This window comes from Diaphorina citri, unplaced genomic scaffold (assembly GCF_000475195.1).
Source record: "Diaphorina citri unplaced genomic scaffold, Diaci psyllid genome assembly version 1.1 scaffold1058, whole genome shotgun sequence".
Lineage (NCBI taxonomy): Eukaryota > Metazoa > Arthropoda > Insecta > Hemiptera > Psyllidae > Diaphorina > Diaphorina citri.
The window spans coordinates 1-109,075 of NW_007378487.1; the positions used below are offsets into that span (position 1 = coordinate 1).

Sequence of the window (109,075 nt, forward strand, 5' to 3'; positions counted from 1 at the left end):
GGGCGGGAATCGAACCCGCGGCCTAGCGCTTACAAGGCAGACGCACTACCAACTAAGCTAACTAGGCTGGCAGAAAGATCCTTTACTATTATTGAAAAGCGAGATCTATTCACTTATTCACACAAGGCAGACACTCTAACTTCAAATCTAACTAGGCCTGCGAAAAAGTGTCTATAATCTGTGTGTGCATAGATTATTACTGTAATGTTTTCTTCAAGGGAGCTTGATTGAGTAAGTTGATGTGACGTCATCGCGTACGGGAGCGTATGTCGTGACGTTGAGATACAAGATTTACCGGAATTTTCAAATCGATTTATCTCGGGACGTTGAAGTCGTAGAAGAAAAAAATTCCCTAGTTCCTCATTTTTTCTGCTCTTTGACTTTGAAATCTCGCCTAAATTAGCGCATAAGATCTGTTCTGTTCTATTCTAATGTACTTGATTGATTGATTGATTTTTGGGTTGGTTGATTGATTTTGTTTTTCAGAACGGTAGTGAAGGTAACCGTGGACAAATCCCAGGCTCTCATATCATCTATGTCACGACGTACCAAAGATAAGAACTCCGGTTTCATTACTATCGATAGAATCAACATAGATATCCCTCAACATCCTGTCGTGCTACATGGCATGATGACTAGGGGAAGCAAACAGCTCAGCTCTACATTACAGGTAAGCAATGTGATGTTCCAATATTATCTTCATTACTATCGATAGAATCAACATAGATCTACCTCAACATCCTGTCGTGCTACATGGCATGATGACTAGGGGAAGCAAACAGCTCAGCTCTACATTACAGGTAAGCAATGTGATGTTCCAATATTATCTTCATTACTATCGATAGAATCAACATAGATCTACCTCAACATCCTGTCGTGCTACATGGCATGATGACCAGGGGAAGCAAACAGCTCAGCTCTACATTACAGGTAAGCAATGTGATGTTCCAATATTATCTTCATTACTATCGATAGAATCAACATAGATATCCCTCAACATCCTGTCGTGCTACATGGCATGATGACCAGGGGAAGCAAACAGCTCAGTTCTACATTACAGGTAAGCAATGTGATGTTCCAATATTAATTTCATTACTATCGATAGAATCAACATAGATATCCCTCAACATCCTGTCGTGCTACATGGCATGATGACCAGGGGAAGCAAACAGCTCAGTTCTACATTACAGGTAAGCAATGTGATGTTCCAATATTAATTTCATTACTATCGATAGAATCAACATAGATATCCCTCAACATCCTGTCGTGCTACATGGCATGATGACCAGGGGAAGCAAACAGCTCAGTTCTACATTACAGGTAAGCAATGTGATGTTCCAATATTAATTTCATTACTATCGATAGAATCAACATAGATATCCCTCAACATCCTGTCGTGCTACATGGCATGATGACCAGGGGAAGCAAACAGCTCAGTTCTACATTACAGGTAAGCAATGTGATGTTCCAATATTAATTTCATTACTATCGATAGAATCAACATAGATATCCCTCAACATCCTGTCGTGCTACATGGCATGATGACCAGGGGAAGCAAACAGCTCAGTTCTACATTACAGGTAAGCAATGTGATGTTCCAATATTAACTTCATTCCTATCGATAGAATCAACATAGATATCCCTCAACATCCTGTCGTGCTACATGGCATGATGACCAGGGGAAGCAAACAGCTCAGTTCTACATTACAGGTAAGCAATGTGATGTTCCAATATTAACTTCATTCCTATCGATAGAATCAACATAGATATCCCTCAACATCCTGTCGTGCTACATGGCATGATGACCAGGGGAAGCAAACAGCTCAGTTCTACATTACAGGTAAGCAATGTGATGTTCCAATATTAACTTCATTCCTATCGATAGAATCAACATAGATATCCCTCAACATCCTGTCGTGCTACATGGCATGATGACCAGGGGAAGCAAACAGCTCAGTTCTACATTACAGGTAAGCAATGTGATGTTCCAATATTAACTTCATTCCTATCGATAGAATCAACATAGATATCCCTCAACATCCTGTCGTGCTACATGGCATGATGACCAGGGGAAGCAAACAGCTCAGTTCTACATTACAGGTAAGCAATGTGATGTTCCAATATTAACTTCATTCCTATCGATAGAATCAACATAGATATCCCTCAACATCCTGTCGTGCTACATGGCATGATGACCAGGGGAAGCAAACAGCTCAGTTCTACATTACAGGTAAGCAATGTGATGTTCCAATATTAACTTCATTCCTATCGATAGAATCAACATAGATATCCCTCAACATCCTGTCGTGCTACATGGCATGATGACCAGGGGAAGCAAACAGCTCAGTTCTACATTACAGGTAAGCAATGTGATGTTCCAATATTAACTTCATTCCTATCGATAGAATCAACATAGATATCCCTCAACATCCTGTCGTGCTACATGGCATGATGACCAGGGGAAGCAAACAGCTCAGTTCTACATTACAGGTAAGCAATGTGATGTTCCAATATTAACTTCATTCCTATCGATAGAATCAACATAGATATCCCTCAACATCCTGTCGTGCTACATGGCATGATGACCAGGGGAAGCAAACAGCTCAGTTCTACATTACAGGTAAGCAATGTGATGTTCCAATATTAACTTCATTCCTATCGATAGAATCAACATAGATATCCCTCAACATCCTGTCGTGGATTTTTGGGTTGGTTGATTGATTTTGTTTTTCAGAACGGTAGTGAAGGTAACCGTGGACAAATCCCAGGCTCTCATATCATCTATGTCACGACGTACCAAAGATAAGAACTCCGGTTTCATTACTATCGACAGAATCAACATAGATATCCCTCAACATCCTGTCGTGCTACATGGCATGATGACTAGGGGAAGCAAACAGCTCAGTTCTACATTACAGGTAAGCAATGTGATGTTCCAATATTAACTTAATTCCTATCGATAGAATCAACATAGATATCCCTCAACATCCTGTCGTGCTACATGGCATGATGACTAGGGGAAGCAAACAGCTCAGTTTACGAATACAACTACTAATCCGCTGCTGTCCCCGTTTGTCATGCATTTTACCGGACTAATACAGGTGAGAATGATTTAATTCTGGGCCAAGCTGAAAATTTGCTTGAAAAAAAACTAGTTTTGACTGGGGGTCACAGGGAAGATACTAGCCTGAAATTTCCCTTACTAAAGAAATAGCAAAGTTTGATTGCGAAGGGCATCCACTCGTAAAATTTTGTAGCCAAAACCAAATGTCAGCCCAAAGCAATCACCCTAGTTAGGGCTGATTGAGAGGCTGAAAATAAATGTCGACCCCGTCTGAACTAGGGAAAGGCGAAGAAGTATTTTTTAAAGATGTGTGTTTTCATCGCCGCGTCGTTTGAATTTAGTAACTATGATACATAAGCAGCAATGATCCCATATTATGTCCCACTATTATTATGCTCAGTTTATTGAATTAAATTTTTTGTTCTCTTACGTATTAATTTTATGATGGATTCTTATTTCAGTCAGTAGTCAGCTCCCATGGCGTAGTGGTCACTGCACTCGCTTGAATTTAGTAACTATGATACATCTGCAGCAATGATCCCATATTATGTCCCACTATTATTATGCTCAGTTTATTGAATTAATTTTTTTGTTCTCTTACGTATTAATTTTATGATGGATTCTTATTTCAGTCAGTAGTCAGCTCCCATGGCGTAGTGGTCACTGCACTCGCCTTGCACGCGGGAGACCCGGGTTCGATTCCCGGCGGGGTAAAGAAATTTGTATCAAGCAAATGATTGACTCCGTGACTGGATGTTGCGGGGCCCACTCAGCCTCGTGAGGAAAATGATGCTCTCGCCATTTGTCATGCATTTTACCGGACTTATACAGGTGAGAATGATTTAATTCTGGGCCAAATGTCGACCCCGTCTGAACTAGGGAAAGGCGAAGAAGGATTTTTTAAAGATGAGTGTTCCACCGCCGTTTTCATTTCGTAGCAATGGAACAACTGCTACATTAGACGCTTGTGGCCTGTGTCGTAGTATGCCCATCCCGTAGTATGTCTCTCATCAGATGGGCGAGAAGAGACACAATACTTCCCATATAGGTGCTGGGTCAACACGAGAACACCAGAAAGTAAACCCGTTGAGTTGAAATATTTGCAATCGAAAAATGAGTACAATTTTTTTGGTGGGATTCGAACCCGGGACCTTCTGCATGGCAAGCAAGCGCGTTACCACTGGACCAACCGTGCCCCCTATTATGTCATGTCCCACTATTATTATGCTCAGTTTATTGAATTAAATTTTTTGTTCTCTTATTAATTTTATGATGGATTCTTATTTCAGTCAGTAACATTCACTGCTGCCCTTCTACCTTCCCTACAAGCCCAATACAGAATGGATCAACTAACCAGTGCAGGAGTTACGGGATCCAAGGCTAAGTTTGTAATAGATCTGCCTCGACACAGCCTTAGCTTTTTTATTGTTTTAAATTAATTATTATTCCAGGTGATCCAGAAAGTATATGGGGGAGAGAAACCAGTGCCCATATGGGAAGAAGATGAACCATCCTCTGTCTCTCTCCTCAACTATATTCTCTTCTCTCTCATCGTCAGAGTTAAGGTAAGAAATCAGTGCATCATCGAACCCGGGGACATTCAGTCCGTTAAACTGATATCTAGTTAAACCGATTGGATTAATGTTCTTAGTGTACTAATTTCCAATCTAACCACAGGGAGTTTTCAGTTAATCCAGAGTTTAAGAAATACTGGCCTGTGTAAATCAAATGGATGACGTCAAAGTAAACCCTTGACACTTGACACTAGCGTATAGCTATGGGACTATAAACAGGGAGGAGAACAGCTAACCCTAACCAGCCTAGCAAGCTGGCAGTTCTTCAAAGGGTTCTCTCTGCTTTTAAAGACCAAGCACAAGTCCTCACGATGGTTGACTGCGGTTCAGGACGAGCCAGCCAAATTAACATGGCTAGAGCTAGAGACCATCACCCCGGTGTATAGCAGATACAAAAAGACATCTTTTCTTTATTCTGCTATCGCCATTCGGCGAAAGCTAAAGCCGCTACAACAACAACAACAACATCTTAGACCAAAATACGAGATAATAAAGTTTCCAAGAGAGAGGGAGCAACCAGATGTAATACAAGGCCGGTAAATCCAAGTTTCAAAAGAAGCTCTTATAATAAAATTGTCGAAAGACACCACTAAACATGGTCCAATTTTCAATTGGAAGTTTGTGAGTTCAATAAAAGGTAAAAGCTTCGCCAAAAATGGAATATCTGGAATGCCACAAATATTAAATTTCTACAAGTAGTATCGATCATGATATTTAACATCAGCTATAAGAATTTGCACATAAACCTAGTTAAAAAAAAAGTTACATGTAGGTAATAATGAGTATCTATGTTGATGTTATGCTACCCTTACATAGAAGGACAGCATGGATTTTATAAATAAATTAATTTCTTCTTCTTCTTCTTCTTCTTCTTCTTCTTCTTCTTCTTCTTCTTCTTCTTCTTCTTCTTTTTAGGTATATTTGACTGGGGTTCTTAGGGATATAAATCCTAAGGTAAACATAACAAGTATCTATTTTGGTTGTCTAATGTGAATTTAATTAACAATAACCAACATTTTTTTGAGCAATCTGACTCGTTGATTCAATCTTTTTAACCAATCAGATTGCCTTGTTGATCCAAGAGTAAACCAGTTTAACTCTGATTCTCGTGTAATTCCAGGTAACTGAGGCCAATCTCCCGTCTGAAGCCAGCATAGATCTACCCAAGATACATGTGTCTGCCGAATATATACAGGACGGTGGAAATAGACCAGGCGATATACCTCCCACTGAGGGTAAGCTTCAAAGGAAGAAGTTTTTCACTCGTATCCCAATTGCCTGGTTATATGTTTAAATTCCATTGCATAAAACTAATAAACATCCTAATAATATATATATAATATATATAATAAACCTATATGTACTAATGGGTTCGAGGTTTGACAGAGGGAACTGTAACTGCTATGGTCTTATCGTCCCGAAATCGAAGAGAGAAGGAAAACAGGATAGGAGAAAGCCAGCCGTTCCGAGAATGAACATTATTCCACCAGGATAAAATCCGCCCCGGGCGGGAATCGAACCCGCGGCCTAGCGCTTACAAGGCAGACGCGCTACCAACCAAGCTAGATAAAATCCGCCCCGGGCGGGAATCGAACCCGCGGCCTAGCGCTTACAAGGCAGACGCACTACCAACTAAGCTAACTAGACTGGCGAAGATAGGAGAAAGCCAGCCTTTCCGAGAACAAACCTTAAAATAAAATCTGCCCCCGGGCATGAATGAAATCCGCGACCTTGCGCTTTCAAGGCGGACGGGATACTTACCAAACTGACAAACTAACTAGGCCAGCTAGCTATGAAGCTATGTAATAAAGTTGCAATTGGGAAAATATTATTAATAAAAGGTCGATTCCTACGTAAAAAGTTGTGAAAAATCTAAATCTGAGGTCAAAACTCCGAAAAAGTTAACTTTAAAAGGTCGAAAATTCAATTTTTAACTGCCGTTCTAATGAAAAAGTTCAAAGAGTTGTGACGTCAGATTTCACGTCAAAATGCGCAGAAACGCTTGCGCACAAACAAACGAAGCGGGAGTCATGTATTATGACGTCATCGCCTACGGGAGCGTATGCCGTCACGTCAAAATTCACGATTTACCGGTATTTTTCAAATCGATTTATCTCGGTATCTGTAAGTCGTAGAAGAAAAAGGAAAATTCCGTTGGTCCTCATTTTTCCTGCTCTATGACTTTGAAACATCACCCAAGTAAGCGCGACTGATATTTACTATAGCAAAAATTCTAAACCAATTCGATCTATCAGAACGAAATACATATTTTATTTGAGTATAACGAAATGTTGATCTCTCTCTCTCTCTCTCTCTCTGCAGGTGTCACATACAGGCAAGGTAGCTACATGAGTGCCGTGGCGGATATCGGAATATTTGAACATTCCCTCACTACTGATCTACTCAATCATCTCGTGTTTGTGCAGAAAGTGTTCATGAAAGAAGTGAATGAGGTAAGTTATAGCTGAGTCTATAAATAGGTCCCTGCCCACCTGGGGGGACTAACAAGGAGTAAACCAGCTTAGTCTTTTTTTTTTTTACAGAATATTTGAGGGTTTACCTCTGTTTATTGATGTTAATATTCAATACAATGTTTTTATATAGGGACTATACAGGGTGGTTCGTGATTTGCGAACCACGCTTATATCTCAGAAACGGCTGGGAATTAAGGAATGAAATAAACGGCATCAGAGTTTAAGAAATACTAGCCTGTGTGAATCAAATGGATGACGTCAAAGTAAACCCTTGACACTTTGTTAACTCTCAGTGGTAAGAGCAGCCATAATAGGTGTAGAATTACAGAAGTCCTGGAATTTTGAGGAGGCAATTAAGGTTCACAGGGGTTGTATTTCGAATAATTTCAAGATGCATTCGTCACCAAAACTGGTTGGTGAATATTGTTTTAGAAATCATGGTATTGTAATGACAAATCTATGTTGTTTTGCTAGCTTTTCATAAAATTCTGAAAACCCCAGGTGTGTTATTCTGTGTGTTTCCATTTTAATTATTATTATTACCTTTGCCCTTTATAACGAAACTTTCCTTTATTCTCTCATATGCTAGCGGGTCCAATTAACGGCCACCACACCCACAAACTCGGCCGTAGAAAGAAGAAGAGATTATATATTTTTATCTAGAAACCGGTTCCATAGAGTTACAACTGTCCAATCGTATTCAGAATATGTCAGGCGCCTCAAATAACGCCCTGCCTCATTCTAATTGGATATTATTCTTTACAGCGGGTCCAATTGACGGCCACCACACCTACAAACTCGGCCGTACGTCTAGAAACAGGTTCCATAGAGTTACAACTGTCCAATCGTATTCAGAATATGTCAGGCGCCTCAAATAACGCCGGTGCCAAGCTGTTTTTGAAAACACATGTCGATGTTAATCTCTCGTTGGGGCAGGTCATACGGAATGTACTGTTTGAGGAGGCAGACCCGGAGTTTCAGCATTATGCCTTCTTCAAAACTCAGATCGGTAAGTTACGTTGAAAATATAGCAAAATGTCCGCCTTTTTGAAGTTTCGGCCTTAAAAACCTAATTTACGTAATGTATTGTTTTCCGTTGAGAGGAGGACGTCAGGACTCGAACTTTTAAAAAGAATAAATTTTTGTACAATTAAGTCCATGTACAATGTACGTACATTCAGTAGGTATATAAATAGGTGGTAGGTATGTACCTAGGTACAGGTACACTGTACGTATACAATATACATAGATAAAAAAAAAATGTTACATTTATATACTGGTGGTTTTTGTGTTGGTTATTTTCTGCGTCCTCCTTTTGGTTGAAATGTCCGCCTTTTTTTAGCCAAAATGTCCTCCTTTTGAAATATCTTGTCTGGTAACCCTACTCCGAAGCCATCGGAAATTTTAAACCGATTCTATTTCCTCTGTTTTGTTGCACAGCGCTGCGCAACGCTTTCCAAGGCGAGATGATACAACCTGGCAGTAGTTCGGACGACAAGGAGGTTATTCTAATATCATTGACCCGACCTCTAGTGTATATTCAACCAGTGGCTGTCGATAAGGTAAGTTTTTATGTTTTGTTTGTTTGTTTATTTATTTTATTTTTTTTTTTTTTTTCCATAGCAATAAAGCGAATGCTACATTAGACGCGTGTGATCTGTAGAATATAGAATAGAATATACGTTTTATTTGCACATAAAATACATGAAAGTACATTGTACAATGGTCAATTTCTAATCTAAATCATATAAAATTCAAAATAATTATTCTTTATGATATTATGAACGTGTTCTATCATATCATAGCATACACAATACTTCCCATTTTGGTGCTGGGTCAATACGAGAACACCAGAAAGTAACCCGTTTCAATATTTGTGATTGAAATACGAGCGCATTGTTTTTTTTTTCGATGGATTTATTTCAGTCAGTAACATTCACTGCTGCCCTTCTACCCTCCCTACAAGCTCAATACAGAATGGATCAACTATCCAGTGCAGGAGTTACGGGATCCAAGGCTAAGTTTGTAATAGATCTGCCTCGACACAGCCTTAGCTTCTCCACTTCTATATAAAAACCTGACCTAAAGTACAAACAATCACATACGTACAGGAAACATCTCTTGACCTTAGAACAATCGTCTACGTTACTATATTATGTTAAGGCGGTCTCTTCCTGATCCCTGATGTGCCGCGTCCATTTTAGTTTAGGACTATTGCACTGCCGTTTCTATAAACAAGATTTCTTGTTACCTAGTCCAATGTTTGTTTATTTTTGCAATTTGCAAACCCCATTGAAATCTCTCTGATGAATACAATTATTTTATTATTCTATTCTGTTATTCTGTTCGTTGTCTACAATGTCTACTAATACATAAGTACCACACCAATTAAGGGTTGATTAAGGACTGACGAAAAACCAGCTTAGTCTGGCTGGAGGACTTTAAAACATCGAGTATACCAGCCTGAATTTCCCTTACTAAAGAAATAGCAAAGGTTGAATGCGAAGGCCATCCACTCGTAAAGTTTTTGTAGTGAAAACAAAATTTCAGCCCAAAGTAGGGTTGATTAAGGACTGACGAAAAACGCCGACCCCGCCTCGTCGGAACACGGGAAAAGGCGAAGAAGAATTTCTATGTATTATTTATTTATTGTTTGTTTGTTATTTATTAATCTATTGTTTTAAAGTAAATGCAAATAATTATCAGTATAATTATTTAGAAAAGAATCTTCACAAATTAAAATATAAATTAACACCTCTCTCGCGATCTTGGTCTGACGATGGGAATCTGAGTATTCCCGAAAGCTCACCAAACTTTCTTTAGTTGAATGTCGAATCTCAATTGTCTTTTAAAATTTATATTTTTCTTGTTTTAAATTTATTATTATTCCAGGTGATCCAGAAAGTATATGGGGGAGAGAAACCAGTGCCCATATGGGAAGAAGATGAACCATCCTCTGTCTCTCTCCTCAACTATATTCTCTTCTCTCTCATCGTCAGAGTTAAGGTAAGAAATCAGTGCATCATCGAACCCGGGACATTCAGTCCGTTAAACTCGATCTTGGTCTGACGATGGGAATCTGAGTATTCCCGAAAGCTCACCAAACTTTCTTTAGTTGAATGTCGAATCTCAATTGTCTTTTAAAATTTATATTTTTATTGTTTTAAATTTATTATTATTCCAGGTTATCCAGAAAGTATATGGGGGAGAGAAACCAGTGCCCATATGGGAAGAAGATGAACCATCCTCTGTCTCCCTCCTCAACTATATTCTCTTCTCTCTCATCGTCAGAGTTAAGGTAAGAAATCAGTGCATCATCGAACCCGGGACATTCAGTCCGTTAAACTGATGTCTAGTTAAACCGATTGGATTAATGTTCTTAGTGTACTAATTTCCGATCTAACCACAGGGAGTTTTCAGTTAATCCAAAGTTTAAGAAATACTAGGCCAGCCTAGTTAGCTTAGTCGGTAGTGCGTCTGCCTTGTAAGCGCTAGGCCGCGGGTTCGATTCCCGCCCGGGGCGCCGTTAAACTATATCTAGTTAAACCGATTGGATTAATGTTCATAGTGTACTAATTTCCGATCTAACCACAGGGAGTTTTCAGTTAATCCAGAGTTTAAGAAATACTAGTCTGTGTAATTCAAAGTGTCAAAACCCTTGACACTTTGTTAACTCTCAGTGATAAGATCAACCATAATAGGTGTAGAATTACAGAAGTCCTGGAATTTTGAGAAGGAAATTAAGGTTCACAGGGGTTGTATATTTCGAATAAATTCAAGATGCATTCTTCACCAAAACTGGTTGGTGAATATTCTTTTAGAAATCATGGTATTGTAATGACAAATCTATGTTGTTGCTAGCTTTTCATAAAATTCTGAAAACCCCAGATGTGTTATTCTGTGTGTTTCCATTTTAATTATTATTATTTTTACCTTTGCCCTTTATAACGAAACTTTCCTTTATTCTCTCATATGCTAGCGGGTCCAATTAACGGCCACCACACCCACAAACTCGGCCGTACGTCTAGAAACTGGTTCCATAGAGTTACAACTGTCCAATCGTATTCAGAATATGTCAGGCGCCTCAAATAACGCCCTGCCTCATTCTAATTGGATATTATTCTTTACAGCGGGTCCAATTGACGGCCACCACACCCACAAACTCGGCCGTACGTCTAGAAACTGGTTCCATAGAGTTACAACTGTCCAATCGTATTCAGAATATGTCAGGCGCCTCAAATAACGCCGGGGCTAAGCTGTTTTTGAAAACACATGTGGATGTTAATCTATCGTTGGGGCAGGTCATACGGAATGTACTGTTTGAGGAGGCAGACCCGGAGTTTCAGCATTATGCCTTCTTCAAAACTCAGATTGGTAAGTTAAGTTGAAAATATAGCAAAATGTCCGCCTTTTTGAAGTTTTGGCCTTAAAAACCTAATTTACGTAATGTATCGTTTTCCGTTGAGAAGAGGACGTCAGGACTCGAACTTTTAAAAAGAATAAATTTAATTTTTGTGCGATTAAGGTAAAACACCTAGTCACCGTCTTCGTACCAAAAATCGGCATTTTTTTATTTAAGCGTCAAAAATAAGGAAACGTGCCATTTTTGAGAACCCCTGATAATTTTAAATGATTTTTCAGACGATTTGTGTTTAACTTCTCATACATCACGAAAAACGCCTTCTAACTTCTTTAAAAAGTGGTTTGGGTTCGACGGATATTTTTTTTTTCCAAGTCTCTTTGCCTGAAAAGTACCAGTAAGGTACTTAGCTAAGGTACTTTACCGTTCTTGGATAGGCATGAATGTAAAAGAATGTGCCTTAAAGTAACGCGAGTTTCTAAGGTATAAAAGAATCTCATTAAGTAATATCTGTTAATTTTTATGGGAGAAAGATTCGCACAACGAAAATTCCCTCCAAAGTAGGCTTACCAGACGTCCGCTTTTCGGCGGACATGTACTCCTTTTTATACGTTTGTCCTCCGTCCGCCCGCCTTTTGAAAATATAGCAAAATGTCTGCCTTTTTGAAGTTTCGGCCTCAAAAACCTAATTTACGTCATGTATCGTTTTCCGTTGAGAAGAGGACGTCAGGACTCGAACTTTTAAAAAGAATAAATTTAATTTTTGTGCAATTAAGACCATGTACAATGTACTTTATACATTCAGTAGGTATATAAATAGGTGGTAGGTATGTACCTAGGTACAGGTACACTGTACGTATACATAGATAAAAAAAAATGTTACATTTATATACTGGTGGTTTTTGTGTTGATTATTTTCTGCGTCCTCCTTTCGGTTGAAATGTCCGCCTTTTTTTAGCCAAAATGTCCTCCTTTTGAAATTTCTTGTCTGGTAACTCTACTCCAAAGCCATCGGAAATTTCAAACCGATTCTGCTTCCTCTGTTTTGTTGCACAGCGCTGCGCAACGCTTTCCAAGGCGAGATGATACAACCTGGCAGTAGTTCGGACGACAAGGAGGTTATTCTAATATCATTGACCCGACCTTTGGTCTATATTCAACCAGTGGCTGTCGATAAGGTAAGTTTTTAGTCCGTCCTTCCTTTATTATTACAATAGTAATAAAAAAGGTATAAGGGACGGACTATTGTATTCGCTTTGGTGTCGGTCTGTCTGTCTGTCTGTCTGTCTATCTGTCTGTCAGTCAGTCAGTCAGTCAGTCTGTCTGTCCCCATAGAAGGACTTATCCAAACCTAGTCGACCTATATATCAAATTAAAGGTCTTTTTACCAGGAACACGAAAATGGTGGTGCAAATTTTGTCCAGAAAACCATAAAGCCAAAAAAACTGGTTTTTGGGGGATTTTTTTCACATTTTCTCACACAAATGAGCCCTGATCTTGAAATTTGTCGCGACGACCTATGAGGGGGGATTTTTGTCACATTTTCTCACACAAATGAGCTCTGATCTTGAAATTTGTCGCGACGACCTATAAACTCAAAGCGAGAAAGTTTTATGATTCAGCGTTATTTTAAGACCGGTTTTAGCGTTATCTATGTTAAGCTACGCCGAGGAAGGCCAATAATTGGATGGGTGACTTGAACACTATATTGGGAATAAAGGGAGAACGGGCTCTAGTCTTGATTTTAAATCATCACATGAAAGTAAAATCAAAAAATCAAATCAAGAATAATAATAAACTGAATATTAAACAAATTAGGTAGGTACATAGGTACTGATTTTCTCTAATCACTATACGGGCTTAAAAATTCCCGGAGGGACGGACCCTGCTTGTTAGTTTTATGGTTCTCTGGACAAAATTTGCACCACCATTTTCGTGTTCCTGGTAAAAGAACTTTAATTTGATATATATAGGTCGACCAGGTTTGGATAGGTCCTTCTATGGGGACAGAGTGACAGACAGACAGACGACACCGAAGCTAATACAATAGTCCGTCCCTTAAGTATACCTTTTCATTACTATTGTAATAATAAAGGAAGGACGGACTAAAAAGAGGTAGCCCAATAGTTTCCAAACAAGAAGATTAAATACTCAATCTGTATAATTCCCGAAACAACTCCCATTGTACTGAAGATTTCAAATTCCATTGTCAGAAAATCTTGTAAGATAATTACAAGAAATCTTGTGATCTTGAGTAGAAGATTTTGTACTCATTTGGAAACAGTGTTCAGGATGCCTAAAAGGATTACAATCAGTTCAAAGTGTTTATGATCTGAGTGTTGGGCCAATTTTAAAACGGTTTAATTTTCGACTGGAATTAAACTTGAAATATTAAAAAGAAATTAAACAAGGAGGACGAGAAGAGAAGGGGAAGAAAGAAGAGGAAGAGGAGCAGGAGTTGGAGGAAGAAGAGAACAATAAAGAGGAGGAGGAGTTGAAGAAAGAAGAGAACAATAAAGAGGAGGAGGAGGAGGAGGAGGAGGAGGAGGAGGAGGAGGTAGAAGAAGAGAAGAGGAGTTGGGAGAATTAGAACTGAAAGATAAACAATTAAAGAAATAAATTTCCATTGTTCTTTATCGTATTTTCTGATGATCTCTTTTGTTTTGACATGTTTAATACTTCCATTTCACTTGAGCTTTAAAACTAAAATTAATCTTTGTTGAAAATTGGAATGAATTTGTATTTCATAAAATAATTTTAATTGAAAAATATATATAAAAAAAAAAAATCGCTCGCTCTTCTCCAGCTAATAGGTAATAGGGTAATACAGGGTTCATTTTTTGGGGACATACTTTGTAAACTTATGAAATAGGTACATAACTACAAAACTTATTACCTTTATATGATACAATGGATACAGATCTCTCTCTGTGATAAGGAAAGTAAAAAGGGAGAGGAACGTGTATCCATTGTATCATATAAAGGTAGGTAATAAGTTTTGTAGTTACCTATTTCATAACTTTATAACCTAGGATGTCTAATATAAACATCCTGTTTACAGCGCATTCAGGGAGGTTTTTTTTATTTAGAGGGAACTGTAACAACTAAGGTCTTATCGTCCCAAAATCGAAGAGAGAAGGAAGACAGGAGAAAGTCAGCCGTTCCGAGAACGAACCTTGTCTGTTTAGGATAAAGTCCGCCCCGGGCGGAAATCGAACCCGTGATCTAGCGCTTACAAAGCGAGCACTGTAGCGTCCAAGCTAACTAGGCCGGCTTTTTAATGGTCTAATTTATTTGGATTTTCTTGCACGTTATATTATTTTATGGTATGCATTCAATTTTAAAGGGACTTATTTTAGTCCCACCCCAGCAGTATAAATGAGGTATACTATACATTCTCATATTTGCTTACCGTTATATGTTTTTGGAAATCAAGTATCCAAAAACATATAAACGGTAAGCAAAATTGTGAATACATAAGATGTCTAATATAAACCTAACCAATAATCGTATACATTCTTATTTTCAGACTACATGGGGACTGAACAGATCTTTATTCATGGAAAATGACTCCTGCTCTGCAGTGGTGATTACATTGGAATCTACCAGCATAGAAGCTTGCAGCTCTGGGTCCCTTGTGTCCAAAGGTAAGACCGTATGTACGATGGGAACGCTGTTTCTGCATTTGACGGTGGACGATATGGGGATCTGTGTTCCCCTCAATCCTTTGCCACTGGTGAGTAATTCCTGTTTACAGCGCATTCAGGGAGGTTTTTTTATATTTAGAGGGAACTGTAACAACTAAGGTCTTATCGTCCCAAAATCGAAGAGAGAAGGAGGTCAGGATAGGAGAAAGCCAGCCGTTCCCAGAACGAACCTTATGTGTTTAGGATAAAGTTCGCCCCGGGCGGTAATCGAACCCGTTACAAGGTAGGCACGGTAGCTTCCAAGCTACATAACTAGACTGACTTTTATATGTGCTGATTAATTTTTACTTTCTATCAATTCTTTTTTAGTAGAAAATTCTTTCTACTTAAGTAATAGAAAATATATATAAAAAAAATATTAGATTGAAAAAGACTGAAATTGGTAGGTAGGTACATAGGTACTTAAGGGTAGTAGGTATTAAAGAAAAAAAATGTAGATTAGAAAGTGATGATTTTCCAAACTTTAAGCCTGAGATTGCACTTTCTTTTTGGAAAAAAAGGTCTAAAATACTACCTACCCTCAGTAATCTAGAAAGAAATTCGAGTACAATAATGTAGTTACCTACTTACTTACCTACCTACATATTGTTCAAGTACCTTTTGATCTAATTTTACATTTAAAATTATTTTAGTGTACATACTTAGGTATCTTTTACCTGTTACTTAAGTACATGATAGGTATTTATTTTTCAGGAGCAGAAGTAATTAAATATTGACAGTAACAATAGTATGTAAAGAAAGAATAAAAGTAATAATGATAAGATTGATAAGTATTAATAATATTTAAAATAGTAGAAAGTAAAAAACCATTGGACTGCTTAAAAATATCATTTATGGTAGGTAAGTAAATAAGTACTCAGAGTACTGGTTACAACATAGGGCGAGTTCTTTTTGTTCACAGAAAACGCCAAGTGGTTCCTAAACGTGAAATGGCAAATGGAAGGGGTGGACATACATCTGGATGTTAACATAGGGAAGCAACTGTCCGCCCTGGGCCATACTCTGACCACGTTGACTGGGGTACAAGAAGATGAAACGCTCAATGCTTACTGTGATAGTGATGAAGATGATGTACGAGTGTAATTTTTTTGTCGATGGTGGGATTTAAATAATAATGATAATTTGATAAATTACTAAACTATCGTATTCTTTTTGTTCACAGAAAATGCCAAGTGGTTCCTAAACGTGAAATGGCAAATGGAAGGGGTGGACATACACCTGGATGTTAACATAGGGAAGCAACTCTCCGCCCTGGGCCATACTCTGACCACGTTGACTGGGGTACAAGAAGATGAAACGCTCAATGCTTACTGTGATAGTGATGAAGATGATGATAATACGAACAACTCACAGGTAAACTATTTCTATCCATGTTGATTGGGGTACAACTCGTAGTTAACCTTTCTAATCTAGAAAACAAAAAATCTAAATTTAATTCTGATTTATTTGTTTTGAAGCTAAGAGCTTCTTCGGAATTTTTGTAGATATCACAGCATTACTAGGAGTCTGCTTTACTCTTTTTGCCCTTTGTAGGTTTTTTTTTTTATACTTTGTTAATGCCACCACTGGTCGCTACTCCTCACGAGGCTGATTGCAGAGGATAACCACAAACAACCTGATAATAGGTCACGGAGCAAAAATCTAAATTTAATTCTGATTTATTTGTTTTGAAGCTAAGAGCTTCTTCAGAATTTTTGTAGATATCACAGCATTACTAGGAGTCTACTCTTTTTGTCCTTTGTAGGTTTTTTTTATATACTTTGCTAATGCCACCACTGGTCGCTACTCCTCACGAGGCTGATTGCAGAGGATAACCACAAACAACCTGATAATAGGTCACGAAGCAAAGGCAACAAGAATGAACAAGCTATAATATTCGATTGCAAATATTTCAACGGGTTACTTTCTGGTGTTCTCGTGTTGACCCAGCACCTAAATGGGAAATATTGTGTCTCTTCTCGCCCATCTGATGAGAGGCATACTACGGGATGGGCATGCTACGACACAGGCCACATGCGTCTAATGTAGCAGTTATTTCATTGCTACGAAATAAAAACGGCGGTGGAACACTCATCTTTTAAAATTTAAAAAAAAATCTATTTTACAACTTGAATTTCTGTAATTTCTCTTTCGTCCCACAGGACAGTATCGTGATGAAAACCAAATCCCGCGGGACGACAGAAGTCACGGAGCAAAGGCAACATGAATGAACAAGCTATACTATTCTATTTTACAACTTGAATTTCTGTAATTTCTCTTTCGTCCCACAGGACAGTATCGTGATGAAAACCAAATCCCGCGGGACGACAGAATGCCTCTCCCCCCTCGCCAATCCCCATCTAGACCCCAAGAAGAGATCCAAACTACTCGAGAAAGAAATGTACGAACAAGTCAAAATCATCAGCGATCTGCGCGCTCTAGGGGCATCCCATGGAACTATAGAGCAAGAAATGCGGCGACTTCATGAACTAGAAGCGCTAGTGTTCCGCGGATTCCGACGGTAAGACACCTTGAGATTGTACTTCGGCACCGCTTTCCCATTACTTCAAGGTATTTGTATTGGATTTTGGCACAGTCAAATGCCCGCCTAGTTAGCTTAGAAGGTAAGGCCCCGACCTTACAGCTCTCCCTCATAACTCCTTCCCAGCTACTTCCGCGCAAAGGCAAGTTACTAAAACCCCAAATGGTAATGAGATTACTTTAAAAAAAAAAAATAGAGCTAGCCTAGACGGCGGTATCTTTGTTTTTTTTTTCTAATGTACCTTGGCACCATTTTTCCATTACTTCAAGGTATTTTTTATTGGATTTTGGTCAGCTCCCATGGCGTAGTAGTCACTGCGCTCGCCTTGCACGCGGGAGACCCGGGTTCGATTCCCGGCGGGGTCAAGATCTTTATTCATGGAAAATGATTCCTGCTCTGCAGTGGTGATTACATTGGAATCTACCAGCATAGAAGCTTGCAGCTCTGGGTCCCTTGTGTCCAAAGGTAAGACCGTATTCTATAATTTAGTGATCATTCAGCCTCCCTAATCAGACGGAAAAGTTAGTCCCTTTATCTCGACAGTTAGATAGAAGATTATGAACGTATTTCTTGATCTGACTAAAAAGCCCCTATTCTGGCTCGGTAGCGTAGTGGTCAAGGCGTTCGCCTGGTAAACAGGAAGACAAGAGTTCAATACCAGCCGAGGTATTGCATTTAATCCTCATTTTATTCTCAATTATGTAGTTGAGTACTTGAGCACATAATATGAAATTTCAAGAGATTCGGTGGTAAAAACGCCTCGAGCTTAGACATAAACCCCGCCTTGTAGTTACCTTTCTACATTCAATAATCCATTTGTTTGTTTGTTCGTGTCTTCTGTCCGTTTTTCTTTGCCTTCTTGGTGCTTTTTTAAATAAATATTTCACGTTTTAAAATGCACGAAACCAAACCCACAATCGCATCAAAATCTGTGATCAATAAAAACAATTCAACTCTCAAAAATCAAATCAGAGAAGGTTTTGAATCCGGTTAAGATAGAATCAAGGTGTAAAGTAAGATTCAACTTTGCATGAAACTATTTTATAAGTCCCTTTATCTCGACAGTTAGATCGAAGATTATGAACGTATTTCTTAATCTGACTAAAAAGCCCCTATTCTGGCTCGGTAGCGTAGTGGTCAAGGCGTTCGCCTGGTAAACAGGAAGACAAGGGTTCAATCCCAGCCGAGGTATTGCATTTAATCCTCATTTTATTCTCAATTATGTATTTGAGAACTTGAGCACATAATATGAAATTTCAAGAGATTCGGTGGTAAAAACGCCTCGAGCTTAGACATAAACCCCGCCTTGTAGTTACCTTTCCCCAGCCGAGGTATTGCATTTAATCCTCATTTTATTCTCAATTATGTATTTGAGAACTTGAGCACATAATATGAAATTTCAACCCAACAAAAATTTTTGTTAAGGTAGACTCATTACATTCCTGTCTATTTCCAGGATGAGTAAACTTCGCAAGGAGAAGAGTTGGGTGGGCGGAGTTTCGGATCCTGGGAGTCCCAATATGAGTCGCAGGTCCCGTGAGAACCGTCCCATGTCATCCAGTAAGCTACGACATTCCACCACCCTCCTACAGGAGCTCACCATATTCCACATTCCCGGCCTCGATGTCAAAAATACACGAAACCAAACCCACAATCGCATCAAAATCTGTGATCAATAAAAACAATTCAACTCCCAAAAATCAAATCAGAGAAGTAAAATACACGAAACCAAACCCACAATCGCATCAAAATCTGTGATCAATAAAAACAATTCAACTCCCAAAAATCAAATCAGAGAAGGTTTTGAATCCGGTTAAGATAGAATCAAGGTGTAAAGTAAGATTCAACTTTGCATGAAACTATTTTATAATGGGAAAATTTATAATTAACAAGATTGTATTGTTTTTTCCTTGTTTCAGGTCAATTCATAGGTCTCTGTCTCAGATTCGCGGACGACTTTGAAACCTCTCTAGACGATTGGAAGCCCGATCCCTCCAATCAGATTTGGATTTTTTACAACTTTTTACGTAGGAATCGACCTTTTATTAATAATATTTTCCCAATTGCAACTCCTCCTCCTGCTCTACGACTTTAACACAACACCCAAGTAAGCGCAACTGATCTATTACCCAACCAAAATTTTTGTTCAGGTAGACTCATTACATTCCTGTCTATTTTCAGGATGAGTAAACTTCGCAAGGAGAAGAGTTGGGTAGGCGGAGTTTCGGATCCTGGGAGTCCCAATATGAGTCGCAGGTCCCGTGATAACCGTCCCATGTCATCCAGTAAGCTACGACATTCCACCACCCTCCTACAGGAGCTCACCATATTCCACATTCCCGGCCTCGATGTCAAGGTAATATTAATCATTCCCGGCCTCGTCAAGGTAATATTAATCATTCCCGGCCTCGATGTTAAGGTAATATTAATCATTCCCGGCCTCGATGTTAGGGTAATATTGATCATTCCCGGCCTCGATATTAAGGTAATATTAATCATTCCCGGCCTCGATGTTAGGGTAATATTGATCATTCCCGGCCTCGATATTAAGGTAATATTAATCATTCCCTAGGTACAGGTACACTGTACGTGTACATAGATAAAAAAAAAAATATTGTTACATTTATATACTAGTGGTTTTTGTGTTGATTATTTTCTGCGTCCTCCTTTTGGTTGAAATGTCCGCCTTTTTTCTTTAGCCAAAATGTCCTCCTTTTGAAATTTCTTGTCTAGAAACCCTACTCCAAAGCCATCGGAAATTTTTTAAAAACGATTCTGCTTCCTCTGTTTTGTTGCACAGCGCTGCGCAACGATTTATTTATTTATTTTATTTATTATTGGATTTTGGTGCAGTCAGGCTAGATAGCTTGGGGGATAACGCGTCTCCCTTATAAGCTCTTGGTCTCAGGTTCGAATCTCGCCCGGGGTGAACTTCGTTCTAAACAGATAAGGTTCGTTCTCGGAACGGCTAGCTTTCTTCTATTCTGTCTTCCTTATCTCTTCGATTTTGGGACGATAAGACCTTGGCAGGTACAGTTCGCTCTATTTTTATTGACAAACTCGTTTGCCTTTTCCAGGGACATGATACAAAAGCTCCGCCGGCAAAGCATCAAGGGCAAGTCGCAGATCAAGGGCAAGCTCGGCCTCGAGACGAAAACCGCGCCCGGATACCGTTCCAAGAACTACCTGGCCGGGTCCGTGAGTGGCGACCTGCAGAGTGACCGTTCCAAGAACTACCTGGCCTCGTCCGTGAGTGACGACCTGCGGAGTGTGGAGACTGAAGCTATGCTAGGACATGAGATGCTAGCCTCAGCTCTGACCCAGGAAGAAATTCAGTTCAAGACAGGGAGTCTCAAACATCATCGGGTGACGTTCTCAGAGACTACCGGTAGTCTGAGCAGGTAATACATATAGACAACCTGTATAAAAGTTCAGAAATTTTTTCAGGGTCGGCCCCAACTTTAAAATCATAAATGAGAACCCCTACTTGTGATACATCATTTAAAAGGTCTTAAAAAGCGTAATACTTTGATACAAGTTTGAGCTCGATCGAACAACCAGGGCCGGAGTTATGGCCTATTCAAAATTTCATTTTTCCATGTTCTCCCGCCAAATGCTGACCTCAGCTATGACACAGGAAGAGATTCAGTTCAAGACAGGGAGTCTCAAACATCATCGGGTGACGTTCTCAGAGACTACGGGTAGTCTGAGCAGGTAGTCACCCTGTATAATATTAACTTATTAACTAACATACATGTAGGACCTGGAAGAGAAGGGTGTATCAGAGGAAGATGTAAATAACCGAGGCAGATGGAGGCTGCTATCAAAAAACGCCGACCCCTCGAGTGTGAAAAGGCTAAGAAGAAGAAGAACTAACATACATGTAGATGACTGGGGGACTTTAAACAAGGAATATATCAGCCTGAAATTTCCCTTGATAAGAAACAGCAAAGGTTGAGTGTGAAGGGCATCCACTCGTAAAATTTGCAGCCAAACCGAATGTTACAAAAGAAATCACTCTAGTTAGGGCTGATTGATTATGTTCTGTTCGATTTGCTGTATTATCAATAAAAACAAAAACTAATGTGTTTGTGCGCATAAGTTTCTGTGCATTTCTCAAACTCTGACGTCGCAACTCTTTGAACTTTTTCATTAGAACGGAAAATAAAAATTAAATTTTCGACCTTTAACAGTTATTTTCTCGGAGTTTTGACATTTGACTTATTACATTATTACATAGGAATCGACCATTTATTTATAATTTTTACCCATTTGCTCCATTGTAGATGATGAGCTAATAAGGTGAGAAATCTAAAAATCTCTAGGTAGGTACTTTCGACTCAAATGACTTGGAAAATTTGAAAATATGTAGCTACGTAACCACCCAAATGTCGACTTTGAAAAAGTTCCAAACCCATAACGTAAGTACCTACTTATAGTAAAATAAAATCACCCTGTCTGTGGTTCGAAAATCACTTCTGCCTTCTACCTATCTAATATGTCTGGATATTACGAGTAGAAATTGGATGTAATAGGTAAACGTACCATTCATTACATAGAAAGACATAAAATTACATAGGAATACATGGATATCATTATATATAATATAGGAAGGCATGAAATCTTTGAAAGTTATCGACGTCGTAAAACCCAAAATCCAGAAAAATGGGGTCATATCATGCCCCTCTCCCCCTCATTCTTCCTCTTTTGTCAAACATCCCCTTCCCAATTTGTATAGGTAATGTCCCAATCCCTTCTGTACCCTTTGCACCGGCTAAAATACTTTTGTAAATCTTATATCTTTACCTTTTTAAAGGGGATGATTTTAGAATGCACCAAAGATAGTGCGAATCATGTGTAAGCTTGATAGTGCGAATCATGTGTAAACTTGATAGTGCGAATCATGTGTAAACTTGATAGTGCGAATCATGTGTAAACTTGATAGTGCGAATCATGTGTAAACTTGATAGTGCGAATCATGTGTAAACTTGATAGTGCGAATCATGTGTAAACTTGATAGTGCGAATCATGTGTAAACTTGATAGTGCGAATCATGTGTCTAATGTTCTTCCTGGTATAAATAGAACAATTGCGCTTCTCAAAATCGGGAAATGGGTGGAAATATCCGTTTTAGGCTCTTTTGAGTTCAAATAAGTAATTTTTGGTTTATGTACTTGCTATACTAAATATCTCAAAAGTTCTTTGTCTTAGAGTGATGAAATTTTGTTAGCATTCCTAGATTCCCTAGCTTGTTTCAGGTACCTGTAAAATTAGACCGATTTTTCGAATAATTTATGGAATTTTTTGCTGCCTTTTTGTATCAGGTCAGCTCCCATGGCGTAGTGGTCATTGCGCTCGCCTTGCACGCGGGAGACCCGGGTTCGATTCCCGGTGGGGTCAAGCAATTTGTATCATGCAAATGATTGATTCCGTGACTGGCTGTTGCGGGGCCCACTCAGCCTTGTGAGGAAAATGAGCAATTGCGCTTCTCAAAATCGGAAAATGGGTGGAAATATCCGTTTTAGGCTCTTTTGAGTTCAAATAAGTAATTTTTGGTTTGTACGTATGTACTTGCTATACTAAATATCTCAAAAGTTCTTTGTCGTAGAGTGATGAAATTTTGATAGCATTCCTAGATTCCCTAGCTTGTTTCAAGTACCTGTAAAATTAGACCGATTTTTCGAATAATTTATGGAATTTTTTGCTGCCTTTTTGTATCATGTCAGCTCCCATGGCGTAGTGGTCACTGCGCTCGCCTTGCACGCGGGAAACCCGGGTTCGATTCCCGGCGGGGTCAAGAAATTTGTATATGTGCAGTCGAACTACGACACTGAAATCAGATACAGGTAACAGATAGTAGCTATACAATAGATATTAGATAGGAACCCTATCATACAATGACCCTTCGGCACTAATGAACCTCTGTGTAGCGTCTGAGGGTACTTATGAAGTGTGCAGTCGAACTACGACACTGAAATCAGATACAGGTAACAGATAGTAGCTATACAATAGATATTAGTGGACCACCCTACATTCCATACCCGAGGAAACCATTATATCGCCTCACATCCTGGAGTTCCTGGAACAAACGCTGGAACCCATCCCGGCGCAGGAACGACTGGGAGGTGAGGGTCCCGGGTTCGATACCATTCGTATTCATATTTTACATATATTGCTGGAAATTTTTTTCCTGTTTTTTTTTTTTTTTTTTTTTTTTTTTCAAACAATACCTACTTTCCATTTATTTATACAATAATGATTCAATAACAGGTATTGTATACCTACGTATATAAAATAATAATAATAATAATATACATTGAAGAAAAGATTTAAGAAGAAAAGTTTTCGCAACCCATTCATCCCATAATGTGTGTTTACAGGTGGTATGCACGCCATGTTCGATCTGGGTTCCGACGACCCCGCCCCTATGCCAGGCCAGTACGTCTACGCCTCCTTCCCAGTAGATGTCATTGTCTACTTCCATATGCAACCCTCTACATTCCGGTTCTCCTGTCTGCCGGTATCCCGGGTGGCGTGTCTTCTACAGCTACCCTCGCTACATCTGGTGAGTACAACCCGAAACTATATATTCCTTAGGGTTCCCAGTAGTGTATTATATTCCTTAGGGTTCCCAGTAGTGTATTATATTCCTTAGGGTTCCCAGTAGATGTCATTGTCTACTTCCATATGCAACCCTCTACATTCCGGTTCTCCTGTCTGCCCGTATCCCGGGTGGCGTGTCTTCTACAGCTACCCTCGCTACATCTGGTGAGTACAAACCCGAAACTATATATTCCTTAGGGTTCCCAGTAGTGTATTATATTCCTTAGGGTTCCCAGTAGACGTCATAGTCTTGTCTTGATCCCCTGTGTGCCGCGTCCATTTCAGTTTAGAACTATTGCTCTGGAGAACGAACCTGATCTGTTTAGGATAAAATCCGCCCCGGGCGGGAATCGAACCCGCGACCTAGCGCTTAGAAAGCAGACGCGCTACCAACCAAGCTAACTAGTGAATGTCTTTTTTAATGCCTTTAACATACCTGTATAACTAAGATTTTTAGCAACGGATTTTTAGTCCGTCCTTCCGTTATTAAATTACAATAGTAATAAAAGGTATAGTGGACGGACTATTGTATTCGCTTCGGTGTCGTCTGTCTGTCGGTCTGTCTGTCTGTCCCCATAGATCCATAGAAGGACTTATCCAAACCTGGTCGACCTATATATCAAATTAAAGGTCTTTTTACCAGGAACACGAAACTGGTGGTGCCAATTTCGTTTTACCCATTTGCAACTGCTCCATTGCTACGAATTTAGGCTGTAATCCAGAACATTTGGTCCTCCTTCTTCGTCCTCCTCCTCCTCCTCCGTCTTCGTCCTCTTTCTCCGCCGTGAAATTCTAGCAGCATATGATTTATAATATTGTCTCTTCTCTGTATTATTTAATAAAAACATTCAGAATCCTTTACATACTTTTCTTTATATATCCCTATTCCTCTAAGTACTTGTGTACTTTCAGGGACGATTTACATATTTCATTAGTATTTATACTTCATTGTTATCATTTCCAGGTATTCTCATCTAAGCGAGCAGAAGGCAACACATGTCCTGAACACTTCAGTCGTTATTTTATACTTTTCTTTATATATCCCTCTAAGTACTTGTGTACTTTTAGGGGCGATTTACATACATATTTCATTAGTATTTATACTTCATTGTTATCATTTCCAGGTATTCTCATCTAAGCGAGCAGAAGGCAACACATGTCCTGAACAAGGTGTGGCAGTAGGAGGTCTCAGTATTACAGGGTGTCTGGCTGACTTCTCTGTCTATATATTTCATCCATATGGAGGCAAGAAAACAGCAGGTTAGTGTTTCATCGTCGTTTCTAATGAAACACCTGACATCAGAAACGGCAGAATGAAGAAAATCTTTTTTTTATCAGCCATACACCAGAGTGATGGTATCTAGCCATGTTTAATTGGCTCGTCCTGAACCGCAGTCAACCATCGTGAGGACTGATTCAGTTCAAGACAGGGAGTCTTAAACATCATCGCGTCACGTTCTCAGAGACTACCGGTAGTCTGAGCAGGTAATACATAGACAACCTGTATAAAAGTTCAGAAATTTTTTCAGGGTCGGCCCCAACTTTAAAATCATAAATGAGAACCCCCTACTTGTGATACATCATTTAAAAGGTCTTAAAGAGCGTAGTACTTTGATACAAGTTTGAGCTCGATCGAACAACCAGGGCCGGAGTTATGGCCTATTCAAAATTTCATTTTTCCATGTTCTCCGCCAAACCTTTGAAGAACTGTCAGCTAGCTAGGCCTCTTAGGGTTAGCTGTTCTCCTCCCTGTTTATAGTCCCACAGCTATATGCTAGTCTACTCTCTGTTTAACGTCCCCTAGCTAGACTGATAAATATTTTGTTCTTATAATAATTAGTCATAACATTTCCCTGGTCTGTCCTAATAACTCTGAATATCTCTTCTCTCTTTGTTGTAATACACTATTTTTTCTTTAATATGTTGTATAATGGATTTTGCCTGGGGATTAACCGCCGTTTCTAATGAAACACCTGACATCAGAAACGGCAGAATGAAGAAAATCTTTTTTTTTATCAGCCATACACCAGAGTGATGGTATCTAGCCATGTTTAATTGGCTCGTCCTGAACCGCAGTCAACCATCGTGAGGACTTGTGTTTATTCTTTAAATGCAGAGAGAAACCTTTGAAGAACTGCCAGCTAGTTAGGCCTCTTAGGGTTAGCTGTTCTCCTCCCTGTTTATAGTCCCATAGCTATATGCTAGTCTACTCTCTGTTTAACGTCCCCTAGCTAGACTGATGAATATTTTGTTCATATAATAATTAGTCATAACATTTTCCTGGTCTGTCTAAATAACTCTGAATATCTCTTCTCTCTTTGTTGTAATACACTATTTTTTTCTTTAATATGTTGTATAATGGATTTTGCCTGTGGATTAAATAAATAACTATTCAATTCAATTTTCAATTCAATTATTTATTTATTGGACATAATAATGGATATACAAAGGTGTTTTTCCCAAGTCAATATTGACTTCTAAGAAAAACTTGTTATATTTTTCAACGCTGAATGAAATAACTTCTCACACAATAAAATATTGTTAATATGAAAATTGCTATCTATTTGGCAGGTACTTCGGGCGCTAACACGAGTAGCAATACACAGAACCTGTTCTCACCCCTGTCCGATACGGAACGTAAGGATTCTCTCAGCGTCAATGTGGAGTTTGTGAAACTACACCTATCCAGAAGCAGAAGTCTAACGGAACAAGCACGAGGTATGTATTGGTATCAGTAGGGCCGTCGACTTTAATAAACGCTCTTGTTCACTCCTACCTGGTTGGATCTTTTGTGACAAAAGGTATGTACCTGTGACGTAAAATTGGAAACAAATGAACAGCTTTAGCAAAAAAGAACCATCCATAAGGCAATGTCCTTTAGGGATGGTTCTTTTCTGTCCGATACAGAACGCAAAGATTCTCTCAGCGTCAATGTGGAGTTTGTGAAACTACATCTGTCCAGGAGTAGAAGTCTGACGGAACAAGCACGAGGTATGTATGACGTTAAATTGGAAACAAATAGACAGCAGAAAAGAATTATGAGACAGCATTAACCAGAAAGGAACTATCCATAAACCAATTCTCCTTATTTTTTTTATGCCACCGTCTACACACCACTTGAAAATTACTTTTCAAGTAGGGCAACACTTGACAGTTGTTTTGGCGTTACAGTCTTGAGCGAGAGATCAGAAGAGGTCTGGTCTCTCGCTCATATTGTTGTAAGTGCTCATTGCACATATTAGTGGCGATTTCATAGGTAAGGGTGTTAATGTTCGGTATATTGGGGATATGAATAGGGATATGAAAAACTAGCCTGAGGGGTGTGCAATCCAGCATATTCAACAGCCGGTCCCAAGCCCGAATAAATAGTGAGGGTTTGATTGTCAGGAAAGGCATCCCAATCCAGTAAAAAGTATGTCCGAAACACCAAAATGATAGTCCAACAAAGTCCAGAGAAGGCCTCGGAAACTGTACTCGACTTTGATAATACTATCAGGGCGTACCCTTGCGACGCGCAGATGCCTCGCCTGACAGCTGTGACAAATGGGCAAGGGCTACCGGTTCAGAGACGGGACCGGCTAAAGAAGCTAGTCAAAAAGATGATTTGATTCAATTTCATTTTTCTCTTCATCAGGTGCCACAATTCGTTTCTCGACCATCGTGGACATCGGATCCGCTTCCTTCAAATACGACATGAGACGTCTAACTGAGATCCTCGCCTTCCCTAAAGCCTGGTATAGACGTAACATTATGCGACGTATGTTCCTAGGAGGAGACTATCCTACCAGACCTAGTACCTCTGTGTTTGAACCTTCTGGTAAGGAAATACCTCTGTGTTTGTAAGTAAGTACCTCTGTGTTTGAACCTTCTGGTAAGTAAATACCTCTGTGTTTGTACTAACTGAGATCCTTGCCTTCCCTAAAGCCTGGTATAGTGACGAGTTGAACAAGCGAGATTGGCGGAATTTCCATTGCAATACGTGGCATTTGGAACCCACTGTTAGGTGAGTAGGAGAAAATGGACATACATTCTCGTAACTTGTTTATCATACCTATATCTCATGCCAAAATGAAACGCAGAAGTTCCTTTACTTCTGCAGTCTAAAGTTCAGCTCTTAGTTCGTAAGGTAGTATACAAAAAGGAAATAAATATTATTAATTTTTAATTAGAATTTGATTTAGACTGCCAACCAACGTAGGACGAAAAAGTTGGATCATAAAATATCCACCCCTGACGGAATTTCAACCCAGCACCTCTGGTTTGAGAGCCATTTTTTAATTTTTCGTTTCCCAGGTACTTCCCCTCAGCATCGGAAGCGCGGACAAGACCCCACGCACGTCCAGCCCCGACTCTCCCACCCTCTCCTCTTCCTCCTCCACATCCACTAGAAACACCTCCAAACCCGAGTCAGCGGACGAGAAGAAGTCCAATCAGCGCGCCCTGAGTCAGCAGAAGAAATCTAGCGATGAAATTGACGAGTTGTAGCCTTTTCCTATTTAAATAGGGTCGGCATTTCTTGTCAGTCTCTTCCAGGCAGCCCTATTGTGTACCTCATGTCCTGATGAATATCCCTAGAGCCTAAATCCAAAGTTTCAGCCATTGGTCCGTGTGTGTATCTGTGTGTCTGTCTGTAAACAAAATATCTCGGGAACGGTATGAGCTAGCGACTTGAAATTTGGTATGTAGCTGTCAAATGTGACAAAACTTTTGGTTAAGATCGGTGCAACGCTTGGCGGCATTTTACCGCTTTTTGGCGGTTTTCGGTCTAGTTTAACAATATCTCAGGAATGGTATGAGCTAGAGACTTGAAATTTGGTACCTATGTAGTTCACAAATGTGACAAGAATGCAACAGAAAACATTTAGTTAAGATAGGTGCTGCGCTTGGTGGTATTTTGAACGCTTTTGGACGGATTTCGACCGTTTTTTGGCGGTTTTCAGCTATACCGACTAAACGGTTAGAGATATAGTAAAAGTGAGGGTAAAATAATACTCAAATAAGCATCATTCAATAGGATAAGGAAAGTCGTGTGTGTTCACACCAGATTTTTTACATAAAGCTAAATCAAAATTTTGAAGGTGTACCTTCAAAATCAAGCCCCCCCAAAAATTTAGGCAAGAACCGCCTATGCTGAAATGGCGAATAATATTCGTTCCTCGGAACGGCTGGCTTTCTATCCTGTCTTCCTTCCTCTCTTTTCGATTCGGTATAGGGATAAGACTAACTAGCAGTTACGTTCCCTCTGTCAGGACCTCTTTAAAAAAAAAAAAAAAAAAAAAAATCCGGCCTCCGGACGGAATCGAACCCGCGGGGCTAGCGCTTACAAGGCCAGACGCGCTCACCAACCAAGCGTAACTAGGCTGGGACAAAATTAAAAGTTTTAAACTCACATCTTTCGTCTAAAAAAGAACGATCTCAAAGAATCTAAGATCTAGAAAGAGTTCTCAGAATACCAAAATGGCCATGATGCGGGAACTTTATGTCCACATCTGCCAGTGTGTGGATGTACCTACTATTAATTGAGAACACAACTATGTAACATTCTACTACTATTGAATGAGAACAATCCACTAAGCTACCCTTATGATATTTGACCGGCCAAACTATCAAACTATGAGGTAAAATCCACAAATATTCGCTTTACTACAGTCGAACGGGATGATTTCTCGAACCTGTGGTGATTTGGGGGAAACTGTATTTCAGGTATTTCGTGTTAAATATTAGGCCAAGCGGGGCGCTTCGAACTCTTGACGTTCGCCCGCCCCTTCGGCACATTTCATAAGGGTAAGTATTTCAGGGGGGAAATGGCTGAAGTACCTTCAATGTTTATTCCAAAAACCACGCAACGTTACGCTAACTAGATTGTATGATCTATTGAATAACTGGTGTAGGTTCAACGTTCTTTCGCCGCTGACATTCTTCTATATACGGTTCCGTTTCATTAGGCTAAAATTTGATTTTTTTGGGATGTAAATTCCAATTTTTTAGATCTCTGAAAGCAGGAAAAACAGCTTCAACTAGGTAGCATTCGTTTATGTTTTATTTTTGATAATACAATGGATTCTATTCATTACATTGCATGGCTTCAGGTAAAATAGGTTCGATAAATCACTAGTCTTATATTATAAGAACGAGATCCATTTCACTCATTCACAGTTCACATCATAGTTCACACACTGATCGCTCTATCTCGAGACACACAACACCTAGAAAGCTGAAATTTGGTAGGAATATTTCTTTTAGTGGTCTAGGTGTGCAATAAGAAAGATTTGCGGGAAAATCTAACCGATCCTGAGATATGATCAATTTTTGATCGCTTAAAAATCACCATAAGAAATACGCAGAGTGCAGAGACTGCGGGAGAGAAAACTTTTCCTCTCTCGCCTAATATTTGAGTTTCGTTTATGTTTTTTTTGTTTGATAAATACAAGTTCGGCCATGCCTTTTCCAGAAGTTTGGCCATGCCTCGGGATGAACTAGCGGGCTTCCGGAGCGAAGCGACGGAATTCAGCTAGTCTTATATTATAAGAACGAGATCCATTCACTCATTCACATTTCACAGTTCACATTTCACATTTCATAGTTCACACACTGATCGCTCTATCTCTATAACCACAACACCTAGAAAGCTGAAATTTGGTAGGGATATTCCTTTTATGGTCTAGGTGTGCAATAAGAAAGGATTTTGCGAAAATCTAAACCGATCCTGAGATATGATCAATTTTTGATCGCTAAAATCTCCATAAGAAATACACAGAGTGCAGAGACTGCGGGAGAGAAAACTTTTCCTCGCTCGCCTAATATTTGAGTTTCGTTTATGTTTTTAGTTTGATAACTATGCAGCTAATAGGGAGCGCGCAGCGCGACCGTATTTTTTATTATTTTCTACAAGTTCGGCCATGCCTTTTCTACAAGTTTGGCCATGCCTCGGGATGAAGTAGCGGGATTCCGGAGCGAAGCGACGGAATTCAGCTATAAAATATAAATTTATAATAGGTTAGATTTTACCCTTCGTTCAGAGACAAGCTACCCACCTCACATTAAAACTCACCCAGCCTGAGTGGGGGCAGGAAAAATCCAGCATGCGATTGCCCAGATAGTATACCTACTTACCAACGACAACATTGCAGTGGGGGCAGGAAAAATCCAGCATGCGATTGTCCAGATAGTATACTTACCAACGACAACATTGCAGTGGGGGCAGGAAAAATCCAGCATGCGATTGCCCAGATAGTATACTTACCAACGACAACATTGCAGTGGGGGCAGGGAAAATCCAGCATGCGATTGTCCAGATAGTATACTTACCAACGACAACATTGCAGTGGGGGCAGGAAAAATCCAGCATGCGATTGCCCAGATAGTATACTTACCAACGACAACAACAGGCTCAGTCTCTCACATTCTGACTATCGGCCAGATCTAAGTCTGTCAGACAGCCAAAACTTGTGCTGCCGAAAAAGCTTCCGTCTCCAGACCGTCTGAGATAGGTACTAGAAAGATAAGGTTTTTCTGCCAAACACGTTCTGGCGGTCTGACAGACTTATGTCTGACCGACAGTCAGAGCGTGAGGCTTTCTTTCACTGAACTAGGTATTGTAAACTGGTGCATTCTACTTTATATCGCCGCGCGCCGTCTGTCAGACCTTTTGAAAAATACGGACTTTCCTTCTTATAGGATAAGGAAAGTAAAATTAAATAAAAAAATCTGTTTCTGACGGAGAAAAACGTGGTTACAAATGTTACAGCCCGTTCACACTCACAGAGATTAGGGTCCTCAACATCCCAGTTTGCCTTAAGCTTAGTTTTTTCAATGAGATATGAACTGCTTGATTTTCCCTGGCAAATATTTTTCAAAAGTTTCATCTCCTCAGAAAGTCGCCTTTCTGAGAGAGTGTCAATTGGGAGATTTTCAGCAAGCAGCCCATATTCAATGTAGGAAGGATATAGGGGGTAGAAGCCATTCTCCTTATGAAAAAGATGTCTGACAAATCGGGCTTGAACTCTTTCCAGAGATTTTTTGCCTTATGGATTATTCTTATGCTATTTTTTACCACCGCTAGCAAATCATGTTCAATTGTTCATATACTCCGAAGATATGTGCACATATCTTCTTCTCCTTTTCCCGTGTTCAGACGGGGTCGCGGGGTCGGCGGGCGTTTATCATCAGCCTCTCGGTCTGCCCTAGCTAAGGTGATTGCTTTGCACGTATTCATTTATAATTTATATCATCGTGAAAAGGCCAGTCTGCTTCATTACAAGTGATTAATGATTTGATTCAGTTTCATTTTTCTCTTCATCAGGTGCCACAATTCGTTTCTCGACCATCGTGTAAGTAAATACCTCTGTGTTTGTAAGTAAATACCTCTGTGTTTCTCTTCATCAGGTGCTACAATTCGTTTCTCGACCATCGTGGACATTGGGTCCGCTTCCTTCAAATACGACATGAGACGTCTAACTGAGATCCTCGCCTTCCCTAAAGCCTGGTATAGACGTAACATTATGCGACGTATGTTCCTAGGAGGAGACTATCCTACCAGACCTAGTACCTCTGTGTTTGAACCTTCTGGTAAGTAAATACCTCTGTGTTTGTACTAACTGAGATCCTCGCCTTCCCTAAAGCCTGGTATAGACGTAACATTATGCGACGTATGTTCCTAGGAGGGGACTATCCTACCAGACCTTAGTACCTCTGTGATTGAACCTTCTGGTAAGTAAATACCTCTGTGTTTGTACTAACTGAGATCCTTGCCTTCCCTAAAGCCTGGTATAGACGTAACATTATGCGACGTATGTTCCTAGGAGGGGACTATCCTACCAGACCTAGTACCTCTGTGTTTGAACCTTCTGGTAAGTAAATACCTCTGTGTTTGTAAGTAAATACCTCTGTGTTTGTAAGTAAGTACCTCTGTGATTGAACCTTCTGGTAAGTGGCCGGGGTCCCGGGTTGGATTCCCGGTGGTGTCCTATTTTTTTTCCGGCTCTGTGCTTGGAATACGGGCTGCCTTTTCCTTGTGAAAACAAATCTAATCAAGTTGCGACCAGTGGCGACATTACTAGAGTAAAAAGAAAATTGTAGGGAATGATTTTTTTTTTCGGTTCCAACCTTTTTAATAAAAGAGATTGACTGAGCCGCCCATGGACCAGACTTTCCAGCTTTCCACCGAGAAATTCGTCATCTAATTCATTTCCTTAATGTTCTCCATTCACAGATTTCGACTCCTCTCCCGAGACGGAGCTCGAGCTTCCCCTACCGAAAACATCCACCCCTAAATCCGACCGCCACCGGTCCGACCTCCCCAGGGATGGTAGTCTCAAGTCCCCCATACACAGCGAGAGCTCTACCGAGAGTGCCACAAGTAATTGGAACACCCTGGTTCTGTTTGCGGTGAACTTCAAGCGGTTGAACGTTCATATGAACATGGGCAATGTTATGGGAAACGTAATGCTGTGAGTATGAGATTTTGTGTGAAAAATTCAGGGATTTATTTTGAAAGAGTTTTTTTTTTAGGATGAGTGTTTTACCGCCATTTTTTATTTTGTAGCAATGAAACAAAAACTGCTGCATTAAACGCATGTGGTCTGTGTCGTAGCATGCCCATCCCGTAGTATATGCCTCTCATCAGATGAGCGATAAGAGGCACAATACTTCCCATTTGGCTACCGGGTCAACACGAGAACACAATAAGTAACACGTTGAAATATTTGTAATGAAAAATGCGAGTGCAAATCTTTGTCGATAGTGGACATCGAACAGGGAACTTCTATATGGCAAACAATTGCATGACTACTGGGTTAGAAACGTGTCCATACATAATTATTTTACAGTGTCTTTAAAGGTTTTTCTCATTAAATTGCTTCAAAGCTAAGCTATTAGAACCCCAACAGGGAAAATCAATGATTGGGTGGAAATGTGAGAACCCTGCCACTTAAAATGAAGCCCTAAAGAAAGCACAAACTTCCTACTGGACCAGGAATTGGGTCTATTAAATGGAACTCTAGAAAATCTCTTTTTCTATTTCTCTAGGTTAACCAAGGAGTTCGGATCAGAGGGTCGCCTATCCGTAGGCAGCACACGACATAAGAACCTCTTCATCAGTCTAGGTCTAGAGGGAACAATACACCTCTTTTACTAAATAAACCCCTGCTACTCACATTCTCTATACAAGCGGTTTCTACAGTGTACTAATGCTTTGTTCTATCTCTTCTTAGGTTAACCAAGGACTTCAGATCAGAGGGTCGCCTATCCGTGGGCAGCACAGGACATAAGAACCTTTTCATCAGTCTAGGTTTAGGAGGAGCAATACACCTCTTTTTAAATAAACCCCTGTTATGCCTGCTCAAATTTTCTATACAAACTGTTTCTACATTTTTCTACATTCTACTAATGCTTTTTTCTATCTCTTCCTAGATTTTTTTAGGATGCGGTTTTTTTTTTTCCGAGAAAATTTTATGCCTCCGGCGTTCTTTATCACCTAACCTTCTCTATCTTTTCCTAGGTTAACCAAAGACTTCAGATCAGAGGGTCGCCTATCCGTGGGCAGCACAGGACATAAGAACCTTTTCATCAGTCTAGGTTTAGGAGGAGCAATACACCTCTTTTTAAATAAACCCCTGTTATGCCTGCTCAAATTTTCTATACAAACTGTTTCTACATTTTTCTACATTCTACTAATGCTTTTTTCTATCTCTTCCTAGATTTTTTTAGGATGCGGTTTTTTTTTTCCGAGAAAATTTTATGCCTCCGGCGTTCTTTATCACCTAACCTTCTCTATCTTTTCCTAGGTTAACCAAAGACTTCAGATCAGAGGGTCGCCTATCCGTGGGCAGCACAGGACATAAGAACCTATTCATCAGCCTAGGTCTAGGGGGTGCCTCACTGGATGCTAAGGGTGGTATAGTGGGTGGTACCATTGAGATATCCAAGGTGGACACGTTCATATTGATCAAGGAAGATCCGAGTATGGAACCGGAACACACGGACTTCTAATATTTTTCTCTCTTGTCCCTTTGTTTTCTCCCATTTCTCTAGGTTAACCAAAGACTTCAGATCAGAGGGTCGCCTATCTGTAGGCAGCACAGGACATAAGAACCTATTCATCAGTCTAGGTCTAGGGGGTGCCTCTCTGGACGCTAAGGGCGGTATAGTGGGTGGTACCATTGAGATATCCAAGGTGGACACGTTCATTTTGATCAAAGAAGATCCGAGTATGGAACCGGAACACACGGTATGTAACTTTTTTTTTCAAGAGCTACCTTTAAAAGGTCTGATTCCCGCCCGGCACGAACTTAATCCTAATCAGTCGTTTTCAGGATGGGTGGCTTTTCTATAAAAGATGATTGTTTCACCGCCTTTTTTATTTCGAAGCAATGATGCTACTCCTACATTAGATTCGTGTGATCTGTATCATAGCATGTCCCTCCCGTAGTGTGTCTCTCATTAGATAGACGAGAAGAGACAAGACTCCCCATTTAGGTGCTGGGTCAACACGTGAACACCAGAAAGTAACCCGTTGAAATATTTGCAATCGAAAAACGAGTGTTTTTTTTTATGGTGGGATTGGAAGCCGGTGACCTTCTGCATGGCAACCAAGCGCGTTACCACTGGATACTAATGGTGTTTGTCGGTAACAGTCACTTTTTATTTTTCACCTATCAAACTGTTCAAAAAAGGTGTTTCCTAGGTTAACCAAAGACTTCAGATCTGAGGGTCGCCTATCCGTGGGCAGCACAGGACATAAGAACCTCTTCATCAGTCTAGGTCTAGGGGGTGCCTCTCTGGATGCTAAGGGCGGTATAGTGGGTGGTACCATTGAGATATCCAAGGTGGACACGTTCATACTGATCAAGGAAGATCCGAGTATGGAACCGGAACACACGGTATGTAACTTTTTTTTTCAAGAGCTACCTTTAAAAGGTCTGATTCCCGCCCGGCACGAACTTAATCCTAATCAGTCGTTTTCAGGATGGGTGGCTTTTCTATAAAAGATGATTGTTTCACCGCCTTTTTTATTTCGAAGCAATGATGCTACTCCTACATTAGATTCGTGTGATCTGTATCATAGCATGTCCCTCCCGTAGTGTGTCTCTCATTAGATGGACGAGAAGAGACAATACTCCCCATTTAGGTGCTGGGTCAACACGAGAACACCAGAAAGTAACCCGTTGAAATATTTGCAATCGAAAAAACGAGTGTTTTTTTATGGTGGGATTTGAAGCCGGTGACCTGCATGGCAAGCAAGCGCGTTACCACTGGATACTAATGGTGTTTGTCGGTAACAGTCACTTTTTATTTTTCACCTATCAAACTGTTCAAAAAAGGTGTTTCTGCTTCTAGCAACCTAATTTTATTATTTAAAATTTAAGAAAAAGTACTAGAACAATTTGATTGTTTCTTTTATTTTCTCCTCCAGGTCGGAGTAAAGCTCTGGGCACTGGAGCTGCGTCTAGACTACATGGGTACTGGCGTGGTAATGACCCGGGTTTCCAGTCTGGAGGTGTCGCTTCGAGACGAGTGGCGGGTCAAATGTTCCCCCAGTGGCGGATCCACACCTACGAGGAGACCGGCACTGATTTTCCTGCATGGGAATTTGAAGTGGGATCAGCTACAGTTGATGATATCTAAATCCACAAGCACTGGTAAGACTTTTGAACTAAGTGAACTCTAAGGGTGCATTTCACCAATATTATTTCAGCCCTTAAATGGCCTCTTTAGCTAACAGAGCTCATTTGTGTGAGAAAATGTGAAAAAAATCCCCCAATAACCCGTTTTTTTTTTTTTTTTTTTTTTTTTTTTTTTTTTGGTTTTCTGGAAAAAATTTTACCCACCTTTTTTTTTTAATACCTCTGTGTTTGTACTAACTGAGATCCTTGCCTTCCCTAAAGCCTGGTATAGACGTAACATTATGCGACGTATGTTCCTAGGAGGGGACTATCCTACCAGACCTAGTACCTCTGTGTTTGAACCTTCTGGTAAGTAAATACCTCTGTGTTTGTACTAACTGAGATCCTTGCCTTCCCTAAAGCCTGGTATAGACGTAACATTATGCGACGTATGTTCCTAGGAGGGGACTATCCTACCAGACCTAGTACCTCTGTGTTTGAACCTTCTGGTAAGTAAATACCTCTGTGTTTGTACTAACTGAGATCCTTGCCTTCCCTAAAGCCTGGTATAGACGTAACATTATGCGACGTATGTTCCTAGGAGGGGACTATCCTACCAGACCTAGTACCTCTGTGTTTGAACCTTCTGGTAAGTAAATACCTCTGTGTTTGTACTAACTGAGATCCTTGCCTTCCCTAAAGCCTGGTATAGACGTAACATTATGCGACGTATGTTCCTAGGAGGGGACTATCCTACCAGACCTAGTACCTCTGTGTTTGAACCTTCTGGTAAGTAAATACCTCTGTGTTTGTACTAACTGAGATCCTTGCCTTCCCTAAAGCCTGGTATAGACGTAACATTATGCGACGTATGTTCCTAGGAGGGGACTATCCTACCAGACCTAGTACCTCTGTGTTTGAACCTTCTGGTAAGTAAATACCTCTGTGTTTGTACTAACTGAGATCCTTGCCTTCCCTAAAGCCTGGTATAGACGTAACATTATGCGACGTATGTTCCTAGGAGGGGACTATCCTACCAGACCTAGTACCTCTGTGTTTGAACCTTCTGGTAAGTAAATACCTCTGTGTTTGTACTAACTGAGATCCTTGCCTTCCCTAAAGCCTGGTATAGACGTAACATTATGCGACGTATGTTCCTAGGAGGGGACTATCCTACCAGACCTAGTACCTCTGTGTTTGAACCTTCTGGTAAGTAAATACCTCTGTGTTTGTACTAACTGAGATCCTTGCCTTCCCTAAAGCCTGGTATAGACGTAACATTATGCGACGTATGTTCCTAGGAGGGGACTATCCTACCAGACCTAGTACCTCTGTGTTTGAACCTTCTGGTAAGTAAATACCTCTGTGTTTGTACTAACTGAGATCCTTGCCTTCCCTAAAGCCTGGTATAGACGTAACATTATGCGACGTATGTTCCTAGGAGGGGACTATCCTACCAGACCTAGTACCTCTGTGTTTGAACCTTCTGGTAAGTAAATACCTCTGTGTTTGTACTAACTGAGATCCTTGCCTTCCCTAAAGCCTGGTATAGACGTAACATTATGCGACGTATGTTCCTAGGAGGGGACTATCCTACCAGACCTAGTACCTCTGTGTTTGAACCTTCTGGTAAGTAAATACCTCTGTGTTTGTACTAACTGAGATCCTTGCCTTCCCTAAAGCCTGGTATAGACGTAACATTATGCGACGTATGTTCCTAGGAGGGGACTATCCTACCAGACCTAGTACCTCTGTGTTTGAACCTTCTGGTAAGTAAATACCTCTGTGTTTGTACTAACTGAGATCCTCGCCTTCCCTAAAGCCTGGTATAGACGTAACATTATGCGACGTATGTTCCTAGGAGGGGACTATCCTACCAGACCTAGTACCTCCGTGTTTGAACCTTCTGGTAAGTAAATACCTCTGTGTTTGTACTAACTGAGATCCTCGCCTTCCCTAAAGCCTGGTATAGACGTAACATCGCTACTGAAGCACAGGAAATAAGAAGTCATGATGGTAAGTACTCAAACCTCCGGATAACGCCAGGCCGCGGGTTCGATCCCCGCCCGGGGCGGATTTTATCCTGAACAGATCATGTTCTTTCTCGGAACGGCTGGTTTTCTCCTATCCTGTCTTTCGTCTCTCTTTGATTTCGGGACGATAAGACCTTAGCAGTTACAGTTCCCTCTATCAAACCTCTTCGGGGAAAAAAAAACCCCCCGGAACTGTGAAAGTCCTGAATTTCAAAAGTTTATCTTCAGAAGAACCCGATCTATGAAGGTGAGAAAAACCTGCCGATTCGGTTCGTGTAAAGATACACCGGCATGCTTACTGGAACTTGGCCTGACGCACTGCCGTGCGCTCAGATTTTATCTTAAGTTAAGCAACGATGTATATTTTTAATGTTTTCAGTATCCGAGGACCTGGACGTGCATATTGTAGAGACTCTAACGTTCAGTCTGGGTATTAGTACAGAGTCACCACAAGTACACCACCATAGCATGGCTACAGTGTGTCGTCTATCTCGCAATGTACTGTTTCCACCTCAGTTCAGAACGCTACACGAGTGGTTCCATTATGCGTTTGCTTGTAGCGAAATAGATGGTGAGTTAATGTCTTCTAAACGGGACAATATGTCAAGTTCCCTGAATAGATGGTAAGTTAATGTTTTCTAAACGGGATACTATGTCAAGTTCCATAAATAGATGGTAAGTTAATGTTTTCTAAACGGGATACTATGTCAAGTTCCATAAATAGATGGTAAGTTAATGTTTTCTAAACGGGATACTATGTCAAGTTCCATAAATAGATGGTAAGTTAATGTTTTGTTTCATTACTGAGTTTGAGGATCATATATTTGTCACTGTTGATGCTGAGGCGTTCTTCTTTCTACATGATCTGATCACGTCCTATATCAAGGAGAATAAGGACAAAGTGGTAAGTAAATCCTACATCAGGGCTTCTAGTAAGCTAACCTCTGGTGGAATGTAGTTTCATTACTGAGTTTGAGGATCATATATTTGTCACTGTTGATGCTGAGGCGTTCTTCTTTCTACATGATCTGATCACGTCCTATATCAAGGAGAATAAGGACAAAGTGGTAAGTAAATCCTACATCAGGGCTTCTAGTAAGCTAACCTCTGGTGGAATGTAGTTTCATTACTGAGTTTGAAGATCATATATTTGTCACTGTAGATGCTGAAGCGTTCTTCTTTCTACATGATCTGATCACGTCCTATATCAAGGAGAATAAGGACAAAGTGGTAAGTAAATCCTACATCAGGGCTTCTAGTAAGCTAACCTCTGGTGGAATGTAGTTTCATTACTGAGTTTGAGGATCATATATTTGTCACTGTTGATGCTGAGGCGTTCTTCTTTCTACATGATCTGATCACGTCCTATATCAAGGAGAATAAGGACAAAGTGGTAAGTAAATCCTACATCAGGGCTTCTAGTAAGCTAACCTCTGGTGGAATGTAGTTTCATTACTGAGTTTGAGGATCATATATTTGTCACTGTTGATGCTGAGGCGTTCTTCTTTCTACATGATCTGATCACGTCCTATATCAAGGAGAATAAGGACAAAGTGGTAAGTAAATCCTACATCAGGGCTTCTAGTAAGCTAACCTCTGGTGGAATGTAGTTTCATTACTGAGTTTGAAGATCATATATTTGTCACTGTAGATGCTGAAGCGTTCTTCTTTCTACATGATCTGATCACGTCCTATATCAAGGAGAATAAGGACAAAGTGGTAAGTAAATCCTACATCAGGGCTTCTAGTAAGCTAACCTCTGGTGGAATGTAGTTTCATTACTGAGTTTGAGGATCATATATTTGTCACTGTTGATGCTGAGGCGTTCTTCTTTCTACATGATCTGATCACGTCCTATATCAAGGAGAATAAGGACAAAGTGGTAAGTAAATCCTACATCAGGGCTTCTAGTAAGCTAACCTCTGGTGGAATGTAGTTTCATTACTGAGTTTGAGGATCATATATTTGTCACTGTTGATGCTGAGGCGTTCTTCTTTCTACATGATCTGATCACGTCCTATATCAAGGAGAATAAGGACAAAGTGGTAAGTAAATCCTACATCAGGGCTTCTAGTAAGCTAACCTCTGGTGGAATGTAGTTTCATTACTGAGTTTGAAGATCATATATTTGTCACTGTAGATGCTGAAGCGTTCTTCTTTCTACATGATCTGATCACGTCCTATATCAAGGAGAATAAGGACAAAGTGGTAAGTAAATCCTACATCAGGGCTTCTAGTAAGCTAACCTCTGGTGGAATGTAGTTTCATTACTGAGTTTGAGGATCATATATTTGTCACTGTTGATGCTGAGGCGTTCTTCTTTCTACATGATCTGATCACGTCCTATATCAAGGAGAATAAGGACAAAGTGGTAAGTAAATCCTACATCAGGGCTTCTAGTAAGCTAACCTCTGGTGGAATGTAGTTTCATTACTGAGTTTGAAGATCATATATTTGTCACTGTTGATGCTGAGGCGTTCTTCTTTCTACATGATCTGATCACGTCCTATATCAAGGAGAATAAGGACAAAGTGGTAAGTAAATCCTACATCAGGGCTTCTAGTAAGCTAACCTCTGGTGGAATGTAGTTTCATTACTGAGTTTGAAGATCATATATTTGTCACTGTTGATGCTGAGGCGTTCTTCTTTCTACATGATCTGATCACGTCCTATATCAAGGAGAATAAGGACAAAGTGGTAAGTAAATCCTACATCAGGGCTTCTAGTAAGCTAACCTCTGGTGGAATGTAGTTTCATTACTGAGTTTGAAGATCATATATTTGTCACTGTTGATGCTGAGGCGTTCTTCTTTCTACATGATCTGATCACGTCCTATATCAAGGAGAATAAGGACAAAGTGGTAAGTACAGTCAGCAAAAGTGGGGCCTCTGGGAATAGAAATACAAGAGGACGGGCAGAAAAATGAAATTGGAAATATGGTAATGTGAAAAAAAAAAAATGGTCATTTCTCAATCTTTAAAGATTTACTCTGCCAGCCTAGTTAGCTTAGTTGGTAGTGCGTCCGCCTTGTAAGCGCTAGGCCGCGGGTTCGATTCCCGCCCGGGGCGGATTTTATCCAAATCGAACCCGCGGCCTAGCGCTTACAAGGCAGACGCACTACCAACTAAGCTAAGTAGGCTGGCGTAACTTTAATTTTAAAGTAGGTATTGAATAATTATTGTACTTTTGATTTCAAACTGGGTAAAAACGTTCCAAAATCTAGCGAAAATTTACTGATGAGTTTTCTGAAATCAGCCGTACCGAGAACAAACCTTTTCTGTTTAGGATAAAACCTGTCACAGCGGGGAATCGAACCCGCGACCTAGCGCTTACAAGGCAGGCTCACTACTTTCCAAGCTAACTAATCCCCTGTGTGCCGCGTCCATTTTAGTTTAGAACTATTGCTCTGGAGAACGAACCTGATCTGTTTGCACCTTGACTGGCACTATAGTGTGAATCAGGCTTTATGTTAAGGTGATCTCGTCTTGTCTTGTCTTGTCTTGTCTTGTCTTGATCCCCTGTGTGCCGCGTCCATTTTAGTTTAGAACTATTGCTCTGGAGAACGAACCTGATCTGTTTGGGATAAAATCCGTCGCGGGCGGGAATCGAACCCGCGACCTAGCGCTTACAAAGCAGACGCGCTACCTTTCAACCTAACTAGTGAATGTCTTTTTTAATGCCTTTAACATAACTGTATAACTAAGATTTTTAGCACCGGATTTTTAGTCCGTCCTTCCTTTATTATTACAATAGTAATAAAAAGGTATAAGGGACGGACTATTGTATTCGCTTCGGTGTCGTCTGTCACTCTGTCTGTTCCCATAGATTCCATAGAAGGACTTATCCAAACCTGGTCGATCTATATATCAAAAGGTTTTTGGGGGATTTTTTTCACATTTTCTCACACAAATGAGCTCTGATCTTGAAATTTGTCGCGACGACCTATGAACAGCTAACTAGACTGGCATTTCCAGCTTTCCACCGAGAAATTCGTCATCTAATTCATTTTCTCAATGTTCTCCATTCACAGATTTCGACTCCTCTCCCGAGACTGAGCTCGAACTTCCCCTACCGAAAACATCCACCCCTAAATCCGACCGCCACCGGTCCGACCTCCCCAGGGATGGCAGTCTCAAGTCCCCCATACACAGCGAGAGCTCTACCGAGAGTGCCACAAGTAATTGGAACACCCTGGTTCTGTTTGCGGTGAACTTCAAGCGGTTGAACGTTCACATGAACATGGGCAATGTTATGGGAAACGTAATGCTGTGAGTATGAGATTTTGTGTGAAAAATTCAGGGATTGACTGAAATATCAATGTTTCCTTTCAAAATGGGGCCAACTAGAAAGACGGTATCTTGTAAACAAGAGGAGCTTTTAGCTGGCACCAAAAAAAAAAAAAAAAAAAAAAAAAAAAAAAAAAAAATTTTTTTTTTAAAAAAAAAAAAAAATTTTTTTTCCTCTAGGTTTTTCCCCCACTAGAGATCTTTTACTTAAAAGAAAAAAATCATTCTTTCTCTCTCAGGTTTTCCTCGACCTTATCTTTCCACCTCCATTTTGGTTTCCCTCTCTTTCTCTTCCCTTCTGTGACCAGTTTCTCTAACTTTTTATTTACCTATGTAACTTTCGTCTCTCCTCTCCACATGTCCGAACCATCTCAATCCACTCTCTTGTATTTTCCTTCCTAATGACCCTACGTTCATCATCATTGTTGTTGCGTCTTCGTAGCCGAAAGTTGCTCAGATTCTTCTAATGACATTCCTCCATTCTTCTCTATTGTCTGGCCCTACGTTCACAGTTTTTCTGATTTCTGATTTCTTACTCTATTATCCTTCCTTGTTAGTCCACACATCTAGCGCAATATTCTCATCTCTGCAACTTCTAATATTTTAATAATAATAATAAATGTCTTTTCTTTGTGTTACTATATCACAACTTTGGTGCTCACTGCAGCATTGTAGGATTTTTCCAAATACATAGTTTCAAAATAAAAAAAGGGATTTGTTGATAGAGGGAACTGTATAACTGTTCGGGACAATAAGTCCCGAAGTCTCGAAGAGAGAAGGAGGACAGGATAGGAGAAAGCCAGCCGTTCCGAGAACTAACATTATCCGTTCAGGATAAATTCCACCCCGGGCGTGAACCGAACCCGTGACTTAAACGGGATACTATGTCAAGTTCCCTAAATAGATGGTAAGTTGATGTTTTCTAAACGGAATACTATGTCAAGTTCCCTAAATAGATGGACCGGTTTCCCAGTCTGGAGAGAGAGAAGGAGAACTTATCCTCCTCTTCGTCTAGTGGGACTGGTACGGGACATAGTGAGACAGTTCGGTCCCGGAACTTACAAGGCAGACGCTCTCTAATGTAGGAAATTTTATTTTCTACATTTTGCCTGTGGACACTATTTTCGTACGGTGAATAGTTTTCGAGTTATTTACGAAAATGTAGAAAAAGTCGTTTTTGGCGGCAGTTTTTGAGACATTTTTTTCCCTTCAAGTACATTATTTTTTTCCTTATCATCCCTCCTTTTGTGTCTTTTTTTTTTTTTTTTTTTTTTTTTGTTTCTTTATTTATCCTCCTCTTCGTCTAGTGGGACTGGTACGGGACATAGTGAGACAGTTCGGTCCCGGACACCTAAACTAATTTCTCTGTCTCTCTTGTGTTTTCACAGCCGTGGACCGGTTCCCCAGTCTGGAGAGAGAGAAGGAGAACCTATCCTCCTCTTCGTCTAGCGGGACTGGTACGGGACATAGTGAGACAGTTCGGTCCCGGACACCTAAACTCCTGGAGATTCCCAACCACACCCGTGAAGTCATCTTTGCATTACCATCCCTCCAGTTGAACTTTGAGACTACACATCTGCAGAGTAGCATTTCACAGCCGTGGACCGGTTTCCCAGTCTGGAGAGAGAGAAGGAGAACCTATCCTCCTCTTCGTCTAGCGGGACCGGTACGGGACATAGTGAGACAGTTCGGTCCCGGACACCTAAACTAATTTCTCTATCTCTCTTGTTTTCACAGCCGTGGACCGGTTCCCCAGTCTGGAGAGGGAGAAGGAGAACCTATCCTCCTCTTCGTCTAGCGGGACCGGTACGGGACATAGTGAGACAGTTCGGTCCCGGACACCTAAACTGCTGGAGATTCCCAACCACACCCGTGAAGTCATCTTTGCATTACCATCCCTCCAGTTGAACTTTGAGACTACACATCTGCAGAGTAGCAAGGTAATATATTTGTTTGAAAAAGGGTGAAAAAAAAATAGGAAAGTGGTTACTTGGTATTGGTATGTTTGTTTTTGAAATTTTGACAAATTTTCTATGGCGAAGAAGAAGAAAAATGTAAGGTAAAATAAAAAGCGTGTGATGTTCACACCATATTTTGTACTTTTTCTCTAAAGGGGTTTGATAGAGGGAACTGTAACTGAAAAAAAATGGGAATGTGGTTACTTGGTATGTTTGTTTTGAAATTTTGACAAATTTTCTATGGCGAAGAAGAAGAAGAATGTAAGGTAAAATAAAAAGCGTGTGATGTTCACACCATATTTTGTACTTTTTCTCTAAAGGGGTTTGATAGAGGGAACTGTAACTGCTAAGGTCTTACCGTTCTGAAATCGAAGAGCGAAGGAAGACAGGATAGGAGAAAGCCAGCCGTTCCGAAAACGAATATTATCCGTTTACGATAAACTGCCCTAGGCGGGAATCAAACCCGCGGCCTAGCGCTTACAAGGCAGACGCGTTACCAACCAAGCTAGAGTTGGGCAAAATTTTATACTGATGGATTGTCTACATTTCCAGGTACCTCCTCACAACCTGCTTCTAGAAGACAGTCTACTCAAGCCTCTGGTGGAATGTAGTTTCATTACTGAGTTTGAGGATCATATATTTGTCACTGTTGATGCTGAGGCGTTCTTCTTTCTACATGATCTGATCACGTCCTATATCAAGGAGAATAAGGACAAAGTGGTAAGTAAATCCTACATCAGGGCTTCTAGTAAGCTAACCGCTGGTGGAATGTAGTTTCATTACTGAGTTTGAAGATCATATATTTGTCACTGTAGATGCTGAGGCGTTCTTCTTTCTACATGATCTGATCACGTCCTATATCAAGGAGAATAAGGACAAAGTGGTAAGTAAAAAATTATAAAATTTTACCCCCGGATAGGAGGGACGTGAATTTATTATCCACTGATGGATAAAATTACCTGACCTTATTTTTGTAGTTTCGATATCGGGTAGAACGTCAACTCCCATGGCGTAGTGATCACTGCGCTCACCTTGCACGTGGGAGACCCGGGTTCGATTCCCGGCGGGGGCAAGAAATTTTGTATCATGCAAATGATTGATTCCGTGACTGGCTGTTGCGGGGCCCACTCAGCCTCGTGAGGAAAATGAGTAGCTATGGCATATAAATGCGCATAGCGACCGGTGCCAGCATGGTAGGTAAACATTGGATTTTAGGATTATTGAGATATTGGGAAAATCCTACAATGCTGCAGTGAGCACCAAAGTTGTGACATAATAACACAAAGAAACTGCATTTACACTTACAAAACTGTATAAAAAAACAATCGACCATCGCAGGAAAAAATACCATGCTGATTTTCTGCGAGGGTTGGAGCTATGGTCCTCTGTTGAGGACACTTCTATTCATTAGCATGGTTTGTTAATGTTATAGGTGACAGGTGCTCTACCCCCATATCCCAGAACAGTATCCCTATGCAGTGAAAATCAGAGTGATGTGTTCTTCTCTGCAGAAGAAGAATTGAGTCATCAGTTAGCAAGTACCGCGTCAGCTACTGATCATCCTTCTAGATCAGGTATGTCACCCACCAAGCTCAATAATGTTTAACCTAGATGTTCTGTAAATGTAAATGCAGTTTCTTTGTGTTATTATGTCACAACTTTGGTGCTCACTGCAGCATTGTAGGATTTTTCCATATCTCAATAATCCTACAATCCAATGTTTACCTACCATGCTGGCACCGGTCGCTATGCGCATTATATTACATAGCTACTCATTTTCCTCACGAGGCTGAGTGGGCCCCGCAACAGCCAGTCACGGTATCAATCATTTGCATGATACAAATTTCTTGACCCCGCCGGGAATCGAACCCGGGTCTCCCGCGTGAAAGGCGAGCGCAGTGACCACTACGCCATGGGAGCTGACTTTTTAATTTTTCGTTTCCCAGGTACTTCCCCTCAGCATCGGAAGCGCGGACAAGACCCCACGCACGTCCAGCCCCGACTCTCCCACCCTCTCCTCTTCCTCCTCCACATCCACTAGAAACACCTCCAAACCCGAGTCAGCGGACGAGAAGAAGTCCAATCAGCGCGCCCTGAGTCAGCAGAAGAAATCTAGCGATGAAATTGACGAGTTGAACAAGCGAGATTGGCGGAATTTCCATTGCAATACGTGGCATTTGGAACCCACTGTTAGGTGAGTAGGAAAAAGTAGACACACATTCTCGTAACTTGTTTATCATACCTATATCATACCAAAATACTCCCCATCCGTGGCACAAGCTTCGGCTTTTACGGATGGGTATACCGTATACCATTTGTTAACAATTTTTTTTTGATGAGAGAGTTGTGTTCTGAAAAATCAATAAATGGAAACTTATAAAATTAAAAAAATTAAAATTAAAATGAAACGGAGAAGTTCCTTTACTTCTGCAGTCTAAAGTTCAGTTCTTAGTTCGTAAGGTAGTGTACAAAAAGGAAATAAATATTATTAATTTTCAATTAGATTTGATTTAGACCGCCAACCAACGTAGGACGAAAAAGTTGGATCATAAAATATCCACCCCTGACGGAATTTCAACCCAGCACCTCTGGTTTGAGAGCCATTATGATTACTCTTGTATCACTCGAGCACAGAGTTGGCCATTATACAATAGATTTACAATTTTATCTAAAATGCAAATACAATTTTATCTTTTTCCCAGCCTTTTCCTATTTTAATAGGGTCGGCGTTTGTCAGTCTCTTCCAGGCAGCCCTATTGTGTACCTCATGTCCTGATAAATTCTTCTTTATCAAGTCTGGATTTTATCTAAAATCTAAAATTCCTGTCTCCTTTTGTTTCAGGTTGCTCTCCTGGGGAGGTAAATCCATCGAACCGTACGGTGTGGACTACATCCTGCAGAAACTTGGCTTTACCCACGCCAGAACTACCATCCCTAAGTGGATGCAACGAGGCTTTATGGATCCCTTAGACAAAGTACTAGCAGTATTGCTATTGAGAATAGTAAGTGTAGTGAGAGAAGAACCTACCCCAGCACCTAATAGGAAATAGAACACTTGGGTTAAGCTACATTTAGAACTACCATACCCAAGTGGATGCAACGTGGGTTTATAGGAAGTAGAGACGGGTCACTTAGGTTAAGCTCAGTTGAGCGTGGTGTGTTTCCGATTACAGGATGCACTCAGTGAGAGTAATATTGAGGGAGTTATTGGAGTAATACTTAATTTGTCAAGGGTCTACGATTACCTTGCCCTTGGGATCAATTTAATTTGGAGAAACCTAGTTTAAGTTGAGGAGCTGCTGATTGAAAGTTCTTAGCTTGATAATTTTGCATTCAGGTACTTTGTCTGCTTTGTGATAATGATAACTCTTGGATTCTTGAATGATTATTTTGACTTTAATTTTAAAGTAGATATTAAATAATCATTGTAACTTTAATTTTAAAGTAGGTATCGAATAACTATTGTACTTTTGATTTCAAATTGGGTAAAAATGTTCCAAAATCTAGCAAAAATTTACTGATGAGTTTTCTGAAATCAGGCGTACCGAGAACAAACCTTATCTGTTTAGGATAAAACCTGTCACAGCGGGGAATCGAACCCGCGACCTAGCGCTTACAAGGCAGGCTCACTACTTTCCAAGCTAACTAGTCTTAGGTCTGTAAGAAGGTAATTTTAGTTAAATTTTTTGCAAACTCATAATTTATTTACTGGGGGGAGGGGGTACATGCCTTGTAAGCGGGTTCGATCCCTGGTTTTCTGCTAACTTGACCTTCTTCCCGCTTGGAATCGTTGGTTCTCCACTCCTTTGAGAAACCCACCGGGCCTTTATGACTGAAATTGTCAGTCATAAAGGCGCAACCCGGGTTTTCAGTCTGAAATCCCGGGTCGCAGACAAATGGGATCCCTCCGCTTCACATACAAAAAGCCCACCCAGAGGTTTAAGTGAAGGGACCAAAAGACCCCTCTGTGAACGACCCTAGTCATTCGTGCGTTAGGTATTTCTGCATTCGTACAAAAATTTGGACCACTCTTCAACGCTTTGACAAGATATTAATGTCGCAAGACCCTCGGCCCACTAGAGCGAGAACTGGTATGGATTTTTTTTCTCAGATTTTGATGTTTTTTGTAGGTACAGCTAGTAAAAGTTAGGTAAGTACCTATAGAGTTACTGTTAACCCTTTGTGACCTTCGGCGCCGAAAGCTACAGTCTAGGCGGAGCCAGTGACTTTGCCCTGGGTGAGGACCTTTCCTCCGGTCTGTACAGTGAAGGTCTCTCTGGACTGTCTGGCTACGCTGCTGGTTACTCCGGCGCTGGCTACGCTTCTGCTGCTGGCTTTGGCTCCGCTGCTGGCTTCTCCGGAAACGTCTACGGCCCCAACGACGGTATCGTCAAACAAGTGACGGTCCACCGTGAGGTCCCAGTCGCTGTACCATCCCCATACCCCGTCCCAGTCGAGAAGAGAGTCCCCTACCCAGTCAAGGTCCCGGCTCTGCTGCTGGCTTCTCCGGAAACGTCTATGGCCCCAACGACGGTATCGTCAAACAAGTGACCGTCCACCGTGAGGTCCCAGTCGCTGTACCATCCCCATACCCCGTCCCAGTCGAGAAGAGAGTCCCCTACCCAGTCAAGGTCCCAGTCCATGTCCCAGTCGACAGACCCTACCCCGTCCCAGTTGAAAAGCCATACCCAGTCCCAGTCGAGAAACCCGTCCCATACCCAGTTGAAAAGCCAGTCCCATACCCAGTCAAGGTCCCAGTACACACCCCAGTCCCAGCTCCATACCCCGTTGAGGTTCCAAGACCATACCCAGTCACCGGGTCCCGGGGTTCATTCTCGCACAGTCGAAGTTTTTGTCGACGCTGTGCTCAGAATACAAGGTGCACTCAGCCTCTTTAGAACAATTGAATGGGGCTCAACCAAATGACTTTTTTTCGAGATAGAGTCCTATTCCGATGTAAAAGTACCCAAAAAGTGCATTGGCGCACTCAAAAACATCCAAAACGGTCCCTAAATACCCTAAAATGTCGCTAAAAGGTCGCAAAAAAAATAACGTTGAAACAGCCATGGTTTACGCATGAACTGTATCTCGACACGAGGACATGTCCTTAAGACATTTTATGAGCACCCACACATCATCGGGGCGTCATCAAGGTCCTTAAGGAAGAGTTAAGGACTGAGAGATAAAATAGGATAAACCAAACACGAAGCATCAAAAAAGAGAAGAAATTGCAGCATGTTCCATCCCTAATCGATCTACATTACTGCTAACCCAATCCTATGTAATTAATGCTGGGCCGCGCCGTCCAAAAAAGTCATTAGCTAATGTGGTGTCCACTTCTTCCCAAATCGAGCTCTAAATTCTGACTGAAGTGATTGAAGATAGCAGGATACCAGTATCTAATCCAGTACATCTCGACACGAGGACATGTCCTTAAGACATTTTATGAACACCCACACATCATCGGGGCGTCATCAAGGTCCTTAAGGAAGAGTTAAGGACTGAGAGATAAAATAGGATAAAAGAGAAGAAATTGCAGCATGTTCCATCCGTAATCGATCCACATTACTGCTGACCCAATCCAATGTAATTAATGCTGGGTCGCGCCGTCCAAAAAAGTCATTACTTAATGTGGTGTCCACTTCTTCCCAAATCGAGCTCTAAATTCTGACTGAAGTGATTGAAGATAGCAGGATACCAGTATCTAATCCAGTACTATTTGATTATTATCAAGATGATTCTTGCGTTTCTGTAAACAGTAGTTTAAATCTTTGAAGAACTGCTATGTCAACACTAGCCCATACTAACAGTGTTGACGTGGTAGGTCTCAAACTTGTGAGGTTTATAGCTTCCAATATTATTCCAAGCATGGAGCATTGAAACTCAGCTTAAGCTACATTTAGAACTACCATACTCAAGTGGGTGGGTTTATAGTGAATGAAACAATAAGTTGAGGAGCTGCTGATTGAAAGTTCTTAGCTTGATAATTTTGCATTCAGGTACTTTGTCTGCTTTGTGATAATGATAACTCTTGGATTCTTGAATGATTATTTTGACTTTAATTTTAAAGTAGATATTAAATAATCATTGTAACTTTAATTTTAAAGTAGGTATCGAATAACTATTGTACTTTTGATTTCAAATTGGGTAAAAATGTTCCAAAATCTAGCAAAAATTTACTGATGAGTTTTCTGAAATCAGGCGTACCGAGAACAAACCTTATCTGTTTAGGATAAAACCTGTCACAGCGGGGAATCGAACCCGCGACCTAGCGCTTACAAGGCAGGCTCACTACTTTCCAAGCTAACTAGACTGGCCCAGATCATATTATGATAAAGACGTTAAAGTTTAACAAAATTATAAACAGACTGTTAAAATTTAAGAACACCTGTGAATTTTTGGAACATTTTTTAAACAATCTTTTGACTGCCAGCTAGCTAGGATGGATAGGGGTTTGCTGATCTACTCCCTGTTTAGTTTCCCAGATAGATATGGGCTTCAACAGATTTCGGGTCGAGTGGATCAGGTACACCTCCATGTCTTCTGATGAAGTGTTTCGCACATTGAGGCGTTTACCTTCACGTGAGTTCAATTAGTTAGTTGTAAAGTAACCTTCGTGGGCGTGGATAAGGGAGGGGTACAGGCACTGGTCTTGAAGCTTTGATTTCATCAACGATTTTGTTCGAAATCCAAATCCTTCACATAGAGAAGGGTTTCAAAACTGAAATTGCTCTGGACTCATCATTTACATCATTGTACTTGTGATACTAAACAAAGGTCGCATAGGTCGCTTTTCTTCAAGTGAATTCTCGTCTCCATTTTTTTTTTTTTTATTTTTTTATCGCGAATAAAATATCGCGATAAAAAAATATTCGGCGGTCCCAAAGTACTGTAAAACGTTCTGTGTAAATATTTACGCTTACGTAAGTTCATTAGAAATTAATTATATGAGCAGTAAACACTTTCTAACTAAAGTATACACCTTGAAACAGGCGGAAATTTACGAAGACAATTTACGCCTGTAGGTATGCAACTCGTTCTCTAAGTATCTCTTCAGAAACATGGGATAAGTAGAAAAAATACTTCACTGCTAGAATGACCAATGAAAAGCCTACATACTCGACCATAATTAAATTATTTAAACATTTTCCTTATTGTTTTAAACCAGAACCAATTTTGGGAACTTTCTAAACCCCACCTCAGCCTCGAATTTTTGATGACAAGTACTTAAGGGAAGTTTTTTTCAAGGTTTAAAGCATTTTCGCATCCCCGTGTGTAAAAAAAAAATAAGAGATCAAGGTGAAAAGTTAACACAACAAGAAGACACGCAAAATTTTGTCCAAACAAAATAATAAGATATCACAGGTTTTTATTTCTTACAATAAATGATTACTGTATGACACATGTTGTTTTCATAGGAACTTGTGATGGGCGACACACAGTAAAACAAGTAAGAGAGGTAAAATCACAGCCTAACATAACTCAAATGCAAATGTTGTACATAGGAACCAATTGGAGGACTGTAGGAATGCGATCAACGGAAAGGAACAAAGAAAGAAAAAAAAATATACAAGATGGAAGTGGAAGAAGGGAGAGAAGGTGAAGTAAAAGCTGAAGAGGTAGAAAAGAAGAGCCAGAGTAGGTATTGAGGGTTACTAAAACTAGGAAAGAAACAAGATGCTTGAAAGTACAACAAAAAATCCCCCAAAAAACAGTTTTTTTTTTTTTGTTTTTTGGCTTTATGGTTTTCTGGACAAAATTTGCACCACCATTTTCGTGTTCCTGGTAAAAAGACCTTTAATTTGATATATAGGTCGACCAGGTTTGGATAAGTCCTTCTATGGGGACAGACAGACCGACCGAGCGAGTGACAGACACCGAAGCGAATACAATAGTCCGTCCCTTATACCTTTTTATTACTATTGTAATAATAAAGGAAGGACGGACTAAAAAGAGAGAGATTTGATAGAGGGAACTGTATAACTGTTCGGGACAATGATTCCCGAAGTCTCGAAGAGAGAAGGAAGACAGGATAGGAGAAAGCCAGCCGTTCCGAGAACTAACATTATCCGTTCAGGATAAATTCCACCCCGGGCGTGAACCGAACCCGTGACCTAGCGCTTACAAGGCAGACGCTCTACCCTCCAAGCTAACTAGACTGGAAAGAGACTTTTCACTCCTAGGAATTAGAAAAATGTGTACTATTTTCTATCAGGGAACCTACCTACACCTACAGACGACAAATAAGAGTTATCACAAGTTGCAAGATTATAAAAAACCTTGCAACATTAATAAATAATCTTGTATTATTATTATTATAAAATGCAAATGCATTATACGTAAGTTAGAGATAGTCTGGCTGAGGGACTATAAACAGAGAGTAGATCAGCGTCTAGCTAGGGGACTATAAACAGGGAGTAGACTAGTCCAAATTTCCTCACGCTATATCAATAGCGAAGGTTGAGTGCGAAGGGCATCCCACTCGGAAAATTTTGTTTAGCCAAAACGCCCAAAACCAGTTGGCCTCAAAGCGATCACTTTAAAGCTGATTGAGAGGCGGACGACAAACGCCGACCCTATCTGAACATGGGAAAAGGCGAAGAAGAAGAAGAAGAAGAAGAAGAAGAGATACTATTTGTTAATAAAATTGATACAGAGACGGGATAGCAAGGAGAGAACCTAATACCTTACTACAATCTTAGGCCAGCCACTCACAATCAAGTAGACCTGACAGACGGACCTTTTCAGCCGTACCTGTCAAGTCTACCTGATAGTGTGTGTGCTGATCAGGTGTCAGGTATACCTATCAGGTGACCTGATCAGTTGCACCTGTCAGGTCTACCTGATAGTGAGTGGCTTAGTCCAAACTCCAAACAAAGTTGTTTCACAAGATGATTTTTTGTGACACATACAGGTATGAACTTTTACCTTGATTACACATCACTTCACTTTTTGCCGACGGGCGAAATTTTTGAAAAATTTGGTCTGCAGTCTTGAGAAATGCAGCCTCACCAAAAGTAAAATTTTCAGTGCCGCAGACGATTTTTTCAAACTTTTTGTGTAGCCCCTTCAAGGTTACATACTTTTTGAAATTTTCTAGGGGGGTGCAGCTGCCCCCCTGCCCCCCCTTCGTACGCCCATGACCTGACAGACGGACCTTTTCAGCCGTACCTGTCAGGTCTACCTGATAGTGTGTGTGCTCATCAGGTGTGAGGTATACCTATCAGGTGACCTGATCAGTTGCACCTGTCAGGTCTACCTGATAGTGAGTGGCTTAGTCCAAACTCTAAACAAAGTTGTTTCACAAGATGATTTTTTGTGACACATACAGGTATGAACTTTTACCTTGATTACACATCACTTCACTTTTTGCAGAGTTAATAAAATTGATACAGAGACGGTATAGCAAGGAGAGAACCTAATACCTTACTACAATCTTAGGCCAGGCACTCACAATCAAGTAGACCTGACAGACGGACCTTTTCAGCCGTACCTGTTAGGTCTACTTGATAGTGAGTGTGCTTATCAGGTGTCAGGTATACCTATCAGGTGACCTGATCAGTTGCACCTGTCAGGTCTACCTGATAGTGAGTGGCTGACCTTGGTCCAAACTCCAAACAAAGTTGTTTCACAGGATGATTTTTTGTGACACATACAGGTATGAACTTTTACCTTGATTACACATCACTTCACTTTTTGCAGACCAAAAAAGTGGCAGAATTCAGCAAAAAAAAACTTGAAGAATGTAAATTTTGTCGCTTTACATTTTTACGCAATTCAAGGTGGCATAACGCAAGGTAGGTACCCAATACTTGAATACTTGCATCGAGTACCTGTTTACTTAAGTAGCTACATCATATTAAGTACCTACTTACATGGATGTGTTGTAGATACCAGGGTAATTGAAAGTACGAAGTAAGGTCTAAGATTTTTAACGCGCCGATTTTGCGGAGCTGATGAGTTTTTAGGGGGTTCACGTCACTGTGTAACTGTCAAGGCGTTTAATAAAGGGCTACATGGATGTTTTGTAGGTACCAGGCCAGGGTAATTGAAAGTACGAAGTAAGTTCCAAGATTTTTAACGCGCCGATTTTGCGGAGCTGATGAGTTTTTAGGGGGTTCACGTCACTGTGTAACTGTCAAGGCGTTTAATAAAGGGGGTTTTCAGCTCCCATGGCGTAGTGGTCACTGCGCTCGCCTTTCACGCGGGAGACCCGGGTTCGATTCCCGACGGGGTCAAGAAATTTGTATCATGCAGATGATTGATTCCGTGACTGGCTATTGCGGGACCCACTCAGCCTCGTGAGGAAAATGAGTAGCTATGACATGTAAATGCGCATAGCGACCGGTGCCAGCATGGTAGGTAATAAACAGTTGGATTTTAGGATTATTGAGATATTGGGAAAATCCTACAATGCTGCAGTGAGCACCAAAGTTGTGATATAATAACAGATCGGAGCTGCAGTGAGCACCAAAGTTGTGACATAATAACACAAATTAGGATTATTGAGATATTGGGAAAAATCCTACAATGCTGCAGTGAACACCAAAGTTGTGACATAATAACACAAAGAATTAGGATTATTGAGATATTTCGAAAATCCTACAATGCTGCAGTGAGCACCAAAGTTGTGACATAATAACACAAAGAAACTGCATTTTTTTAGTAGGTACTCGTACCTATTCTTATTTTCACGACATCAAAATCAGAAAGGTATGTGCAAACAACCAAATGATCAATTGATGTTTTATACGCAAATGATCACTGGATTATTGAATTGGTTGGTTCTTCGATTGATAGATTTGTTGGATAATTGATTGATTGATTAATTGATTTGTTGGGAAGTTGGTTGATTTATTAAATGATTGATTTATTTGTTGTATGATTGGTGGACTGATTGATTGATATATTGGTTGACTGATTTATTGGAAGATCGATTTCTGGATGACTTAGTTGATTCGGGCTTTGATTGATTTTTAGATGGAATCACTGACTGATTGAATCACTCACGTATTTCGCCTTTCCGAGGGTGTGCTTCGAACATGACTACCCCTGCTAGTTCCCGCCTCACACTATTAGATAGGTGATGCAAAGGCTTCAGGTGTAGGAGTTCCTCGTATATTTGTTCCAGGTCCTCGGTTGTAACTGATTAAGATAGATAACTTGAAAATAAAAGACGTGTATTTTAGAATCGATTTTCAATTCAAAAGTTGAAGATTTGCCGAGCTTTCGACAGTACTCAGATTCTCATCATCAGAAAAACAAACTCATATCCTCTTATTTGCTAGCTAGGCCGAAAATTCAATAAACTATAGAACTAGAAGAAAGTCCCTATGGAATCACCGAATTCCCCTTTACATACCTACTTATACTTATAGGAATACTTATAGGAATACTTATAGGAATACTTATAGGAATATTCTAAAACCATTCTTGTTGAATGTTTTCCTTTTTATATTGAATACTTATGGTACCCTAGGTACAAATTTACATGATACCAAATTTCATCGAAATCGGACTAAACGTTCAGAAGATATCCCGAAACAAAGAGACCAATGTAAGCGCTAGGCCGCGGGTTCGATTCCCGCCCGGGGCGGATTTTATCCTGATGGGATAATGTTCGTTCTCGGAACGGCTGGCTTTCTCCTATCCTGTCTTCCTTCTCTCTCCGATTTCGGGACGATAAGACCCTAGAGTTACAGTTCCCTCTGTCAAACCTCTTAAAAAAAAAAAAAAAAAAAAAAAATAGAGAAGTGGTCAATGTAATCAAATTAAAATGTTCCTTCTGATATTATGTTGTTTCATAGGTACCACCTCCCTCCCAAATAAATGAGGAGGTTCAACAGACCTAAAGCACCGTTCAAACCGGTGGAAAATTGGTATAATACGTCGGTGAAACCGTCATAATAAATTGGTATATTGGTAATACCGGTATAATTTATTGGCTTGAGATGTAAAGGCAGTGTTTTCCGCCCGCCAGTACACTCGACCGTAAAACACCAGCCTTACTCACTTTACACCGCTTTTTCACTAGATCTTAGCCTTTTGCGTACAGAATCAATTTCACCAGAATCGCTCTTACGGTAGGATTCATGTCCCACATGAAACTCAAGCGTTGTTGTTACAGTCAGACGTAAACAAAACATTTTTTTCAAATACGGTAGGATTCATGTGAGACATTAAAAAAATAGGCTCAGTCTCTCACGTTCTGACTGTCGGCCAGATCTAAGTCTGTCAGACGGCCAAAACCTGTGCTGCCGAAAAAACTTCCGTCTCCAGACCGTCTGAGATAGGTACTAGAAAGATAAGGTGTTTCTGCCAAACACGTTCTGGCGGTCTGACAGACTTATGTCTGACCGAAAGTCAGAGCGTGAGGCTTTCTTTCACTGAACTAGGTATATTGTAAACTGGTGCATTCTACTTTATAACGCCGCGCGCCGTCTGTCAGACCTTTTGAAAAATAGGGACTTTCCTTCTTATAGGATAAGGAAAGTAAAATTAAATTTAAAAAAATCGCTGTTTCTGACGGAGAAAAACGTGGTTACAAATGTTACAGCCCGTTCACACTCACAGAGATTAGGGTCCTCAACATCCCAGTTTGCCTGTAGACATCTCTGGTTCTTCGTCATTCTACATTATTGTAAAGTTCTACATTACGGATAGGTCATCTTGTTATTGTCTTAGCGCGTGTATCAAACCTGATTCTGAACGGCTCCCTAATGTCAACACTCGCAGGGGCCTACACAGCAGAGGGCCCGGGACGGACCCCGACAACGGCTCCCATATCAATAAAGAGGTGCTCTATTAAACTGTTGGCATAATGGAACAACTTGTTCTAACCCAGATAAGCCCGGTACACTTTTTGTCTGCGATTTTGATGAAAATTGGAAATTATGATGACTTGAAGCTCAGAAATACATAGCAGCCTAATGTCAACACTCGCAGGGGCCTACACAGCAGAGGGCCCGGGACGGACCCCGACAACGGCTCCCATATCAATAAAGAGGTGCTCTATTAAACTGTTGGCATAATGGAACAACTTGTTCTAACCCAGATAAGCCCGGTACACTTTTTGTCTGCGATTTTGATGAAAATTGGAAATTATGATGACTTGAAGCTCAGAAATACATAGCAGTTTTTATTTTATTTTTCTGAACTGCCGTTTCCGCAAAAACGGGTGTCCTATATATAGGACACTGGGCTCATATGCCATAGGTGGATAGATATTATTAAATGCGAAATAAAACACAAAATGTCCTGTTGTAAAGAGATGTTTTCTATTTTTATTTTTTCTAAATTTGAAACAATGAAATAATTAGTAAGAGAAATAATAGAACTAAACTTAAACACTTCAATATTTTTTATAATATCACAAATTGTACCTCCAACTTTCAGTTTCGTGTATGATAGAGCTCAAAGCACTTTACATGAAGACCAATGTCACATTTCTTACACCTTGAGGTACACTTTTGATGACACTGACCACATCTAGTTTGTTTTTCCTGAGGTATGACCAATTGCCCAATATGTATTGTCAAACCGAGAGTCAACTTTGAAGTTTTTTGAAAGACGGTTGTTAGTTTTTGTTGTTTTCTTACCATGTGTTTCAAGAATATTGCAAACCAATCGCCGACGGAATCCCAATTGATCCATTTTCCCACCGTCAAGTCGATACAGCTGCCAAGCGTTTTGTTCGGCAGTGTCCAGGCAGTCAATTATGGTAGGGAAGTACCATTTTTTCCCCCGAATACTGACTCTGTAGAGTGATAGTGCCCAATATTGTCAAACCGAGAGTCAACTTTGAAGTTTTTTGAAAGACGGTTGTTAGTTTTTGTTGTTTTCTTACCATGTGTTTCAAGAATATTGCAAACCAATCGCCGACGGAATCCCAAGTGATCCATTTTCCCACCATCAAGTCGATACAGCTGCCAAGCATTTTGTTCGGCAGTGTCCAGGCAGTCAATTATGGTAGGGAAGTACCATTTTTTCCCCCGAATACTGACTCTGTAGAGTGATACGTTCTGGTCGAAACGGTCTACTCCTCCCATGTATTTGTTGTAGTTGTTGTTTACGTTAGGCTGTTTTACTGTAATGTATTTTTTTCTGCCTGCGAGAACCTCTTCACCAAACCAACTGGATTGATAGCACTGGACGAGATTATGTTAGGCTGTTTTACTGTAATGTATTTTTTTTCCGCCTGCGAGAACCTCTTCACCGAACCAACTGGATTGATAGCACTGAACGAGTTAGTAGCGATAGTAACAACACTGTTGTCGTTCCACTTACAAATAGTAATCCTCTTCTTTTCGTCACTCCTATAGTCAAAACTTCCTCTCTCTTGCTTCTTGAACTTTGCATTTTCTTCCAATGGACATTCCTTCAATCTATTCTCTCTCATAGTGCACGTAGCAAAGATACCTTTCTCATTCAAATGCTCTAGGAGGGGGAGACCGCCAAAGAAGTTGTCATAATACAGATTATATGGATGATCGCCAATAGTTCTTAGGACATCAGCATAGCTCAGGATTACCGAAGCACCTAAACCCAAATCTTTGTATTGACTCAAAACCTGGGACCGCCCTTGATATGGGTCTTTCCATAAGACGTAACCATAGTAAGTACTTCCTACCCAAACTTTATATCCAAATCTAACTGGTTTGCCTAAGATTCTTTGTTTTAGAGAATTTTTGCCATAGTAGGGAACCATACTTTCATCGATAGAATGAAATTCTTCGTGGGGAGCATATTCCACGAACTTTTTATTCAAAATATTATACAATGGCCGTACCTTGGCGTAGCGGTCAGTTTTATCCAAATAGCGATTATCACATACATGAACATTGCTCATTATAAGTTCGAACCTAGTCCTACTGATAGATGAGGTTACAATATCATGATTCATATCGGCTGATCCCGTCTCAAAATACATTCTTTTCCTTGGACAATCCACGTATCCGCTGTATAATAATACACCAAAAAAACAGAGCATTTCCTCATATGACACATCACCTACAAAGTTTTTCATTGCAATATACTTGTTGGTATTTTTTACAAACATATCAATCACTTCATCATCGTAAAATAACGAAAAATATTCAAGTGGGGTTTTTAGTTGATTTTTCACGTCATAGATTGGCAAGAACGGAGAACTAGAATCAACATTCAGTTCCAACTTGGCCCAATTGTAACTGCCTTCTGTTTGATCTGTAGATTTTTTCCCGCCAACACTTCTCTTCCTGCGAGTTTTGGTTTTCTGTGCTGACACCTTTCTCTTTTTAGCACGAGTATCTGAAAGCATACAAAATAAAAGTAAGGACTATAAAATAAATTTGAATATGTGCAATGTCGGTTATCTTCCCACAAAGAGTTTTTCACCTTCACCGGATTCGAACCACCAACCTCCAGATTCGAAGTCCCCCGCGCTAACTATCTCTGCCACTGAGGTTGGTAATTAATTATCTATTTTTTCCTTTACTAGCACTTACCTGTAGCTTCCTGATCACGATCCCCATTATCTTCTCCTCTCTCATCAACCAAAGTACATCTGTTGAATCGAGTTGACAGTTCACCTTCTCCTCGCAATTGTGATCCAGGTAGATTGCCAAGCGTCACAATTTCTTCATCTCCAGAATCTTCATCAGTAAGAGGATCATTGCAGTTATCGGGAGGAAAGATTGTAATGGTAGTTTCAATGTCATTTTGGCATTCATCTTCTTCTAAAGCTATCAGAATTTCATTGACTGTGAGTCTGAAAAGAATTGCCGCAATTCAAATTATAATATGAAATGTAAAACTACCTAAACTGACAAAAAGACTACTAAATTTACCCCATGCTCATGAGCCCAGTGGCCTACATATAGGACAGCAACATTTAAATACAAATAACATGTAAATAAGTTGTAAAAAAAATTATTTGAACACTAAAATAATTTTAATAATTTGTTTTAAAAATATTAAAAAAAACTACACTGTAAAATATCAAAAAATAAAAAAGTTACTTACGATTTTCTGTGGAGATCCATGGTTCAAAATTTACGAAAATTTTACACCAGAAGAGAACTGTTATCAGCAACGCATGGATGCAACTAGCGTGATTTCTATTGTCAACACACATACATGAACATGTTTACTTTCTTACTGTTTCAACTAAAATACGATCAGTGGCGTACATTTAATTAAAAAAATCCAAAACTGTAAGCATCTCGGGTGTCCTATATATAGGACACTAGACTTATCTGGGTTAAAAGAACTTAGAACACGCTAAGAAGGTCTGAACTGCCGTTTCCGCAAAAACGGGTGTCCTATATATAGGACACTGGGCTCATATGCCATAGGTAGATAGATATTATTAAATGCGAAATAAAACACAAAATGTCCTGTTGTAAAGAGATTTTTTCTATTTTTATTTTTTCTAAATTTGAAACAATGAAATAATTAGTAAAAGAAATGATAGAACTAAATTTAAACACTTCAATATTTTTTATAATCTCACAAATTGTACCTCCAACTTTCAGTTTCGTGTATGATAGAGCTCAAAGAAAGAGATGTTTTCTATTTTTATTTTTTCTAAATTTGAAACAATGAAATAATTAGTAAGAGAAATAATAGAACTAAATTTAAACACTTCAATATTTTTTATAATCTCACAAATTGTACCTCCAACTTTCAGTTTCGTGTATGATAGAGCTCAAAAGTTATGTATCTTATGCTACAGTACGTACTTGAAGGTCAAATCGATTGAAAATGATCGAGTTTTGACTGATTTACAAATTTGGAAGAAAAAAACCGTAAATTTGGCTAATTTTGCAATACAATAAGTAATAAATGACCAATGTTAGCTATTACTAAAAGTTGTTAAATATGGGTAAAGTAGTTTATATACCTAACTAATAGTAATTTTATTATAAGCAGACTACATTTTTTTACGTATTTTAAGTCTTTCACGCAATTCTTTGCAAAATAGCAATTTCGTGATCTTGATCCAAGTTAGTGCTCATCTCTCCTCTTCAACTCACCACAATTCATCTCCTCTGCTCCCCAGGTGTGCGTCTTAATGATCGCCGCCGTGGTGCTGGCTGAAGACAAGAAGACCTCCGAGAAGAAATCCACCAAGCCCAGCAAGAACGGCAAGCGCGGTATCTTCGGTGAAGCTTACGGCTTCGGCGCCGAGAGCTACAGTCTAGGCGGGGCCAGTGACTTTGCCCTGGGTGAGGACCTTTCCTCCGGTCTCTACAGTGAAGGTCTCTCTGGACTGTCTGGCTACGCTGCTGGTTACTCCGGCGCTGGCTACGCTTCTGCTGCTGGCTTTGGCTCCGCTGCTGGCTTCTCCGGAAACGTCTACGGCCCCAACGACGGTATCGTCAAACAAGTGACCGTCCACCGTGAGGTCCCAGTCGCTGTACCATCCCCATACCCCGTCCCAGTCGAGAAGAGAGTCCCCTACCCAGTCAAGGTCCCAGTCCATGTCCCAGTCGACAGACCCTACCCCGTCCCAGTTGAAAAGCCATACCCAGTGCCAGTAGAGAAACCCGTCCCATACCCAGTTGAGAAGCCAGTCCCATACCCAGTCAAGGTCCCAGTACACACCCCAGTCCCAGCTCCATACCCCGTTGAGGTTCCAAGACCATACCCAGTCACTGTTGAGAGAAAGGTTGCCGTTCCAGTACCACACCCAGTCTACATTGAGAGACCCATCCCCGCTCATGTTCACCATCATGACACCCTACACATCGGCTCCGGTCTAGAACACTCCTTCGGAGGATACCACTACTAAGTACTACGAGGTGTTTCGTTTATCCGCCGTGGTGGGATCACCGCCTGACGGTGGAAACGAAAGTTTAGAGAGCGGGATTTCATAAAACGGGATTATTTTCAAACAATTTCCAAGTCCTGTTCCCGCTGACACTAAAACCTCCGGGTTTCCCTCAACGAATTGCCTCATTTTAGTGTGGATATCACAGCATTACTAAGTGCTTCCTTTGCAATCAATAAACAGTAATCCTCTTCTTTTCGTCACTCCTATAGTCAAAACTTCCTCTCTCTTGCTTCTTGAACTTTGCATTTTCTTCCAATGGACATTCCTTCAATCTATTCTCTCTCATAGTGCACGTAGCGAAGATACTTTTCTCATTCAAATGCTCTAGGAGGGGGAGACCGCCAAAGAAGTTGTCATTATACAGATTATATGGATGGTCGCCAATAGTTCTTAGGGGATCATTGCAGTTATCGGGAGGAAAGATTGTAATAATGGTAGTTTCAATGTCATTTTGGCATTCATCTTCTTCTAGAGCTATCAGAATTTCATTGACTGTGAGTCTGAAAAGAATTGCCGCAATTTAAATTATAATATGAAATGTAAAACTACCTAAACTGACATAAAGCAACCGTGTTGTTCAATACATAAAGAAATTTTCTCATTACATTTTGTATCCGATCGTTCTTACAGCGGCCCCGAGAGGATACTTTTTCTGAGTACGTTGGTGGATGTGCCACAATTTCTACTGTTAGTGGATGTGTCAAAGTTTCTAATAATGCTCTAGTAGAGTACTCTAGACTCTAGTCTAGTAAACGTTCTAACAGTAGGTGTGGTGTAACTGCTGTATCATTACTTGATTACGATGTTGGCTTCTTAAATACCTTTAAAATCCTTTTTTAATCGTAATTCTCCTGATAAAAATATTGGTTATTTTTATCTGAATTAATATTCACGATTTTTAAAGCAATTTTATTTAACTGTACCGTTCTATTTTCTATGTAGGTATGTATGTATGTATATGTAGACAAGGATAAAGCTGTCAGGTGTGTAGGTAGTAGGTAGGTAGGTACGAAGCGATTTCGTTGTCAATGAGGGAAAATCATAATGACGTGTTGTAAAGAATTAAAATCATTCGAATTCGAAGAAAATAATAAAACTAAATGGGTAGTGCTGCAAAACGCCATGTACGTATTAGGAACCTGCCCAGTCTAACCTTACAAACTACAAGGCATACGCTCTACCCTCCAAGCTAACTAGGCTTACTAGGCTGGCTTATGAAGTCCATCTTTGATTTCCACTGAAGGGGAAATCTCACATCTCCACTAATAATTTAAGGATAGAAGCGCTAGTAGATCTTGGGTTCGATTCCCGCTTAGGGTGAGCGTTATCCTAAACAGATTAAGGTTCGTTCTCGGAACGGATCCCTTTCTCGTACTCTCTTTGATTTCAGCACGATGAGGCCTCTGTTCTTATAACAGTTCCCTCCATCAGCTCACTTCAAAAGAATTGAGTTCTGGGTTTTAACGCGATTTTTTTTTTTTTAGTTTGTTCCTTCAAGCTTCCAGTTAGATTGTATACGGCCCTGATAACAGTTCCCTCCATCAGCTCACTTCTAAAGAATTGAGTTCTGAGTTTTAACGCGATTTTTTTTAGTTTGTTCCTTCAATATTCCAGTTAGATTGTATACGGCCCTGATTAGACCTAGAGCTGTAATGACAACTTTTTTGAGAGGAAGAGGGGGAGGGAGTTACAGCCACCTAACAGTTTCAGTGGGATATCAACCAACTCTCCTAATAATTATAGTCCTAAAGAGGCGAGGCAAGGCTGAGAGAAAAAAAACTAGGGTGCCGGGAGTCCAATCGAGTGACTGGGTTCTGGAACTCTAATATTGAACCCATATATCGTGAAGCTCGACACTATGATATAGGTACCATTCCAACAACCTAAATCAGTAAGAAGTAACCCAATTAATAGAGTTCTTCCTTCCTAACTTTTGGCAACCTGTCACTATGTATAAGAAACTGGTGCATTCATCGTCTTATATCTGGATACCAAAAATGAGTAGCTAGGTGAGTTTTTTTTTTTTTTTTTTTTTTTTTTAAAAGGAATAAATGGGGCGCTTCCCCTTAAAGCAGGTTTTTAAATTTCATGGTCTTCACTTGACTGGAGTGGATTACGGACTGTCCCCTCTCTAATAGACGTTAATAAGCAAGACTACAGATAAAAGGACAGACGAAATACAGACTATACAGAGTACCTAAGTGATTGTTGAACCTGAATTTTTTAAGGCCGCCCACTAACGTTCCGTCACTCACAGATCTAGGTTTGTCAGACCGCCGCGCCGGAACGTGTGGCGTTAAAAACATATCCTGTCTTCAGATTGTCTGAGAGACGTAGAAATCAGAGGCTTCCGTCACACACGTTTCGACGGTCCGACAGACTGTCGGAGCTCAGACCGCCCGACGACTTACAGATCTGGAAAAAAAGGGCGCCCACGACTCTGGCGAACTTAGGTCTGAATGAGTGTGGCGGAAAAAGCTTCCGACTTCAGTCTTCAGACGGTCTGAGAGACCTAGAAGTCAGAGGCTTTTTCCGGCCCACTCATTCCGACCTACCAGATAGTCGGAGCGTGAGGGGCCGCCCCTTGACCACCTAAGACCACCACTAGATCGGGATTGTAACTATACGGGTATGATTTTATTGAGTTTACAGCTTCCCCCTTCTGGAAATCTTGTGGCGCTCACAACAACACTCAATGTACACAAATATAATCTTACATAGAAAACGCAGGTTCTCGTTTCTCCACAATTTCCATCTCTGAAGTATAAATAACACTTCCAAATTCTTGGCCAGCACCTGAGAGCTATGTGTCTAACTGATGAGTTCAAATAAGAACGAAACGCGTCTTAGGCTGCTCCCAGATGTTGGCTAAATTGGTGACCCCGACGTGATGGAAATTAGGAGAAACGAGAACCTGCGTTTTCTATGTAAGATTATATTTGTGTACATTGAGTGTTGTTGTGAGCGCCACAAGATTTCCAGAAGGGGGAAGCTGTAAACTCAATAAAATCATACCCGTATAGTTACAATCCCGATCTAGTGGTGGTCTTAGGTGGTCAAGGGGCGGCCCCTCACGCTCCGACTATCTGGTAGGTCGGAATGAGTGGGCCGGAAAAAGCCTCTGACTTCTAGGTCTCTCAGACCGTCTGAAGACTGAAGTCGGAAGCTTTTTCCGCCACACTCATTCAGACCTCAGTTCGCCAGAGTCGTGGCCGCCCCTTTTTCCCAGATCTATAAGTCGTCGGGCGGTCAGAGCTCCGACAGTCTGTCGGACCGTCGAAATGTGTGTGATGGAAGCCTCTGATTTCTAGGTCTCTCAGACAATCTGAAAACAGGAGATGTTTTTAACGCCACACGTTCCGGCGCGGCGGTCTGACAAACCTAGATCTGTGAGTGGCGGTCTGACAAACCTAGATCTGTGAGTGACAGACTAGTCGGAACGTTAGTGGGCGGCCTTAAGAAATTCAGGTTCAACAATCACTTAGGTACTCTGTATAGTCTGTATTTCGTCTGTCCTTTTATCTGTAGTCTTGTTTATTAACGTCTATTAGATAGGGGACAGTCCGTAATCCACTCCAGTCAAGTGAAGACCATGTCCAGAAATATGTATTTTTAGCAATTGGTCAGTAGAGGAGTTGAGGGGGAAACGCTTGAAAACCCGTTAAAGAGGAAGGGAAGAGGTGGCTCCCTGACTTCTATTAAAGTTACGCCACTGAAAAAAAAAGTTAAAAACAAATAAATACATAAATTAATAAAAAGTCATATACATAGGTACTATCTTAGTGATGCTGATGAGTTAGGAGTTAGGACAGCTAGGATGATGGTCGAATTTGCATAATTATGGCTTGACCAAGTTAGGTACATATGTAGGTGTCCAAAGTCCAAATAGTCCAAGTTTTTGAGCAACATTGTAAGTTTTACCCATATCTATGTGGACCTGATACGTTTTGCCTCGACATAAATATATTAATATTATGTTTTACACATATTATTACGTATATTTTGTTTACCCTAGCCTACTGGATGTCAATAAAAATATCTATACAAGACATATAAATCTTCAAAACTGGTGATGACCCAAGTGCTTGTTGACATTTGTTCATCCATTTATTGCCTACTTAGGTATCTACTATTATTGAGTAGATGCACAAAAATACCTACTGACTAATGTTTACGAGTATATTTATTGGAGAAAAAAAAAAAAACTGATAGATTTCGAAGAAAAAAAATACAGAACTATCCAGTAAGTAGGTAATTAGATGCAGTGAAAGAAGAAGTGCCAGCCTGGTTAGTTTTAAGGTAGCGCGTCTGCCTTGTAAGCGCTCGGTCGCTGGTTCGATTCCCGCCCGGGACAAACGTTATCCTAAACAAAAAAGGTTCGTTCTCGGAACGGCTGGCTTTCTTCTGTCCTGTCTTGCTTTTCTGTTCGATTTGGGGACGATAAGACCTCCGTTGTTACAGTTCCCTCTGTCAAACCTCTTTGAAACAATACTTTCATTACTAGTATAGTTCGCTATACTGTAGTAATAGAAAGTAAAAAAAATGAGGAATTTCGGCCCAATTAAAATGACTCAGAAGTTAGTTTATAGATTTGACCCATCCATATCGTAAAAACATTCAGTAATCTTCTGATCTCAAGATTGATATTACTTTCCTAACTAAAAATAGTATAATCAAAATAAATAAAAGCATGTAAAAAATGTAGTCTGCTAACACCTTTATAAATACACTCTGGTATATAAATGAGTAGGTAATGTAGATTTTGTTACACACACACTAACTCTCTCTCTCTCTCTCTCTCTCTCTCCCTCTCTAATACCGGTTAATTCATTCTTAATTGCCGCAAAATATGTTATAAATGTTATATTATTTCTACATGATTTCAATAAATTGAGGCAAATAATTTTACAGATTCAGGTAAATAGGTACGTGGGCTCTCTGACACGTTTTATGACGGGTTTGTTGCTTGGAATCGTGTTAGAATCAGGTACAGAGTTTAATATTGCCTATGTCCAATGTCCATCAACTTCTGGTTCTTGGTAAATTGATTTATTTTATATCAAAACAGTTTAAACACTTTAAATAGTATTTACCTGCAAAGGGGCAAATGTAAGATGTTTCCTAGAACTTTGTTTTGCACTTAGTTTACCCATTGGGTCTTTTTTTCCAATGAGCAAGTCACCTTCGGAAAAATAGAAGTAAAAAATCTGGTGTGAACATCACACGACTTTCCTTATCCTATTGAATGATGCTTATTTGAATGTTCTTTTACCCTAACTTTTACAATATCTCCAACCGTTTTGTCTCTATAGCTGAAAACCGCCAAAAACGGTCGAAATCTATCCAAAAGCGGTAAAAATACCGCCAAGCGCAGCAACCATCTCAACCAAACGTTTTGTGTTGCATCCTTGTCACATTTGCGAACTACATACCAAATTTCAATCTCTAGCTTATACCGTTCCCGAGATATTGTTAAATTACACCGAAAACCACCAAAAAGCGGTAAAATGCCAACCGTTGCACCGGTCTTAACCAAAAGTTTCGTGTCGCATCCTTGTCACATTTGACAGCTGCATACCAAATTTCAAGTCTCTAGCTCTTACCGTTCTCGAGATATTTTGTTTACAGACAGACAGACAGACGCACACACACAGACAGACACACACACGGACCAATGGCTGAAACTTTGGATTTAGGCTCTAGGGACCTCAAAACGTGTTTTGACATTAAAATTTGACCATCGAAAATTTGACCCGATTACATTACTTTCCTTCCTATAGGATAAGGAAAGTAAAAAGACGAGAAACTCCCGTTATCGAAAATTTGACCCGATTACATTACTTTCCTATAGGATAAGGAAAGTAAAAATCCGTATTTGTTTTGTTAGTGGATGTGACAAATTTACATTTTCAAACTCCGTGGCAGTGTGGTTGTGGTTACTAAACGAGACTTGCCTAGCCAACCCAGGAGGTATTCCTTGGTTGGTAGTGCGTCTGCCTTGTAAGGGCTAGGTCGTTGGTTCGATTCCCGCCCGGGGCGGATTTTATCCTTATCACATAAGGTTCGTTCTCGGAAAGGCTGGCTTTCTCCTATCCTGTCTTCCTTCTCTCTTCGCTTCCGGGATGATAAGACCTTAGCAGTTACAGTTCCTTCTATCGAACCTCTTCAAAGAAGAAGAAGAAGAAGAAGAAGAAGAAGAAGAAGAAAAAACTGGTTATTTTATTAGTGGATGTGTCAAAATTACAATTGACAAACAATGTAAAATTGGTTACAACCACTAATAAAATAAACAGTGTTTTTTTTTTTTTTTTTTTTTTTTAGAAGCCATACCCAGTGCCAGTAGAGAAACCCGTCCCATACCCAGTTGAGAAGCCAGTCCCATATCCAGTCAAGGTCCCAGTACACACCCCAGTCCCAGCTCCATACCCCGTTGAGGTTCCAAGACCATACCCCGTCACTGTTGAGAGAAAGGTTGCCGTTCCAGTACCACACCCAGTCTACATTGAGAGACCCATCCCCGCCCATGTTCACCATCATGACACCCTACACATCGGCTCCGGTCTGGAACACTCCTTCGGAGGATACCACTACTAAGTACCACAAGGTGTTTCGTTTATACGCCGCGGTGGGATCACCGCCTGACGGTGGAAACGAAAGTTTGGAGAGCGGGATTTCATAAAACGGGATTATTTTCAAACAATTTCCAAGTCCTGTTCCTGCTAACACTGAAACCTCCGGGTTTCCCTCAACGAATTGCCTCATTTTAGTGTGGATATCACAGCATTACTAAGTGCTTCCTTTGCAATCAATTTCCATCTATCAAGAATCTTTTTACATTGGTAAACGAGATGCCTCATGTTAGTGTTCCAGCAGTGACTGGACCTAAATAATCCCTCTTTATGATTCCGCCCTTTGTACAATTACATATCCGTAAGGTTGTCTAGTCAATCTCTCAACCTTTGAGTCCTTCCTATCAAGAATCTTTTTACATTGGTAAACGAGATGCCTCATGTTAGTGTTCCAGCAGTCCTAAATAATCCCTCTTTATGATTCCGCCCTTCGTACAATTACATATCCGTAAGGTTGTCTAGTCAATCTCTCAACCTTTGAGTCCTTCTGCCTGTGTGTTTCCTATGTTTGTTTTGATACTATTCTTTTTGTATTTTTGTACCTTCTCCTATTTATTTCTCCTGTACTAATCTTAGAGTACAACGCTTATCCTTTAGTACCTTATCCATTTTCTCATTTGGATATGTGGGGTCATTTCTTGGTGCCCCAAATTCTCAAATTCCAATTCTGTTTGCCTCTTTCTTCCGAACTATTTAAACTTTTTGTTTCATATTTACACATATTTTGTCTTTACATCTCTTTGTTATGTTATCCTTTCGTACCTTATCCATTTTGTCATTTGAATATGTGGGGTCATTTCTTGGTGCCCCAAATTCTCAAGTTCCAATTCTGTTTGCCTATTTCTTCCGAACTATTTAAACTTTTTGTTTCATATTTACACATATTTTGTCTTTACATCTCCTTGTTATCAGTGTCTATTTCTTTCAATAGCATGTCTTTGTTATTTTCTACTATCTGATAGTAAGTACTATATCTTCTGTTAGTCATACTATTCTCCTCTGTATATCTTTGCTGAAATGTTATATTTTTTATGTAAATAAAAAACAAAAATAAATTAGAAAAATCACAAAATTAAACCTCTTGTATTGATTTCATCCCTATACAATTAGCAGTTAGCATTGTAAATAGTTCTTACAGTGGTTACCTGGTAGTTAGGAGAGCGCGGGTTCAATCCCAGCCCAGAAATTACAATTAGCAGTTAGCATTGTAAATAGTTCTTACAGTGGTTACCTGGTAGTTAGGAGAGCGCGGGTTCAATCCCAGCCCAGAAATGGAATTTTCCCTATCTTTTTATCAAACAAACACAAATCGCGACCTAGCTCTTACAAACTACAAGGCATAATAGAAGGATAGAAGCGCTAGAAGATCCCGGGTTCAATTCCCGCCCGGAGCGAGCTTTATCCTAAACAGATATTAAGGATCGTTCTCGGAACGGATCCCTTTCTCGTCCTCGTGAGAGGACTTTGATTTCAGAACGATATCTCTGTTGTTATAAGAGTTCCCTCCATCAAATCTCTTCTAGTGCTGTATTGAACATTGAGCTCAACAATTAAATCAACGGGCAAAACCCACTCAGAGAAATTAAAAGTGTAATCTGATCTCATCAGACGATCTGATTCAGATCAAGTTTGTTCAGATGACCTGTATACGTAAATATAGTTCAGTGGTTCATGATAGTATGACCTTACTTATAGCTGAATTATCTTTAAAGATTGGCTTGCTTTTTTTTTTCAGTCAAATAATCGGGCTTATTTGTAAAATAGGCACTTGAGCAGCTTTACAGTACACAGCCTACATCTGTCCGTTTTATCTACAAAATCCAGAAATTAGGTAGGTAGCTGTAGCTACCTACTAAAATCAAATCAGGTTTTGTGATCTCACCTTTTCCTTTGGGATTTCAACCAAAAATTGCCTGTTTCACCACTTTTTTCTTCAAAAAATGAAGTCTCATTTTTGAACCTCAACAGCTGGAATCTAGGTATTGTAAACAAATTGGTCAACGAATGGGGAGAAGTCCAATAGGTATTCTACATTTATCAATATGGCGAACACCTTTTAAATCATTAATCTTTGACCTTTCACAATTCAGATATGGGAACGTCCACCGTCACTAGAGTGACCCCAAACCCTAAGAATTGAGTACTTCTTGTCTAATTACGAAGTAATAAAAAAATAAAAAGAACTTCTGACGCTTGATTACGTTCGCCAAGACTTCAAGGAACAGATCTGTGCTATTTTTGTCAGATTTTTTTCTCCCCCCGCCTTTCCAGAAGCTTTCAAAGTTGGCGTCACTAGAGTGACCTAAAAAAAACGCGATTTTTGTACCATCAAGTTTGAACTTAAAAATTTCTGAAAGTATTTTAATCATCAAATCGGTCTTTTCATATGTTATGTAGAATATGATTGTCTGTAAAATGGTGCTAATAATACATTGATACCTTTATTTAAAAAAAAGATAAAAAATAAATAGTAAAAGTACTTTCGTCACTAGAGTGACGGTCACTAGTGTGACGCATTGAAATGTCACTAGTGTGACGTCAAATTTCGATGTTTTTACATACTTTTTTATGATAATGTGTTTTTTTTGTGTTTTTGGAGGTTGGCAACGTTGCGGGAGGTTGGCAACGTTGCGTTGTGTTGTGAAGTTTAAGAAATTAGTGCTCCCTATTTTTTCAATATTTTTTCAATTAATTAAGGTGTTTTTGATATTATAAAGTGAACCATTCTAAAGAGGAAAACAAGAGCTATCAGTGAACACTTCATACTCGGATTTACGTAAGATAATAAAAATATAAGATCGAAAAACATACGAGTAAGCTAATAGTAATATAAAGACTCCATTGATATTACTAGAGAAGCTCCAAACGAATTCAAGTACCAAAGCGAGGGATAAGTACGTCTAGTTATATCTGTATAATAGAATAGCTATGTAGAAGATAAGCACGAGATAGATATCTCCCCCCCCTCACGCCAACCGAGAACAGAGTAGAGGTTGCCAGACTTACGCACTGTTTTACCCTAAATATCTTACCTAACCAATTTACCCGGTTACCTGTTATGTAACCAAACTGTCACACTTCCAAAGTTCGAGCGACAAATAAAACGCCTTGAAATTAAAAACGAACGCAATATAACAGCATTATTCATTTCCCTGATAACTATTAAAGTATGCAAAGTGGATGACATTGAGTTTTTTTTGGTGGTACCAAATTGCCTTGAAGATATATCTCAGCAACTAGGCCTAGAGTAACTACGTACCTACCTAATTCTCTTACAACCGGGGCCAACAACCAACTGCTTAAAACCCCACGGGGTCCCCCCCCCCCCCCCAACCCTTTAGGAATTTTTAAAAATAATTTTAATAATTCGGAATGATTCGGAAATGTTCATTAGCGTACGGTCCGTACGGCTTGTTCCAATACTTCCCATTGGACTAAACATATTCGTGCGATTTTTTTTTTTAAATGCCGTAAGAAAAATGAAACTATGCGGAGTACCTGGAAGCTCTTCACGGAGCACCAGTGCTCCGCGGAGCACAGTTTGAGAACCACTGCTATACATCATCAAGCTGTTTTCACTTGGCGGGGCGGAGCGCTGCTGAGCCCCTGAATGTTTTCGTGACCGGATTGTAACAAAATGAAGAGGGGATTTTAGCAATGAAGGCCTTAATCGTCTGGAAATTGAAGATAGGGGACAGGAGAGGAACAAGCCAGCCGTTCCGAGATCAAACGTTATCTGCTCGAGACGAATTTTGTCCCGGGCGGGTCGGGAATCAAACACGCTACCCAGCACTTACAAGGCAAGTTCGTGCTACCTTTCAAGCTATAGGTACTTAGGCTAGAAGAATTTCAGTCAAAGGGCAACAGAAGGTGGCTAGGAGTCGAAAAAGGGCTAGGGAAATAGCGCCTCGCATCGCAACACCTCGAATTTTACTTAGTCCTTCTTTTTACTTTCCTTATCCTATAGGAAGGAAAGTAATGTAATCGGGTCAAATTTTCGATGGTCAGTTTTTAATGAAAAAACACGTTGGGGCCAGGTAAATAGCGCCTCGCAACACCTCGAATTTTACTTAGTCCTTCTTTTTTTTTCAGGTATCACTTTTTTTCTAGAGGTTTGACCGAGGGAACTGTAACTGCTATGGTCTTATCGCCCCGAAATCGAAGAGAGAAGGAAGACAGGATAGGAGAAAGCCAGCAATTCCGAGAACGAACATTATCCCATCAGGATAAAATCCGCCCCACCCCCTTTCTTATCAGATAACATTTCCTATTAGATAACATTTCCTACCAGATAACCCTTTCCTTATCAGATAACAGATTCTTACTGTTATAACAAGTTTCAGTGAAAAATTACTTACCCGTCTATAACAGCAACAACAATTTGTAATATTCCAGCTTATTTTAAGTAATTTAAATCAAATTTAATCATTTAACTTCAAACAGAATGATAGATGATAGTGTTCCTTGATAAAGAATACAATACAATAACTCTCTCTCTCTCTCTTCTCTCTCTCTCTCTTCCTTTCTGATACCGGTTAATTCAGTCTTAATTGCCGAAGCACAAAATATGTTATAATTTTATAAATGCTATATTATTTCTACATAATTTCAATAAATTGAGGCAAATAATTTTACAGATTCAGGTAAATATGTGGGCTCTCTGACACGTTTTATGACGGGTTTTTTGCTTGGAATCGTGTTAGAATCAGGTACATAGTTTAATGTCCATCAACTTCTGGTTCTTGGTAAATTGATTTATTTGATATCAAAACAGTTTAAACACTTTAAATAGTATTTACCTGCAAAGGGGCAAATGTAAGATGTTTCCTAGAACTTCGTTTTGCACTCAGTTTACCTATTGGGTCTAAAGACTATTTTTCCAATGAGCAAGTCACCTTCGGAAAAATAGAAGTAAAATAGAAGTGAAAAATAGACGTATTTGTTTTGTTAGTGGATAGCACGTCTAACACTCGACCGTATATTAGCGCGGGCTCAGTCTCAGTGCGGTTTATGTGTGTCCCGAGTCCTGACATTGCCTATATGTCCAATGTCCATCAACTTCTGGTTCTTGGTAAATTGATTTATTTTATATCAAAACAGTTTAAACACTTTAAATAGTATTTACCTGCAAAGGGGCAAATGTAAGATGTTTCCTAGAACTTCGTTTTGCACTTAAGTTTACTTATTGGGTCTATTTTTCCAATGAGCAAGTCACCTTCGGAAAAATAGAAGAAAAAAAAATCTGGTGTGAACATCACACGACTTTCCTTATCCTATTGAATGATGCTTATTTGAGTGTTCTTTTATCCCAACTTTTACAATATCTCTAACCGTTTTGTCGCTATAGCTGAAAACAGCCAAAAAACGGTCGAAATCTATCCAAAAGCGGTAAAAATACCGCCAAGCGCAGCAACCATCTCAACCAAACGTTTTGTGTTGCATCCTTGTCACATTTGTGAACTACATACCAAATTTCAAGTCTCTAGCTTATACCGTTCCCGAGATATTGTTAAATTACACCGAAAACCGCCAAAAAGCAGTAAAATGCCGCCAAGCGTTACACCGGTCTTAACCAAAAGTTTCGTGTCGCATCCTTGTCACATTTGACATCTACATACCAAATTTCAACTCTCTAGCTCTTACCGTTCTCGAGATATTTTGTTTACAGACAGACGCACACAGACAGACACACACACGGACCAATGACTGAAACTTTGGATTTAGGCTCTAAGGACCTCAAAACGTTTTGACACTAAAAACTGACCATCGAAAATTTGACCCGATTACATTACTTTCCTTCCTATAGGATAAGGAAAGTAAACGTATTTGTTTTGTTAGTGGATGTGACAAATTTACATTTTCAAACTCCGTGGCAGTGTGGTTATGGTTATTAAACGAGACTTGCCTAGCCCAACCCAGGAGGTATTCCTTGGTTGGTAACGCGTCTGCCTTGTAAGGGCTAGGTCGTTGGTTCGATTCCCGCCCGGGGCGGATTTTATCCTTATCACATAGGGTTCGTTCTCGGAAATGCTGGCTTTCTCCTATCCTGTCTTCCTCCTCTCTTCGCTTCCGGGATGATAAGACCTTAGCAGTTACAGTTCCTTCTATAGAACCTCTTCAAAGAAGAAGAAAAAAACTGGTTATTTTATTAGTGGATGTGTCAAAATTACAATTGACAAACAATGTAAATTGGTTACAACCACTAATAAAATAAACAGTGTTTTTTTTTTTCCAACATTACTTACCATGGCAATAATAAAATGAATAATCACACCAACAGCCCCATTGGAATCTGGGAGTCTGCTGTATTGAACATTCAGCTTAGCAATTAAATCAACGGGCAAAACCCACTCAGATTAAGAAATTAAAAGTGTAATCCGATCTCATCACAGATGATCTGATTCAGATCAAGTTTGTTCAGATGACCTGTATACGTAGATATAGTTCAGTGGTTCATGATAGTATGACCTTACTTTATAGCTGAATAATTATCTTTTAAGATTGGCTTGCTTTTTTTCAGTCAAATAATCGGGCTTATTTGTAAAATATAGGCACATCAGCAGCTTTACACACAGCCTACATCTGTCCGTTTTATCTATACAAAATCCAGAAATTAGGTAGGTAGCTACCTACTAAAGTCAAATCAGGTTTTGTGATCTCACCTTTTCCTTTGGGATTTCAACCAAAAATTGCCTGTTTCAGCTGTTTCACCACTTTTTTCTTCAAAAAATGAAGTCTCATTTTTGAACCTCAACAGCTGGAATCTATTGTAAACTGTGTAAACAAATTGGTCAACGAATGAGGAGAAGTCCAATAGGTATTCCACATTTATCAATATGGCGAACACCTTTTAAATCATTAATCTTTGACCTTTCACAATTCAGATATCAAATGGATCAGTGCATATGTAGATATCAAATTTCCTATATTGGTATTGATATTATGTTATATTCACTCTTGATTTCAAGCAAATCGCAAAATCTTGACACCTATATCTTGACACAAATATCAAACTTTCTACAGGGTGAGGATATTTTTCCACCTCTCCTTCCCCCCCCCCGAGATTTAATCGAGGGAACGGTAACAAAGGAAGTCTTGTCGTCCCGAAATCGAAGATAGATGGCGGACAAGCTAGGAGAAAGCCAGCCGTTCCAAGAACGAACCTTATATTCTGTTTCGGATAAAGTTTGCCGCGAGAGAGAATCGAACCCTAGCGCTTACAGGACAGGCACACTATCGTCCAAACTAACAAGGCAGACGCACTAAACCTAGATAAGCTTGTAAAGATAGAAACACATTGCCCTCACGTGACGTGAGCTCATGGGGAGTCCGAAAGATGTGCTTCTGCTTCTCCCGTAATATACATAGTCACGTGAGCTCACGTGACGTGAGGGTAGTGTAGCTAAAGTGAACGAAATCATCTAATATAATTATGGGAGAAATTTGAACCACATTTTTCTGACTCCTCATGATAGAATGATAAGCTTGTAAAGATAGAAACACATTGCCCTCACGTGACGTGAGCTCATGGGGAGTCCGAAAGATGTGCTTCTCCCGTAATATACATAGTCACGTGAGCTCACGTGACGTGAGGGTAGTGTAGCTAAAGTGAACGAAATTATCTAATATAATTATGGGAGAAATTTGAACCACATTTTTCTGACTCCTCATGATCTCACATGAGCTCACGTGAAGTGAGGGTAGTGTGTTTCTCACTTCGGCTGTTCAACTATACGGAATTCCTACTAATTCCTCACAAACGAAGCTTATCTCATTCATTTTCCTCATAGAAGTTGTATCGTAATTAATTCGTGACATTTCAGAGTAGCTTTGGTAATGGGTCACTAATCAGCATAATATCTAGTATTTCTCTTATGTTAGTAGTATTTTAGTATTTCTGGGTAGCGATAGAGCAGGTCGGTTATGAGAGGTGTATTAGAACGAGGCCTGAGCCCCGGACATATTGTGTAGTGTCATGGCATGTCACAGAAAAAAGATGCATAATCAATAAAATGTCAACACGGAGCACCTGAAAGCTCTTCGCGGAGCACTGGTGCACAGTTTGAGAACCACTGATATACATCATCAAGCTGTTTTGACTTGGCGGGGCGGAGCACTGCTGAGCCCCTTAATTTTTTCGTGACCGGATTGTAACAAAATGAAGAGGGGATTCAATTCAATTATTTATTTATTGGACATAATAATAGATAGATATACCTCGATGGTGTAGTGGTCAAGGTGCTCGCCTGGTAAACAGGAGGGCGTGGGTTCAATCCCAGCCGAGGTATGGAATTTTATCCTCAATATAATGGATATTTTTCCACCTCTCCTTTTTTCCCCCGAGATTTAATCGAGGGAACGGTAACAAAGGAAGTCTTGTCGTCCCGAAATCGAAGATAGATGGCGGACATGCTAGGAGAAAGCCAGCCGTTCCAAGAACGAAACTTGTATTCTGTTTCGGATAAAGTTTGCCGCGAGAGAGAATTGAACCCTAGCGCTCACAGGACAGGCACACTATCGTCCAAACTAACAAGGCAGACGCACTAAACCTAGATATCTAGATAAGCTTGTAAAGATAGAAACACATTGCCCTCACGTGACGTGAGCTCTGAGCTCATGGGGAGTCCGAAAGATGTGCTTCTCCCGTAATATACATAGTCACGTGAGGGTAGTGTAGCTAAAGTGAACGAAATCATCTAATATAATTATGGGAGAAATTTGAACCACATTTTTCTGACTCCTCATGATCTCACATGAGCTCACGTGAAGTGAGGGTAGTGTGTTTCTCACTTGGGCTGTTCAACTATACGGAATTCCTACTAATTCCTCACAAGCGAAGCTATCTCATTCATTTTCCTCATAGAAGTTGTATCGTAATTAATTCGTGACATTTCAGAAATTCAGAGTAGCTTTGGTAATGGGTCACTAATCAGCATAATATCTAGTATTTCTCTTATGTTAGTAGTATTTTAGTATATTTCAGTATTTCTGGGTAGCGATAGAGCAGGTCGGTTATGAGAGGCGTATTAGAACGAGGCCTGAGCCCCGGACATATTGTGTAGTGTCATGGCATGTCACAGAAAAAAGATGCATAATCAATAAAATGTCAACATTGAGCAGTACTTTCCTTATCCCATACATCAGTGGTTCTCAAACTTTTTTTGGCCGCGGAGCACCAAGCAACTGCTGTAAACTGTACGGAGCCACCCTCCCCCCCAACCCTTTAGGAATTTTTAAAAATAATTCGGAATGATTCGGAAATGTTCATTAGCGTACGGTCCGTACGGCTTGTTCCAATTCTTCCCCTTTGACTAAACATATTCGTGCGATTTTTTTTTTTTTTTTTTTTTATGGGGGAAAAAAAATCACTTGTAGGAACGTACCTACTTACCTAACGGAGTACATGTAGGTCTACCCCCTTTCTTATCAGATAACATTTCCTACCAGATAACCCCTTCCTTATCAGATAACAGATTCTTACTGTTACAACAAGTTTCAGTGAAAAATTACTTACCCGTCTATAACAGCAACAACAATTTGTAATTTTCCAGCTTATTTAAGTAATTTAAATCAAATTTAATCATTTAACTTCAAACAGAATGATAGATGATAGTGTTCCTTGATAAAGAATACAATACAATAATGAAAAACTTCAAAAATTCGATGTTTTCAATTTCGTCACTAGAGTGACCGTCACTAGCGTGACTAACTTTAGTCAACAATAACTTGAGAACAAAGGGTGATAGCGGGAAACGAAAAAAACAGTTTTATCCGGAACGATGTTTTCTATAACTTCTGAAAAAATCCGGTAGATAGCGCTAATGGTAACGATCCTATATTAAAAATTGTACCTTTTCGTCACTAGACGGACAGGTTTCGTGGACAGATAAGAACAAAAAAATACCGGTAGAAATATTAAATATTTTAAAAAAAAACTTATAGCCAGATAAAAGCCAAGGACATAACGGATATTTTCAAATCAAAAAATACTCCTAATTTCGAACGTATCATGGAATTATTCAATGTCAAAAAAGGGTCTATCTTCTGAAGAAGCCTTCAGTTGAAAAAGGCTCGTGTTTCAAAGGCCGTAACTCTGAAAATAATTATCAAAATCGATAAAAAATTATTGGAGAAGACCAATAAAATAGTTTTCTTTCATCCCATATAGAAAAAAAGTCGATTGGATAAAATTTAATTTTGTGATTTTTCAAAGATTTTGCGTGGACGTTCCCATATCAAATGGATCAGTGCATATGTAGATATCAAATTTCCTATATTGGTATTGATATTATGTTATATTCACTCTTGATATCAAGCAAATCGCAAAATCTTGACACCTATATCTTGACACAAATATCAAACTTTCTACAGGGTGAGGATATTTTTTTTTTTTATTTATTTTAAAAGATGAGTGTTTTACCGCCGTTTTTATTTCGTAGCAATGAAACAACTGCTACATTGGACGCATGTGGTCTGTGTCGTAGCATGCCCATCCCGTAGAATGCCTCTCATCAGATGGGCGAGAAGAGACACAATACTCCCCATTTAGGTGCTGGGTCAACACGAGAACACCAGAAAGTAACCCGTTGAAATATTTGCAATCGAAAAACGAGTACAAATTTTTGTCGATGGTGGGATTCGAACCCGGGACCTTCTGCATGGCAAGCAAGCACGTTAATGAAATCATAATTTGAATTTAGTCTGGCTAGGGGACGTTAAAAAATGTAAATGCAGTTTCTTTGTGTTATTATGTCACAACTTCTGTAACAAGGATGCAACACAGAACGTTTGGTTGAGATGGTTGCTGCACTTGGCGGTATTTTGACCGCTTTTGGACAGATTTCGACCGTTTCTTGGCGGTTTTCAGCTATAGCAACAAAACGGTTAGAGATATTGTAAAAGTTAGGGTAAAAGAACACTCAAATAAGCATCATTCAATAGGATAAGGAAAGTCGTGTGATGTTCACACCAGATTTTTTTTTCAGGCATCACTTTTTTTCTAGAGGTTTGACAGAGGGAACTGTAACTGCTATGGTCTTATCGTCCCGAAATCGAAAAGAGAAGGAAGACAGGATAGGAAAAAGCCAGCCGTTCCGAGAACGAACATTATCCCATCAGGATAAAATCCGCCCCGGGCGGAATAAAGGAGGTGTGGACACACCTTTATAGTAAAGGAGGTGTGGACACACCTTTATAGTAAAGGAGGTGTGGACACACCTTTATAGTAAAGGAGGTGTGGACACACCTTTATAGTAAAGGAGGTGTGGACACACCTTTATAGTAAAGGAGGTGTGGACACACCTTTATAGTAAAGGAGGTGTGGACACACCTTTATAGTAAAGGAGGTGTGGACACACCTTTATAGTAAAGGAGGTGTGGACACACCTTTATAGTAAAGGAGGTGTGGACACACCTTTATAGTAAAGGAGGTGTGGACACACCTTTATAGTAAAGGAGGTGTGGACACACCTTTATAGTAAAGGAGGTGTGGACACACCTTTATAGTAAAGGAGGTGTGGACACACCTTTATAGTAAAGGAGGTGTGGACACACCTTTATAGTAAAGGAGGTGTGGACACACCTTTATAGTAAAGGAGGTGTGGACACACCTTTATAGTAAAGGAGGTGTGGACACACCTTTATAGTAAAGGAGGTGTGGACACACCTTTATAGTAAAGGAGGTGTGGACACACCTTTATAGTAAAGGAGGTGTGGACACACCTTTATAGTAAAGGAGGTGTGGACACACCTTTATAGTAAAGGAGGTGTGGACACACCTTTATAGTAAAGGAGGTGTGGACACACCTTTATAGTAAAGGAGGTGTGGACACACCTTTATAGTAAAGGAGGTGTGGACACACCTTTATAGTAAAGGAGGTGTGGACACACCTTTATAGTAAAGGAGGTGTGGACACACCTTTATAGTAAAGGAGGTGTGGACACACCTTTATAGTAAAGGAGGTGTGGACACACCTTTATAGTAAAGGAGGTGTGGACACACCTTTATAGTAAAGGAGGTGTGGACACACCTTTATAGTAAAGGAGGTGTGGACACACCTTTATAGTAAAGGAGGTGTGGACACACCTTTATAGTAAAGGAGGTGTGGACACACCTTTATAGTAAAGGAGGTGTGGACACACCTTTATAGTAAAGGAGGTGTGGACACACCTTTATAGTAAAGGAGGTGTGGACACACCTTTATAGTAAAGGAGGTGTGGACACACCTTTATAGTAAAGGAGGTGTGGACACACCTTTATAGTAAAGGAGGTGTGGACACACCTTTATAGTAAAGGAGGTGTGGACACACCTTTATAGTAAAGGAGGTGTGGACACACCTTTATAGTAAAGGAGGTGTGGACACACCTTTATAGTAAAGGAGGTGTGGACACACCTTTATAGTAAAGGAGGTGTGGACACACCTTTATAGTAAAGGAGGTGTGGACACACCTTTATAGTAAAGAAGGTGTGGACACACCTTTATAGTAAAGGAGGTGTGGACACACCTTTATAGTAAAGGAGGTAGTTAGTAACGGTGATGTCCACTGAGATTTGTAGAGGGTTTCTGATTCACCACTATTTTATGATTTGATTTTGAACCCCGAAATTGGCAAAATTGCCCTGAAAATTTCGAACACAACACATAATTTCTAATCTACATTTCCACTTGGGAGATAATTTGCCACTCGGTATGCCAGGCTACAAAAGCCGCCTAAGTGGAAACGTGTCACGCGACACAAGTATAAGCCGCACGGCCTCAGGATTTCAACTTTCAACCCACCTAAAGGTCAGGACTCGGGACACACATAAACCGCACTGAGCCCGCGCTAATATACGGTCGAGTGTTAGACGTGCTACGGCGAAAGAAAAACAAGACATTTCATAAGTCAAAACTCAAAAAACCCACAGTCCAAATCATCTCTTCATTTGTTGACCCATCTTGTCACTCTCCCAGACTACACTTACGTAGTTGTCATCATTTTGGAAGAAGACTGTTACGTCCAATCTAGAAGCCCCCAGTGTGACCGACCGACTGAACTACATTCTGATTTTGATTCCGACTAAAAATGAAAAGGTCAGTCTGTTTGGACTGTGGATATAAGGTTTTTTAAGGCACTTTTAGTATCCTTTCGCTACTTGTGGCTAATATGATGATGGTCAATTGGTGACTTGTTGAGCTATACGCTATACTGATCTTATATTAAACACATTGGCGACACCGTTAGCCCTACCATCACAATTATTATGTCTGGGAATTGGGGAAACAAAATTCCTTATGCCGGCCAGGCACTCTCAGACCATCTGACAGACAGCTGTCAGACATCAAGGTCCATGTTTCTAGCGATCTAATCCAAGGAATTCCAAAGATCATGTCGTACCATTAAGCAGCGTTCAAAAGTAACCAATAGTAGGGGTTGTTTGTGTGAACTCGCTTAAACACGGTCTAGCTGTAGTATTTCAAACAGGGAGTAGACCAGCCTGAAATTATGGCAAAGGTTGAGGGTGAAGGGCATCTACTCGTGAAATTTTTGTGGCCAAAACCAAATATCAGCCCAAAGGAATCACCCTAGGACTGATTGAGAGGATGAGGAAAAACGCCGACCCCGTCTGTACAAGAAAAGGCGAGGTTCTAAGTATTGATTGTCCTATGAAACAATCTCGCCCTTTATTTGTATACGTTCTTATATGTCTTTGTGTACTTTAATTTCCAAGTTTCTAACCAATAAAGAGTAGATAATTAAATAATTTATTTATTAAAGAAAGAACCGAAAGGCACACAAAACTCCCGGTAATTCATATGAGACAGAGGCATCTTCATTGACAATATCACACGGAGTCAAGTTTACCATAGGACTAACGTTCAGTGTTTGTATAATGTATAAAAGATTACCGCCCTGGCTATTTGGACATCACACACCAACTGACCATTCATACAAGTGGATGGACAGAAATTAATTATTTTAATTTAATATTTAATTTTATAAATATTTCTTTAACTTTTTCGAGTTGAAGTTTTAGCAGTGAAGTTTTATCCTGTGGTCATTTTACAGCGCCAAAATGAGATTTTTTGTAAGTATATTTTGATTTTTCCAAGTGAATATTTTCCAAGATTGTACACCACCTATCTTTTGATTTTTCTAATCCATCCTAAGCTGAAAATATGTAGATGAAAAGACAGAAAACTGAGAAGTTTCTTCTTGAAGTCTCGAAGTTTTAGTGGGTATTAGGTACTTCCCAAATAGTTCTGTTTCATTTCTAACATCTTCTTTTCGCCCTTTTCCCTTCGAATTCTTCTTTTCCCAAGTTTCTTTTTTTTTTTTTTTTGTCATTTCTCGCTTAGTTTTAATCCAACTTTCAATTTTTCACTATTTATCATTCAATTCCTACTTTTCATTGCTTCCCACAAACCACTTTTCACTATTTCATTCAATACGTCTCACTTGTAATCTTCTTTTGTCTATATTTCTGATAACCCTCTCTTCACTAATTCACTCACCATTTCTCACTCAAGTCCTTCTTTTCACTACTTCTCACAATTTTCTTTCCACTTTTTCACTCAATGCCTCTCTAATAGGTAATTTGAAATTTCACTATTTCTCTCACTACGTCTCACTTATAATGCTCGTTTCACGATTTCTCTCACTACGTCTCACTTATAATGTTCTTTTCACTATTTCTCTCACTACATCTCACTTATAATGCTCGTTTCACTATTTCACTCACTCCTTCTCACTCAAACCTTTCTCTTCACAATCTTCTCTTCACTATTTCACCCAGAACGTCTTACTTCTAATCTTCTTTCCATTTGCACTATTTCAAACTCAATGCTTTGATCTCAATCAATGCTCAATGCTTTACTAAACCCAAGTAGGTGAATCGCCCAAATGGACCCTGAGGTGTCCGTTAGCATCCAAGAGTTATCATGGGCAGGCATTTTTTACCTCACTACTCTCAGATATCGAATAACCACCCGTTTCCAATAGTTAAATTCTAACAAAACAGGACAAAATGCCAGGTCTTGGGATTGCTTATCAGACAAACAAACAAACAAACAAACATCTCGAGCAATAGACCATCAAAAATTAGTTTTCTCATAGCAAATATCTTCCTAGTGACCCAAAAGATCCAAAAACGAAACCCCGACCCAAAGTTGTGACAGAAAATGATAGCTCATCCCTAAAGCGAATTTAGCTAGAAAGTTCTGACAGAATATCATATTGCCATCCAAAATTCATAAATTTACCAAGTTTGAAGTCTAAGGGCCCAGTGGCTCAAAAGTTAGACACAATTCCAAGTAAATAGGCTCAGTAAAAGTGACTCAAAAGCTACAAGATTTGAATCAATATTCGACCCACACAGAGACCTCAAGAGTAAATCAGAACATGCAAAAACGTAATGCCAAACTTTTTTTTTTAAGAGGTTTGACAGAGGGAACTGTAATTGCTATGGTCTTATCGTCCCGAAATCGAAGAGAGAAGGAAGTTTTTTTTTTTTTTTTTTTTTTTTTTTTTTTTTTTTTTTTTAAGAGGTTTGACAGAGGGAACTTTAACTGCTATGGTCTTATCGTCCCGAAATCGAGGAGAGAAGGAAGACAGGATAGGAGAAAGCCAGCCGTTCCGAGAACGAACATTATCCCATCAGGATAAAATCCGCCCCGGGCGGGAATCGAACCCGCGGCCTAGCGCTTACAAGGCAGACGCGCTACCAACTAAGCTAACTAGGCTGGCGATGATAAACGTAATAAAGGCAAAATAAAGGAAAAAAAGGCATGGAAATACCTAGGTAACAAATCTCAAATCTGATGTGATCTTTTCAAACCGGATACTAGAGTGCGGTCAATACACCTTTATAAAAACTTGCTAAGATACCGGTTACTCTGTCTTAATTGACATTATACAATGTCTGATACCGTTCCTATGTAATTATGAATGAAAAAAATATACTTACGGGTAGATGGGTTGTGTACCTATTAGAGTACTTGTAAAGTACATACTACTCAATTCGAGTAGGTAGGTACTCATCTAATTCTAAGTACCTACATATGTACTACTATGAGTACAATACTTACTACTTGTCCATTGATCGGGTGATGCCAAGTTGAATAACATCATTCCGTACTCCCTTTTTTTCCAGATCTGTAAGTCGTCGGGCGGTCTGAGCTCCGACAGTCTGTCGGACCGTCGAAACGTGTGTGACGGAAGCCTCTGATTTCTACGTCTCTCAGACAATCTGAAGACAGGATATGTTTTTAACGCCACACGTTCCGGCGCGGCGGTCTGACAAACCTAGATCTGTGAGTGACGGAACGTTAGTGGGCGGCCTTAAAAAATTCAGGTTCAACAATCACTTAGGTACTCTGTATAGTCTGTATTTCGTCTGTCTTTTTATCTGTAGTCTTGTTTATTAACGTCTATTAGATAGGGGACAGTCCGTAATCCACTCCAGTCAAGTGAAGACCATGTCCGGAAATATGTATTTTTAGCAATTGGTTAGTAGAGGAGTTGAGGGGGAAACGCTTGAAAACCCGTTAAAGAGGAAGGGAAGAGGTGGTTCCCTGACTTCTATTAAAGTTACGCCACTGAAAAAAAAAGTTCTTTTATCTGTAGTCTTGCTTATTAACGTCTATTAGAGAGGGGACAGTCCGTAATCCACTCCAGTCAAGTGAAGACCATGTCCAGAAATATGTATTTTTAGCAATTGGTTAGTAGAGGAGTTGACGGGGGAAACGCTTGAAAACCCGTTAAAGAGGAAGGGAAGAGGTGGTTCCCTGACTTCTATTAAAGTTACGCCACTGAAAAAAAAAAGTTAAAAACAAATAAATACATAAATTAATAAAAAGTCATATAGGTACAATCTTAGTGATGAGCTAGGACTGCTAGGATAATGGTCGAATTTGCATAATTATGGCTTGACCAAGTTAGGTAGGTGTCCAACTGTCCACTGTCCAAAGTCCAAATGGTCCAAGTTTGAGCAACATTGTACCTAATATGTTTTGCCTCTACATAAATACTATTAATATTATGTATATTATGTTTTGCCTAGCCTACTGACTAGATGTCAATAAAAATATCTACAAGACATATAAATCTTCAAAACTGGTGATGACCCAAGTGCTTGTTGACATTTGTTCATCGATTTATTGCCTACTTAGGTACCTATCTACTTAATAATATGCACAAAAATACCTACTGACAAATGTTTACGAGTATTTATTGAAGGGAAAAAAACTGATAGATTTCGAAGAAAAAAAATACAGAAGTATCCAGTAAGTAGGTAATTAGATGCAGTGAAAGAAGAAGTGCCAGCCTGGTTAATTTCAAGGTAGCGCGTCTGCCTTGTAAGCGCTCGATCGCTGGTTCGATTTCCGCCCGGGACGAACTTTATCCTGAACAAAAAAGGTTCGTTCTCGGAACGGCTGGAAGTCTGACAGACCCCACAATGGAGGGTTAAGCAGACCCTAATTGTGGTAGTATGTGGTGAGCCTTAAATCTCAATTTCGTAAATTTTCGACGAGTCTTTGTTCTTAGAAATTCGGACATTAAGTTCAACTTCTATTGTTTGAAACCGGATTGCAGATTGCAAATATTCAGCACAAACTAATAATGTTTGTATCATGTTCTATCAGATGTAGGATTGATACTCGTACCTTGATTACTACATTTCGCATATTACCTCTGTTATTTGATCCGGGTGATTGTCATTGCATTATTGCGCGGTCAAAGATACTGAAAGGCTATCAGGTAATTTTATACAGCTTATAGCTACCTACTATCTACCTAGTTTGTTCTTAGGGTCACCTGTCAACTAACCAAAGTTTCAACACAAAAAGAAGTATGATACATTATACATATGATACAATAACAAGCGCTACATATTTCTAAATCAAATGGTATTGGCATTGCATTATTGCTACCTTAATCGAGTAGCGGCCAATAGCGGCATTACCTGTGCAGAAAGATGAGAAAGATCGATGATGAAAGGGAATTTTAAAGGTGTGTCCACACTGTCCACACATAGTCGACCGGCCGTCGATCGATCGACTATGTGTGGACACACCTTTATAGTAGAGGAGGTGTGGACTGTGGACACACCTCTATAGTAAAGGAGGTGTGGACACACCTTTATAGTAAAGGAGGTGTGGACACACCTTTATAGTAAAGGAGGTGTGGACACACCTTTATAGTAAAGGAGGTGTGGACACACCTTTATAGTAAAGAAGGTGTGGACACACCTTTATAGTAAAGGAGGTGTGGACACACCTTTATGGTAAAGGAGGTGTGGACACACCTTTATAGTAAAGGAGGTGTGGACACACCTTTATAGTAAAGGAGGTGTGGATACACCTTTATAGTAAAGAAGGTGTGGACACACCTTTATAGTAAAGGAGGTGTGGAAGTGGAAACGTGTCACGCGACACGAGTAAAAGCCGCGCGGCCTCAGGATTTCAACCCACCTAAAGGTCAGGACTCGGGACACACATACGTGAACCGCACTGAGCCCGCGCTAATATACGGTCGAGTGTTAGACGTGCTACAGCGAAAGAAAAACAAGACATTTCATAAGTCAAAACTCAAAAAACCCACAGCCCAAATCATCTCTTCATTTATTGACCCATCTTGTCACTCTCCCAGACTACACTTACGTAGTTGTCATCATTTTGGAAGAAGACTGTTACGTCCAGTCTAGAAGCCCCCAGTGTGACCGACCGACTGAACTACATTCTGATTTTGATTCCGACTAAAAATGAAAAGGTCAGTCTGTTTGGACTGTGGACATAAGGTTTTTTAAGGCACTTTTAGTATCCTTTCGCTACTTATGGCTATGATGAAGATGATTTGGTGAGCTACTCATAAGCGAGTCTATGAACTCTGTGATGTTGAATGCACCATAATACCAGTTCCCCATTAGTGATGCACGAGGAGACGAGAAATTTGTCTCGTCTGGAAATTTACGAGAAATGGATTTTTTTTTTTTTAAGAGGTTTGACAGAGGGAACTGTAACTGCTATGGTCTTATCGTCCCGAAAATCGAAGAGAGAAGGAAGACAGGATAGGAGAAAGCCAGCCGTTCCGAGAACGAACATTATCCCATCAGGATAAAATCAAAGAGAGAAGGAAGACAGGATAGGAGAAAGCCAGCCGTTCCGAGAACAAACATTATCCCATCAGGATAAAATCCGCCCCGGGAATCGAGCCCAGTGGCCTAGCGCTTACAAGGCAGACGCACTACCAACTAAGCTAGCTAGGCTGGCTGAACCTTAACTTAATTTATGCCGACAACCTAGGGCTTACAAGGCAGACGCACTACCAACTAAGCTAACTAGGCTGGCGAAATGGATTTTGTCTCGTCTCACAAAAAGTTTTAGGCCAAAAGTAGTATAGTTCCCTTTACCACTGCTGAGTTCCCCCCGCTGAATACCTAGCGGAGGATATCCTTTGAGTTTTGAGTGAGGAAGGCAGCGGCCTATTTGTCTCCCATACATTTTATCAGATGCTTGAAGCATCATGCTTCCCGATGTCTTTTATAAACTCTGTCTTACAGTGTGTCCAGATCAATGTGACAGCAAAAAAATAGGCATTGTTGCCAAACATGTCACATGTGCAATGGTAGAGAATCTTTAAAAGATTATGTCATTTCTTAAGCTGTCCACAATCCCACACTTATCTCCATAGATAGTCCATATCATCACCCTGGATCTTAATTCTTAATTAAAACAGTTGGACACTTTTAAATTAGGTAACCATTTCTGCATAATTTAGGTATTACATGAAAGATTACATTCGAAGTATGAGTTCTACTGTTGCACAACGATAAGTCAAGATTATATGGACAGGAATTTCATTCTCAACGTTTTAGAAGAATTATGCCGATTACTCTCGTTTTTTAAACAAAACAGTCTGTTGGATACTCTTCTAAAAGCTCAAACTTGGTTGTGAGTTATGATTAACCATGAAACTCTATTTCGTGTTAATATAGACCAGGCAGCGCTTCGAACTCTTGACGTTCACGTGGCTTCCAGCACGCTTGATACATCTATCAAAAGTTTCATGTCAGGAAATTCGAAGGTAGTCCTTTTTCAGAAGTTATTCTTTGAACAATATCCTCACAGTTTTCGTAGATTCGTATAATCAACTGTTAGTGCTGTTTGCCAGACTAGGCGTTTTGTGGACGGAGTTAAACAAGATCTCACAGTCTTAGCAGCATAACCAGCACCAGCGGCGTAAGATCCAGCGTATTCACCTCCGTATCCAGCACCGGCAGCGTAGGCACCAGCATAGACTGGAGCTTCTTCAACGATAGCACCACCGTAAGCAGCACCGCTGGAGTAGCCAGCACCGTAAGCAGCACCGCTGGAGTACCCACCACCGATGGCGATTTCAGGTCCAGCAGCGATGACTGGGGCTTCGGCAGCATAGACTGGAGCAGAAGCTACATAGGGAGCGGGACTGGCGGACACATAAGCTGGGTAGGAAGCAGCACCAGCTTTTCACTATTTCTCTCACTACGTCTCACTTATAATGCTCTTTTCACTATTTCACTCACTCCTTCTCACTCAAACCTTTCTCTTCACTATTATTTCACCCAGAACGTCTTAGTCTTACTCCTAATCTTCTTTCCATTTGCACTATTTCAAACTCAATGCTTTGATCTCAATCAATGCTCATTGCTCAATGCTTTAACTAAACCCAAGTAGGTGAATTGCTCAAATGGACCCCGAGATGTCCCTTAGCATCCAAGAGTTATCATGGGCAGGCATTTTTTACATCACTACTCTCAGATATCGAATAACCACCCGTTTCCAAAAGTTAAATTCTAACAAAACAGGACAAAATGCCAGGTCTTGGGATTCAAACCCGCGGCTTCTTGCTTATCAGACAAACAAACAAACATCTCGACCAATAGACCATCAAAAAATAGTTTTCTCATAGCGAATATCTTCCTAGTGACCCAAAAGATCCAAAAACGAAACCCCGACCCAAAGTTGTGACAGAAAATTATTAGCTCATCCCTAAAGGAAATATAGCTAAAAAGTTCTGACGAAATATTCTATTGCCATCCAAAATACATAAATTATCAAGTTTGAAGTCTAAGGGACCAGTGGCTCAAAAGTTAAACACAATTCCAAGTGAATCGGCTCAGAAGTGACTCAAAAGCTACAAGATTTGAATCAATATTTGACCCATACAAAAAACACAAGAGTAAATCAAATCATGCAAAAACGGTATGCCAAACTTTTTTTTTTTAAGAGGTTTGACAGAGGGTACTGTAACTGCTATGGTCTTATCGTCCCGAAATCGAAGAGAGAAGGAAGACAGGATAGGACGCTCTGTTAGCTGCAGTCGCTCTTGCTGAGGACAAGAAAACCTCGCAAGCCAACGAGGCCAAAGACACCAAGGAAAACAAAAACGGAATGTCTCCTATAAATTTAGATCAAATTTCTTCCATATATCCTCTGTAATGCTGAGTTATGAACATATTATGTTCATAACAGTTAATTTCACGTCCAACAGTCATCAAGTCTTCTAGACCCAAACTTTCATTCGTTCTAAGTCTAGTCCACTATGTGCGAATTCCAAGTTTTTGTCGAAAGGTTTTTTTGTCTCCTATAAATTTAGATCAAATTTCTTCCATATATCCTCTGTAATGCTGAGTTATGAACATATTATGTTCATAACAGTTTGGTGGAAGTTACGGTGAAAGCTACTACGGTGGCGGTTCAAGCTACTCGGGTGCTTCAAGCTACTCTGGTGCTGTTTCCTACCCAGCTTATGTGTCCGCCAGTCCCGCTCCCTATGTAGCTTCTGCTCCAGTCTATGCTGCCGAAGCCCCAGTCATCGCTGCTCATAACAGTTGATAATGATAATGTTATCTACTTTGATAATGTATACTTGTATAATGTGTGAGAAAAGTTTGGAACGACCTTTGTACTTGAAACTTTCAAAAGCGTGTTATATGTGACTTTTTTTTTTTTTTTTCATTTATGTACGTAGAAAAGAGTCGATTTCTCGAGAAAATTAACGTTGGTACCTATGTACTTTTTTTTTCTTCATATTCTCTTCAAACAAGTAAAATCTCAAGTTTCAAGTCAATTCTGTCGGTAAAAATTGGCTCAACAGCAAAGTATATTTAGTTACTTATATGTAAGATTTGACCCAAACATACAAAGGTCTCAAGATGCATTTTTTTTTTTTTTTTTTTTTTTTTTTTTTGTGTGTGAGAAAAGTTTGGAACGACCTTTGTACTTGAAACTTTCAAAAGCGTGTTACATGTGACTTTTTTTTTTCATATATGTACGTAGAAAAGAGTCGATTTCTCGAGAAAATTAACGTTGGTACCTATGTACTTTTTTTTTTTCTTCATATTCTCTTCAAACAAGTAAAATCTCAAGTTTCAAGTCAATTTTGTCAGTAAAAATTGGCTCAACAGCAAAATATATTTAGTTACTTATATGTAAGATTTGACCCAAACATACAAAGGTCTCAAGATGCATTTTTTTTTTTTTTTTTTTTTTTTTTTTTTTTTTTTTTTTTTTTTTTAAGAGGTTTGACAGAGGGAACTGTAACTCTAGGGTCTTATCGTCCCGAAATCGGAGAGAGAAGGAAGACAGGATAGGAGAAAGCCAGCCGTTCCGAGAACGAACATTATCCCATCAGGATAAAATCCGCCCCGGGCGGGAATCGAACCCGCGGCCTAGCGCTTACAAGGCAGACGCGCTACCAACCAAGCTAACTAGGCTGGCGATGCCAAACGTAATAAAGGCAAAAAGGCATGCAAATAGGTGAAACAGGCAACAAGTCTCAAATCTGATGTGATCTTTTCAAACCGGATACTAGAGTGCGGTCAATACACCTTTATAAAAACTTGCTAAGATACCGGTTACTCTGTCTTAATTGACATTATACAATGTGATACCGTTCCTATGTACCTAATTATGAATGAAAAAAATATACTTACGGGTAGATGGGTTGTGTATAGCTATTAGAGTAATAGTAGATAGTAATACAAGTACCTCCAAGTACATAAACTCAATTCGAGTAGGTAGGTACTCATCTAATTCTAAGTACTTACATATATTATGTACTACTATGAGTACAATACTTACTACTTGTCCATTGATCGGGTGATGCCAAGTTGAATAACATCATTCCGTACTTCCCCCTAAGCTAGTACATATTCCCTAAAATCGGTACTATTTTGAACTATTAAATTTTTTGGGCTATCTTATATTTCGAATCCTTGCCATGACATGGTTTCCTTTCATATCTTCCCCAAAGGTTTCGGCGTTTGTCGTCATCTTCATTACGTCAGTACCAGGCTCATCTATGTATTTTGAGGCATTTGGTTCTGGAACAAACACTTTTACCATTGGATGTTCTTCCTTTTTCAACTCTCAGTACTAAGTACTGCCGGTAAGGGACTTTTCAGTTCTCTACCGGTAGTACAAACAAAATTCTATAGATTACTCTTTTGAGTAAGAGGAATCCTTCCTTTTGAATACTTTGAGATTACTTGTCATAGATGTTCCGTTTTACATTATTCCTAAAATATCCATGAAGGTGTTAGAATCACAGGAATGAAGATCCCGGATCCCAAATATCAACAAACCAGTTTATCCACTAGGCAAAAATACCGGTCCAATAATTGATGCCATCATTTTAAGAAGAAGCTCTCCCATTCCCATTAGGCAGCAGACCAAAATCTGTGAAGATCCCGGATCCAAAAAGATCAACAAACCAGTTTATCCACTAGGCAAAAATACCGGTCCAATAATTGATGTCATAATTTTAAGAAGAAGCTCTCCCATTCCCATTAGGCAGCAGACCAAAATCTGTCTCGTTATCAGGTTGCGAAGTCAGTCACCTTCAAAACATCTATCTTCAGCAGTTATTTACCCATTTTCGGAATTCATTTGACCATCTTTGGCAGTTATCTACCCATCTTCGGGAATTTCTTCGACATTAAAAAATTCCTATATTGTACAGTGCTTCCTCCGACAGTGAAACAAAGTCAGGTAAGGTGATATCCACCTTACCTGTTCTGGAATCCAACCTCTGAACTTAGAGCTACCTCTGCATTTTAAAAGAGAGAGTTTATCAAAAATAGACCTTTACCTGAATTGCAACAATGTAAGGATTTCCTGCAATCTGATTGGTTCCTTCATTTTGGGTTGATGACTCATTGCTGTCACATTGATCTGGATGAACTATAGTTCCGTACATTCTATGAGACACTTTCCAATTTCCCAAAAGAAGATTAAACGCCTTGATGTCATCACACCAAGCACCAAGTCCAGCATTTCAACGGAAAAAGGAATGAAATGGTGGCCTTTTCAATTATAATAATAATAATATAGTTCTTATTTATACTGCTCGCATAGGACTGAAAAGTCCCTTTACTCCAGCAGTAGGCTATTACTATTATTGTTGTCAAATTCTCAAATTATATTGAGGATAAAATTCCATACCTCGGCTGGGATTGAACCCACGCCCTCCTGTTTACCATTATCAGGTTACGAAGTCAGTTACCTTCAAAACACCCATCTTTAGAATTTATTTGACCGTCTTTGGTAGTTATTTACACATCTTCGGAATTTATCTACCCATCTTCGGTAATTTCTTCGACATTAACCTAGAAAAGTCTTCATCAACTCCCATAGGACGAGTGTTTTGTCATAATAGGCATACCTAATTTCAGAACCAGTTTTTTCACAGACATAAGGCAAGTTTTAGAACCGGTGTCATTTCTATGCACAAATTTCAGAACTTACCTACGAGGATTCTCATGGGTCAAAATTTACGGCATCTGCCCATCACCGCTTTAAGTTTGGTCAGTTTTGGTCTTGGGTCACCGATTCGGTTCTCTGCATGAGTAGTGTTTTTTTAGACTGTCAACTCGGAACAAGATGTTCCAAAAGTAGGCTGAAAGATGATACTGGTTTGTCTGACATTTACAGCTGTTTGGTGTCAACCATAATCTTACATATTCTTAGTCTACATAATAAATATTAATAATATTATGTTATTGGACAACATTACGTCAGGATATAGAAATTTACAAACATAGTCTGATAACATCACAATAGGGTCATCACTCTGGTTTTTAGCCAAAAAACTCGGTTGGACATTCCGTATTTTTTTATTTAAAGTAGTCAATGATATCTACCTATTCTAATTTTACATAATTCATTATTTAGATACTTTATGTATCTTAGTTGATATTCTTGTCTTGTTAATATTATTGAACAACATTTTTGATGATTCAAAATAAGAGTTCAGCTCTCAGAATCAAATGAATTTATATTGTTGTTGTAGCATCAGCTTTAGTTTTAGTTTTAGCCGATTGGAAATGGCAACAAATTTTGTAGTAGACTAGTTAGACTCCCTACGTGACAACGTTACTTGTTGGTAACGTTTTGGTAAAAAGGCTAAAGAAATGGAGGTTTTAGAAACAACAGCCTTTATTGAGATTTGAATTAATTAGGTAATTGACGAATCACGAAATACTCGTGTCCCATGTCATTTCTTAAGCTGTCCACAATCCCACACATATCTCCATATTCTCCATAGATAGTCCATATCATCAACCTGGATCTTAATTCTTAATTAAAACAGTTGGACACTTTTAAATTAGGTAACCATTTCTGCATAATTTAGGTATTACATGAAAGATTACATTGGAAGTATGAGTTCTACTGTTGGACAACGATAAGTCAAGATTATATGGACAGGAATTTCATTCTCAACGTTTTAGAAAAATTATGCCGATTACTCTCGTTTTTTAAACAAAACAGTCTGTTGGATACTCTTCTAAAAGCTCAAACTTAGTTGTGAGTTATGATTAACCATGAAACTCTATTTCGTGTTAATATAGACCAGGCAGTGCTTCGAACTCTTGACATTCACGTGCCTTCCAGCACGCTTGATACATCTATCAAAAGTTTCATGTCAGGAAATTCGAAGGTAGTCCTTTTTCAGAAGTTATTCTTTGAACAATAGTGAAGTTTTATCCTGTGGTGATTTTACAGCGCCAAAATGAGATTTTTCGTAAGTATATTTTGATTTTTCCAAGTGAATATTTTTCCAAGATTGTACACCACCTATCTTTTGATTTTTAGTCCGTCCTTCCTAAGGGACGGACTATTGTATTCGCTTCGGTGTCGTCTGTCATTCTGTCTGTCACTATTCTCAGATATTATCAAATAACCATCATTTCCCAATAGTTGAAGTCTCTCACAAAACAGGACAAAATGCCAGGTCTTAGTTGGGATTCAAACCCGCGGCTTCTTGCTTATCAGACAAACATCTCGACCAATAGACCATCAAAAATTAGTTTTCTCATAGCAAATATCTTCCTAGTGACCCAAAAGATCCAAAAACGAAACCCCGACCCAAAGTTGTCGTAGATTCGTATAATCAACTGTTAGTGCTGTTTGCCAGACTAGGCGTTTTGTGGACGGAGTTAAACAAGATCTCACAGTCTTAAGGGACTACACAGAACCAGTTTGCTCCCGTGCAGTCTGGTCCGTCTAATGTGTAGTTCGCTTAACAGAATGATGGATTTTCCTGGCTAACACATTCCCTCATCTTCTCATTCCAGGTGTGTATTGCTCTGTTAGCTGCAGTCGCTCTTGCTGAGGACAAGAAAACCTCGCAAGCCAACGAGGCCAAAGACACCAAGGAAAACAAAAACGGAACTTCCTGATTTTTCCAATTATAAACCAATAATAAAGATTCTAAATAGGTAATTAAATTAATTATTCATTTATTTATCAAAGAACCGAAAGGCACTCAAAACTCCCGGTAATTCATACGAGACAGAGGCATCTTCATTGACAATATCACACGGAGTCAAGTTTACCATAGGACTAAAGTTCAGTGTTTGTATAATGTATAAAAGATTACCGCCCTGGCTATTTGGACATCACACACCAACTGACCATTCATACAAGTGGATGGACAGAAATTAATTATTTTAATTTAATATTTAATTTTATAAATATTTCTTTAACTTTTTCGAGTTGAAGTTTTAGCAGTGAAGTTTTATCCTGTGGTCATTTTACAGCGCCAAAATGAGATTTTTTGTAAGTATATTTTGATTTTTCCAAGTGAATATTTTCCAAGATTGTACACCACCTATCTTTTGATTTTTCTAATCCATCCTAAGCTGAAAATATGTAGATGAAAAGACAGAAAACTGAGAAGTTTCTTCTTAAAGTCTCGAAGTTTTAGTGGGTATTAGGTACTTCCCAAATAGTTCTGTTTCATTTCTAACATACATCTTCTTTTCGCCCTTTTCCCTTCGAATTCTTCTTTTCCCAAGTTTCTTTTTTTTTTTTTTTGTCATTTCTCGCTTAGTTTTAATCCCTACTTCATCATCTTTCCGGCACTGTTGTGTGCCCCCATGTCATGTTTTTTGTACATAGAAGAATAAACGAAATATTTTTTTAAAATATTTTTAAAAAGTTTGGCTGTTTTCAATTTTCTTTTCCTTCGATGTGAATCAATTCCATTGAATTTTCTGGCCTAGATTTCTTAGTTTACTATTAAGGTGTGTCCATACATAGTCTACGCCGTCGATCGACGCGACGACAACACCTCGTCGATGGACCATCGACCGACGGTGTAGATCTAGGTATGTGTGAGTGTGGGCACAGCTTTAGATACAAGGTTATTATTATTATTATGTTAAGGCGGTCTCTTCCTGATCCCTTATGTGCCGCGTACATTTTAGTTTAGGGATACAGAAGAAGTGTCGATCCTTTTGCCGAACTTGGGATTCGAACCCCCACCGACCCCTCCCACCAGACCACTTTAAATCGAGCAGTTCCCTCCGACCACCTCTGTCGGCAAATTACTCTGTTCTCCCCCACCAAACCACTATGGTACTTCAACAAAAAAGAAATAGGGTGATCTCGTGACATCAGACAATCGAAAGTGGTCGAGTAGTCCTCATAAGATTTGCACTAATCTGGTTAGAATACATAGGTATGTAATTTATTTATTTATTTATTTACCTAATTTACGGGATCTAACCCATTATATAAACAAAATCCCTATTTGTAATAAACCTACCTAATGAAATTAATCATAACAATAAAAAGAACGAGTAATGATAAAGAGTTTATTGATGCAGCGAGTAACCATCGACCGACGGTGTCGACTAGGTATGTGTGAGTGTGGGCACAGCTTTAGAGACAAGGGGATTATTTATTATTATTGTTATGTTAAGGCGGTCTCTTCCTGATTCCTTATGTGCCGCGTCCATTTTAGTTTAGGGATACAGAAGAAGTGTCGATCCTTTTGCCGAACTTGGGATTCGAACCCCCACCGACCCCTCCCACCAAACCACTTTAAATGGAGCAGTTCCCTCCGACCACCTCTGTCGGCAAATTACTCTATTCCCCCCACCAAACCACTATGGTACTTCAACAAAAAAGAAATAGGTTGATCTCGTGACATCAGACAATCGAAAGTGGTCGAGTAGTCCTCATAAGATTTGCACTAATCTGGTTAGAATACATAGGTATGTAATTATGTAAGTATTATACATACATATTAGTACCTATTCGGATATTATGGAAGTTGGACTGAAATTGGACTCGGAACTGGTATGTTAATGTTAATACCTTCTCGTATAGGATACAGAGTGTTTCAAATCCAAACTAATATCTACGGATGCGTCTGCCTTGTAAGTGCTAGGTCGTGGGTTCGATTCCCGCTCGGGGCGGATTTTATCCTGAACGGAGAATGTTCGTTCTCGGAGCAGCTGGCTTTTTCCTATCCGGTCTTCCTTCTCTCTTGGTTTTTGGACCGATAGACCTTAGCAGTTATACAGTTTTCTCCATCTTAGCGGTAAAAAAAAGAGAAGAGAAATTGTAAGAAGAATTAGAAAAAAACAGGCTGTGAAACAACATGCATCCTTTGAGGTTTCCGCGCAGACTAGGAAGCAAAATACACTCAATTCAGTTGGATGACAGCCACAGAATCTGTAGGTAACAGGTGAAATAACAGCGGAATTACATCACTCGGGCAAATGGGAATTTGAGTGAAACAACGGGAGTAGAGCAAAGAAAGAAAAAAAAATCGAACAAAAAACGAAAATGTCGAACAAAAAGTTGAAGAAGAAAAAAACTATGGAGAATATTAATTGTGAAAGGTGTGTATGTATTATACATACATATTAGTACCTATTCGGAGATTATGGAAGTTGGACCTAAATTGAACTCGGAACTGGTATGCTAATACCTTCTCGTATAGGATACAGACTATACAGAGTGTTTCAAATCCAAACTAATATCTACTGATGCGTCTGCCTTGTAAGCGCTAGGTCGTGTGTTCGATTCCCGCTCGGGGCGGATTTTATCCTGAACGGAGAATGTTCGTTCTCGGAGCAGCTGGCTTTCTCCTATCCGGTCTTCCTTTTCTCTTGGTTTTTGGACCGATAGACCTTAGCAGTTACAGTTCTCTCCATCTTAGCAGTAAAAAAAAGGAGAAGAGAAATTGTAAGAAGAATTAGAAAAAAAACAGGCTGTGAAACAACATGCATCCTTTGAGGTTTCCGCGCAGACTAGGAAGCAAAATAGGTACACTCAATTCAGTTGGATGACAGCCACAGAATCTGTAGGTAACAGGTGAAATAACAGCGGAATTACATCACTCGGGCAAATGGGAGTTTGAGTGAAACAACGGGAGTAGAGCAAAGAAAGAAAAAAAAAATCGAACAAAAAACGAAAATGTCGAACAAAAAGTTGAAGAAGAAAAAAACTATGGAGAATATTAATTGTGAAAGGTGATTAAATTTTTACCTAAGTAGTTTAAAGTTCAAATTACAGGGTACGATGTACGCGGGGACTTGAATTGAAAAACTTTATTGTGAAAGGTGATTAAATTTTTACCTAAGTAGTTTAAAGTTCAAATTACAGGGTACGATGTACGCGGGGACTTGAATTGAAAAACTGGGTTCACACTTCACTTTGAAGAAATCTAACTTTGTTGAACAAATGGAAGTTTTAGGTTCCCCCAAACGTTTTAACGTCACTGTAGAAATGTACGCGGGGACCTGAATTGAAAAACTGGATTCACACTTCACTTTGAAGAAATCTAACTTTGTTGAACAAATGGAAGTTTTAGGTTCCCCCAAACGTTTTAACGTCACTGTAGAAATGGTCTACCAGAGTCTACCTGATAGTGAATGGCCGGCCTAAATGTAGAAACACACTACTATCACGTCACGTGAACTCATGGGGGTCAGACATATGTAGTTTCAAAGTTTTCCCATAATATTGTAGGTAATTTAGTTCATGATAGGCCGGCCTAAATGTAGAAACACACCACTATCACGTCACGTGAACTCATGGGGGTCAGACATATGTAGTTTCAAAGTTTTCCCATAATATTGTAGGTAATTTAGTTCATGATAGACCGGCCTAAATGTAGAAACACACCACTATCACGTCACGTGAACTCATGGGGGTCAGACATAATATGTAGTTTCAAAATTTTCCCATAATATTGTAGGTAATTTAGTTCATGATAGCCACACTGCCCTCACATCACGTGAGATAGTAGTGAAGTTTTTTCTTTATCGGTATGTATGTACAATGGCCCCCTGATCACCCGCCTCGGTGGTGTAGTGGTCAAGGCGCTCGCCTGGTAAACAGGAGGGCGTGGGTTCAATCCAAGCCGAGGTATGGAATTTTATCCTCAATATTATTTGAGAATTTGACCACAATAATAGTGGTAGCCTACTGCTGGAGTAAAGGGACTTTTCAGTCCTATGCGAGCAGTATCAGCACTATTAAATAAAGATGATTTCTAATTAATAAAAAAGTTGGAAGTACTAAATAAGCTTGCATACTTGAATTTCCTTACTATTATTATTATTATTTTTTGGCATGCTCACATTCTGACCCTGTATGGAAGAATGACGGTTTAATAACTATACCTATTGTATATTGTGAACAGTTCTTGTAACAAGTGACGCGTTCCTGTAGCCCTCGGGTCGTCCACAGCCTCATGTTTAGCCAAATTTGAAGTTTGGACTGGTCGTGGGTTCGATTTCCGCACGGAGCGAAGTTCATTTTAAACAGATAAGGTTCGTTCTCGGAACGGCTGGCTTTTTCCTATCCTGTCCTTCTTCTTTTTTCGCTTTCAGGACGATAAGGCCTTCGTTGTCACAGTTTCCTCTATCAAAACTCTTAAAAGACACACCAAGCAAATACAGTAGTGCGGAACATGCTCCAAGAAAATACAGAACTGTGGAATATGCTCCAAGCAAGTACAGTTCTGTGGAATATGCCCCAAGCAAATACAGTTCTGCTGACGCATCTGCAAGCAAGTACAGAACTGTGGACTATGCCCCAAGCAAGCACAGTTCTGTGGAATATGCCCCAAGCAAGTACAGTTCTGCTGACTTATCTCTCTTCTGGGGATCAAACCCCGATCCCCCGGATCACTACTCGTTTGTTCTACTTCTGAGCTATTTAATCTTTTTTATACTACCTTGTTTATTAAAAGAATTAACATCTTAAGGTCCTTTATAACCTACTATATCTTTTTTTTTTTTTTTTTTTTTCTATGGTTTAGAATAAAATCCGCCCCGAGCACGAATCAAATACGCGGCCTCTACTTAGGAGTACAAGGCAGATGCGCTACTTTTCAAGCTAACTAGGCTCGCTAATCGAGCACAAGTAGAGGATAAGGGAAAAGAATGGAAAGAGAAGTGGAATAGGTAATTCCCAATTTTCAAATTTAGTCATTAAAATAAATTCTTGTTAACTTAGTTTAGTACACACTTGGTATATAAAACAAAACTAAAATTTGGACTTCAGTCCAATTTTATTTATTTATTTTGATTAATTTAATGAACTGGGGGACGTTAAACAGGGAGCAGAGTAGTAGACCAACTTATTTATTTATTTAATATACCTTATTTATTTAATGTATCTTATTTATACTGTCGGCTAAGACTAAAAAGTCCCATTATGCCAACAGTTTAAACAGGCCTCATTTATTTACATCAAACATAAGTACATATTCATATGGAATTTTTTTAACTTAATTGAACAAAAGTGAAACTATCTACGTAGGTATGTAGTCACTGAACAAAAAAAGAAAAATTTGTTTTTTTTTTAAGGTTTGATAGAACCTTATCGGTTTAGAATAAAATCCGCCCCGAGCACGAATCAAATACGCGGCCTTTACTTACGAGTCCAAGGTAGATGCGCTACTTTTCAAGCTAACTAGGCTCGCTAATCTAGCATAAATAGAAGTGGAATAATTCCCAATTTTCCAATTTAATCATTAAAATAATTTTTTGTTAGCTTAGTTTAGTACACACTAGGTATATAAAACAAAACTAAAATTTGGACTACAGTCCAATTTTATTTATTTATTTTGATTAATTTAATGAACTGGGGGACGTTAAACAGGGAGTAGAGTAGTTAGACCAACTTAGTCTGGTCACGTGAACTCATGGGAGGTCAGAAAGATGTAGTTTCAAAGTATTCCCATAATATTGTAGGCACTTTCGTTCATGATAGCCACACTGCCCTCACGTCACGTGAGATAGTAATGAAGTTTTTTCTTTATCGGTATGTATGTACAATGGCCCCCTGATCACCCGCCTCGGTGGTGTAGTGGTCAAGGCGCTCGCCTGGTAAACTTAGTCTGGCTAGGTTACTTTAAACTGGGAGTATACCAGCCTGAATTTCCCTTGCTAAAGAAATAGCAAAGGTTGAGCGCGAAGGGCATCCACTCGTAAAATTGTAGAGAATAGCAAATGTCAGCCCAAAGCAATCACCCTCGCTAGGGCTGATTGACCGCGTCTGTACACGGGAAAAGGCTAGGAAGAAGAAGAATTTAAAATTTTCTCTCTGTTCACAGATACGCGTCTCAATACTAGCCACAGCAGTGTCACTCATCTCATGTGCTGACTCAAACACAAATCAGCATACCACCCCCGCCGAGGTATGGAATTTTATCCTCACACAATTTGAGAGTTTGACCGCAATAATAGTAGTAGCCTACTGCTGAAGTAAAGGGACTTTTCAGTCCTATGCGAGCAGTATAAATAAGCACTAGAGAGAGAGACAGACAGACAGAGTGAGAGAGAGAGAGAAATAGTGAGAAAAAGAGAGGGAGAGGCACGATGGGTTACTTTAAACTAGGTTACTTTAAACAGGGAGTATACCAGCCTGAATTTCCCTTGCTAAAGAAATAGCAAAGGTTGAGTGCGAAAGGCATCCACTCGTAAAATTGAAGAGAATAGCAAATATCAGCTCAAAGCAATCACCCTCGCTAGGGCTGATTGACCGCGTCTGTACACGGGAAAAGGCTAGGAAGAAGAAGAATTTGAAATTTTCTCTCTGTTCACAGATACGCGTCTCAATACTAGCCACAGCAGTGTCACTCATCTCATGTGCTGACTCAAACACAAATCAGCATACCACCCCCTCCCCAAACCGTCAGCCAACCACCCCCTCCTCGAACCGTCGTAGCTTCGAGTATGGGGATGCTGATCCAAGTGACTCCTATAACACTATAGGCGATTCTTCCTATGGGGATTACAGCTATTCTGCTGATCCAGCATACAGCTATGCTGCATCGCCTATTGTACGCAGCCGCAGCTACACTGAAAGACACAACTATGCTGAAGAAACTCCTAGGTATAGCTATTCTGCGGACTCATCTCCTGCTAAATATAGCTCTGAAGATTATGCCCTTAGCAAGTATAGTTACGCTGCTGATCAATCTAGTAAACACAGTGGTGCTGATTATGCCCCCCTAAAATACAGTTATTCTGCTGATCAATCTCCTAAGTATAGCTATTCTGCAGACTCATCTAGCAAATATGGTTCTGTGGAGCAAGCCCCCATTAAATACAGTTATTCTGTTGATTCGTCGCCTAGCAAATATAGTTCTGCTGACTATGCTCCTAGTAAATTTAGTTACTCTGCTGATCAATCTTCTTCCAAATACAGTAGTGTGGAACATACCCCAATTAAATACAGCTATTCTTCTGACTCAACTCCAAGCAAGTACAGTACCGAGGATCATGTCCCCAGAAAATACAGTATTTCTGCTGAAGCACAGCCAAGCAAATACAATTCTGCTGACTTTGTTCCAAGTAAATACAGTTATTCTGCTGATAAATCTTCTAGTAAATACAGTACCGAAGATCATGTCCCAATCAAATACAGCTATTCTGATGAAGCACCGCCGAGCAAATACACTAGTGCGGAGCATGCTCCAAGGAAATACAGAATTGTAGAATACGCCCCAAGCAAGTACAGTTCTGTGGAATATGCCCCAAGCAAGTACAGTTCTGTAAATTCTTCTTCTTCCTAGCCTTTTCCCGTGTACAGACGCGGTCAATCAGTCCTAGCGAGGGTGATTGCTTTGGGCTGACATTTGGTATTCACTACAATTTTACGAGTGGATGCCCTTCGCACTCAACCTTTGCTATTTCTTTAGCAAGGGAAATTCAGGCTGGTCTACTCCCAGTTTAAAGTAACGAGTACTTACAAGGGTTTTCATTTTGATGGGTAAATCCACAGAGGGGGGCACTTCACTAAACAAAACTGAACTTAACGAAATTTCGGTATTTTTTCCCTTTAAAATTTTTCGCCCTTTTCTCTTAGGTACGAGTACTTACAAGGGTTTTCATTTTGATGGGTAAATCCACAGAGGGGGGCACTTCACTAAACAAAACTGAACTTAACGAAATTTCGCACTTTCTACCGAATATTGTTAGAACTATATTTGCATTACTTTTAGAGGACAACCTATTAAGGTAGGCAACACTGAAAAGTCCAAAAACACTTATAGCACACTTTGTCACTTCCTATTTCTTCCTAATATTGTCAGAACCAGAAGAACTATTTATCTATCACAGACCGATATAACTATTTATTGGAAGGTAACAATGTAACAAAACGAAACTACTAATAAATTTTGAATTATGAATTTCTAATTTAATATTGGTAGGTAACACTGAAAACACCTAATATTATAACAAAAGTTCGCGATCCTAAAATTTGACTTCGATCGGAAACGCGTTAGGTACAATGTCCCCCGGAAGAATAATCCGAAGTAAATCAGTTACTTTTGTCTTTATACTTCCCCAAATCAGGTGTCTAAGTCCTCCAGCTAGATCTAGATCCACAAAAAAGAAAGACATCCACAAAAAAATAAAGACTTAGGTCCACACAAAAAAATGTAAAAATGTAACAAAAAAGAAAAGACATAATTAAGAGCATATAAGAGCATTATCAAAACATAATACGCGGACTTAGCGGCTAGATAGATGTAGTCGTTCTCAACTCAAATTTGCCTGCGGACCACTTTTTAATTTAAAATCACTTCACGAATCACTAAATTATAAGCATGCATGCTTGTCAACACGTTTGTCTGATATTAAAGGTATAAGTCACTGTGTACGGTTAGATAGATGTAGTCGTTCTCAACTCAAATTTGCCTGCGGACCACTTTTTATTTTAAAATCACTTCACGAATCACTAAATTATAAGCATGCATGCTTGTCAACACGTTTGTCTGATATTAAAGGTATAAGTCACTGTGTAAACTGCTATTTTCACGTTTCGGATTATATTTGCTTACATCAATTCCTCGAGAATTCTAGGCTGTAATTCAGAACATTTGGATATATTTTTCTTCTCCTCCTCATCCTCCTTCTTTTTCTCCTCCTCCTACTCCTCCTCCTCCTCCTTCTTCTTCTTTTTCTTCTTCTTCTCCTCTTTATCCTCCACCTCCTTGCTTTTTTCGTGGACCACTGGCGAACCACATGAAGCTCTGGACGAACGGCTGGTTGGGAACCACTGCAGATAGAGTATGGAAGAAATTCGGTTAGATCCACAAAAAAAGAAAAAAAAATAATAATAATAAAAAAATAAATAAAAAACAGTACTGATAAAAGACTACTAACGCTCACAGGCGCTAGGACGCTCCAAGCAAACTGCAATACATAGCCTGGCGATGGCAAATATCTTCAAGCGAAATTGCTTCCAGTTGTTTGAACGTGAGTGTACCTACCTACATAACATCTGCCCGTTTTTAGGAACGCATCAACCATGTGAACCTATGACCCATAATTTCTTAATTATAAGGTTAGATTCTTCGGTAAGATCAACCAGAATCACCTGTAATGACTAACGAGCTCTTCAAAATTTATCGTAACAAAATTAAAGAGAGAAGGAGGACAGGATAGAAGAAAGCCAGCCGTTCCGAGAACGATAAGGCTCGGTCCTGGCGAAAATCAAACCCGATATCTAACGCTCACAGGCGCTAAGACGCTCCAAGCAAACTGCAATACATAGTCTGGCGATGGCAAATATCTTCAAGCGAAATTGCTTCCAGTTGTTTGAACGTGGGTGTACCTACACAACATTTGCCCGTTTTTAGGAACGCATCAACTACATATGTGAACCTATGACCCATAATTTCTTAATTATTATAAGGTTCGATTCTTCGGTAAGATCAACCAGAATCACCTGTAATGACTAACGAGCTGGGAAACTATCGTATTATTAGCTACCGAAAGATAACAGGGTAAGTGTACCATTTATTCGCCCACCTAAAAAAACGTACCATTTATTGGCCCACCTGTACCATACGCGACATAAGTCTGAACTGGTCTTGGAAAATTTCCTTTGTACGTCGAGGCACCTATTTATTTTTTATTTTTTTTTTCCAACTAATCACGTCAAGAAAATGATGAAAATATGAAATCGAGACCGAGAACGAATATTATCTGTTGAGGATAAACTTTGCCATAGACGGGAAACGAACACGGTGTCACGGTGTTACAAGATTGATAGGACTACTATGAACTATGATAAAAGATTCGGTTAAGATTCTGATGTATACCCACGTTGTTACAGGGAACTCTAACTGCTGAAGTCTCATCATCTCGGAATCGAACCCGCGATATAGCGCTTATAGGTACCTTACATGATCATTAGTAATGTCATTACTAATGATGGAATTCCGGATTTTCTGATTTTTGATCATCATTGCTTGGAAATAATGACATTACTAATGATTGTGTAAGGTAGGTACCTATTAGGTACAATTCTGGATTATTAAGAAACACCCTACTCTTACGTCACGTAAGTTCACATAAGCTTATCACGTGACGTGAGCTCACACGTCATGTGACGTGAAGGTAGTGTGTTTCTACCTTTACCTTCCAAGCAAACTGTGGGCTGGCTATAGACGGGACACCCTTTTCGGAATAATACGTAAGTTCACATAAGCTTGTCACGTGACGTGAGCTCGTCATGTAACGTGAAAGTAGTGTGTTTCTACCTTTACCTTCCAAGCAAACTGTGGGCTGGCTATAGACGGGACACCCTTTTCGGAGTAATATTTTAAAAGTACCCAAACCCAACCATTTCTAAACTTTTGGAAGGCTATTTTCAATGTACATACATATACATAATATATATTGATTGACAAAGTTCTCAAGCCCAAACCCAACCATTTCTAAACTTTTGGAAGGCTATTTTCAATGTACATACATATACATAATATATATTGATTGACAAAGTTCTCAAGTCATTTGTTCCGAATTATTTGTCCCAAATTATTTGCACGTGAGTGTAGAAGAAAGTTTAATATGATTCTCATTTGTAGAATGCGTGTTGGGTGAGTTTTCAACTTTCCACTATTCTTCCACTAACTTAGTGGGAAAGTCCAATGACTCATGCATTACGCTGTCTTGCTTAAAACCTGATGCACGTAACTTTTGTTGTTTTTTTTATGAAAAGATATCGAACTTTAAAATGCGTTTATAAGGAAAAAAAAGATAGCCTACTAGACTGGTTAGTTTGGTGGGTAGCACGCCTGCCACGTAAGCTCCAGAGCGCGGGGTCGACTCCCACCCGGGGCGAACATTAGCCTAAACAGATAAGGTTCGTTCCCGGAACGGCTGGCTTTCTCCTAGCCTGTCTTACTTCTCTCTTCGTTTTCGGGATGATATCAGACCTTAGCAGTTACAGCTCCCTCTATCAAACCTCTTAAAAAATAATAAAAATACATAATAAATAAAATTGAAAAAAAAAAAAAAAAAAAAAAAAAACGGGTCAGTCTGCGGGGAAAAAAAAAAACCACAGGGAAAAAGGGAAAAGCGAAAAAACACACGTGTCAGTCTGCAGGTAAAAAACGAACTCACAGGTATTCCCCCAGGAATTTCATAGACAACTTTATAGATGTGTCTCTGACTCATTATAATTATAGTCTTCATTTCATTACTGTTATTAGTCATGAAATTTTTTAACAGGGGTAACCCCCGACCTGTCACCCAATCACCTGTAATCCCAGATCATCTGTATTAATCACCTGTATTCATTTCTATCATCTGTATCATTCTTTATCCTTCACTTTTTTTATTTCTTTATCCTTGTTAAGTTACATAGATAGGTAAATATTATTTTTTCCCCATGATTAAGGGGAAAAATTTTTGTTTCCTTTGATGACACATCAAATTGTCCATGATACTTTTTCATTATTTTTTTCGTTTTCAGTTTTTCTTCTTCTTTCTTTCTTTCTTTTCTTCTTTCTTTTTACAACTCATAAATTATAAATTACAGGGACATGCAACGTAGAATTACATAATGAGTCCGAGTAGACGTTTTTATGTGCCAAATTAAAAATCAAAATACTTACTTAATGTGAGGAATTTGAATTACTCATTCTCTAGCCGCTAGCCGATGGCTTATATGCGAGGGCACTGATGGCTGTGTTTAAACGAATACTCTGCGGCCTAAAAACGGGCCTACTGTTTCCTTCCGTATTGCAAAATGACAACGCGGGGGATTTTGCAAGAGGGGCAAAAATCTCCGCGGAGACCAGCTGATAAAATATTACTATTTATTTATTATTGTTATTATTCCGCGAGCATCCAGTTTGCTCCCGTGCAGTCTGGTCCGTCTAATGTGTAGTTCGCTTAACAGAATGATGGATTTTCCTGGCTAACACATTCTCCCATCTTCTCATTCCAGGTGTGTATTGCTCTGTTAGCTGCAGTCGCTCTTGCTGAGGACAAGAAAGCCTCGCAAGCCAACGAGGCCAAAGACACCAAGGAAAACAAAAACGGAAAGCGCGGAATCTTTGGTGAAGCTCAGGGTTACTCTGGAGGTTACGGTGGAAGTTACGGTGAAAGCTACTACGGTGGCGGTTCAAGCTACTCGGGTGCTTCAAGCTACTCCTCTGGTGCTGCTTCCTACCCAGCTTATGTGTCCGCCAGTCCCGCTCCCTATGTAGCTTCTGCTCCAGTCTATGCTGCCGAAGCCCCAGTCATCGCTGCTGGACCTGAAATCGCCATCGGTGGTGGGTACTCCAGCGGTGCTGCTTACGGTGCTGGCTACTCCAGCGGTGCTGCTTACGGTGGTGCTATCGTTGAGGAAGCTCCAGTCTATTGTGGTGCCTA

The 109,075-nt window shown here is 39.8% G+C and overlaps 6 protein-coding genes and 3 non-coding genes across 9 annotated transcripts in view; 6 read left to right on the forward strand and 3 right to left on the reverse strand.

Annotated features, from left to right (window-relative positions):
- Positions 1–4,792: 4,792 nt before the first annotated feature.
- Positions 4,793–21,105, forward strand: LOC103513976 (transmembrane protein KIAA1109-like). Its single transcript, XM_026827057.1, has 12 exons — positions 4,793–4,807; positions 5,759–5,873; positions 6,961–7,091; positions 10,005–10,118; positions 11,092–11,191; positions 11,343–11,486; positions 12,529–12,650; positions 15,002–15,212; positions 16,081–16,236; positions 16,342–16,532; positions 17,450–17,679; positions 20,778–21,105. The coding sequence occupies exons 1-12, from the start codon at positions 4,793–4,795 to the stop codon at positions 21,103–21,105; spliced, it is 1,857 nt and encodes a 618-aa protein (XP_026682858.1).
- A 223-nt stretch (positions 21,106–21,328) lies between these two features.
- On the forward strand, positions 21,329–48,457 carry LOC103513977 (transmembrane protein KIAA1109-like). The gene is made up of 27 exons (XM_026827058.1): positions 21,329–21,379; positions 23,720–23,825; positions 24,081–24,265; positions 25,428–25,563; positions 26,875–27,021; positions 27,938–28,120; positions 33,515–33,752; positions 35,987–36,182; positions 36,716–36,941; positions 37,188–37,274; positions 37,328–37,414; positions 37,468–37,554; positions 37,608–37,694; positions 37,748–37,834; positions 37,888–37,974; positions 38,028–38,114; positions 38,168–38,254; positions 38,308–38,394; positions 38,448–38,534; positions 38,588–38,674; positions 38,728–38,814; positions 38,868–38,921; positions 39,318–39,509; positions 44,962–45,164; positions 45,735–45,902; positions 47,129–47,376; positions 48,025–48,457. Exons 1-27 carry the CDS (start codon positions 21,329–21,331, stop codon positions 48,230–48,232), a joined length of 3,585 nt encoding a protein of 1,194 aa, XP_026682859.1. The 3' UTR covers positions 48,233–48,457.
- Positions 23,029–23,100, forward strand: Trnaa-ugc. The gene has a single exon. It is a non-coding gene; the product is annotated as a tRNA-Ala (tRNA).
- On the reverse strand, positions 47,031–47,102 carry Trnae-uuc. The gene has a single exon. It is a non-coding gene; the product is annotated as a tRNA-Glu (tRNA).
- A 621-nt stretch (positions 48,458–49,078) lies between the features above and the next one.
- LOC103513981 (skin secretory protein xP2-like) lies at positions 49,079–69,954 on the forward strand. Its single transcript, XM_026827059.1, has 6 exons — positions 49,079–49,119; positions 49,385–49,593; positions 49,644–50,030; positions 61,852–61,895; positions 62,224–62,952; positions 69,319–69,954. The coding sequence occupies exons 1-6, from the start codon at positions 49,079–49,081 to the stop codon at positions 69,589–69,591; spliced, it is 1,683 nt and encodes a 560-aa protein (XP_026682860.1). The 3' UTR covers positions 69,592–69,954.
- Positions 55,349–55,420, forward strand: Trnae-uuc. Its single transcript has one exon. It is a non-coding gene; the product is annotated as a tRNA-Glu (tRNA).
- LOC113469396 (piggyBac transposable element-derived protein 3-like) lies at positions 58,438–59,260 on the reverse strand. Its single transcript, XM_026827056.1, has 2 exons — positions 58,963–59,260; positions 58,438–58,710 (listed from the first exon to the last, which is right to left on the reverse strand). The coding sequence occupies exons 1-2, from the start codon at positions 59,228–59,230 to the stop codon at positions 58,574–58,576; spliced, it is 405 nt and encodes a 134-aa protein (XP_026682857.1). The 5' UTR covers positions 59,231–59,260; the 3' UTR covers positions 58,438–58,573.
- Positions 59,088–61,340, reverse strand: LOC103513979 (piggyBac transposable element-derived protein 3-like). Its single transcript, XM_008478843.3, has 4 exons — positions 61,185–61,340; positions 60,668–60,930; positions 59,429–60,470; positions 59,088–59,338 (listed from the first exon to the last, which is right to left on the reverse strand). The coding sequence occupies exons 1-4, from the start codon at positions 61,202–61,204 to the stop codon at positions 59,266–59,268; spliced, it is 1,398 nt and encodes a 465-aa protein (XP_008477065.2). The 5' UTR covers positions 61,205–61,340; the 3' UTR covers positions 59,088–59,265.
- Positions 69,955–95,632: 25,678 nt separating the features above from the next.
- LOC103513983 overlaps positions 95,633–109,075 on the forward strand; it is a 34,519-nt gene continuing 21,076 nt past the window's right edge. The window contains exon 1 of the mRNA XM_026827060.1: positions 95,633–95,670. Coding sequence (XP_026682861.1) covers positions 95,659–95,670 — 12 coding nt within the window. The 5' untranslated portion in view covers positions 95,633–95,658. The remainder of the gene's footprint in view (positions 95,671–109,075) is intronic.

Coding starts and splice junctions, on each gene's coding strand:
- LOC103513976 (XM_026827057.1), top strand. Junction 11,192..11,342: donor TCGTATTCAGAATATGTCAG/GCGCCTCAAATA, acceptor AGAATATGTCAG/GCGCCTCAAATAACGCCGGG. Junction 12,651..15,001: donor AACCAGTGGCTGTCGATAAG/GTAAGTTTTTAG, acceptor TCTTATTTTCAG/ACTACATGGGGACTGAACAG.
- LOC103513977 (XM_026827058.1), top strand. CDS start 21,329: ATGACACAGGAAGAGATTCAGTTCAAGACAGGGAGTCTCAAACATCAT. Junction 37,555..37,607: donor CTCTGTGTTTGAACCTTCTG/GTAAGTAAATAC, acceptor CCTTCCCTAAAG/CCTGGTATAGACGTAACATT. Junction 38,535..38,587: donor CTCTGTGTTTGAACCTTCTG/GTAAGTAAATAC, acceptor CCTTCCCTAAAG/CCTGGTATAGACGTAACATT.
- LOC103513981 (XM_026827059.1), top strand. CDS start 49,079: ATGGGATCCCTCCGCTTCACATACAAAAAGCCCACCCAGAG. Junction 49,120..49,384: donor TACAAAAAGCCCACCCAGAG/GTTTAAGTGAAG, acceptor CGGCGCCGAAAG/CTACAGTCTAGGCGGAGCCA. Junction 49,594..49,643: donor CAAACAAGTGACGGTCCACC/GTGAGGTCCCAG, acceptor CCAGTCGAGAAG/AGAGTCCCCTACCCAGTCAA.
- LOC113469396 (XM_026827056.1), bottom strand. CDS start 59,230: ATGGGAGGAGTAGACCGTTTCGACCAGAACGTATCACTCTACAGAGTC. Junction 58,711..58,962: donor AGTTGACTCTCGGTTTGACA/ATATTGGGCACT, acceptor GTTTGACAATAC/ATATTGGGCAATTGGTCATA.
- LOC103513979 (XM_008478843.3), bottom strand. CDS start 61,204: ATGGATCTCCACAGAAAATC. Junction 60,931..61,184: donor ATGGATCTCCACAGAAAATC/GTAAGTAACTTT, acceptor AATTCTTTTCAG/ACTCACAGTCAATGAAATTC. Junction 60,471..60,667: donor TCGTGATCAGGAAGCTACAG/GTAAGTGCTAGT, acceptor GTATGCTTTCAG/ATACTCGTGCTAAAAAGAGA.